We start from the raw sequence: 142400 nt of genomic DNA, 5'->3' as shown, positions 1-142400 counted from the left end.
TGCAGAGTCACTAGCCTTGGCTTGCAGGGTGAGGCTGGCATAAGCCCAGGGGCTGGCTCTCCACCACTCAGTTCAAATCACAGGGAGATTGCTGGACAGAATTATGGATAAAGCCCCGCAAGCAGTTCAGAGGCCTCCATCCCGGACAGACAGCTCAGCACCAGCACCCTGCTCTTCTTGGGGCAGGCAGCAGAGGTTCCCGTCTGGCTCCACCATTTCTATGCTGTGGCCTTCGGTTGTCCTTTCCCTCTCTAGGCCTCAGTTTCCAAGTCAGAAACATTGCTCAGGTTCTCATCCTACCCCATTTGATCTGTTCCAACCTCAGGGCCTTTGCACTTGCTGAGTTGGCCACCTCTTTCCAAAACCAGCTCCTTCTCCTCCTTCGGGACTCAGCTCAAATGTCACTTCAGAGAGGGCTTCTCTGATCACCTGATCCAACGTAACCCCACGACCACATTCATTCTTTGTCTCTATACCTGGTTTACCTACTTTCAAATAGTCCTTAAAAACTCTCTGAAATTATCTGCTTATTTCTTTGTTTAATGTTTTTATGCCTGACTCCTCCCACCATAGTGTCAGCTCCACAAGGATAAAGACTGCCCATCATCTAATCCACTGCATCTCCAGCAACTAGCACATAGCCGGTGCTCAGGAAATATTTGGTGAATGAATAACAGGGAATTAATGATATTTTTGTTTTTCTTTAAAAGTTTTCCCATTTAAAAATTAATTTTAAGGGGCACCTGGGTGGCTCAGTAGTTGAGTATCTGCCTTTGGCTCAGGTCTTGATCCCAGAGTCCCAGAATCGAGTCCCGAATCAGGCTCCCTGTAGGAAGCCTGCTTCTCCCTCTGCCTGTGTCTCTGCCTCTCTCTCTGTGTCTCTCATGAATAAATAAATAAAATATTTTTTAAATAAAAATTAATTTTAATTACACAATTAACACTTAAATTACACTCTAAATTTTTCTTTACTATTATAACTTATAGTTAAAATTCCCTATGACCTCCATCCTGGATACTCCCCAGGGCAACCATATAACAGATTTGGTTTGCATCCTTCCAGATTCATTTCTGTGCATCTACACACATAGAAATGCATAACACTGTCATTGGCCTTGGGGGTGTCTGCGTGGATGTATGAATCTGTGTGTGTGCACAACTGTGTGTGCGCACGTGTGTGTGCGTGCGTGTATATAAGTGGTGGATCAGACAGGGCTCAGAGTAGGACTCAAAGTAAACAACTCTGAGTAATTGGGGTGGTTAAATTTTATGTGTCAACTTAGCTAGGCTCTGGCTGCCTAGTCATAGTTTAGGGTAGTGTTCAGTCAAACACTAGTCTAAATGCTGTTGGGAAGGTCTTCCTTAGATGTAGTTAACATTTATACTCAGCTGACATTAAATAAAGGAAATTACCAACAGTAATGTGGGGAAGCCCCATCCAAACATTTGACAGCCTTGAGAGCAAAAACCGAGGTTTCCTGGAGAAGGAATGCTACCTCTAGAAATCCTGCCTGAGTTTGTAGCCGGCTGGCCTGCCCTACAAATTTCAGACTTGCCAGCTTCCACAATTGTATGAGCCTATTCCTTAATTCCTTCTTTGATTTTGTCTCCCTGGAGAATTCTAGCTGATATAGTAATTCAAACAAAGAAATAATCTCCTAAAAGGAGTTTGGGAGGTGGGGGGAAGGCCATCCGTACAACAGACAAAAAGGGGAAAGACTTGCACATTTCGCAAAAAGACATGGCAAATGACCAATAAACAGACAAAGGTGCTTAACATCAGTAATCATCAAAGAAACGCAAATTAAAGCCACAATGAGGGGACACCTGGGCGGCTCAGTGGTTGAGCATCTGCCTTTTGCTCAGGGTGTGATCCCAGATCCTCCCCCTCCCCTGCCACCAGATTGAGTCCGAGTCTGCATTGGGCTCCTGGTGAGAAACCTGCTTCTCCCTCTGCTTGTGTCTCTGCCTCTCTCTCTTTGTCTCTCATGAGTAAATAAATAAAATCTTAAAAAAAAATAAAGCCACAATGGGATACCACTATACGCTCACTAGGACGGGTAAGATGAAAAAGACAGAAAATACCAAGAGCTGATGATGATGTGGAGCATCAAGAAAGAATTCTCATGCATGACTGATAGGAATGCAACATGGTGCAGGCATTTCAGAAAACTGGCAGTTTCCAATAAAGTGAGACATGCATTTACCACATGACCCAGCAATAGGTCTAAACTTAACAGTAATGCAGACAGATGTTCACCAAAAGACATGCACAAGAATGTTCATAGCAGCCCTGCTCATAAATAGGCTCTAACTAGAAAATATTCTTATGCCCCTCAGTAGGAGAGTGAATGGATAAACTGAGTCACATTCAGACAATGAAATATTGCCCAGCAATGAGAATGATCTGCAACTGGATGCAACAACACGAATGGATCTCAAAGTCATTACCATTAAGTGATAGAGGCCAGACACCAACATATACTGCTTGATTCCATTTATGTTAAGTACTAGAACTAGATCCACCACCCTTGGTTACCCTCAGGGAAGTCATGACTGGAAGAAGGGGACTGGAATGTTCTGTTTCTTTGATGGGGGGGGAGGCTGGTTACACAGATGTGCTCACTTATGAAGGTCTGTCAAGTTGTCACTTATGACCTGTGTGCTTTTCTGTATGTAGGCTATACTTGAGGGAAAGCTCAAACTAAAATAGGAGATTTGAGGGGGCCAGGAGGGTTGGAAAACCAGGTATCAAAGTCAACAGGGACAGTGCCCCAAATCACAAATTCCAGGTAAGGTAAGACCTCTCTGCTCCCACTGGACTGTCCCTGCTTCCAAGTCTGGGTAGGCATGCTTGGTTGGTGGAACCTGGGTCATGTGACCACCTCCCAGCTACAAGGGAGGCTGGGAAGAGTGAGTGTCCAGCAGGCTTAGCATCAGTGGTCGAGGAGGGCAGGCTTTGCCTCAAAAGATAGGGAGTCCTCAGACCACTACAAGGTGCTTCACCCTTCCCCAGTCAATGGATATTTAGGTTGTTTCCAACAACCATCTTGGCACATACTCCTTGTGCCTGATGTTTCTCTAAGGGAGATGCCAAACAATGGAATTACTGAGTTCTAGAAAATATGATTGCACAGTTTTATTGGACGTTGTACAGTTGTCTTCTTGAGAGGCTATTCCACTTCCTATTCTTCCCACCAGCAATATATGAGTAAGACCATTTCCGCCATAGTCCCCTGAACACTTTACATTATCAGTCTCTTATTTTTGTCAGCCTGAGGAATGAAAAGTGTTATCTAATAAATTTTTACATCAACATTGGCCTGATTACTATCAAGATTGAATGTCTTGCATGTTTATTTGCCATATACGTTTTGTTTTCCATAAATTGCCTGTTCCCCTCCACTACCCCATTATTCTAGTGGATTGGGGTTTTTTTCCTTATTGTTCTGCAGAGATTCTTTATATATTATGGAAATAAACCATCTGTCCACATTTATGTTGCAAATATTTTTACCCACATTGTCATTTGTCTTTTAACTTTGGAGTGACCACATGCTGTTCCCCCAGGCTGACAACTTTTTCTGAGTCCGGGAAATAGACGTTGATGGGAAGGAGGTGGGGATAAAGACGAAAGGGGATCTTTCTAATCTTACTCCATTTTGTTCCCACTAGCCCTGAGTACATTTTGTAATATCTCCAGCAGTCATCCTTTCATTTCCTTGTTCTCATCACCAATAGGAAATAGTATTACAGCCCCAGCCATAGGACTTCCTAACTTTCACTTTATGAATTTTTTTTTCCTAGCAAAAAGTTTATAGAGACTTGGTGTAGAGAAGAGTCATTCCCAGGGCCCTTAGCATTCTCAGTGTCCTTTAGCGGTGGGGAGGGAGCCAGCCACAGGCTGAGCACCACTCACAGGTGTCATTCACTTAGTGACCTTATGAATAAGGGAATTAGATTAATCTCAGGAATTTGCAAACTGCTTCAGAAGCTGCCAAAAGTGAGCAAATGGGTAAATGGTGTCTAGGGCATATGGTGAACAAATGGCCTGGAGGTAAAACTAGGTGATGATTGAAATTATCCTTGAAAATCCTTCATGTTGCTCATAAAAGGGCAAGAGAACATGGTTGGGTGAATAGAAATACATGTATAATGCACAAAGTCAGGGGTCGGCAAACTATAGCCCCTGAGCCAAATCTTGCCCTCCACCTGTTTTTGTATATAAAGTTTTATTGGCACACTGCCACACCATTAGTTTCATATTATCTGTGGCTGCTTTCCAGCTACCACAGCCGAGCTGAGCCGTTGCAACAGAGACCACATGCCCACAAAGCCTAAAACATGTATTATCTGGTCCTTTACAGAAAAAGTTTACCAACCCCTCAACTAAGTAACAAAAAAGCCATAATCAAGGTAAAATTTTATAGTATTTTTAGATACATAGAGAGATTAGAAAAATGATTAAAATAATATTTGGCCTACCCTGTGTGGCTGAGTCTTCCTAAGTTAAATGCTACTCCCTAGCTCAGTAATCTTAGCAAGTAACTTTATGCCTATCAACCTCAATTTTCTCATCTGTAAAATGGGGGTGATGACAGTACTGCCCTCACAGGGTTGTATGAGTATGAAGTGAGTAAAGAAGATTCTTACAACAGTGCCTGGAACATAGTGAGTGATATATAATTATTTGCGATTATTATTCTCATTGCTGCACACAGACAAGTCTAGATCGGTATTGTGACACTGGTACCTCCCAGCTGTTTAACCAAGAGCACATGGCTTCCTTTCCCTGAGCCTCAGTCTCTCGATCCATAAATGGGATCATAATGGTTCCCACCACCTGGAACTGCTGCAAGGGCTGTGCTTAGCATAGCATCTGGCACACAGTAGGCATTCAACACAGGTTGGCTGTTATTGCCACGCATCTCATTATTCTGACTTCTCTTCTGACCCCAAAGCTTATACACTTTCTGGAACTCAGCCCTCCTCCCGCTGTCAAAGGCGGGTCATGACTCTGGACCCGCTGTGTACCAACACTGACTGTTCCACCCAGCGGTTGTTTATTTAACTGTCCTCTTAAGTAACTCCCCAGCCATCAAAGGGCTGTTTACAAACCCCACAATTAGCCTTCCTGGAACAACAAATAAACAGAAACCTAATTAGGAGTGTTTCTCCTGGCTCAAGAGACAATGATCTGAAGGCTTGGTCATAGCGGCCGTCAGTTAAATAAACGTTTGTTGGATGTATGGATGAACGATGTGTGGAGGAAGAGATGGATCTGGGGATGAATGTATGGGTGGATGGGTGAGTAGGTAGGTGGATGGGTGGATGGATGGATGGATGAGTAGAATAGATAGAAGGATAGAAAGTGGGAGGGATAGAAAAATGGGTAGGCAGATGAATAAAAGGATGGGTGGACAGAAGTGTGGATGGGCAGGTGGAAGGGTGGAGGGAAGAGCTAGATGGAATAATGGAAGGATGGGTGGATTGATGCCTGGATGGTGGATGAGTGGTGGTTGAGCAGATGGGTAGATAGGTGGATGGGCAGACGGATGGATGGGTGGGTGGCAGTTATCGGGATGCTGGAGAGAGGAGGTGATGGCGACCGAAGTTCTAGGCTCTTTCTGACCTGCGGGTCCTGCCCTGTTCTTCACTGAGATGCTATGTCACCACCCAGTAGAAGGGACCCTGGCCTTGTGATGTCAGAACAATCCTGGGTTTGAACCCAGCCTCTGCTACATCCTGGCTCCATGAACTTGAGCAAACCCTGCCACTCTCTGGGCCACAGCCTCCTCATCTGCGAAATGGTTGCCAGTAACTGTTGCTCCCCAGGCTAACGGCCTAAGCGCCCAGGCCACAGTCCCAGCTTCGTATGTGCAGATCCCCTTTCAGAGGCTGTTTGGGGATTGCCCAGACCCTGTGTTCTGAGGATTCACCTTGCTGGAGGAACTGAGGACTGGCCTGCACTGGGGTAGGATGGGGCACTGACACAGCCCCAGACCTACATCTCCTCCCTCCCCTGCTCCCCGGATTCTGGCCTCAGGGCCCCCAGATCTGTTCTCCGGACTGCCTGCATTCAAATCCTTCTTCTGCTTACCAGCTCAAACGTTGGGCTAGTTACTAACCACTCCATGCCTTGGGGAAATGAAAGCCTCTACCTCATAAGATTCTTGTGATGGTTGAATGAGTTAATACAATAAAGTGTATAGTACAGAGCCTGGCCCACGTAACGTGGCTACTCTACTATTATTGGTGCGTAATAGCAATCAGTAGTAGGGTAATCGTATTATTAGTGTATTAGTATTAGCTCTCCCACAACCCCCTTTACCCTTCTGGCTAGAGGAATCTCTAATGTTTCCAACAGGAATCAGCCCTCTGGTTGGGCTGGAAAGGCACAGAAGGGCTCCAGGCACAAGGGCACTGCTGGCCAAAGAGCACAGTTTGGGAAAAGGTACAGAGTGGGAAAGGTCCCCTGGGAGCAAAGGGCCGGAGTGTCTCTGGCCAGAGGAAGGTGTGACTTCCAATGGCAGAGGCTGGGCGGGGTGAGGTGAGTCAATGTTTGGCCCAGCCAGGCCCTAGCAGCACTGTTTCCCATCAAGGGGCCGGGTGGGGCGGCTGCGGCTCCCTCTGGCCAGGGGTGAGGGTCTGAGTCACCCCAAGTCAGGTAAGTGGAGGAGGACGTGGGGCTTTCCCATATGTACCCTGGAAGCCCGTGGGAGCAGCTCAGAGCCACCTCCCGTGGCAAGTAAGCAGAGGCCTCTGTGGGAGACAGAGCCTGAACCCAAGCCCCGAGTCCAGGCTGAGGCCTGGGAGCCTGTCCTGGGCCCAGAAACCCAGGCATGGGTCTTTGCTAAGGGAGGAAGAGAGCTCTGAGTCCAACAGAGAGATCTGGACAGCCAGGGAAGGCCTCCCTGGCCAGGGGGCATTTGAACGAAGGCCCGAAGGTGGGGAGGAAGTGAGCAGTGGGTGACATCTGAGGAAGAGTGTCCTCAGCATAGGGAACAACAGGTACAAAGGCCTGGAAGGGGGAGGCCTGGAGTTTTAGAGCAACATCGTGGCTGGAGCCGGGATGAGGGAGACTAGGGGACGTGAGGGGTGGGGGCATTCCAGGGGGAGGGCAGACAAGCAGGGCCTTCTGGGCCACGGGGGAGAACTCTGGTTTTTACTCGGGATGGGGTTGGGACCCTGGCAATGTTCTGAGCAGGGAAGGACAGAACTGACTTAGGTTCTAATGCGACCCCTCTGGCTGTGTATGGAGAATGGACTGGGGTGGGGGTTATAGGACAGAAGTCAGGAGACCAGGGAGGAGGGGACTGTGACCATCCAGCGATGAAGGGGGCTGGACCAGGACAAGGGCAGTGGAGGTAGAAAGAACAGGCGGGATTTTAGGAATTCCTTTGGGCATCAGTCAACATGCCTTTCTGGGGAACCTACTGCGTGTAAGCCCCATGTGTGAACTATGGATGCAGAGATCTTGAAGCCTGAGCCCTTCCTTACGGTTCAGGAAACAGGAGACAAATAAATGCAATTATGGTGTGATCAGTGCGTGGCCAGCTCGGCCCCAGGCCCTGTCCACAGACTTTCTATGTAGCTACTCAATCTCATGAAATAAGAACAATCATGAACACTCATTTTAAAGATGAGGAAGCTGAGACCCTCTTGGAGAGGTTATGCAACGTGCCCAAAGTCTGCCCAAAGTCATGATTAACTCCTCCCTGCTAGGAAGCAGCCGGTTTGGGTTCCGCACCTGGGTCCGAGGGTTGCAGGGCTGGGCCCACCTGACTGCTTGGTCACCTGCTGGGCCCATGAAATCAGGAGGGCTTCCTGCCCAGGTGAGCCTTGGCCTGCGTTCCCGAGGACGGCAGGATTCTTTCCGTGAGCAGAGAAGGCATTCCAGGCCTTCGCTCGAGCCGTGCCCAGGCCAGGAGGTGAGATCGATCTTCTTAGCCAGTGACTCCCACACCTCACTTGAAAGGTATCTTTAAAGACATTAGTACTTTTTATGAAGTAAACTTGATTTTTTTTTTTTTTTTGGCTTGGTTGGTTTTTTAAAAACAATTTACTGAGGTAAAATTCACGTAACATCAAATCAACCATTTCAAAGTGAACAATTCAGAGGCATTTGGTACGTTTGCAACGTTGTGTAACCACCACCTCTAACTAGTTGCAAAACATTTTCGTCACCCCAAAAGGAGACCCAGCACCCGTCATGCAGCTGTTCCCAGTTCTCCGACCCCCTGCCCCGACCCCAATCTTCTCTCTGCCTCTGTGGACTTATATACTCTGGATATTTCATAGAAATGGAATCATACAATAGGAGACCTTCTATGTCTGAGTTCTTTCACTTCGCAGCATGTTTTGGAGGCTCATTCTTCTTGTACCACGTGTCAGGTACAAGATTTCTTTTTAAAGGTTTTATTTATTTATTCATGAGAGACAGAGAGAGGCAGAGACACAGGCAGAGGGAGAAGCAGGCTCGCTGCGGGGACCCGATGTGGGACTCGATCCCAGGACCCCGGGATCATGACCTGAGCCAAAGGCAGATGCCCAACCATTGAGCCACCCAGGTGCTCCAGTAAAATGATTTTTTTTTAATAAAATGAATTTTAAAGGGAAATTTGTATTACAACCAGAAAGGGAAAACAAGTATTCATTTCTACAGATGGAAAGTGACCTTAGAAACAATGGCCACAAAACAGCATGATTAAGTTCTAGCTGGACCCTGGGTCCTGCCGAGGGCTCTGGGTCAAGGTCTGCTCGGCCTTGTAAAGGGAGGTGAGTGAGCTCTGCTGAGGCATTAAGGGCTGCCAGCACCCACACAAGGCTCTCTCCGTGGGTTCATCAGAAGAATCAAAGAGAAAAGCCAAGGGAAGAACACTTGGGGCCACCTGTCACCTAGCTCATCTTGAATTGGGGCTTCTGACATTTCCAGGGTAGACATGGGGTGTGTGGGGTCTTTGAGGGTGAGCGGATGAGAGGGCAGGGCCAATGATGGGGACCCTGCTGGGAAGCCCCTGCCCCAGCCCAGACGTAATCCGAAGAGCCGTGCTAATTAATGTCTTCATCTTGCCAAAGCCTTTCGCATCCATTAGGCGGCACAGGTGACACTTGGGTCATTTTTGGACTCTTGATCTATATACTCACAGCTGTGCCAATGCCAGACTAAGCCCTTGTCGTGTATTCTAACATCTGCACGAACAAGTCCTCCTCTTGGGTTTTCTTTTTCAGAATTGTCTTGCCCAGTTTTGCCAATTGACTCCCTCCTGAGACTTTAGAACATACCCTTTGAACAGACAGGCCTGGAGATGACAGACCTGAGTCACAAAAGGGCTTCACCCTTCCTGGCCCACTTCCAAGACTCCCAGAGGCGCAGGGCAATGTCGGGGTGGGCGTGAGGCAGGCTGGCTGGGAGGCGTTTCGGGGTCTCTTCACCACCTCGGAACACACCCATGTCAGTGGGTCACGAAGGAGAAGAAACACATCTGCTTTGTAGATGCTCTTAAAAAAAAAAACAAAAAACAAAAAAAACAAAAACAAAAACAGCCTTTGCCAAATGCTGCGTTTCCCCTGTGCACCACTTACAGACTCTTTTTCTTTGAGTCAATTTGCTTTTAAAAGGTATATTTAGGGGGATCCCTGGGTGGCTCAGCGGTTTAGCACCTGCCTTAGGCCCAGGGCATGATCCTAAAGTCCTGGGATCGAGTCCCACATCAGGCTCCCTGCATGGAGCCTGCTTCTCTGCCTCTCTCCCTCCCTGTGTTTCTCATGAATAAATAAATAAAATGTTTTTGTTTTTGTTTTTTTAAGAGGGGTATTTAAACCCAGTTTTAAAGCAAACATTTTATCTCTTCTTTAAATAAGCAACCGGTCTTAAGGGTGAGGTATTTGCCGCCGGAGCTCCTCCCATCTCCCCTCCCACGGACCAAATTCCAGCAGGCACCTGCCCTTTACCTGCGGGCTCTGCCCACCTGTGGCAGGCTGGAAGTGCTGGGAATGAACACTCCAGGGAGGCGCCCTCAACCAGGACTGGCAGGAGAGGACGTCTACATTCCTTAGCTCTGTCTCCACCCTTGCCCTCACCCCCAGGTGGGATAACCCGGAGGTGCGCGGTCTCCACCAGAGTTCCACAGAGGTGAGCCCCAGATGCCATGCCCACAGCCCTTGATGTCTCCGTGACCCTCTGCATTGACTGCCCTCTTCCGTCAGCTCTACTACTTCCCTACCATAGTTTCTGGGGGTGGGGGGTCACCTCCCAAATAAACTACTGGTCTTCAAAGCATTCTCTTTGGGCTCTGCTTCTAGGGGAACCCAACCTAAGGCACTTGCTGGAAATCAAAGATATTTAGCAAATTAAACAAAGAAGTGAAACACAGCCGGACGGCACTGCTGCGCATGGCTTGGTGCTGCCTCTGCTGCTTCTTAAAAAGAACAGGTGGCAAAAAGGTGGTAATGGCTGAAAGTGGAGGATTTCCTTCCCAAGGCAGAACCAGGAGGACAGAAAAGGAACTGAAATGACTCTCCTGGTGAGATGATGGGCTTTCACGCAGGGTCCCTGCACCCCACATCATTATCTCCAGGCCCTTCCATGGCTTGTGAGGTCCTGGGAACAGCAGGCTGGGCAGTTTGCAGAACACAAGCCCAGTGGAGCTATGGGCAGCACCCAGCACTGTGTTGGGCACAGGGGCCAGATGGAGACCAGGAAAAGGACCTGTGGTCCCACTCTGAAAAAGCCCAGAGGGCTATGAGCCTGACACGTGGGCTGATGGGCTCAACTCTGCTTGGAGGGCATCTCGACAAGGGAGAGCTCATGCACTCATTCATTCACCAAATGTTTATTGAGTACCTACTATGTGTGGGCACTGTGCCAGGCAGAGGCAGATGGCCAGACCAAAACCACTGATGATACTGACAAAAAAAAACCCAAGTGAACACAGAAATAAACTCTGAAATGAGAATCTTTGGTGCTACAAAGAAAAGAAAAAACAAAACAATACAATAAAAAGTAGATGGGGAGAAGGGTCTCTGAGGAGGGGTCATTTAAGCTCAGAACTGAATGTGGAGATGCAATCATGCAAAGTGATAGAGAGAGAAGGTTCAAGAGAGGGAAGAACAAGTACAAAGGCCCGGGGGTGGGAATGAGCTTGGTGTATTGGAGGAACAGAAGAAGCAGGCTAATGAAGATGAGGAAAAGGAGGAAGAGTAAGTGGGAGGCTGAGTGAAGTGGTCACTGGGGCCAGGTCAGAGCAAAGAGTTGTCTGGCAAGTATCTGTAGGATCAATGAGTCACTCCGAGATGGCATCCATGGGCACTGGATGGAGAGCAAAGATGGGAGATGAGGGTGTTGGGTTTGTGAAAAACCCATTTCTCTTGGTGTTTTTGTCGGTGGGAGTGAAGGCCAAGGGGGATGACCTTGATCTGCAAGGGCCCAGCCCAGAATACAGCAGGGAGGTGGCTTCAGGCTATGTCATCACAGGGCAGACCTGGCTGATTTCAACCAATCAAATCAGCCAACTCATTTTTGGCATCTCATAATTGTGTCTACTTTATGAGGCACTAGCTGTTGGGAATCTATGCACCGGGCTCTGTGCAATCCAATCAGTAGCGACCAGATATACTCCTTCCCGGGAAGACACTCACAAAAAATAGAAAATTTTAAAGCAGCGTGGTAAAGCAAGTGCCAGACAGAGGGAGGGTTATTTGAGTTGACGTTTGAAGGATAAAGAAGAACTTGGTGGACAGAAATTGTCACCAAAGGGCAGCAGATATTCCTCTTGCTCTTCCCTGTATCCCAGCACCTAAGACAAAGCCTGGTGGGTGCTCACTTGATATTTGCTGGTGAAATGAATTGGAGCTGCCCACACTTCAGTTATTCAAGTAACTGCCTTTATGATTTTTTTAAAAAAGATTTATTTATTTATTTTAGGGAGAGAGAGAAAGAAAGAAAGAGAATGCACAAGTGGAAGAGGCAGAGGCAGAGAATCTCAGACTCCACACTGAGCACAGAGCCCGACACGGGGCTCGATTCCATGACCTTGAGATCACCACCTGAGCCAAAACCAAGAGGTGGCTGCTTAACCAAGTGAGCCACCCAGGCACCCTGCCTTCATGATTTTTGAGCAATCTGCTTTCCAATCCTACCATTACTTAATATTTTTCTTCACATTGACTTACTTTGTAATTTAAATACATTTATTTTAAAAGGAAACACTTTCTATTATCCCTAGATTTCAAAAAAAAAACAAAAAACAAAAAACACAAAGAACACTTGCCACAAATCAAAGATAACCAGAAAAATCATCGCAATGAAAACAAGACAGTGTTATTCCCATATCTATTAGGAGAACAAAAAGACAAGCCCACAGACTGAGAGGAAGTATTTGCCAATCACCTGACGGACTGACTTGCATCCAGAACGTATGAAGAACTCTCCAAATCCATTAATAAGAAAACCGCCGACTTTTTTAAATGAACAAAAAGTTTGAACAGACAGGACACCAAAGAAAATAAACAGACGACAAATAAGCACATCAAGGATGCTCAACATCACTCATGATTAGGGAAATTCAAGTCAATACTACAACAACATACCAGTATACACCCCCTAGAATGGCTTACATTAAAAAAAAAACAAGAACAAAACCCAAAACCTGACAATCCCAAGTGCTGACGGAGATGGGAAGCAACTGGACCTTTCGCGCATCGCTGGTGGGAATGTGATGGGTCGCTCTGCCAAGGCACCCCATACAGCAATGACGTGGGAACCGCCGGTGCCAGTTAGGACAACACTCGAGAGCTGGAGACAGCATGCCAGCAGGAAGCAGGAAGGCTCAGCTCCAAAAGCACGGGAGCCCACATTCAGCTGGGGCAGTTAGGGAGCAGCTGGATTCAATTTTGCCCTTTTTTGTCTCTGTGTCCCCTGGCACACAACACAATGTGGCACACGGTTAGCCCTCACGAGCTAGCACCCCTGCGGGCTCTTGGTTGATCCCTCTGCTGGGAGACCCCCTTCTCCCACCTTGACCACCAGCTACCTCCTCAACTCACCTCAGGGCTGCCTCCTCCTTCTCCTCCCTGTCTCTTGAGTGACCCCTGCTCTGCGGTCACCGTGCATGCTATATTTTCTCTGCCTGGAATCTCTTCCCCCTCCCCCTGCCTCCATCCTCTGGGTCAGTCAGAACCTTTTGTGTGCCAGTGACAGAAAACCAGCCCGACCAGCTTCAGCCAAAAATGGGAAATGTAGTGGCTCATAAAACTAGAAAGTCCAAGGGTGTCTAATTTCAGGTATGGCTGGCTCCAGGGTCCAAACCCTATCCAGCTCTGTGTTGATCTCTCTCCGGCAGCCCCCTCCCTGTAAGTCCTCCGATGCCCCAGGCTTTCACCCCCTCACTCCCCATCCAATGGGAAAATCGCATCTCCTTCACAAATAGTTCTAGCAACCCGAGTCCCAGGATCCAGTCTCACAGGGCAACCTCAGGTACAACTCCACCTCTAGGCTAATCTCTGCAGCCAGAGTGGTCACGTGCCCACTCCTGGAAACAGGGTCTAGGGGTACCCCACCCAAACCTCCAGGACTGAGATGGGGGGAAAGGAAGTCCTCCAGCCAGAAACTGGGATGCTATTACCTGCGAATGACCTGTTCATAAACTTCCCACCTTCTGGCAAACCCTAGCTCACCTCAGCATGCTGTGTGACCTCAGGACAACCCTTTCCCCTCTCTGGGCCTCATGTTCCTCCTCCGGAAAAATGGGCAGGAGGCCGTATGGATTCCAACATTCCAGAATTCTGGGATTGTTTCCAGAACTGGCGGCTGCTCTCTAAATCCCAGGAACCTTCCGGTACTTCTGGGGACGGAAGTGGAGTGTCAGCCTGAGCCATCCCCGGCCCCCTGGCCTGGGAACATGCTTAGAATATGACAATTGGGCTCCCTTCGGCCGAAATTCCACTGCTGTGGTGGCCCTGCCAAGGAAAACAAGCCCAAGAACCAGTCATTAAAGGTGAGCATATTTGATGAGTTTTAAGATGACAAATTATTTACACAGGTGTGGGAGCCATCCCCTGCACCCTAGTTTCTTTCCTCTCTCTTCCTCCCCTTACCAAATTCTTTCCCCCAAGGGTGCTGACAGACGTGCCAAGGGAGGAGATGGCTGGCTGTGGGGATCTGCCCAGAAAGAGCCTAGCAACCCAAGGCAACAGGGGTGGGGGCAGAGCAGCAGCAGAGAGGGCCTGCTCTCAAGCCCCGAGACCTGGGCACATATGAAGCTGAGGTCCTGGGAATGTCAAAGCCAGCTGAGTCCTTCTAGAGAATGATGCCCAGTCCATCCTTAGGTAACAGGGGGTCATGGGGAGGGGACACCTGGGTGGCTCAGCCAGCTAAGTATCTGCCTTCAGCTCAGATCATGATCCCAGGGTCCTGGGATCAAGCCCCACATCAGGCTCCCTTTCCCTCTGCTGCTTCTCCTGCTTTGTGTTCTCTCTCTCTCTCTCTCTCTCTCTGTGTCAAATAAATAAAATCTTTAAATAATAATAATAAAATCTTTTTATTTTTTATTTATTTTTTAAAAAGATTTTATTTATTTATTCATGAGATACACAGAGAGAGACAGAGAGACAGAGACACAGGCAGAGGGAGAAGCAGGCTCCATGCAGGGAGCCTGATGTGAGACTCAATCCCGGGACTCCAGGATCAGGCCCTGGGCTGAAGGCAGATGCTATACCGCTGAGCCACCCAGGGATCTCCTAAAATCTTTTTAAAAATAATAAAAAAAAAAAACTAAAACAAAAAAAATGAGAGGGAATAGGGGAACCAAACTCCTAGGGTCACAAGACAGTTAGTAGCTGACCTTGGAGTTAGCAAGGAGAGAAGTGGAGAAAACATTCGTTTCTTAAGCATCCACTGCATGCCTGACAGTGAGCTGAGCCCTGGGAATAAATACACGGTGAATGAAGCAGACAAAAATCCCTGCCCCAATGGAGCTGAAAAGAGGCAAACAACGTAAATAATGAGTTGCCTTCATAGATGCTTTAAGAAAATAAAAGAGTTAAAAAAAATTTTAAGTCAAAAAATAAATAAATAAAATATCATTCAGTATTAAAAAACAAAACAAAACAGAGTGAGGGGTTGGGGTTGTGGGGAGGGCACTCTAGGTTGAGGAGGTGACATTTGGGCTGAGAAAGATGAGAAAGGCCTGCGGTGGGGAGACTGAAGGAAGGACATTCCAGGCTGACGGCATTGCATGTGCAAAGGCCCTGAGGTTGGAAGTGGCTTGAGTGGTCAAGGAACAGTGAGGCCAGTTTGGCCAGAGCAAGGGGAGGAAGAGGAGATGGATCAGAGGTAGGCCATGCTTTTTGCTTCAGACAAACCCACGGAATGGGTAGGATAGCTCCATTTTCACTGAAGAGGAAACGGGCCCAGAGAAGGGCAGCGACTTGCGCAGAGTCACACAGCAGAGCCAGATCCCAGCTCCTTCCATCTGGCCTCGTGCTCCTGTGCTTCTGAGCAGTGAGAGGGCAGGAACAAGGAGTCGTCCAGGACCTACAGGCTTCTCAGCTGCACCTCGACCTCAGGAGGAGGAGCACGGGGGCAGGCCCTCTGCTTAACTGTGGGAAGAAAGTGGAGACTGCTGTGGGCTGCTGAGTAATGAGGGTACAACAGGCTCCCAGGCCTCAATGAGCTCTGCCTCAGTTTACCCACCTGTAAAAAAACGGGTTTAATAACATGTCTGCCTCCAGTGCCAACTTCAGAGAGGTGCTCTGAGGGTTAATTACTGCCTGGCAATTCCGGAGCCTTGATGAAAGGTGAGGGGAAGTGGGCGCTATTAACCCGGGCAGGTAATTACTGCCAGCCTGGGGGAGGACGAGAGGGGTCGCACCTGGTTCTGATTCAACCCCAGGCTCCTTTCCAGATGTGTAGGGGGCCGACATGCCACAGGCATCTGCCTTTGACCGCCCTCCTGGCCCCAAGATCCCCTGCACCGGCGGGGTGGGGGTGGCTGGGGCTGTGAGCGGTCACGAGCCACACAGGCTGGGGTTCAATCACTCTCTGCCAATCCTCTGGCGGGGAGACGCGGGCAGTGCTCCTCCCCTCTCGGGGCCTCAGCTTCTTCATCTGCACAATGGGGGTAAGAACCTGGCCTACCTCACAGGGACTGTGTTCTCACTCACACGTGCACGGACGCCGTGCCATCTGCCCACTTCACCTCCTCTGGCTGCCTCAGTTGGAGAGAAAAACTCACATGTCAGGCCACAGCCACCCATGCTGCCAGCCATCCTGGCCTCCGTGACCTGATGGGAAAGGGCGAGGAACTCTTCTAGAAATAAATAAATGATTTTTAAAACAGCCTTGGAGATATTGATTAGGCTTCATGTTGCTCTCCCCACACTTGGACCCCTGGGGTCAGGCTTTAGTGCCCCCTGTCCCGGGAGCCCACCCCTTCTTCTCTTCCCCTTTTTGTGGCTCTTGGGTCTTGATCTACCCCCCCCCACCAACACCACCACACGCATGCACGCACACACATATGCATGCATGCTGCATGCGCATCCTAGCTCTTGGTCCAGCTGCAAACACAGAGCCCATTCCTCAGTGACTCGGTGATGCTTCTTCTCTTACAGGGGTCAGCCCTGGGCTGGGGAGGGGAGTGAGGCCAGGTACTGAAGCTGGAGCCCCCACTTCCCGCTTTTAATCCCTCCAAGAGGCAGCATCATACCCATGTCACAGGTGGGGAGCCTGAGGCCCTGAGATGCAAATGCCAAAGCCCCGAGCCTGCAAGAGGAAGAGAAGCTCACGTTCAGGTCTGACCTAGGTCCTCGGCTTCCCGGTAGTCCTGACCCAAAGCCCTCTGGCCTTGGCCCCCACCTACGGGAGGGAATCAGAGTTGTCCCAGCTGTGGCCTCAGCGCAGGGGCCCTGCCCCTCCCTGTGATCCTGGACCTGGGGCCCCCGGATGGGAAGAGGCTGGGTCCTCCTTAGAAACTGAGACTGCAACTGCCCCTGCAGGCCCAAGTCCGGCCCCAGGGTGTACACTTTTATGAAAAGCCTCAGGTTCAGAGAGCTAGGCCAGGGCAGAGGGCCTGCGCCCACCCCACCAAGCCTCCCGCTCCCTCCAGCCACACTGGCCAAGCGCATCCCCAAACATGCCCTAATTCCCATCACCTAGCCTTTGCACCCAGAATACTGTCCACCCAGACCCTCGCACACTGGCTGCTTCTCCTCATTCGTTCAGGTCTCTGGTCAAATGTCACCTCCTCAGGGGAGTCTTCCGGGCCTCCATCCTTTACACTCCCTGCTTTATTTCCCTCAGAGCCCTGACCGTTCTGAAAGAGTCTCAAACTCCTGATCCCCTCAACTACAATACAGACTCTGTGGGTGTTTGTTTTGTTCACTGTGGGATCTCCAGCACCCGGTAGAGCACCTGAAACACAGCAGTGTTCAATAAATGTTTGTTGAGGTAGCGAAGAAGCTTCTAAAAGGTAAAAATAACTCGTATCATGAGAGGAGGGGAGGATGCTCCGGGGGACATGTCACCTGAGGGGCTGAATAATCCCTGCAGGGTCTTAGAGTGTCATCAAGAGCATCAACACAACAAGGACCCTGATAGTTGCCAGGCGCTCACTATGCCAAGTGCGCACACAGGCCTCACCCAGCCCTTGCGGGGACCCCAGGCCCCAGGATCACAGAAGGCCGGTCCTGTGATCCTCCCCATTCTCCAGAATGTAGCTTAGAGAGGTAAGGGGACTCCCTCCAGGCCACCACGACCACCGCACTGCCCCCGGCTCTCCCCACCCCACGGTTCCTGGCAAAGCCCAGAGAGCTTGTGAGTCCTGTCCGACACCCCCCAGCGGGGCAGCGGCCTGCAGGGATGATCCCTGGCTCCCCGGCAGCCTCTGGCCCTGCCCACAGGGAGGGAGGGCAGGCTTGGCGGCTGTCCTGTCCCAGGGACACCGGGCAGCCAGGAGTTTCTCTCTGCGGACTTACTGTACATGATTCAGCGCCAGCCCCAGTTGTGAAATCTGGGAATCTTGTGGGCAAGGCCAGGCCCGGGGGATGGTTGTCTGGGAAAAAGAGGCTGGGAAGGGGTTAAGGGGGGCGGCGGGCCCTTCCCCGGGGAGGCACCCGGCCAGGCCAGCGGAGAGCATGCCATTAGCACTGGGCTGGCCACCTCCTGCGGCCAGTCTCTGACATCACAGCTGCGTCAGCACGGCCTGCCCCAGCCCCCCACTTCCTTCCCTCCCTCAGCCCGCATCCCCAGCCTCTCCCCTCTCCACACCCCGTCCACCAGCCTCGCTGTCCTCTCTGGAAAAAAACGGACAGACGGCAGGCACCTAACCTTCCTTCCTGGGAGGGAGGGCTGGACCAGGAGAGGGAGGTGTCAAACATGACTTTGCACACCAGAGGCACTTAATACATGATAGGTGGGACGGGTCTGAGCCAAACCCTGGTCCTGTGAGCTAGACAGAGCAGGCAGGAAGCTGTAGAGAGGAGGTGGGGGGCTCAGGGGGGCAGGGGGCTCGCCCGAGTCCTCCCGAGTCCTCCCCACCAGGCCAGCGGGTCGCGGTCACTCGCAGCGGTAATGAACATGACCTACCGCGACCGTGTTAACCCTCCTCCCCTCTTCACTGGAAGCACGCGGACCGCCTCTTGTCACCCCTGTCACCCCCGCTGGGTTGCCCTGAATGTCCGCAGGCTGAAATTTTCTCGCTCATCTCGCTTATTGTTAGGTTTGATGAAACCAAATGGGCGTTTGTTTGACTAGAGGGACAACAAAAACATTTCAGAGGGACTATTCATAGAGCAGTGGTGACTTATGGTATTGAGTTCAATGATTTCTACATTTGAGATCGTTTAAGGAGTCACTGCGTGCCTTGCCTGCCCCAGGCACCGTGTCCACATGCAGACTCCGTCAGTCCTCCAGGAAAGCCCAGGCGGGCGTTGTGACTGCACCTGGCAGAGGGGAGGCGGGGGGTGCGGGGTAACGGGCTGGCCGGGGCTCCTCCGCTGTAAGCGGCGGTAACAGGAACCCTAATAGTAAGCGGGGCGCCGATGAGGCCTTACTCCTTGGGCCGTCTGTGTACAGCACCTCGCGGGCTCCTCCTACCACCCCAGGAGGTCCGTACTCTTATTCTCCCCTTTCACAGAAGAGAAAAACCGAGGAGCAGACTTGCCCAGATGGCGCAGCTACTGTGAGCGCTGGTGTGGGGATTTGAACCCCAGCCTTCTGGCCTCTGGCCCCACCTGGGCCCAGAGCTGGACACACGGGGCTTGCTTAGGTAACTCACGAGCAAGCGGGGTGGAGATGCCCGGGGCTGCCAAGGCCCTCCCTCCCCCTCAGAGATCCCTGGCATCGGCTCAGGCCATCCTGTGTGGGCCTGCATGGCTGGGAAAAGACGTGAGGTCACATCTCCTCGGGATGCCATGACTCCCGTTGCAACAGCCCCCGAATTCATAGATAGCATCATTTGAACCACCTGTGAGAAGGCTCATTATCCTCCCCATTTGATGGGGCAGAAAAACCAAGGCCCAGAGACTTGCTCAAAGTCACACAGCAGCTGTGCGGACCACAGCCCGGCCTTCGCCTCCTGCACCTGCCTGCAGCTGGCAGAGGCCCTGGAGTGTGTTGGAGGTGGAGGGAGACGAGACCCGGCCCTCCCCTGCCCCTCCTGGAGAACAGGACTTCCTCTCTCCCTCCCATTTTCCTAATGAGACTGAGCAGCTCATGAGCTGGGTCACGAAAAGGAGCAAGAGGGGCATTCCTGGCGGCGCGAGTGGCACGGGAAAGGAGAGACCGCTCACGGAGCAGGGGAGAGAGAGTATCTAGTTAGGCTGGGGTGGAAGGATTGAGGGGCTGGGGACGGGGAGCGATGGGGCCAGGGTCAAGGAATAGGGGCCTTGAATGTCATGCTAAGGAGCCTGGGCTTTGTGCATGGGCAGTGGGGAGCCATGAAGGCTTTAGAGCAGGGGAGGAACAAGATCACTAAACGGGGGGCCACCTACTAGAGTCACTTTCCCTCTGGTTTTCCTGCTTCCACCCTGGCCTCTACCGTCCATTCTCCACGGGCAGCCAGAAGGATCTTGTGAAAAGCCCAGACATGTCCCTCCTCTGCTCAGAACCCTCCATGGCTCCCACTTCATGCAGAGAAAAATCCAAAGTCCTTACAAGGACCCACATGACCCTATGTGTTCTGCCCCTATCCCCCCACCCTCCCTTCCTCCCACTCTCCTTCCCTTCCTCTGTGCCAATCATACCGGCCTCCTCCCGCACGGTACCCCACCTCAGGGCCTTTGCACTGGCTGTTCCCCCTGCCTGGAAAACTCTTCCCCTGATGGCACCCTCCCTCGCCTTTTACAGATTGTTGCCCAGATGTCACCTGCTCGGTGAGGCTGTCCTGGACCCACCTATTTAAATCTCCAGCACGTCCCACCTCTTTTTCCAGCTTTATTTCTTTCTGTAACACTGATTATCCCAAATATAATATACAACTTATTTATCTTGTTTATTGTCTGCTAACCCAACAGAAGTGTGAACTCCGTGGGGACAGAGACCTTTGACTGTCTTGTGTCTTGCTGTGTCCCAGTGCCTGACATCAGGAAGTGCTCAATAAATATTCATTGAATGAATGAATTCTTTTTTCCCTCAGAATAATTTGGTGAGGGGTTAGCTGGACCAGAGCTTATGACCTTCACTTCAGGGTCTGGATAGAGATGAGACTTGCCCAAGGTCATGCACTCACAGGTGGCAGGTCGATATGGCCCTAACGTCTATGATTTTCACGCTCCCTTCATTCTAGGCTGCCTGTCTGGCATTTAGACCCCACATCAACCACATTACCACTACTCCTGGGCCTCTCCTCGGCTCCCACTTAATCTGGAGGCTCAGAGAGGTAAAGTGACTTGCCCAATGTCACACAGCAGCTAAAGATGTGTATTCAGGTCTTTCCGCCTCTGGGTTTTGGCTACTTTGTGCTAAAGCTGCTCTGTCTCTCTCCCCTCCTCCACTCTTCTTTTCAGCCAATGCATTTGCAGCTGAAATATGAGGCCTGCTGTGTGCAGCTTTGACATACACCACATCCCCAGGCTTGGCCCCGCCACCACCCTGGCTGGGTCGAGAGCACAGGCCTGGTCCCACATGCCTCAGGGATGAGCTACAGAGAGTGTGACCAGGCCCAGCTGACACATCTCAGAGCAGATGTGGGTCTGCCTCCCACGGGTCCAGCTGGCCCCAGCCAAGCCTCAGCCCATCCCCCCACCCCCAGGGTGTGGTGCCGGGCCTCGTGGGGCAAGGGGGAGATCGGTGGCCCCGAGGCATCCCGTGAGGCACAGACTGGGGGACTCAGGCCTGGAACGGGCCAAGGCCCTGGTGGTATGGAGGAACAAGACACTGGCTCTGGGGTTGAAAACGCAGTGCCAGGCAGCCCCGGTGGCTCAGTGGTTTAGCATCGTCTTCAGCCCAGGGCGTGATCCTGGAGACCCAGGATCGAGTCCCACGTCAGGCTCCCTGCATGGAGCCTGCTTCTCTCTCTGCCTGTGTCTCTGCCTCTCTCTCTCTGTGTGTATTCTCATGAATAAATAAATAAAATCTTTAAAAAAAGAAAAAAAGAAAACACAATGCCACCAGGGGCCTGGCAGGGACTTTAAATAAATAAATAAAGGCCAGGGTCTGACAATAAATAATTACTGTTCCTTGACCTCAGTGTTAGAGAGACAAGAGGGAGTGGTAGGGACTGGGGCACATGCCCTGCCTAAGCTAAGTGTGCCCCCGTCCCCCCAGGAATGAAGACCCATTGCAATCAGATCTTCAGATCCTCTGATTTCCCAAGGGGAGCTAGAAACAGGTTCTCATAAAACATCTACATATTTTTTAATGTTGGCTCCATTCATTAAGAAATTCTGTGTGGGCCAGACGAAGCCCACCCAAGGGCCAGGTTCACAGTTTGCAACCTGGGCCCAGCCTGACAGAGTGGCCAGAGAAGCACCCGATCACAGCCCAATCCTGAGTCGGGATCTGAGGATTGGACTGTGGCCAGGACCTGGCACCAGCTGCTCTGAGGGACTTCGGAGAAGGTTCCTGTCATCTGGGCCCCTCCTGCACACCATGGGGATGAGCCTCCCCCTCCCGCTGCCTGGCCCAGCTGGCCCTGGTGGGGGAAGGGGGCCTGGGCGGGACTGAGGTCTCCTGTCCCACATGGGACACAGCTGTGGACATGTTTGCCAGGCGGATCCTAATTTCTCTTTCCCGTCCCCCCCCCCCCCCCGCCGTGTCCCTGCAACACCAGGAAGGAGGTGACTCCTTCTGTGCTCTGGACTGTCCCCCAAAGCCCTGCCTTCAGCAGCCTGCTCATGTCCCTGCTCCACCCCCTTATGCTCCAAGCTACATGCTTCCACAGGCAACCCTGAATCTTTACCATGTCCCTAATGGCCAATTTCTGGATGAGGAAACTGAGGCCCCGGGAGAGGAAATGTTAGGCCCAGGATCCTCCAACAAGCATGCAGAGGAGCTGTGCTCAAACACAGGCCTCGCACACTTGAACATGGGAGCCTCACCCTATCTTCCTGCTAGAATCCAGCCCGTGTTCGTGACTCCGAAGCCCCAGAGTTTCCTCCTGGTTTATCTGACAAGCATCCAGGCCCCCAGGCCAGGTGCTGGATATTCAGAAATGAACAAATAGGGTTTGTCGCAGGATCCCCCACAGTGTTTGTTGAATGAATATTTCGTTCATTCCCTGGAAATCCCATTTTCCCGAAAGTTGTGGGCCCCTGTCCACGTCCAATCTGTTTGTCTCAGCCCTGGCATCTCATTTCTCCAACCACGAGTCTGCATGCTTCCCAGATGCCTGCCTGCTCCTGGATGGTCCCCAGGCCACCTCCCAGTCGTTGCACCCAGAGTGAACTCAGCAGCATCCCCCAACTGCTCTTCTGCCTCTGTCTCCCTTCTCATAGGAGGCCCTGCCATCTGCCCAATGGCCAAAGCCAGAAGCCCAAGCATCATCCAAAATGCCTCCCCTGCCACACCCTCAACCCAAATGGTCACCAAGACCAGGGAGTCTCAGCCTCAAGTCTGTCTGCCTCTTGCCTTCTCCCGGATGACCTGCCTCCTCTGTGGTCGCCCTGTGTCGGCACTTTGTCATTCCCAAATCCAGCTTCCCACAGCAACGCATTTACTGTTTGCTGTAGCTCTCAGGTGCAGCTCCCTTCACCTCCAAAGGGAAGCCCAAACACCGTTGTCAGCCTTCAAACTCCAGCGTGGTCCAGCAACCTGTCCTCTGTGCCTTCGCCATTCCAAGCAGCCTGAACTACTTCTCCAACACGCTGTGTACCCTCTCATCGAGTCTTTGCAGGGCTGTTCCTTCTGCCTGGAGTTTTGTTTCCTCCCCTCCCCCCATCCCTCATCTGACTCTTCCACAAATGCCCTTTGGGATTTGGCTTAGGTGTCATGGGCTTCATAAACCTCCCCTGACCCACTACGTCTGGTTTAGTTTCCACCTGGGGTCTGACAGCCTCCCCAGGTGAACCAGACTCCAGCTGCAGGAACCAGAAACCTCTCTAGGTTTTTACACAGAAAGGATGGAATCCAGGGGCACCTGGGTGGGCTTAGTCGGTTAGCGTCCGACTCTTGGTTTTCGGCCCAGGTCACGATCTTGGAGTCGTGAGATTGAGTCCTGCATCGGGTTCTGCGCTCAGCGGGGAGTCAGCTTAAGATTCTCTCTCCCTCTGCCCCTGCCCCCACTTGCATGCTGTTCTCTCTCTCAAATAGGTTATTAAATCTTAGAAAAGAAGAAGGAGGGGGAGGAGGAGGAGGAGGAGGAGGAGGAGAATTGGAAGAAGGAGAAGAAGGAGAAGAAGAAGAAGAAGAAGAAGAAGAAGAAGAAGAAGAAGAAGAAGAAGAAGAAGAAAGAGAAGGAGGAGGAGGAAGAGGAGGAGGAGGAGAAGAAAGAAAGAAAGAAAGAAAGAAAGAAAGAAAGAAAGAAAGAAAGAAAAGAAAGAAAGAAAGAAAGAAAGAAAGAAAGAAAGAAAGAAAGAAAAGCAAGCAAGCGGAATCAGGAGGCAACCATGGGAGTTGAATAAAACACCACTGAGCAGCGATCCGGGGAGGCAAAGGCCACCGACACCACTTCCAGACGCCCCCAGACTAGCAAGCAGGCATGGCATGTTGCTACGGGAGAAAATCTCAATCTCACGACTCCAACCCGTGACCATGTTCGCCAGCAGAGAGAGCACCAAGGCAGAACCAAGAAGGCTGCACTTCCTGACTCTCATGGGACAGCATCCGGCTGGTGGGAACCAAGAAGCGCCCAGAACCGAGCTGCAAAGGAGGCTGCAAAATGAGGCCTGCACCTCTGCAGCCTCTGCAGCCTCAGCCAGAAGCCCTTGCTCATGTAAACAGACCTCGGGCGCCAACGCAACGTCTCAGGATTCCCCACTGCAGCCCGGGCACTGTTGAATGTATTCCCTGGCCACTCGTCTGTCTTTCCTACCAGACTATGAGCACTCTGAGGGACAGGATGATCCGCTACCCCTGGCTCACCAGCATTTTCTTGAGCATTTACTATGCACTGAACACTGAGCTATGTGTTTTGTATACTTATTCACATCTTACAACCCAATAGGGTGGGGATTACTGTTGTCCCTCTTTTACACATGAAGAGTAGGCCCAGAGATGTGAAATGATTTTCCTGAGATTACTCAGTAACTATTCAAGATGAAATTAAACACGAAATCTGACTTCAAGCTCCAAACACTTGCCACTATGAGAGGCAGGTTTGTCTTCTCGCAGGCATCCAGAAAAGTCACAGATATGCTGTGCGATGAACAAATGAATGCACAAGTGGCCCCTCCACTGGGACACCTGCTGTCCCCATCCCAGCTGGCTTCATCCCTCTGGGCCTGGGTTCCTCTCCAAGGTCAGGGCTCAAGGATAGAAAGAAACAAATTGCCCTGCACACAGACTCCTTACTTAGGGCCTAGAGGTGGCTATGAGGCGTGATGACCACTGTCCTCTTGAAATTGCAAACAACATTTGTGTCTATGTGCAATTTTCTGGAGATAGGGTTTCTTGCTCCCATTAAACTTTCAAACTCCAAAACCTTGATAAACTGCTGCATCAGGGAGGGACATAGAGATCTTTCTGCCATTCTGACGTCAGTTTAGACCTTATGACACTGCATGCATTCACTTTCGCGTGCATCCATTCTCCCATCCACCCATTCATCCCTTCTTCCATCCACTCATCCATCCACACACCATCCATCCATCCACTCACTCATCTACCCACCCATCCGTACAATCCATCTATCTATCCACTAATCCATCCGTCCATCCATTCGTCCACTCACTCCTCCATCCATCTGTCCACCAACCCACTCATCCACCCACCTGTCATCAATCCATCCATCCATCCACCCATCCATCAATCTGCCCATTCATTCACTCACTCATGGAATCACCAGTCCATCTATTCATTTATTCCTTTATGCGTTTACTTACCTAGCCATCTATTAACTTATCCATCATTTCATTTATTAATTTAATTAATCATTTAGCTCTATGTTTATTCATTCACCATCAATAATTCACAGTATTCAACCATGAAATTATCCACACCAGCCATGTCATAACTTACCATCCATCATCCATTTATTTATTCAACCATCCATCTATCATCCATTTATCCACTGATTTCTTTATTCATCCATCCATCCATCCATCCCTCCCTCCATCCCTCCATCCATTACTTCAATTATTTATTATTTCATTCATTGATTCATCTATCTTTCATTTCTCTGTCTCTTCTTCATCTATTTCATCCACCCATAAACAATTCCCTCAACCATCCACCCATGTACCCAGCCATCAAATCATCACCCATCCTTCCACCCATTAAATTCCCCATCCATTCATTCTGTTTCCTGTACCAGAACTAAGAGATGAATCACAGCTGGTCCCTCCCAAGAGAAGCTCACAGTCCAGCAATGGGAAGAGATAGTTATAACTCAAGGTGGAAATCTTAAGAGGTCAAAGGGCACTCTAGGCAGGTGCCCCCATGGGAAGTGACGTAGGTCCATTTGGGATTCAGAAATCTCCTTGGGGGAGGTGCCATCCCAACAAAGATTCATAGAGACAGGAAAACAGTGGACAGGAAAGACAGAATCACAGCGAATAAGTTCTCTTAGATCTCTCAGAGAGTGACTCAGAACACCTATCTACCTAGATATTCACTGAGCTTAAGACATTAAAGACCCTGATAAGTCCTGCAGCAAACATTAACATTACTGAACTCGGTAATTCCCAGACTCATTGGACCGTGGAACCCTGTCCCCCCATCCCTCCTATTAATATCTCAGAGAACCTGTGTCCTTCAGAACCCCATCTGAGAAATGCTAGCCCGGTCAAAACTTGTTTTCACAAACAAGAAAATAAAATTCCACAAAACAGTCTCTGCCCTCAAAAACTGTTCCATCCAGAGGAAAGATACAACACACGATACATGTGCCCAGGCCTCTTTTTAGTCCCCAGAGCTGAGCACAGTGCCTGGCACACAGCAGGTGTTCAATAAGCATTTGTCAAAAGAATGTTGTTGAAGGAGTCATTCCAAAGTGACCCCTGTTTTTTAAGCTCTCCCGGTTCCCCAGTGACCCCTGTGTGACCTCAGCCAACTCCACAGCCCCCAGCCTCAGTTTTTCAGTCTAGGAACAGACACTGAGATCATCCTGGCAGGACCGGCACGGGAAGCTCATGCGCACGCTTGGCCTTTGCTGCAGGCTCTGTCCCACGGTGTAGCTCTGGCCAGCCTGCCACTTTGTCACCCTGGCTAGCTGGATTTCCAGCCAACGATAGAGACCTAGAGGCCTCTGGGCCTCGCTGAGCCTTCGCAGTGGAGGCTGGTACCTGGAAACCGCCTGTAATCCCATGGCCTCCCTGCCCAGCCTGATGGGGCATGAACTGGAAATTCCCTATAATATTCGCTAATTAAATGATTCTTCCCTCCTCCTCCTCCTCCTCCTCCTCCTCCTCCTCCTCCTCCTCCTCCTCCTCCTCCTCCTTTTACCACGGCCTCCTGCTCTCCCTTACTCAGCTCCCAGAGCACCTCCAGAAACCTCTGCAAAGGAGTCCAACTGGTTTGGGGAGGACCAAGCAGTCACTTCCCCTTCCCGCCACCTACCTGCCCGCCCACTGCCGCGGCTGCCGGAGCCCAGGAGCCCAGGACGTGTGGCCTGCTGGGAGGTGTGGGCTGTGCAGTTCTAGAACACCGAGCCGGATGCCCACGCCAGATAAAGGGGCCAGTAAGTGCCTCCTCAGCCCAAGCCCAGCCCTTGTGCAATCCACATCTTTGTTCCACAGAGACAGCCACAGGGATGAGCGGATGTGCTTATCTGATGGGGCCACGGAGCCTCCAGATCATTCCAGGGGCTGTTTTGACAGTCAGTCCTTGGGCTCCTCTCTGCCATGCAACTGTGCCTGCCCTTTCCCCACTTGGACACATCCCCATCCTCCTCCTAGCTAGTCAGTCGATGTGTATGAGGCCAGCCCTGTGCGGGGCGCTGGGGACATGCAGACAAGTGAGACCAGGTCCTCGCCCCATGGATCTCACGGTCTGATGGGGACCGGGGACAGATAGCTAAAAAAACTAATGGTTGCAACAACACAGGGGAACCTCGTAACCATTATGCTGAGGGAAAGAAGCCCAGCAAAGGTTACATATGCTATATGATTCCGCTCACAGAAAATTCTAGAGAACACAGAACGTTAGTCTAGAGACTAACCTGCAGCCACGGAAAGCCCACTGCGGTTGCCTGGCAATGGGAGTGGGGAGGTGGGGGGCAGGAGGGATGAATGTTGAAAAGACACAAAGAAACCTGTGGAAGTGATGGATCTGCTCACCACCTTGGTTGTGCATACGTGTGTCAACATGTGTCAAAGGACACACTAGGGTGTGTGCCAGTTACCGTATGTCTGGTACACGTCAATAAAGCTGTCAAGAAAAAAAGAAAGATAACTGCGAGGTGGTGTGATCAGTGCAGCAAAGGAAAACTCAGGAAGGACCAGGAAGGCAATCACGGAAGGCTTCCTGGAGAAGGAGACAATGGAGCAAAATCCCGAAGATGAAAACGAGTCACACAAGGAAAGAAGAAAAGACAGTGGCGTTCAGTTGCAGGCGACCTGAGTTCCAATCCTGCCTCCTCTGCTTTCAGACTGTGCAGCTCTGGGCAAGAGACCGTACTTCTCTGAGACTCAGCCTCCTCACCTGTAAAATGGACCCCACAATCGTATTTGTCTCCCAGGGCTGATGGGGGACTTAAATAATGGGAAGCACTCGGCCTGGTATCCAACAGTCACAGCATCGACACTGCACCAAGGGCCCGTGATCAGAGCAACCGTGAGGGAGTCAAAGTGGCTTCATCAGAGAGAGGGAGGGCCAGGCTTCGGGGTCAGGGCTGTAGGATGCGTGGGCCCTGGTGAGGGCTGGAGCTGTCTCCGGGGGTCTGGGATGTCAAGGAAGAACTGGAAGCAGGGGAGATTCATCATCAAGGCTGTTCTTATATCAAAGTCACTTGAATTAAATAATAAATCAATACATAAATTTACAGTGTGGGAACTCAAGGCCCCAGTGGAGAAGGATGGGGCTGAGATCCTGTGAAATCACAGAGCTGGAAGGGAAGTGGTCTCTCCTTCATCTAAAGCTCTCTGCAATCCTGTAAGCAGATGAAGGACTGCCATCCGGGTCTTCTTGCATGCCTCCAGTGACGGGAAGCTCACTACCTCAACTGTCGGGCGGTTCCATCTGTAGCGTCCAGGTAAGAGGCCTCTCAAATTGGCCCCAGCTCTTCCCTCTGGCCCTGCCCAGCCAGAGTCTCACTGAGAGGAACCCAGTGGACAGGGGAGGAAGTGGAGGGAGAGCCTGAGCTATGACAGAAGCGTCCTGGGTGCTGCCCCCAGCTCCCCACCAGGAGGCCCCAGGGCCATACCCTCTCCTTCCCTGGGCTTCGGTTTCCTTCAGCTCTCAGAAGTAGATCGGGCCCTGCCAAGGCGCCCGGTGGGGGCTGGGGCGGGCACAGGACTTCACCAGTCCTGCCCGTCCACTCCCATCTGGGGGCCGGGGTCGACCTCGGGGCAGGCGGGCCAGGCGGGCCAGGCTCCGTCTGGGGATAAAGGCAGGTGCCCCAGGGTGCAGCCAGCTTAATAACAGGCTGCAGGAGCCAGGGGGTTTGAACCCAGGAGAAGAGGTTCAAACACAAATTGAGCAGCCCACGTTCCTGTCTGTGGGTCTAAACGCTGATAGTTCCCACACCCAGCAGGCCTGGCCCCTACTCTCCTCAAACCCATTCACCTGGGGGTGCCCCGTCTGTATGTCTGCCATGTGCCAAGCCTCTCGTACTCAGAATAAGACCCACACTCCTGACCCTGGTCCGTGAGTTCTGGCTCTGCCTATACTTGACCCTGCCTCCTACCCTCTCTCTTCACTCACTCCTCCACCTGGGGTGCCCTGAATGCTCCGCAAACATGCCAAGCTGCCGCCGCCTCAGGGCCTTTGCACTTGCTGTTCCTCCTGCCCAGAACTCTCTTCCTCCAGATCTTGCCGTGGCTGCTCCTCCTTTAGGCCTCAGCTCTAAGGTGACCCTGCTGGAAGGGCCCTTCCTGCCCCCGACCTGTTGCCCTCTCTGTCCTCATCCTGCCTTACTCTCCTCGGGGAAAGAAAAAAAAAAAAACCTTCCTTGGGATATCTTGTCCCCCTGGTTTGGCATCTGTCCCTCCCTGGATTTGGAGCTTTCAATGGCAGAGCCTGGGGCTGGCCCAGCACTGGGTCTGACGTCACCCAGCACAGCTTGGCGTCTACCTATTATAGTGTCGGTTAAATGAACAAGTGAAATGGGCGTTGGAGATTTTGACCCACTCTGGGGGCCATCGGGGCTTCATCGACACCGACCCTCTCACCTCCACGTGGACGGGCTGGAGGGATGCCTAGACTGATTCACTGCGCCCCTGTACACACCCGTGCACGTGAGCATGCGCACACACACCACCACCACCAGCAGCACCCTCCATCCCGTCCTCCACATCAGCCCTTGGCACCCAAACTTCTCAACTTTCCCTCCTTTCACCAGGTGCCAGCTGGCCCTATGCCAACCCCTCTCCCCCGACCTGCCTGCCCGCCCCAGGCACCAGACTCATAAAGGATGAGGAAGGGCCTGGGGTGGGCTGGCTGGGTGCCATGTGAACGCAGCCCCTGGGGCCCTCGCCACCCCCTGTGCTGCCAGACACCTGTGTAATGAGTGTCATTACTGGGGACCCGCCAGGCAGGCCCCAGCTCGCCCCAGCCACCCAGGCTGTGAACATTGCTGGGGACGGGGTGCAGGGAGTGTTGGGGGCAGAGGGGCCCCCCACCCCCGGCCCCGAAGCTCAGCCCCGGGTTTCTGGAGCTTCCCAGCTTCCACATGGACTCCCAAGACGCAGGTCCCTATCACAGTCCAAGCTGGGCTCAGAAAGGGACCAGGAAAGAGAAGCCCCTCAGCAGCTACTATACACCTACCCGGTGCTCGGAGCTGGTGTTGCCACCTCCCACATCAGACACCATCCTGTCCACTCACCTGCCATCTGACCGTCTGTCTCCCCCGTTTGAGCCCAAGCACGGAGAACGCTCACTGAGCACCTACTACGCCCCAGACTCACACATCACAGGCACCAACTCACATGCCCCCACAGCACCCCTATGAGGCACGCACTAGAATGATTCCATTTTACAGATGAGGCTCCGAGGGGTAAAGTAACTCACCCCGAGTCACACAGTCGATACGTGGTGGGCCAGGAGCTACCCCAGACCATTGGCTCCAAGGTCGCGTTCTTAACCACTTGCTACTCCACACCACCTGTTCCCTCAGAGCAAAGGTTTTCCTCACTGCTGTGTCCCCAGCCCCGAGTCTAGTGCCTGGCACATAGCAGGCGGTCAAAAAAAAAAAAAAAATAGTGAATGAATGAATGAATGAGTGAAGGAAAGAATGATCTCACCGAGTTCTGACAATATCTTTCCAGGTGGTATTTACAGAGGAGGAAACCAAGGCTCAGTGACGTACAGTGACTTGCCCCCCGGTCACAGTGAAGATGGCACAGAACTGAGATTTGGTCCTCGGGTGTGTTTTGTAAAAGCCGGGGTGGGAGCTCACTCCCCTCTGCCCTCCTGCCCCCTCACAGCCCCCACCCCTCTCGAGGCTGCCCCCATCTCTGCACCACAGGGCCCAAGGGGGGCAAACAGGCGCCCGTCCAGCCCAGGCCAGGCACACAGGAGGCCTTCAGAATGAAATTCCAACTCCTTCCCCGTGGCTCCACGGCCTCCCGGGACGGGGATCCTCACCACATCGCCCCATCACCTGTCCCCTCTACATGCTCTTCCCTCTACCCAGACCACTGTCCCAGCACCTCTGCCCCACCCTCAGCTTGGAGGCCACTCCTGCACCAGGAAGCTTACAGCACTTGGGGTTGCAAGGCCCCACTCTGCTGACCCCCGGGCCCTCTACTCCTCAGCCCATGGTCTTACTTCCCTCTCCATAAGGGCGTCGGTCCTGCACTGGCCATCCAACCACCCTAGGTTTCATCCCCACCCTGCCGCTGACCTTCCTGGGTGAACTTGGCCTGGGCCAAGTTCAGATGAGTTAGCTCGTCTGTCAGATGGGTAGAAAATTTGAATGTCAGAATAAGTGAAGGCTTGCTGTTCATCAAACCGGGTCACATCAGCACTGTCCCTACTCTGATCCTGCCAGTGGCACTTGACTGGCCCACAAATCCCTACACGACTCAGCCCCACTGACCTCTCCAGCATCATCTCCTGTCACTCACCACCACCACTCCCACCTCAGTTCTGTCCAGATACCTGGCCTCCTACATTTCCTGGAACATTCCAAGCCCAAACCTACCCCAGGGCCTTTGCTCTTACTGTTCCTCCCCCCACCCCCCCTACTGAAAATCCATTCCCCTGGGGTCCCATACCTATTCCTCCTTCAGATGTGTCTCCACACTACCTCCTCAGAGAAGCCCTCTCTGATCCCCGCAGCTCCAAAACACCCCTACTTATCTCTGTCATGGTCTTCTCCCTGGCTGAAATGGTTTTATCTGTTCATGGGTTTGCTTGCTGATCTCCTGCCCCCTCCACCAGAATGCAGGCAGAGACCTTGTCTGCCGCTTTGTTCCCTGGAGTCTGGTATACAGTAGGTGCTCAAGCAATGGTTGTACCATGAAGGGAAGATCATCAAAGTGCTGCCCTGCCCCTGCCCCAGCCCAAAGTTTAGGGACTGGGAACCAGGTGGCTCCCTCTGAGTCCCAGAACTTGTCTGGTTCCCAGCCCCATAAAAACCACCACTCTCACTTTGCCCTTTGGCAGCAAAGAGGGAAGGAGGCAGGCCTGGGGCCCAGAGGCTGACCCCAATGTGGCTTCAGAGACCCCAGGCCCAGAGAGGATGCAGACCATGGCCGCCAGTGTTCACAGAGCACCTTCTACAAGGCCCAGGAGCCGTCTGAACACCACACACAGTGCTCACGGCCACTCTGCAAGGTCAGGATCAGCATAATGACCCTTTCCAGTGAAAAAACTGAGGTGTCACAGGGGTGCAGCAGCATGGTGCAGCAGGGGTGCAGCAGCATGCTCCCAGCCGAGCAGCCAGAGAAAGGCACAGCCAGGATTCGAACCCAGCTCTGCCTGGCACCAAAGCCCACGTGAGTGTGCACTCACCCACCCGTCAGTCGACAGACACCGTGTGAGCACTCACTGTGTGCCAAACACTGGTTCCGAGCACTGGTCCTTGAAGCTGACGAGTACTGAGACCACAGGCAGGGTAGTCAGCCCCTCTGGGCCTCAGTTTTCCCAGCTGTGGAACAGACCACAGGCACCTCCTTGTCAAATTGTTGGGGGATTGAAAGGAGATCGCCTGAGGTCACAAAGAGCTGGGATCCAGTGCTGCCCTGCACCGCTGCATGCTCTTGCTCCCCTATGAGCCTCAATTTCCCCATCTGGCACCCACTGTATCATAGGGTTGTCATGAGACTAGGACAAGATATTTGCCCAGTGCCTCGAATACCTTAAGTGCTTAATAAGTGCTTACAGTCATTTACTCCAGTCCCCTGGGCCCTGCCTTCTCCATCTGTAACCCCAGAGGGCAGCCCTGATCACCCAAGACCTCTTCTAGGTCACTGGGGCAGAAGTCCGGGGGTCCCGGGGTGGCCCTGCGCGGTGACTAGGTCCCGGGGACCGGGGAGGGTGGCAGGGTGGCTGCGATCGGGAAGCTGCAGGAGGCCCGGTTGACTCACCGGCCAGCAGCCGGGCTTGGGGGCTGGGCCACGGCCCCCCACGCGCCCCTCTGGGCCCTGCCCCGCGCCCAAAAGTGCTGTGTCATGCTCTGTCATGTGGCTCCAGGTCATTAATACCCGAGTTCTGGGAAGCTTGGGCCGAGTTCCCGGAAGGGGTCAGTCAGTTCAGTAAACAGATTGGCTGGTTGGTCGTCACAGCTGAGCCGGGCGGGCCTGCAGCTCGGGAGGCAGGACGCAGGGACTGGTGGCCACGGGGGACACAGGAACTGCCCCCATCCCTGTGCAGGACTGGCACCTCCCAGGGCAGCCTGGCCCAGGCTCTGCAGAGGAAAGGGGAGGCTAAGGCTCAGAGAGGGCAAGGCACTCGCCTGGGGCCACAGAGTGAGTCCAGGGTTCAAATTCAGATTTCTGGACTCATCCTCCAGTGCTCTCAGCATCTGTCTGACCAAAGGGCCGGAGACACTACATCCTCCTTACCCCCAAATCCTGACCTGGGCCTGACGTCAGTTTGTCAGATGAAGGCAGACACGTGGAAGGCCATTTGGGAAGGAGGGAGGTTTGGAAGGGTATCAGGCTGTGCCCTGTGGGAGGTCCTGGAACACTAGCATCTAGCATTTCTAACTATGTGTCCGCCGGTACATCGGTGCCACCAGGGTACTGCTCTAAGTGCCTCACATTAAGTCACTTGTTTCATATGCAGCCACCTTCACACAAATAATCATAGCCATCAGCTGGAAAGCACCTACTAAGTGGGGCACCTGGGTGGCTCAGTGGTTGAGCGACTGCCTTTGGCTCAGGTCGTGACCCCAGGGTCCTGGGATCAGGTCCCGCATTGGGCTCCCCAAACGGAACCTGCTTCTCCCTCTGCCTGTCTCTCTGCCTCTCTCTCAATGTCTCTCGTGAATAAATAAATAAAACCTCTGGGCAGCCCGGGTGGCTCAGCAGTTTAGCGCGCCTTCAGCCCAGGGCCTGATCCTGGAGACCTGGGATCGAGTCCCACAACAGGCTCCCTGTGTGGAGCCTGCTTCTCCCTCTGCCTGTGTCTCTGCCTCTCTCTCTCTCTCTCTCTCTGTGTATATGTGTGTGTGTGTCTCATGAATAAATAAATAAAATCTTTTTTTAAAAAAATTAAATAAATAAATAAAATCTTTAAAAATAAATAAAAATTTAAAATAAAGTACCTACTAAGTGCTGAGCACTGAGCTGAGTGATTGATACACACAACTTCTGACCACCACATGGACCCTATCAAGTGCACAATGTCCTCACCGCCATTCATCAAAGGAGGACACAGAGGCCTGGGGAGGCAAGCAGCTGTGGTCATCTGGTGGCAAGAGACTGGGCTCCAGATCTGGGGATTTAAACGCTGGCTTTCACCCATTCCATTTGTGTGATGTCACCAAAGTGACTCCACCACTCAGAGCCTCGGTTTACCCCTCTGATAAACAGGGATGACTATGGTACTCAGGTCACAGGGAGCTAGACCTGGGGGAGGCACTTGAGGGTCATTACAGAGCAAAGGTTAGAACACAGACTTTGGACTCAGGCAGGTCTGGGCTTCCGTCTCGCTGTGTGACCTCAGGTACATAGTGTAACCTCTCTGGGCCTCCACGTCGTCTGTAAGATGAGCAGCATAACACCTCCTTCATGTAGCTGATGGGAGGAAGCGCTGGGCATCCCACAGGCACTCAACACAGGTGACTTGTTCTTCTACTGCACCCAAGATGACTCCACTGGGGTGAGGGGAAGGGGCATAGGCCACGGGCAGGACAAGGCATCCACACTCTCCGCCACCCGTCTGGACCGATGAACAATTCAAACAAGGGAGGTCAGCTCCTCATCCTTCTTCACACTCTCTGCTCCTGGGCTCCGTGCTCCCGACAGGCCTCACCTTTGCTCTTTGGTTCTTGCAGAGCCTCTCGCCATTGCTAGCTCCAGCCCCAGCTCCCCTGGTCCAGGCCCTCACCTCCTTATTCCCACCTTCACACCTGCACACTCAGGGGCCTCCACCTGGCATGCCCTCACTTACCCTGACTCATCTGCCTGCTCTATATTTCACCCATCTTTTGCCACTTGGGATTCAAAACCGCCTCCTCCAGGGAGCCTGCCCAGATCTTCCCCTTGAAAGCACACTCTCTCTCGGATTCTCCCTAAACCTCGCTTACCCCTTTCTATCATTACACATCAGCTATTTTTGCACACGTCACCTCAAATTTTGGCTGCTGTGAGGTGGAAAATTTGCAAGGGAGATTTGGAAAAGAAATGTTTTTCCCTCTAAAATACTTAAAGGAACCTGCTAAATCAAAATTAATAAATCTTTCATTAATCCACCCGAACTTCACAATTCAGTATTAAATTCCTAATTTAGTGTTTACGAAAATTTTCGTGCCATTTGAAAACAATCTGCAAACGAGAATGTTCCTTGTTGGGCAAACACTCCCTGGTGTACGTGGGGATTGCCAAGAACCCAAAGTCAGTGGTAAAATAAATGAGCTGCTTGTTGCCAAACAACTTCGGAAGTGAAATTATTAATATTATTAAAATCCTTTTGTGAATTTTTTTTTTTTACAGCCCTGCTTTTGGTCTGGCCTCTTCGTTTATTTCCCGGTACCCCCCTCCCCATTATCTCCTCTTCCCTCCTGGTTCCATCTCTGCTTATCTCCCTCCTCCCCCAAAAACTAGTCTTCCCTATTCCCACCTCCACACCCTCGCACCCCCACTCACACTCCTCCACCTCCTGGAATGCCCTCTCCTCTTTTTTTTTGTCGGCATCTGACCCTTCTTCTGAGCTGAGTCCAAGCCCCACTTCCCTCCCCAGAAGGCTCCCAGCCCCGCCCCAACACAGGGGTGGCCATCCTCCTCTGCAGCAGCCACCCCCCCACTCCCCCACCCCATCTGCAAGATGACAGGGCTGGAGGGGGGCAAGGGGTGTCAAACTCATGGCCCTCAGGACAGATCCGGTCTGTAACATTTGTAGATTTGCCCCCAACACTGAAAACTCCAGAAACATCAATCCAGATTTACAGCTGCTCATGAAACACTGGAAGTCCTGGCCTTCCCCCATGGCACCGCTGGGCTGCAACTGGGCAGTGCCCACCCTTGAGACAGGCCTGCCCGTCCTGCCAGCCCCTTCACCATCTGCACTGCTTGTCTGGCCCTGGAGGCACCTGAGTTTGCAACCCTTGCACTGGAGCAGAGTCTCGAGGCTTCCTTCAGGCTCAGAATCCCTTCTTGAAACATCCTAGGTTCTCTCTCTTCTCTCTCTCTCTCTCTCTCTTTCTCTCTCTCTCCAGGTACAACCCAACCAATCCTGCTCACTTCACCTTCAAAACAGGCCCAGAATCCAAGGGCTTCTCTTCCCTCTACTTCCTCCACTCCCTGGACTGCCTACAGCCTGCTCTCCTCATTTGCAGCCAGAGGGATCCTGTTAGACCAGTAGTTCCCAACTGGGGGCGATTTTGCACCCCAGGGCACATCTGACAATGTCTGGAAGTATTTTCAATTGTCACAACTCGGTATGGGGAGAAGTGCTACTGGCATCCAGTGGGGAGAGGCCAGAGATGCTGCTCAACTTCCGGCACAGGACAGCACCCCCACCCCCCAACAGAGAACAGCTGGCCAGATGCCCAGAGTGCCCAGGCCGAGAAAGCCTGTGTCGGAACCTCAGTCAGACGCTGCCCCTCCTGTGTCACAACCCTCCAGGGGTTCCCACTTCACTTGCAATAAAATCCAAACTCCTCCTCCTGGGGCCCAACAGCCCTGAGTGATCTGGGCTCTGTGGGCCTCCCCCTGGCTCCCTCGACCAGATTGCTCTCCTTATCTTTCCCCAACAATGCAAAATTTTTCCCACCTCAGGGTGTTTGCATCTGCTATTCCCACCTTGGGGAGCACTCTACCCCAGAGGTCTGCAGGGCCGGTCCCCTCACTTTCCTCCACCTTCCAGATCCTTCTATGACCAGCCCGCATTACACTACAGCCCCTGTACTCCTCATCCACTTTTGCCACTTATTTCACTATCTGATATACTCTCTTACTCATTTGTTTCTTGATTGTCTTCACTGCTACAACGTAGGTGCCACGAAGGCAGGGAGCTTGCTTGTTCTGGTCACTGATGTGCTTGGCACATAGTAGATGCTCAATAAATATCTACCGAGTGATCTGGGTTTACTGGGCCTCTTATACATTAGAATTTTAGAATTGCAGGGGCTTAGTCATCTGAAAGTCAGGATTCCTTTGTCCTGGAGGGAAAAATGCTGTTTCCAGGACTCCGTGATCTTGAGCTCCCACCGGGCTTCCATTCTAGGCTGGGGCACTACTGAAAGGCCAGTAGGCCAGACAGACAGGGAGGCAGGGCCTAGCCCAGAAGGCTGGTAGGTGGAGGCTACAGGTGAGGGTGATGGAAGCAGACCCCAGTTTAGGAGACATCCCAGGGCTTCCCAGCATTGGAGACCCTGGTACCCCTCACAGAACAAGAGCTGTGCCTGGCAGGGGGCAGGGGCGGCAATTTCTGGAAGCTCAGAAAACAAAGGTAGACAATTTGGCCTGGGGCGGGGGAGGGAAGCCCATACAGTGAATTCATTGAGAATCAGGGCCAAAATTTCAAATTAAAGATCCACCTTAAAGAAACTTGACTAAGACCCTGTTTTGCAACGTTAAAAAAAAAAAGTGAAAATAAATTGATTTTCTCCTCTCTTCACATATAATTATGCAAATTCTTAGGATGAACAAAGTGAATCGAGTGTTGCTATATTTAAACGTACTTAAACACAATTGCACGACAGCACAGTGCAATGTCCTTCTCATTGCCAACCCTAAATAATCACGGAGAGAGGCATTTCTGCAAAACTTTTCAGTCTGCACTGCGGCTACTACCACTGGGCCCTGGTCACGGCCCCTAGAACGCCCGCCCACTGCAGCCTCTGGAAAAAGTAGAGGAAGAGGCGGCCCCACCCACCCCAGAATGGACTCCCGAGCACCACCCCCATCATTTCCAACTTCTGATTCATAAAACTGGCATGGGCGTGCCTGATTGGTGCACGCGTGTCACATGGCCTGACACAAGCCTGGAGGAGCAGCCCTCAACCCCTCCTTCCCCCTGGCCGGGGTCCTGCCACCCCCCTGCACCCCCATCCCTCAGCCCCTCACTGGCTCCTGAAGTCCTCCTCCTGAGCTCATTGTCAGTGGGAGAAATAAACGACTTCAGGGGTGACCCGACGCCCCGTGGTGACCAGGGGCACCCAGGGGCATGTGGGAGAGGAGTGACACACTCACCATCAAGAAGGTGAGGTGAGGAAGAGGGGGGAGTGTTCCAGGCAGAGGGAGCTGCTTGGCAAAGGTGTGCAGGGAGAAGGAACTCCAGCCACAGCTGGAGTGTGGGCCGGGCTGACGCTTCTAGAACCTTCTAAACCAGACGTGTCCACGGAGTTGGGTTGTTTGTTGTTTTTAATTTGGTTCGTTGGCCAACATTTAAAAATCAGGACTTTTCACATGCGACCTCAGATTTCTGGCTTCCCTCGATAAATGGAAAGATCTGGGCCGTGTGCCGGCTAAGAGGCAGCTGTCCCCTGAGAAGGGCCTATGCTCTCCAGTTCGTGGCAGTCACCACCCAGCCTACCTCACTCATCATGTCACCTCCCGACCCGCGATGTCGGAGTTTCTGACTCCCTGTCCTGAAGCTAGCCAAGGAGGAATCGGGCCCAGAGAGCTTAAACAACACCTCCAGGGTCACACAGCGCGCACGGCAGGGCTACGGCCCGGGTCGCAGGCCACCCAGCTCTGCACGGCCACTGCGCACCCACCCCCCCGGAGCCCCGGAGCCCACCTCTGGCCCCCAGGAGCTGCTGAGCCTGGCCCCGAGCCCCAGAGGCCCAGGAGGCCGGGCCGTGGGTGCTGGGCAGCAGGCAGGGGAAGGCCCTGTCCTGTTTAGGTTTTGTGGTCTCGTGAGTAACTGAGTGGAAAAAAACAAGCTTGAAAAGATAACAGTTACAACGAAATTAAATCAAATCAGGCTCGTGACTCATTTATGGAGCCGTAAAAACAGAAAACAAAAACAAGCTGGTTCTGGAGAAGGGAGGCCAGGATGAGGAGGGGAAAAACTCCAGCAGCAGCAGCAGCAGCAGCAGCAGCAGCAGCAGCAGCCTCCTGGGACTGCGGATTACCCCAACCACGAGGCTCGGTGCCAGGCCCCGGAGTGGCCAGGGCCCAGGGGGCTCGGGAGCCAGGACACCTGAGGCCCAGGGGAGGGGTCGGGGCCCTAGATGCCGGCCAGATGGCCGGTCTTGTCCTCCCAGACCCCAGCCCCCCCCGGAGAGCTGGAAAGCATTAGCTCGCCGCTGTACAGACAAGGAAACTGTCACTCAGAGGGACCGAGGGACAAGCCTCAGATCACACGGCCAGGAAGTGGGAGGATGAGATTCAAACCTGGTCCCAAAGCCTAGACCAGAGTCAGTCTTGCCATCTGGAAGACAGGCGCCTGAGTCCCAGGCCCGTGCTGGGTGCCACAAAGAAGCCGGCGTCCTGGAAGCGGCCCCGAAGGCTCCAGGGGCCCCGAAGATGAGCCGCCCGGCACGGCTGCCCCTCTCCTAGTCTCTCTGTCCCATTTGTGCAATAGCAAGGTCACATCAGGCGACGTCGAAGGAAGGCCCAGGAGCTCGGTGGGTCTGACTCAGGGGAGCTTCAAAGCATTGCTCTGCCCGCTTCCCAGAAGCCTCTTCCCCCCGGGGATGTAAGAGGAGCCAGAGGCAGAGCCCGAGGGAGCCTGCCCCACAGGCCTGTGACTCCCCAGAGGTCGCCCTGACCCAGGGATGAGGCTGTGCCGGCAGCAGGGAGGTAGGCCGGGAGGACAAGGCAGGAGTGCGGGGCTGGTGAGAGCAGGATTTGAGGGGGCGGGAGTGAAGGGCCACTGGGAAGCCGCTGCCCAAAACAGCACCATGCACCACGTCGGGCATTGAGTGCCTAGTGTGGGCCGGGCACGGTGCTGAGGGCTCTTGATGTGTTTGTTCGTTCAGTCAACCATTCTGCAAGTCTTTAGTGAGCACCTTCTGTGCCAGGTGTCATGCTGGGGGACAGGGACAAAAATGGAGCTGCTGTCCCAGGGGAGGTAGACAGACAAATAAGCAAAACCAGGATGCATCGGGTAGTGGTAAGAGCTAAAGACAAATTAAGAGAGGAAGGGAGTGTCAGGGGTCACAGAAAGTCTCACTGAGCTGTGATGCTTGAGCAGAGACCTGAAGGAGGAGTGAGAGCAAGCCATCTTTGGGAAAGGCGTAGCAGGCGCTGAGAACAGCAAGTGCAAAGGCCCTGAGGTAGGAGCATGCCTGGCACGTTTAAGGGATAGCAAATGGGTCAGTGTGGCAGGGGTGGGGTAAATGCTCCCAACAGCCAGCGGGGTGGGTACTTCCATTATCTCTCCTTACAGAAGAGGAAATTGGAGCTCAGAGAAGGGAAGTGACTTGCCCAGAGTCACACAGTCAGGAAATGGCAGCTCACAGAATAGAGTACCAGTCACACTGCGTGTGGAGGGGAAGTTTATGTGACAAGGCTGCGTGGCCCAGGGGTGACCCCCAGACAGCATGTGTCACCTGCCTGTGTCATGGCCACGGATGTTGTGTTTGTGGATCTCAGCTCCCTGACATCCTATCCTCACTGGCCTGGCGCTCCTGCTTTCTCTGTCCAGACCAGGGAGCTCCCCCACCCAGCGCCCACCCTGCCTCCTGGGCTTTCTGAGCTCTAGAAGTCACTGAGTAGCCAAGAACCCAAGGAACTCATTCAAGATAAGTTGCAAGTGACTAACAATCCCTGGTTCATCCCTATCCCTTTAACCAGGTCAGAGAAGTAGTTCTGCAGCCTCAGTTTCCCCATCTGTCAAATAATGGGTCCACTTAGTTGGTCTCCAACAGGAGTTGAAGATGCTTGGGTGCACAGCGGGCCAGGACTTTTTTTTTTTTTTTTTTTTTTTTTATTTATTCATGAGAGACACAGAGAGAGAGAGGCAGAGACACAGGCAGAGGGAGAAGCAGGCTCCACGCAGGGAGCCCAACGTGGGACTTGATCCCGGGACTCCAGGATCATGCCGTGGGCCAAAGGGCAAATGCTTAACCACTGAGCCACCCAGGCGTCCCTAGAAATCTCACAGCCAGGAAGCAACAGAACCAGGGTAACCCCAGCCTACTGACTGCTGGCCTAGCGCTCTTCTTCCTCCTGCCTGGACAAGGCTTTATCCTGGAGCTCAGCCTGCCCTACTGTCTTCACCAACCTCTCCTCGGCCACCATGCTGAACCCCCTCACTGCTCACAGTCCCAGGCCGTCGTGCACACTATCCCCCTTTTTGGGAGTCCCTTCCCCGTGTGCAATCTCCTCCACTCATAAAGGACAAATAAAGCAGGACCAGGGTACAGAGAGAGACAGTATAAAAGAGGTGGAAAATATTTATGCTGGAAAGGGACAGGGGCTCAGAGAGGGCTGCTCTGAGGGTGGCATCCAAGCTGAGACCTGAAGGGGGTGAAGGAGTGAATCGTGTGAATATATAATGGGTGAGATTTCCAAGCACAGGGAAGGGCACGTGCAAAGGCCCTGAGGTAGAAAGTTCTGAGGCTTATTAGAGGAACAGCAAAGAGGCCACTGGGTTGGGAAGGAGGAGCAAGGGGGAGGGCGGGAGGAGATGAAATCATCAGAGAGGTATAGGGTTGCTGGGGGAGGGGATTATACAGGGCCTTGAGGGGCCATGGGGATGACTGGCTTTTACTCTGAGCAAGGAGGTCTCTAAGCAGGGGAGGGAACTAATCTGTTAGATATAAGGGGATCCCTCTGGCTGTATGTGAAGAACAAACTGTAGGCATGAGGCCCCCAAGCAGAAGGTGCTGGTGGCATGGGCCGCGTGAGGCAATGGAGGTGGGGGGCAACAGGATGTGGCGAGCAATCGCATGTGGGAGCAAGTGAGAACAAAGGGTCAAGGATGACTCCCAGGTTTGGAGGATGTACCTGGAGGATGAAGGAGCCAGTAACCGAGACAGGGAACATTTGAGGACAGGATCAGGGGTTGGGTGATGGCTGTGCTGAATTTGTGACTATTAGTCACCCCAGCAGCAATGGGGAAGAGGGGGTGAGACCTGGGGTCTGAGGTCAGGGAGGCGTCCAGGTTGGAGAGATGCATCTGAAAGTCCACGGCATTTTGGTGAGGACAAGGACTGTGTCTTTGGCACCTGTGTCCTCTCGTGTCCTCCGTCTTTCCCTCACCCCAGCACCAGGCTGGCCTTGGGGAGGCTTCAGGGAGTGTCCAGGGGACCCTCAAATAAGTCCATGAGCACTTGTATGGAGTACCCACCAAGCTCGGGGCCAGGCCAAGCTCTTCCTCTCACCGATGCATTTCTTTCTCACAACATCCTAAAGCAGTAGGTACCACCGGAGCCCCGTCTACAGAGCTGAGAATGAAAGAATTTGCCCAAAGTGTCACCAGCATCGGGAAAATAAACTATTGAATTAATTCATATGGGAAGGCTGCCCTCAGAGAGGTACAGCAGGCAAGGGGCGGGGCTGTCAGGGGAGAGCCCCCTCCATTCTTAGCAGCACTTGCTCATGATGCTGGGGCTGCGGCTGGGGGGAGCCAGAGGTCCCTGAGTCACCAACATTTCCTCCTCCAGGCAGCAGGAAGGACTGCGTGTTGGTGACCGCTGGAAAAGGGCTGACTGCAAACCTAGAGCTCCCCAAGATCAGCAGGAGGGAAGCTGGAAAGAAGTTTGGGAGAGAAGCAGAGGAGGGGGTACCACAGGCAAGGACCAGACAGGGGCCTCAAGCTAGGAGAGAGAGAGACTATGACATGGGGGGTAGGCTTGGGGGACAGTGAGATCCCCCTCCCCCACTTATATGGAGCTCTAGAAAGCCCTTCAGGCACCCAAAATACTCTCTCACCAATGCCCCACATTCCCATTCATTGTAACCATAATGCCCGACCAGCCCACGGCTGTGATTGGTAATGTACCCCCCCCCCCCCACCATAACCTGGATGGAGCCTGGAAGAAAGCCAACACTCACAGCAAGGGGTGTGGCGTTGATTAAATACCTACTGTGTGTCAGACCTCTCACCCAAGGTCACCAGCAAGAGAGGGGCCAAGGTAAGATTCAAACTCAGATCTACTTAAGCCTCAAACAGGATTCCTTCCACTGTAGGCTTCCACTTGCCCATCAGCATCCATGTAGGATGGGAACGAGAGTTGGGAGGGACCCTAAGGGACAGGGGAGGAAGAATAAGACCTGATACCGTTTACCGAGGCCCAACCCTCTGAACCTCAGCAGGCAAAGGCTTTAGTTTTTCATCTGTAAAATTCATAAATCAGCCCTCCAGGGCTGTGATGGATTAATTCAGGCATTGCAGACTTTTTCTGTAAAAAGCCAAATAGTAAATAAATATCTCCATTTGGGAGGGGGGTGTCTTATGGTCTCTTTTACAACTCTTCAATGTTGCAGTTGCAGAGTAAGGCAGTTGAAGATGATAAGTAAATGAATGGTCATGCTGATTGTCAATAAAACTTTATTAACAAAAGCAGGCCGTGGGGCCAGATTTGGCCTGAGGGCCATAGTTTACCAACCCCTGGGTTAATGAATGCGAAACCGAGCACCTGGCACATGTTCAATGATGTTTGGTGAATGAGTAAAGTGATTCTGAGTCTTACTTTCTCCACCTGCTAAAAAGAAATCATCACAATTTGTATTTTATCAAATGCTTTCCTTATTACTTAGGGCTTCAGGAAGCCAAGCAGGGCCTCACATCATTCCTCCTTATAGAAGCCTACATGAGAGGACTGCTGATGGTCCCATTTTACAGAAAGTGAGGTCAAGTGTCCAAGGCCATGGAGCTGGGATATTCATAAATCAGGGATTCCAACACAGGTCTTCTGAAACCGGGCCTGGGGCTCTCAAGTGCCCCAAGAGGGGTTCCACGGTTGTCCCCGAAGCATGGAGACAGACCGGGACCCTAGGGCCTAGTCTGGCTCCAGATCCTCTGCTCAATCCCAAATGTCAGTCCGCCCCCAGGTAGGCCCCAGCTCCAACCCTGTAGCTAGGGGTCTGCTGCCCGTAGCTGCGTCTAGACAGTGGGTCAAATACACAAGACAGGGAGAGAGATACAGAGTCAAAGAGAGATAGACAAAGACAGGGACAAAGGGATCCAGGGAGACACAAAGAGAGATGGAACTCGGGAGGGGCTGACTCACTTCCCATCCCTCCTTCCCCTAGGACCTCATCACTGGCACCACCATCCTCTCCGTCACCACCAGCTCCCTCTGGGGAAAGACTGAGCCATCCCAAGAACAGTCCTGGGCCGGAATCCTGGCTCAGGTGCTGACCACGGTGTGACATTGGACAGGTGACTCCGTCTCCACCTCATCCTCCCCATCTGTGAATCAAGGATGACGCTACTCGCTCAGCGCCATTGGCTGAGATGGAGCAGCGGGGCCTGGTATCTGGTACCAACAAGCACCCAAGAACGCTAGGTGCCCCCCTCCCTAGGCTGAGGAAGGGAGTGAGGACACGTTTTCTGAGGTCGGAGCCTATGTTCCCGGAGTGGTCATTATTCATTTCTTTGTTCTTTCACCAGATATCTATTGTGGCCCTACTGTGTGCCAGGTGCTGTGATGAGCACAGAGGACACAGCGGTGGAAAGGGCATAACTCCCTGCCCCGGTTATGTTGTGAGTTATGTTCTGGAGAGGCAGACACACAAGCAAGCGACAACGAATGCAAATGCACCAGGTGGTGAGAAGGGCAGTGGGGGAATAAATCAGGGCACATGGGGAAGAAATGCCCCCCAGGTGGGGGCCCATGACCACATGCTTGCTAAGTGCAGGGCACTTCGACCAGTTTGAGCCCACCGAATGTGTGATCCAGCAATCCAGGAGACAGGAGCGCTTACTGTCCCCATTTCCCAGGTGAGGAAACAAGCTGAGAGAGGTCAAATGACTTGCCCAAGGTCACTTCTTTAAAGGGGCAGAGCCAGAATTTGAATGGGCCCCAAAGCCCTGGGGACAAACAGAAGTGTATAATCCAAGGTGGGATGAGTCAAAAGCACTCCCGGGAGATACCAGGGCAGGGGCTTGAATGCGGGGCAGTCAGGCGGGGAACAAGGCCTGTGCCAGATGCCTCAGCGGACAACAGGTTAAGGACCGGGGGATCTGGGTCCTTGGATGCCCTGGCAGGGCCCCAGCTTCAGCACCCACCCACGAGGCCCCCGGTTAGGGTGACAGCCACGCCCAGGCTCAGCCTCTGGCCCGCGCCGCCTGCTGGGAACACACAGTCCTCAGGCCGAGGAGGCTCAAAATAGAAAGCTCGGAACCTGGGTCAGAGCCTGGAATGCCTGGGCAGGCAGGCCGGGACTCCTGGATCAGCCCGAGGACTGCCTGGCCCTGGGGCTGGCAGGGCAACAGAATCGTCGAGATCCACTGCTAGGGTCTCGGTCGCATCTGCTATTCTCCCAAAACCGTTTCCGAGATGCCAGCTCCAGGATCTCACGGACCCAAGCTCCCCTCCTCTCCTGGCTGCATCTCAGACTAGCTGTGTGGCCTTGGGCTGGTCACCTACCCCGAGGGACCTCAGTGTCCTTATCTGCCAAGAACTCACGGGGTGGTTTGTTCAGTCATTCAGCAAATGTTTGTTGAGCACTGATTATGCACTGGAAACTGAAGATACAACAGAGAATAAAGCTTTTTTTAAAATTAAGATTTATTTATTTATGAGAGAGAGAGGCGTGAGCGGAGGGAGGGCCAGAGGCAGAGGGAGGAGAGAGAGAATCTGAAGCGGCCTCCTCGCGGAGCAGGGAGCCTGACGCAATCTCAAGACCCCGAGATCGTGACCTGAGCCTAAGCCAAGAGTCTGACGCCCAACCGGCTGTGCCCCCCAGGCGCCCCAAAGCAGATCAAAATCTTGTGTCCCTGTGGATAAGTAGAACCTACAGGGTGTCAGATGGTGAGGAGCACCCCAGGGGAACATCGAGCAGGAAGGAGAATGTAGATTCCCGGGCCCCACATGGACGTGGGGGGATCAGAGGAGGCTTCCTATGAAGATGACACTTGAGCAGAAACCTGAAGAAAGGGACAGAGCAGGCCCTGTGGACGCCTGGGTGAAGAATGTTCCAGACAGAGGGAAGGCCGTGAGGCGGCATGTGCTTGGACCGTTTCAGAGACACGGAGGATGTCGGTATAGCCGGAAGGGTGAGTGAGGAGGAGGCTCTGTGAGTCCAGATCTGATTCTCGAGGCTCTGAGGGTACAATTCAGCAGGGGGCACCCGGGGCTGGGCCAGAGTTTCAAAGGACCTCTCTGGCTGAATGTGAGGAGGGACTTTCTGGGGGGTCTGGATGGAAGCTTCTGTGCCACGGTGGCTGAGCGGTGATGGTGGCAGTGGAGGCAGAAGGAAGGACTCGGAGGCCCCTCTGAGCCTCAGGAGGCCCAGCAGGAAGTTGGTGGTCAAGCAGCCCAGCCTGGGAGGCTGACTGGTCTGTCCAGCCTGAAGCCTACGACCCCTACCCCCACCCCTGTGTGGGCCTGTGGCAGCCCCGGGGCTGGGAAACGTGCCTGGAATGTCAGCCGTGAGGCCCCGGGTCGGACAGTGCCCGTGGGACCCGCCAGTGGCTGGGCGAGCACCCCGGCCACAGCCCTGCCCACACATGGAATCTCTCGAGCCCACTGACCAGGGTGAGTGGTAATTACAGGCCCTGGAGCAGAGGGGGAGGGGACCACAAGCCAGAGCCTCCCCCACAGCCACTCCCGTTTACTGAGCACCTACTTCATGCTGAGCCCTCACCACATACCATCCCGTCCCCTTAGCACCCCAACCCTGTGCCGCTGGGACCTGCATGGGACCCACCTTACAGGAAGCTGACTTGCCGGGAGTCCCCAAAGCACGAGCCAAGGCAAACAGGAGTCCAGCTTAGTACCCAGGACCCCAAGCCAGGCATGTCTTCTTCTTTGTGGCCGCACTGCCAACACAGTGCTCCAGAGACCAGGGTGAGTCAGGAGAAGGTTCTGGAATGTGAGTCCCCTGGGGCTTTCTCTGGGTCTCAGCCCCCTATCATTCATTCATCCATTCATCCATCCATCCATTCATTCATTCATTCACAAGGGTTTATGGTGCAGGCGCTGTGCTGGGAGCTGGGTGTGCAGCAATGACGACACAAACTGCCCACCTGAGTGATGGTGACATTCCAGTGGAAGAGAACAGTCAAGAAGTCAGATCCAGAAGCAGAGAGATTTTCTAGAGTAAGCTCTAAGTCCTGGGAAGAAAATGAAACAGCGTGAGCTGATGGCAGGGGGGGGCTAGCCAGGGAGGGCCTCTCTGAGGAGTGACTTTGGAGCCGAGGCCGACCCGCCTCATGGGGAGAGTGTCTCCAGTGCAGAGACGAAGGCAAGTGCGAAGGCCCTAAGGCAGCAGCATAATTGGCATGTTCGGCCACAGGCAGAGGCCGGTGAGGCTGCAGCTGAGCGGAAAAGGGGAGAGAACGGGTGGGCTGGGGTAGCAAGAAGGAGTAAAATTAGAACGGGCTTCAGGGCAGGGGAGGCGATCCCCAGGGCCCTGTGGGCTGCTATCAGGACTCTGGCTTCCGCTCTGAGTGTAGTGGGAACCATGGAAGGTTCTGAGCAGGGGAGCGACAGCATCTGTCTTGGGTTCTAAGGGAATCCCTCTGGTTTAGGAGGATTGCAAAGCTGCCAGTGGGAGGAGGCAGGTGGGGCTCGGGTGGGGCAGTGGAGGTGGGCCCTTGGCCGCTGGGACGAGCTTGCCGACTGACTGGCCTCGGAGCAGCAGAGGGAAACCCAGGTCTGGAGCCTGGGCCGCCAAGTGGCTGGGGCTGCCATCACCGTGGGGGTAGTTCCCAGGTCTGTGCTGGGGGCAAGGGGGCTCTTCTGGGCATAAGGCCCCACTCGGGGTAAGGGAGGGGCACCTAGTCCCCCACACCCCTGCCTCAAGCACAGTATCAGTGAAGGGGTCCCCTGGTCAGATGTCCCCAGAAATGAGGTGCTAACTGCCTGGTGAGACCCCTTGACCAGCCCAACCTCACCCCACAGTGAGCAGACTCACTGTTCTTCGCTCTGCCCTGAGCATCCCCCACCAGGCTCCCTAGAATCCTGGGGGGCAGAGGTGGGTGGGTGGGAACGGAATAAGGTTGGGTGTCCTTCCCACCCATGCCCCTCCCCTGCCAGCCAAACAGGGCTGAGGAGGACTCCAGGCCAGTTCTTCCTCCACATCTGGAGGGGCATGTTCCCTTTTGCCCCCTTCCCCTGCCTACCTTACCGCTGGACTCTGCTGCTCACCACCCCCACCCTCCACCCCAGAGCCTTCAGAGACGGCACCCAGCATCCCTCATGGGACTCACAGCTGGGAACCCGGTTCCCGTCCCTGTGATGCCAAACTCCCCATCCATCTCATCATCACTTGGTTCTCTGATTCTAAGTTCCGGTTTCACAGGTGGAGGAACTAAGAGAGGGGGCAGGGTCCCAAGGCAAGGTCAGTGGCAGCGCCAGGATTCAAACTCAGGTCTGTCTGATTCCAAAGCTCTTAACTCCCATGCGGCACAGCTGCTGGCTCAGGTGGGCAAAGACGAGGCTTGGGGTATGAGCATTTTATTTGGGAGGAGATCCCAGAAACACCAGTAGGGAATGAGGAGGTGAGACAGGAAGGAAGGTGACGAGGTCGTCTCAGTGGGCTCAGCCCCCAAGAACCTCTGGGAGAAGGAGTAGAACATGTGTCTGCTTTGTCCCAGCCCAGGGTGAGGAAGCCGGGGTATCTACACTCCCATTCTCCCCTCCACTGGCGAGTGTGTCTCATGTCGGCCCCACACTTTGCTGCCAGAATGATTCAGGTCCTCCCTGAGAGGACCCGGGACGGCGGCCATCCCGGAGGGGGCTTCTGTCCCTCTCTCATCCCACGCTGCCAACCCAGCACTGCCCCAGATCTTCTGACCCCGATACATAAGCCTAGAAACCAGAGCTGGTACAGATGGGAAAAATGAGGACCAGAGGAGCCACCCACATGCCATGGGCTGCTCGGCGGGAGAGTAGCTGAATGTACCTCCCTGCTGGGCCACCTGACTTCCAGAACAGTACCGGCCCTGGCTCACAGGCGATGACCAAGCTGTGTGGCTACGGGCTCGCCCCTCCACTCCTCAGAGCCTCAGCCTCCTCATCAGAAGAAAGGGATCATTAAAACAAAACAACAACAACAACAAAAACTTCCTCCCAAGATCTTTGTGGGGACTCAGTGGGACACTAGATCTAAAGGGCTTAGAACAGCACACGGCATATATTCCCTAAAGATTTGTGTCTAAAGGAGGTCACGCCTGGCACACAGAAGTCACGCAGTAAGTGGGAGCCGTGACCATTGCAGCTGTCACTGTTGTTTAGGGCCTCTCCGTAATGGCCCAAGCCCAGGCCTGTCCCCCAACAGGGACAAGATGCGGGCGGAGTGGCCTCCCCAGTTTCCTGGGCCCTCCAGCTTCTTGCTTAAGGCTGCCTGAACTTTGGAGAGGCAGAGGAGGAGGAGGAAGGGGCTGGGGCTAGGCCAGGCCTGCTAGCGGTAACTGCGGGCAGTGACCCCGCCTGAGAGGCCCCTATTCACCAGTCCACCCATCCGCTGGAGCCGCCTGCCCATTCCACGCAGGGGACGCCTCGTCTTGCACAAGACAGGAAGAGGAGGCCCGGGGTGGTGGCGGGTGACGCCAGGACCCCATGTCCACCCGCTGCAGACGGGATGGGTAAGGGAGGCCCCAGCCAGGCTTCCTGTGTGCTGAGTACACTGGGCAGAAAGGAGAAGTGGAGTCTGGGGTCACAGGGAGATCCAGGCAGCACCTTCCGCTCCCCGGCCCAACCGTTCCGCCCGCCGTCCCTGATTCAGGGGCCCGGAGTTCAAATCCCACCTCTGCCATCAACCAGCTGCGTGACTTTGGACAATGTGGCTCAGGGCCTCTGTTTCCATTCGCTGCTGGAGGACAGGAGAGTCTCCAAGCCTCCCAGCCCCTCACGGGCTTGTCATCACCAGGCCCATTTCACTGATGAAGAACCCAAAGCCAAAGGCTGTTTTCAACCAGCATCTTTTGCACTTGAAGATTGAGGGGCATGATGGGGGAGGACAGCCCTGAGGCCCCACTGCCCGCTGGACACACACCAGTGGAGCCCACAGGATCCCCTACCGTCAGTCCTGACCCACAGCAGGCATTACTAATCGATCATGATTCTCCCTCCGAGGAGCCCAGATGCAGCCTCAGATCCCTGCTGCGCACAGCGCCCCAGCCACTACCAAACCTTAAACACCTGAGAGCCGAGCAAGTAAGGAAAGTGAGTCTGCCTTTTCCATCCCACCGACAGGCTGGATCCGAGAAAAGTCCCAAGAAAGAGGCTGCCTTCTGGCAAGCTACTTTTGGAGAGTTCTCTAGAACCAGGGACCCCGAAACAAATCTCCTCCGACCAGCCCAGACTCTCAGGGAGAGTGTCGCCAGCCTTGGGGACAAACCTGAGCTGAAGAAGGCATCTCCAGAAGAAGCCATCTACCCAGCAGGGCTGCCAAGTGCTTTATGAACAGCCCACAGGGCTGCAGCAGCATCCTGGGGGGACCACGGTCCCCGAGGAACTAAGTCAGGGAGACGCAGCTGGGTCTGGGGGGGTGGGGGTGGGGGGCCAGGAGGAGGAAGAGCCAGGTCACCGGCATGCCGTGAGCAACACCAGCAGTGCCAGGGAAAACCCAGTGACCCGGAGCCCCACGGGTGGATTGTGTAAAATAAAAAATGAAACCAAATGCAGAGCCCTGGGCCCTCCACCAGCCCTGGCCATCTGTCTCTGGTTCACTGCCCCGCCACTCCGGTCCGAGCCACTGTCACTGCTCACCTGGAAACCCGAAGCTGTTTCCAGCCTGCTCTCCCTGCTTCACCCTTGTCCCCTACATGACCTCCCCATGTGGCAGCTGGAGGGATCGAAAGTGTAACCCCGACCAAGTCACTCCCCTGATTCAACCCCCCAGTGACTGCCCGTCACATTTAGGATAAAATCCACATGACAGTCCCTGCCTCCAGTCCTGGACATCTGGCCCCTGTCCCTGCCAGCATCACCTCCTCCTTTTCCCATTCCTCACCTTCCCAGAGATATAAACGTCTTCCTGTTCCTAAAATAAGCCAACCCAATTCCCACCTCCAGACCTGGGCTCTTGCTGTTCCTTCTACCTGTGACACTGTTCCCCTTTGTATTCCCTTGGTGGCTGCATCTCAATTAGTCAGGTCTCAATACGTGCCACCTCCTCTCAGAGCACCATGCCCCGGTCACCCCTAACTGCACCCTTCTGCTTATGCTCTGTAGCACGAATCCGTGTCTGGAAGTTCCCACTTATTTGTACCCTGGTCTCTCTCTCTCTCTCTCTCTCTCTCTCTCTCTCTCTCTCTCTCCAGCATCCCAGCTCCACAAAGACAAGCATCATCATATCCACCCTGGTCACTGCTATGTCCCCAGCTCCTGGCACACAGTAGGTGCTCAACAGATGTCTGTTGAAAGAGACTGAGAAGAAACACCTTCAATAGCATAGGGGGTTCTTACTGGAATCTTCCAAGCCCACATTGGCAGTCCCTCCCTGGGAATGACAGGTGGGGCCCCCTTGGGGGCCAGACCCCAGCTGGCGCACGCTGCTGGCGAGAACTCTGATTGCAGTAGGAAAGATGATCAATTCCTGATGCCTGCCACAGGGCCGGCAGGGCGGCGGGGCATCTGCAGGCATTGGTGTCTGGTTTGCTCATTGCTGTCTCCACAACACCCAGGACAAGGCCTGGAAGACAGTGGGCGCTCAGTAAACATTTGTCGAATGTCAAATACGTGGGTTCTTTATCCAATTGATTACTCCTTTCAGGAGGAAACACACCTTTAGCTCATTCTACCAACAACCATCGGCCAGCCCTTCGGTGAGGCCCACCATGTGCTGATCCTGAGAACGGGCAAGGGAGAGGTTCTGACCCTCTAGTTAGAGGAGGAAGTCCTGCTAACGAGGCTGGATCACAAGGTCACCCAGCTGGGTTCTGCTGACCCAAAAGTTCTTCAAGATCCCAGTCGGTCAGGCCTCACCCTGGGCATCCCTAGCCCCCTCCCTGGGGTACAGGGGATGAGGACAGGCGGCCTCTGCTTCCCTTTTGGGGCATGTCACAGGGCTGTGGTTAAACGGAAGCAGGGCCCCTGCCCATCCCGGGTGCGGGCCTCACCCTCCCCATTCCCAGACCAGACTCTTCCCGGCTGACCGTAGGGTGTCGGTTCCCCGTTCCTCTTTTCTCTGAGCAGGAGGAAGCGGGTGGAGCCCTGGGAAGATCCAGAGACTCAGTTTCCTCATCTGACAAGTGGGCTCAACCCCTGGCACCTTCAGAAGCTGGTCTTCAGAAGTGGTGGAGATTCAAAGAGAGCATTCATGAAAGATGCTGAGCCAGGACATGCCAGGTAGTCAGGTGGGAAGGCAGAGGCTGGCAGAGGTGCCTCATGACCCCGTCTCCCTGCTCAGACTTTCCCAAGGCTCTCCATTGCTCTCAGCATGAGACCAGGCTGCTCTCCCTATGGAGCCTGTCCAGCCCAGCCCTGAGCCTTCCCTGCTTCCCACTCACTCCTCTCCTCACAGCTCCAGCCACAGGGTCCTTTGGATTCACCTACTCTGTTGTGTCCTACCGCAGGGCCTTGATACTTGCTGGAACATTTGTTCCTCCCTTTCTCGTCTCCTTGGCCTCTATCACCCTTCAGTGCTCAGCTCGGCAGCTTCTAGGAAGTCTTTCTGACCTCTCCCATCACATCAACCCTCCTGCCCATTGTAGGCCCTTATCACTTTGTACTTCTCAGTCACAAACTGGCATTTCTGAGAGTGATTTGGCTAATGCCCATCTCCCACAGTGGGCTATGAGCTTCCTGTGGGGAGGGGTCATCACCTCCCCAGCACCTGGCACAGAGTAAGTGCTTCATTAATATTTGCTCGATAAATGAATGATAAACACAAAATGAGTAGAGCAACAGGCCAGTTATGTCCCCTGACGCCCTCTCTCACATCCTGCTCTGGCCTTGGGCTCCATCCCACCCCTGCCTGCCCAGACCCCATCCCCAGGATGGCCCCTTCAGCCACCCTGCTCCTTGTCCCCAAAGCACTACCTCCCTCACCTCTCACAGCCTGATTTTCCTAGATGGAAACCAGAGATATAGACCTTGATCGAGGCCTGGGTTCTCCTGAGTCTGGTATTCTAAGGATGGGCCTTGGGGTCAAGGCCACGAGGCCCCCATCTCCAATATCAACCAGAATAGCATCACCCCCCCTGCCCTCCGATACTCAGAGCAGTCACAACTTAAGTGCTTTGACAGGAATTCGACTCCACATGCTCAGCAAAAAAATAAAAAGACCATCTCAGAGAGCAGAGAGCCGATTGACGGTGGCTATGCCAGGAGGGGGAGATATGGGTTAGCGGTTCCCCCACAGTCTGAGCCTGCTCAGACGTGGCCCTGTCTTCACACCATGGCCCCCGGAACACCAGCCAGGCCTTCCCTGGGCGGGACCGACGCAGGGGAGATTGGCGGGATGAATTTATGGAAACCGTACATCCGCCTCTGTTGGGGAGGGCTGTGTCCTTCCTGTGGAATCCCCAAGGGGAACTTGGCTGTGGCTGATTTGCACCTTACAGCCAGCCTCAGAGCCTCCCTGCACTTGGGAGACGTGGCCACTGCACCGGGGTCCTCTGCTGAACAACGGGTTCCCTGGCCCAGAAGGAAAGAAAAAAATTAAACCATCGGACAAGATGTTCCCAAAGGGAGCGCCGAAAGTGGGCTGGAAATTCCTACAGTCTGTTCCCACCCAATATCACCTCGGGGCTCCCAAAGGCTCTGGGACACCGTGACGGCCCTGACTCCGTGTCCTCTGCTCTGGACGAGCTGGAGGCTCAGAGATCCTCTCCCCCCGCCGCCTGGGATCCTCCCCCACCCCGAGGTCCAGGCAGCACCCCTGCAGTGGGCAGTGGGTGGGGGGCACTGTCAACCCCCGGCCCAGCCGGGAGCCGCCTCCGGACCCAGACAGTCTGCATGGCCATCCCTGGGGGGTTATCTTGCAGGCACAGTGTTTTATGCATGCCCATGTGCCAGGCCCCATGCTCAGTAAGATGTAGCTCCCGCTTGCTAGAGCTCACCTTCGGGGAGGGCACGAGACACTGAACAAGCAAACACACAACTAGAGAGAGGATGACAAGTGCACAGCAGCAAAAGGAATCAGGGCCGGGATCGAGACCAATGGAAGGGCTGCAGTAGGGGCTGGTCTGGGAGGCCTCTCTGAGGTGCATGGGCCCAGATCATGGAAAGATCCAGAAGAACAGTGTTCCAAGCAGAGGGACGACAAGGACAAAGGTGGGAAGAGGGCAAAAGGGTGGGGAAAGTTCGGGGGGCTGTTTAAGGAGTGAAAGTCAGCAGGGCCAGAAAGGAGGGGTGCGGAGGGGAGAGGCCCATCCTGCAGGGTCTCCCAAGAGGGGAGGACTGGGCTCTCCTAGCGGCAGGTGGAGGGCACGGGAGGGCTCTGAGCAGGGCGGTGGCGGGAACAACTTCCACGAGGGTGGAAGGAGGGAGGTGAGGGTGGACCAGGTGGTGGCTGGGGTTGAGGAGGACAGGCAGGTGGAATTCTGGATGGGGCTGGAAGGTGAGGCCCGTGGGATTTGCCGACGGGTGTGGGGCTGGAGAGGGTGCAGGGGGAAACATCTCCAGGGTCTGAGACCTGAGCGCTGGGTGGGTGGCAGCGCCCTTCCCCGAGCCGGAGTGCAGAGGGGGACACGGCAGGTTGAGTGACACCCACGTCTCTGATCGGGGAAACTGAGCAAGACAGAGACGGAGACGTGGGAGGAGGAGGAGGCCGGGCTGGGACAGTCCCCGCGCCTGGTGGGGCACGGGTGGTCACCCTGACAGGGACTGGGGAGCCCTCATAAAGGAACAGGGGCCCCACGCTGCTCAGCTCGCCGGGCATGGGCAGAAGAAGGCACGAGAGGGCTCCACCTCACCTCAAGGGGCGTTCGTGAGGCCTGAGGAGGACCAGGCCGGGAGGAAGAGGAGAAACGGCGGGCTGGCCTCCGGAGGCCTGGGAAGACGGAGCTCCCCCCGGAGAACGGCCAGAGGAGGCCCAGCACATCCGAGCCCGGCGCAGTCTAGAGGGAACTGAATGTCAGCGAGGCTGGAACCCGTGCCCAGCCCGGCTGTGGCCCCATCACCCTCAGAGCCATATTTCTTTCTTCTTTTTTTTTTTTTAAGATTTTTTTTATTTATTCACGAGAGACAGAGAGAGAGAGGCAGAGACACCAGCAGAGGGAGAAGCAGGCTCCATGCAGGGAGCTCCATGAGGGACTCGATCCCTGGACCCGGGATCAGGACCTGAGCCAAAGGCAGACCCTCAATCCCTGAGCCACCCAGGTGTCCCCAGAGCCATATTTCTTTGGGGCAACCAAAGAGGCTGAGTCCTGATTGATCGAAGTCAGCCATAGGAACTCCTCTCTGGTTTAAAGGTGGCCGTGTGGCCTCATTGTCACACTGTCACAGGGGAAGTCTACTAGGACATGTAGGATATATTTTCCTGCTTGATAAAAGAGTGAGATTCTAGATGAGAAAAATCCCTTTTCTGCTCACCCCCTTCCCTTCCTAATTAACATGTGGTTATGTGGGATGTGATGTCTGGTGCCACAGCAGCCACTGGGGCCCACGAAGGAAAGAGAAGTAAAGAGATACCAACCTAGAACCCTAATAACAGATCCCAGAACAGCCCCATATGCAGATTTCTTGTTCTAAGATTTAATTCAATGTCTTCACTGTTCCAGGCATAGGAGATGGCATAACGGGACAAGAGGAAACTAGGAATGAACCCCGAGACAGGGGAGAGAGTAGGGAGGGGGTGGGAATGAGGATGCTGAAAGGAAGTCTTCTAGAGAGGATTTCATTTGGGGCAGCAAACTCCTGGGGAAAAAATAGTGTAGCCTTACAGACTCTCAAATGTTCACCTAGAAGGATAGTACCTAGCTGTGCCGAGGATAGTCACACCTAACATACAGGGGAAACTGAGGCCCAGGGAAGTCAGTAGCAGCCCAAGGCCACACAGCAGAGGCTGACTGGCTCACGCATCCAGCCGTGCTGCTCACCTCCCATCGTGTCCTTGGGCCCCTCTGAGCCTCGGCTCGCTCATCAGCCAATGATGAATGGCAGCTGACCCGAGGTGTCGTGGGTCCCAAGGATCCCTGGAGCACTCAGCAAACTGGCTGAGAAGTAGTGAGCACTCAAAGCCATCGAGGCACAGGGCCTGGGCGCATGGCAGGCCCGCCGAGCGTGAGTTACCGTGTCCGCAGACAGCGGATGCCCCAGGAAGGGCGCACCTACTCCACGGCAGGTGCATCACCAGTCCTGGGCATAACATACACGCCTTTGGTCCCTAAGAGGCCTCATCCACTCCCCGGCTCCGGGCTCCCCCCACCCCGTGTTCAGCGAGCCACTCTTAGCTCTGCGCGGCGACTCCACCGAGTTCCCTCCTCCACTGCTTGCATGCCTCTTGGGACAGGCAGCTCACTCTTCCTCAGAGAGTCCAGGACCCTCCCCTGACAAAATTCTGTGTCCCTGTGTGTGTGTGACTGAGGGCCCCTCCCGGACCTCCCTTCCCAGATGAGCAAAAGGGCTTTCACGACAGTCGCGCCTCCTGGGCTGGTTGAGAGGATCCAGGAAGGCCGTGGACGCGGTGCAAGGCCTATAGTTCTTGAGCAGCATGAAGGAGGGTGATTAGCCATGAACATTGCACGCGCCTGCCCCTGCCCCCTGCTCCCTGCCCCCTGCGGGAGCCCCGGGTCTGTCAGGTTTGGGAGCTGAGGTGTCAGGAGTGTCCCTCTGTCCCGACCCAGGAGCCAGAGGAAAGGAAAGGAGCGCTGAGTCTCCCAGCCCGCAGCCTAGCCCTGCGGCCCCTGGCTCCGACTCACACCCCACCCGGGGCCACTGTGGCCTCTGAGGACCCATTGTTCCTGCCTGGCTCCCCTCCAGGGTCCTGGCCCTGCCCAGGCTCCCACTTCCCTCTCGTACCCCCCACCATCCACAGGGCGCCGGCCTCCCTCCCAGAGGGCGCCGGGTGTGGCGGCAACCGAGCCCCGGGAATGCCAGTTCGAATCTCTGCTCTGCTCGTCCGTGTGACCTCAAGCACTTCGCCTCCTGTGCCTCAGTTTCCTCACCTGTGAACTGGGGTGACCGGACCCTGCAGAGCTGTATTGAGGATTCTCTGAGCTTGGGGATGGCAGAGTGCCTGGCATGTAGTAAGCCTCAGGGAACGTTAGGCCCACTTCCTCTGCTCCCCCAGGCCCAGAGGGCAGAGCCAGGAAGAGCACATGCAGGGGTGCGGGGGGTGCGACTGGCCTAGGAGCGGGGGTCCCGTGAGCAGAGGCCTGGATGAGGAGTCCAAGGCCAGGGTCTTGGCTCCAATCCTGCTGTGTGACCTCTGGCAGGCTGCGGATGTCTCTGGGCCCCAGAATGAGGGAAAGAAGAGGCTGGGCTCTTCCTCTCTCCGTAGGAAGTGGGGGAAGGGGTGGGGGGTGGCTGGGAGCCAAGTTTTCTTTTCATTTTTTTCTTTTCAGCACAAAGGGCTTGAATGAAAACCAGCTGCAGGGACAGAGAATCCTATTGTGAAGGCACCTGAGATTCCCGGGCAAGCGGAAGGGGCAGCATTCTGGGTGTTGGGCTGGGTGAACGGAAGCCAGGGTATGGGCCAGAGACGAGCAGGGGCAGCTTGGTTGGGGGGCTCCTACCCGTCCCTCGGGGTGCTAGCCAGGGCGTCCAGGGCCCCCACCCTGCGGGCATCTCCCGCTGAGCCACAGTTTCTGTGTGCAGACATGGGTAGGCCATCTTGCCTCTGTTTCCCCACCTGCAAAACGGGTACAGTAACAGTCCTTTCCCTCTAGGTAGGAGCAGGAATGTGGTTATAGTCTCGGGGCAGGCTCCTCCGTCTGACAGGCTTGGGTCTGATACTGGCTCTGCCACTCCCTAGCTGTGTGACTCGGGGTAAGCCACCCTAACCTCTCCGTGCCTCGGTTTCCCCAGCTGGGAGATGGAAACACTAACAGTACTAGCATGCTGTGCAGATGAACCACAATGACTCAGCATGGAGCCCGGGGCATGGCAAATAGTTACTACTGTTGTTTTTCTTCTTATTGTCACATGAGCTCAACCTGCTGAGTACTTGTTCTTCTGAGTACTTGTTCCTCTCAACAATTCCATCATGTGTTTCTTGGGCACCTACTATGGGCCAGTCTTGGTGAAGCCAACATTCTGGGAGAAGAAAGATGTTAAACTCGGAACTTGTGTGTGAAGGGCTTGACACATGATATAGGTGCTCAGGGATACCGTTCACCCAGCACCTGGCCTCCGGTGGCTGCTCCGCCTGGGCTCTTCCTGGGCTCTGGGGGGCAGGCCTCAGGGAATCCTGATCAGAGCATCTGGGTGAGGGTGGGACACCCTCATGTGGAAGAAGCAACAGCCCGGGGTGGAGGGTGCCCAGGGGGCCTCAGGAGCCAGAGGAGGTCAGGGTGGGCTTCCTGTAGGAAGCGGTTATGAATAACAGCGTGCATCGAGTATTATCATGTGCCAGGCACTGCTCTCTTCACAACAGCCCTTTGCAGAAGGTTTTCTTCTCACACACTCATTCTGTGGGTAAGAGCCTGAGACCAGAGCCCTCACGTAGGCTGCACTCACTTGATTCTCATGGTAACTCCCAGTGAGGCCAGTACAGGGGTCATCCTCACTTCCCAGGGGAGAAGCTCAAGGCAAGGAGGCTCGGAGGCCCCGTGTGGTTCCAGCCCCAGCTGAAGAAATGAAGGGAGGAGCCGCTAAAGTGACTGGGAGCCTCAGTTTGTCCCTTTGTGAAATGGGGATGAGCCGGGACCGCCTCTCAGGACTTCAGGGAGGAGCGACTGCCACCAACTGGGTCCCCTGGGGCCTGGCTGGCACGATCCCTCCCGCTGCTATTCCTATGGTGGTGCCCCGCCCCCACAACCTGTGAACCCCTGTACCTGCACTTCTTCCTGTAACAAAACCCGCCTGCCCGCGAGACCTCAGCGAGGGGCCCTGATCGCTCACTTAATTATAATCTTTAGGGAAAGGAGGACACCCCCTCGAGCTGCTGGGGGAGCCGCCGGTGTGGCTGCAGCCTGTGGGGGGTAACCTGACGCCCCTCGGCCAACCCAGCCCCCAAGTCTTTGTCTGGGTCCTGCCCAGATTACTCTTATTTTTCCAACCCCAAACCGGGGTTGGCATGAACTCAATGCTCGGTATTGTCCTGGGACCGGGCCCTCCCAGGGCCCCCAGGGCCAGGCCTCATCCTTCCTCCAGCTGGGGATCCGGCCCCCAGGAGGCGTCTCGGGAAATCAGAAACCCAGCAGGGCCAGCTGGGGTGGCCTCCCGTGCGTGCACCGGGTCCTCGGCTTCTTGCCTGTCACCTCGTCGAACCTTGACAACTTCACTGCAGGGAGGGGCTCGCCGTGTGCCCATTTTCCAGATGGAGAGACTGAGGCCTGGGGAGTCAGATGCCCACCCCGGTTGATGTAGGTAGAATCAATAGAGCCCAGGTCAGGCCAATCAAGACGCTTTCCCACAACGGGGCCTGGGGACCCTGGATCTGCAGCTGGAAGCACACATCAGGAGATTTCTGGGGCAGTTATGTCCTTTCAGTAGAAAGTCCTCCTGGGGACTTCAGAGGGGAGAGATGGGAGAAAGCTGGACTGTGCGGCCGGAGGCATCACCGCTAAGGGCTCAGATTTCCATAGCAGCTGCTCCGGGTTCAAGTCCAGCTCCAGGTCCTGCCTTGCACAAAGCCCTGCTCTCTCCCAACCCTGCTCTCCTAAGCTAGAAAACCAGCTGGGAAGGGGATTGGGCCATCGGCTGTGAAAAACACTTAGCAGGTATCAGCGCTCCATTAACAGGAGTTTAAAACCAGAGCTTGAAAATGGCAAAGGTTACTGGCAGACACACGGCCACTGGGAACAGGGAACCTAATCTGCGCCTGCCTCGGAAGCTGACCTGGAGGGATGCCACCAACCCTGCTCCGGGCTTCCTGTGGGGTTCCCTGAATGCAGGAGTTGGGGGGGGGGCGCTGGGAGGAAACTGACAGCCCCCTCCCTGCTGTGTCCCCACACCCTGGGCTGGGACTGTCCTTCCCTCAGTTCTCAGCTCTGGCCAGGGGGCTGCTCCCTGCACCCCATCCCTGCAAACATCTGCTCCCCACCGAGGCAAGTCCCGCTCTGCACCTTGCCTTCCCTGCCCACACCTTGAAAAGAGTCACTTTATTCAATCTTCCCTGAGGTGTTTGGTTCGAGAGGTCTGTTTCCTGCCACACCTTGATTTTACTACCGGTCCGAAATCAATACAGTAAAGTGTTAGGATTTGATGGGACCAGAGGCTCAGGCTCCATATAAGCATCTCCTCTGACGTTCCGGGTGACTGCAGGACATCTTTTTTTTTTTTTAATTTTTATCTATTTATGATAGTCACACACAGAGAGAGAGGCAGAGACACAGGCAGAGGGAGAAGCAGGCTCCAAGCACTGGGAGCCCGACGTGGGATTCCATCCTGGGTCTCCAGGATCACGCCCTGGGCCAAAGGCAGGCGCTAAATCGCTGTGCCACCCAGGGATCCCTGACTGCAGGACATCTTAAAGGAAGAATGAGCAGAGGAGACACAGGCAGGTTCAGCAGCCAGGAGGATCAGTGAGGATCCCTGGGGAGGGCCCTGAGGTCACTGGAGGTCAAGGGGTCCATCCCCCAGTGTGGCCACACTGGCCCACTTCCTCCCCTCCCCAGTCCCTTCCTACCTCTTCCCTTGGCTCAGCACATCCCTACAGGAAATGGGAACCACATGCAAGGGATCATTTCCGAGGGGCCCCCAGGCAGGACCACTGCACCCCCACAAGGAAAGTTCTGGCTCCTACTCACAGGTCCCAGCCAGAAAACGGGCAATACTGAGGAAATGTGGCTCCAAGGGGACCTCACTCACAGTCAGCAGGGGGTGGGGACAGGACACCCTGGAGAAAACCCACTCCCCTCCCCGAGTTCCCTTCTGTTCCAACCTCATTTTCCCCACCTCATCAGGCTTCTGCCCAGCCCTTCTTGCAGAGGAGGGTTTTGGGGGTTTTTTTATTGTTGTTTTTTGGGTTTCGTGTTTTTTTTTTTAACATCTACACACACAATTACTCAATCTGTAACTTGTCACACATACCTAAATGGAATCATTTTGTGTGCACTGCTTTCATTTGGCATCTGGCCTTCTTTTTTGTCTTTTCCTTTCTGCAAAAGCCTTCTCTCTCCCCGTGTTGACAGTTGAGAATGGGTTTTTACATATTTTTCTGTAAGCATGAAAATCCCATACAGACTATGCCTGGACAAGGGATCTCTTTATCTGTCATTTCTTTTACGAATCAGGATCACATTGTACACCCTTTCCAGGGTCTTGCTCTTCTCATTTAAGAATCTCCACATACAAACAAGAATTCTCCTCAATTGTTCAGAGCAGCAGCATTCACAATCGCCAAAAGGTGAAAGCAGCCTAAATGCCCATCAACAGATGAATGGATAAACATAATGTGGTCTATCCACACAATAGAACATTATTTGGCCATAAAAAGGAATGAAGTACTGGCTGGTATGTGCTACTTGAACCTTAAAAACATGATGCTAATTGAAGGAAGCCAGATCCGAAAGGTCATATACTGTATGATTCTATTCATATAAAATATCCAAAATAGATAAACCCAGTAACACAGGAAGCAGATTAGTGGTTGCGGGTCGGGGTGGTTGCTGGGGGCACCTGGGTGAGTAAGGAGTGGCATGTTTAGTGGGCACAGGGTCTGTTTAGGGGTCGATGAAAAGGTCTCGGAACTAAACAGTGATTGCACAACATTGCAAATGTCCTCATGTTGCCAAATTGCACACTTTAAACTGGTTAATTAATGACTTAATGATGAATTTAAAAGGTTGCTTTTTCACGATGTGAATTTCACTTCAATTTTTAAAACTATTAAAAATATAAATGTCTACATTCTCTTCCTTTTTAAAACAAAGGTTAAAAAGACTACGCACACTGTATCCTACTTTGAACCTTTTCAACTAAAAATAAACCCTAGAGGAAAAAAGATGCCCATGTAATAAAGAATGTTTGAAAACAAACAAGATGAGCCACACAAGTCACCTGGGAAAACCGTGAACCATTCTTTTTAATAGCTGCACAGTAGCCCATGGTGTGGACAGACCAGAATGGTATCCCTCATTTCCCCATAATGATGAATGATGAGTTTTCATTTTGGCCTTTTTTGGGGGGGAGGTGGTGCGGGTGGGGGGAATCTCTTGACACATGTAGGCACCAGGTACCTTACAAACGGGGTTTTATTTCGCCCTTACTTGAGTGTCACATTTTCTCCCATTTTTCAGGTGGGAAAACCAAGGCCCAGAAAGGAAGAGGCCAGGAAGTGACTGAACCAGAACTCCAAGCCAGGCCTGTGTGACCCCAAAGCCACGTAGCCCTGGGCCCACTCCTTGCTGGGGATACAGCAGGGAGCAACAGTGACCCCTGCACCTGCCCTGGGGGAGCTGACATTTTAGTGGGAGACGCAGACAGGAAACCAGATGAATCAGGAACCTTCGTGGCCTAGCCCGGGGTGTCAGGATGATAGGGAGAAATAAAGGAGGGAAGAGGCTGGTTGTATGGAGAAGGAGCAGCAGAGGGAGATTAAATTTTTAAATAGGGCAGTCAGAGGGGGCCTTGCTGGGAAAGGGACATTTGGGCAAAGACCCAAAGGAGGTGAGGGAGGGAGTCCTGTGGCTTTCCTCCATTTGGGGAACAGTGCTCAGAGCAGAGGGAACAGCAAGTGCAAAGACTCAGAGGCAAGGAGCTAGCTACAAGGAGCTGGTGTTGCTGGGGCAGGAAGGGAAAGAGGCAAGGTCAGACCACAGAAGGCTTATAGCCCGGCCACCTCTGAATAACAGGAGGCCAAGGAAGGGTTTGGAGCAAAGCAGATGGGGATTAAATTTAGGGTTTGGGTTTTTTTAAGATTTTATTTATTTATTTATTCATGAGAGACACAGAGAGAGAGAGGCAGAGACACAGGAGGAGGGAGAAGCAGGTTCCCTGCAGGAAGCCCGATGCGGGACTCGATCTCAGGACCCCAGGATCACAACCTGAAGCCAAAGGCAGACGCTCAACCACTGAGCCACTGGGCCACCCAGGTGCCCCTAGATTTGGATTTTGGAAAGCTCCCTCTGGCTCTCCAGGAAGGATGGGGGAAGGGAGAGCAGTCAAGGGGGGTGGGGTTCAGGCAGGGAGCTGTTGTCATGGAGGTAGAGAGCCGATGATGGGCCAAGGCTGTCTGGGGGATGGGGAGAGACCCTGCCCACCACCTCCCCGGCATCTATGCACCCCTGGACTTAGTCCCCTTGGAGGAAACCATCTCTCACCCTCTGCAGACAAAGTGCCAAGAGGGGAAGGAGAACTTTGCTGATTCACGGGCCTGGGCCTCCCAACTTCCCTCCAGGGGAAATCTAACCTCAGATGATGGGGTAGGGAGCCTTCTGGGAGCTGAGAACAAATAAATAAAGTAATGCAATGGCGATTAAAAAAAAAAAGTTGTTTAAAAAAGTTTAACCGAGTGACCTGAATCATGGGGTGTCATCAGGGAAGGCTTCCTGAAAGAGGTGGTGTTTGAGCCAAAATCAGAATCAGAGGTAGGAATTTAACCAGGCTGAGGATAGAAGGAAGAACATCTCAAGCAGAGGGAACAGCACCTGCCAAAGCCCTGAGACTAGAGGCAGCCTAGTGAGTTCGAGTCTCTGAAAGGAGGCCCGGCCAGGCAGAAAGAGCCCTGTGTGCCAAGCCCAGGGCAGACAGTGGCCTCAGCCAGGAACACGCCCATTCCAGGCCCACACATGGTCAGCTCCTGGCAAGAATTGTTTCTGCTGCCAGGGAGGTTGCAGTGGTGAAGTTCCCCCACCCATAAACTTCTCTGAGCTTCACCACAAGCCAATAAAATAATAAGCATATTTGGAAGAGAAATAAAGGAAGTCCCAGAAATTATTCACTCTCTTTTGCAGAGACAAGGAAATCGGGGCACAGAGAGCAGAGAGGTTATCAACTTTGAGGTGTCACGCCGTGAGAAGGTTGCTGAGGGCTTCCAGCCTCCCCGGCCTGTTTCCTGCGCCTCACGGGACCAGCTCTGTCACACGTGGAAGGGCTCTCCTGGGGCAGATGGCAGCTACGGAGGCAGAAGGTGTCCCGCAGCAGGAGCTGGCCTGGGGCCCGTGAGCCTTGAGGGATTCCATTGCTGGAATTTTCAGAACCATGCAGAGACTCCAATGCCTGACATTAAAGCGCTAGTGCTCATTCATTCACCAAGCATGCATCGAGCATCTACTGCATACCACACACCAACACTGTTCCAGGCCCTGGGGCACAGCCCCCAGACCCCAGCTGGCCCCCCTGGGACTGACACCCTAAGCAGACAGGGGCGGTTGCCCAGTGAGCAGACCCATGAATGTGTTTCTTCAAACAGTAGTAAAGAGCTTGGTGGTGGGGAGACAGGGAGCTGCAAGCAGGTGTGGCAGGAGGGCCTACTCCTGCAGGGTGGGCAGGCAGGATGCTGGGGGCCAGGCTGCCCTCCCCCCAAAGGAGGAGAGAATCTGCCTGCATGGGGGGTGGTACAGCAGTCGAGGAGCCCGTCATGGGGCAGCAAGGAGGCCAGAGCCCTGGAGCCGAGGAAGGGACGAGGCTAGGGGCAGGTGAGCTCCAAGAGGCAATGGGGTGTGTCATGCCAGGCCTGTAGGGCCCTAGGCAGAAGCAGGGAGCCTGGGGAGGAGGCGCCCCAGTGGTCAGGGCGGGGAAACAATGGGGCTGGGCCAGGGGAAGTGGGAGACAGGCTGGAAGCTCTGTCCTGGAGACAGTGAGGGGCCTTCAGGTGGGACCAGCGCCCACTTTTAAGACCTTCATTCTCAAGCACTCTGTGAGCCAAGCCCCTTCTTCCTGACCCAATGAGCTGTGCCCCGGGCCCCCCTATGGCACGGACTCCAGAGACCTCACAGGTTCTCCATGGCCCTGAGACGAGACTTCCCAAGTTTGGATGCTTCCTTCTGCTGAAAAGTCTGCAGGGGGGAAAAGAAAAGAGGAGGAGTGAGGAGGAGGGGGGATGAAGAAGGGCCTTCCTATAGCCATAGACGCAGGCACCCACCCCACACCCACCTTCCCCAAAACCACAGCATGAGCTGCTCGCTAACACCAGGGTGATGATCGCTTTGCCAGAGGTAAGTGTATCAACCCAACCTTAAATATGACAATGATATGTGCCGATTATATCTCAAGAAAGCTGGAAAAGACAAAGAAAGCCACTCCACGGTAGACAAGGCCCCCAGGGTCCATTGCCTCTTTAGGAAACGTTGGGAGTAAGTGATTCATTCTGACCAGAAATGATAATAATATCAGTCACTGCTCCTGCATACCAGCAACATGCCAAAGGCTTCCCAGATATGATTTCTATTTTTATAAATTGTCGTTGTGTATTTGGATTACAAAATTAAAACTCATTGTAGAAAAAAGAGAGGGAGAGAGAGAGGGATGAGAGAGGAAAGGGAAGGAGAGAAATTCTAACATTACAGGAACACGTAACTCAGCCTTCTTCAGCCACGCTGGCCTTCTCTTTGCCCCAGAACACTCCAGGCCCACGCCTGCCTCAGGGCCTTTGCACTTGCTGTTTCTTCTGCCCGGAATGCACTGACCTCAGAGAGCCAGCCACATGACTCCCTCTCTCCCTCCCTCCCTCCCTGCTCAGAGAGACACCTTCCCTGGCCAAGCAGCAGCCCGGCTGTCATGCTCACGATTCTTCTTCGCAGAACTTCATGCTACTGCAATGCTATATTGGTGTCCTGTCAGGCACCACTAGACTGTCAGCTCCGTGATGCAGGGATTTTGGTCTGTTTTGTTCACCACTATATTCTTAGTGTTCCCAACAATTCCTGGTACACAGTAGGTATTCAACAGTGAATGAATAAGGGAATAAGTGCCAGCATGAACAAGATGCCACCTCAGCTAGACCAGGGGGCCTGCAGCTCAGGACTTAGTCCGGCACACAGCAGGTTTGTGCAGAATGAACAGATGGACAGTGGGAGCATCGGGAACCGAGAGGCGCCACAGCAAAGGATGCAAGCTCAGGTGTCCGGAGCACCTGTCCTGTCCTCGGCCCACCCCATACATGAGCTCACTTCATCCCTTAGAGCAACACCTTGAGGTAGGATGTAAGCCCATTTTCCAAAGGAGGAAATGGAGGCTGAGTAGAGAAAAATGTTTTTTTGTTTTTTTTGTTTTGTTTTGTTTTGTTTTGTTTTTTCCAGCTCCTGCAGCCAGGAAGGGGCAGGGCTGCCAGTGAAAATCAGTCCTGTCTGCCTCTGAGGGCAGGTCTCCAAGCTGAGTGCACCTGGCCCGTTCACGATGTCCATAGCAGCAAGGGACCTACTGTGCCCCAGGAATGTGAGCTCAGGGCTGCCGGGCTTTCGACCCTTGTAAGATAGGCCGAGTGTCCACATGTCTATAGGAAACCTCTTGCTCATCAATGCTAGAACCAAATCGAAATTCTAGAAGACACTGTGCAAGATAAAGAATGCACATCTGAGGGCTCCTAGTTTGAGACCCTTGGTCTAACCTTGGGATCTCAGGGAACATGGACATCACTGAGGGTGGGGCAGCAAAGAAAGCTTCCTGGAGGAGGTGGAATCAGGCTGCTTTGGGCTTGAGAGGAGGTGCCGGCCTTAGGCCACACTGAGGGTCAGGGCAGGCTCCTGTCCAAGAATCCCTGAAGAGACCCCACAGGTGAGACCAGACTGACCCCAGAAACACCTGGAAGTCAGAGAGCAAGGCTGCCCGCCCCTCTCTGCACCCATGCTTCCTTCCTGTCCTCCTTTGGCTCTCGGGGATCCGAGCTGTCTAGGAATTGTTTCCCAGAAAACGCTGTCCCTGTGCATTTTCCCAGGGGGCCGGCTGGAAGGAGGTACTAAGAATGGCCCCGCACAGTGGCTGGGAAAACTGGTAAAGGGTGAATGCCCGAACTCTTTCATCTGTCAGTCATTCAAGACAACAGAACCTCAAGCAGAAAATGTCTGAGACCCAAAACACGAAATGTCCTGGCTTCAAAGGAAATCATGACATTTAAGTTAGATATCTTTGAAATGTCATACTGTGTCAACCAGTCAGCTGCAAGGTAACATCTGGGGCTTTTTTTCTTTCTTTCTTTCTTCTTTGTTCAGTTGTATCTAAGTTCTGTTAATGCAGGATGTAGGTGCATTTTAATGTTTGACATGATGGAGGCTGGGTTTGAAACCTACTTCATCACCTACCGGCTGGGAGACTTCAGGCAAGATACTTACCTTCTCTGTGCCTCTACATTCTCATCGGTAAAATGGGGTTGAGGGGAGTAGCCAGGCCCTGGGGCTTTCATGCAGCATAAAGATAATGCACTTAGAAAGAACTTAACCATTGTGAGCACTCAGTAAGTGATAGCTATAATTTTGGTTATCAATATGGACACACCACTATTTCAAATCACATTATAAAACATAATGGAGGGGCAACAGGGGTCGCTCAGTCGGTTAGGTGTCTGCCTTCAGCTCAGCTCATGATCTCAGGGTCCTGAGTTAGAGGCCTGCATCGGGCTCCCTGCTCAGTGGGGAATCTGATTCTCTCCCTCTCCCTCTCCCTCTGTGCTCTCTCTCTCTCTCTAAAATAAATAAATAAATAAATAAATAAATAAATAAATAAATAAATAAAATCTTAAAAAAAAAATAAAACATAATGGATTCTGGAGACATCAGTATGAACCTACTTTTGGCCAAATATAGGTATAGATGGATGCATATAAAAATATTTATAGACGTGTGGATATATACTAGTCAATATACACACATATGTCTCTTGGCTCTGTCAGCTGAGAAGGCCTAAAAGAAATGCCACCCCACTAGCCATGGACACCCCTGCCACCCAGAGCTTGTTTTTTTGTTGTTGTTTTTTGTTTGTTTGTTTTGTTTTTTATTTATCATAGACATAGAGGCAGAGAGAGAGAGAGAGAGGCAGAGACACAGGCAGAGGGAGAAGCAGGCTCCATGCCAGGAGCCCGACGTGGGACTCGATCTTGGAGTCCCGGGACTCCAGGATCGCGCCCTGGGCCAAAGGCAGGCGCTAAACCGCTGAGCCACCCAGGGATCCCCCAGAGCTTGGTTTCTAATACCATTCTCCAATAAAAGGAGGCACAGCTCCACACGGAGAAATGGCTGATTCTAAAACCAGTGCAGGGAACATACAACATGAGCCTGGAGCATCTGGTGGTGCCAGAGGTAAGAAAGTGCCCAAAACAAAAGCCAAACAAACAAACAAACAAACAAAAAAACCCACCAGTGTTGATTAAGGCACTCCAAGGGGCAAGGGAGCCAACTGAAACAGCTCCCAGTGGTCAAATTTGGAACAACCTGAGCAATAAAACACAGTAGTGTTGAATTGTAACCCAAAGTATAAATAAAATAAATGTCCTTGAGTCCATACTGATACAAGCAAAATTGAATCACAGAGGGACTTCTCCCAAAGAAGATAGATGAAAAGGGAAAAACGGGAACTTGACATTAGAGAACACCGACAAACAATACCTGAGCCAGGTGGTCAAGGTCAACACCCACAGCGATAAATCATGTTGATAGGATGTGCCCTTGATGTGATATGACAAAAATAGCACTTTCCTCCCGGGAATGTCCTCCCTTGACCATAAGAAAAACATCAGTCAGATTATTCCAGTAGAGCAGCAGCCCACCAAAAACCTGACCAGCACTCTTCAAAACTGTCAAGGTCACGGAATACAAGGAAAGTCTGAGAAACCATCGCGGCCAAGAGGAGCCTAAAGGACCATGATAACTAAATGTGATGTGGAATCTTGACTGGGATCCTGTACCAGAAAAAGGATGTCAGTAAAAACTGAGGGAATCTGGATAAACTACGGATGTTGTTCACAATAAGGCATCAACACCCGTGCGTTAATTGTAACGAATATACCGCACTAATGTTAAGGCATTAACCGTGGGAAAAACTGGGAGTAGGGTGCTATTTTTTGTTTGTTTGTTTGTTTTTCTGTAAATCTACAACTGTCCTAAAAAAAAAATAGAGTCTACTCTTAAAAACTCATTTCTTTTCCCAGGATGCTTTGTTTCCCCATATTCTTATAGTCCCTGGAGTGACTTTCCCTGCACCAGGATGACTCCCCTTGGGCATCAGCACCTTCATTGTGCTGCCATGCATTCCATGAGTTCCCGACCTCGGGGGACCCAGATCACAGCATGCCCATCTCCAGGCTGGTGGGAAGGGGTGCTTTGTGAAAATCTTTCCATGTGGAAATTGTGTCTTGAGTCAAAGGATCTATTCTCCAGACACGGGAGTAGCCCTTTGGTTATACAACCTCTAGATGCCTGTATATGTCAACATCCAGCAACGCCATTGGGGGGTTAATTCTCAAAGATTATTACTAATTCAATGTGAAATTCTTCCCTCCCGGGGCACCTGGGTGGCTCAGTCGTTTGATCGGCTGCCTTTGACTCAGGTCATGATCTCCGGGTCCCGGGATCCAGCCCGGCGACTTAGTGGGGAACCTGCTTTTCCCTTTGTCTCTCCTGCTCCTTGTGCTCTCTCTCTCTCTCTCAAATAATTAAAATCTTAAATATATATATAAATATATTTATATATATAAATGCTTCCTTCCCTTCAGCTTTATGATCTTAAGAGGCTTTCCTTTGCCCCTGCTTCTAGGCAGGGGTTCATCTGAGAGACGGTCTCAAGGCTCCACCGGGACAGCCTCCACAGCAGACAGTAGATTATCTGGGTCAAAAGGCCAGTCATGTCACCAAGAAATTCTTCAGTAGAGTAAGGGGTAGGCCACAAATCTCTGGATGCCCCCTGCCCCAGGCCTCCTCTCTGGCCCTGAAGGCAGCTGACTCTGTCTGGGAGGAAAGAACAAAGGGGAAGCACATGGCAAGACACCCATTTCTCAGAAAGTCTGGGTTGGAAGTTAGGGGCCTGGGTTCAAGTCCTGCATCTGCCTCTGACTCATAGTGTCACCTTTGGCCACTCACTTCCCCTCGTCTGGACCTCAGGTTCCTCATCGGGGAGTCAGGGGGTTGGACCAGCTGATCTCTGGAGCCTTCCCCAGTTGACACGGTGCTGTTGAAATCAGGGCTGGTGATGTTATGCATGCCCCCCCCCCACCCTGCCGGCCCCTCTCACTCTCCCCACAAGGACCAAAGGCCAGACACCATGGCCACATTCGCAACCAACAAACTCACATTCACACCTAACACACTGTGCTTGCACCTCACAGGTGGCAATGACCCGTTCCCTTTGCATTTCTTTATATAAGAAAGGCGGCAGGCGAGGGGCGTGCAGGTGCGTTGCTTTCAGGATCCTGATCCAGAGAGCCTAAGCTCCGGGCTCCACGTGAATCACCATGAGTTTGCACTTTGTCTGTGGCAGTCATTCACCATCACTCTTTGTTTACCATCATCACTGTTGGAATACAATTCCAATTCTTCACCCCTGCCTCTCTCTCTTTGCCACCTTCTCCCTCTCCCTCGCTCTGTGCCCCACACATGGGCTCTTCTGTGAGCCCATCTCACTTGTTTCTACTGCAAGGCCTTTGCCTCTGCTATTCCCCCGAACCTCCAACACCATTCTTTGAGGTCCCAGCTGCTTCTCGGGGAGGCCCTCTCCAGATCCCCTCCTTAAAGATAGTCCCCAGTCACTCTCTATCACACCTCCCTGGTTTGTTTTTTTTTTTTTCCTTCTAAGCCTTTAGTAGGACTTGTTCATTCCTTCACTGTCCTTCTGTCCAAAGGCAGAGATTTTGTCTGTTTTGTTCTGTGTGGGCCTCTAACACTCTACCCAGAGCCTGACACATAGGAAGTATCAGGAAATCCTGGTGAAATGAATGCATGAATAGACTTAGAAATCCTCAGCAGTGGCCCTAATCGGTAGTGACAGAAGCTGGTGTTTATTGAGCACCTACTATGTGTGGGTTGCTGTGCTACTGTTTTTCATCCCAGGGGCAGGTAATTTTATGGTCTCCACTTTGCAGATAAGACCAAGTTTTCAGGCTTCAGAGCCTCAAAGGATAGAGCAGCTCTGAACCCAGTCTGAGAACTCCAGTGTCTGGGCTCCTTCCACCCTGCCAGGTTCCTACCAGGAGGGGGTCCTGCCCCCATGCACATGCACCCCTCATCTAGGGCAGAACCTTCTGAACACTTCCCTGTCCCCACTGCCTGGTGGAGCCCCCTGGGGCCAGGATGGGAACTGGGTGTGCGGGTCTGACCATATGCCACTCAGTGCCAGGAACAGGCTTGGAGAGCAAAGGGTCTGAACCAGCCCAGTGTAGGGGTGACTTGGGCCACTTGTCCCAAGTGGGTTCTTGATGTTCACTGGGACATGGAGGGTGCCAGCGGGCACAGGATCCCTCCAGATGCCCAAGGGCTCGGGTCCCCACCTGCCTTCTCTGGGGCTAAGGCCAACCCCCAGGGCTCTGGCCTAGCTAGCCCTAGCTCAGTTTCATGCTCTTAGCCTGGCAAAGGTCAAATCATTCCACACACCTTCTCCAAGCAGCCCAGGCCCAGAGCTAGGGGATGCTGGGCACCAAGCTCACCCAGACTCCCGGCACCTGCCCTCAAGAGGCCCCCAGCTGGCGTGGGCAGGGAGATGGCAGGTAAACAATAAGCAAAAGGCAGCCTGTAAGTCTTGAGTGCAGACTCCTCCCCTCCTTAAATACTTGCTAGGTGTGTGTCCTTGGGCAAGTCTGTTCACCTCTCTGGACCTTCATTTCCTTCCCAGGAGATAGTCCTGCCTCCCACTCCAGGAGAGACCCCAGCATAGTGGCTGGCAGGTGGGTGTTCCCACTGATTCGATGGAGGCCCCCCACATTCAGATCCTGGGAACAGAGAGGAGAGAGAAGACAGGGGAGGACAGGTTCCCCCTGCGGCTGGGGAAGCCCCCCGGTCCACCTCCCACCAGCAGAGGAAGTACCTGCCCAGCAGGGCCTGGAACAGTGAGTGGGAGTTTGGCAGAGATGCAGAGGGAAGGGCAGAAGGCACAGCGGGGTGAAGGGAGGGCGTGCTGCCCAACGAGTCTCAGTCTCTCCCTTAGGCCACCACCCAAAGCCCCCTCCTCAGCTGGTCCCTCCTGCTCACTTGATCCCAGGGAGCCCCTACACCTTGCCCCTCAAAGCAGCAGGCTCGTTTTCCTCCTTAAACTTACAATACTCTTACTCATTTGTTTGTTATTTGTCTCCCCTGCCACGTTCCCCCCAAGGACAAGGACAGAGCCTGTCCTGGCCGCTGCTCTATCCCAGAGTCTAGCACAGTACCCGGCAGGCAGCAGGCACCGAACAACGCACTGAGCACGATTTAAATAACTCACTTTCCTGCTCCATGCCTGTTTCCCCATCTGTGAAATGAACGCCACAATATCCCCTACCTCAAAGGGTTGTTAAGAATGAAATCCATTAAGATTTGCAGAGCCTTTTTTTTTTTTTTTTAAGATTTTAGTTATTTATTCATGGGAGACACACAGAGAGAGGCTGAGACACAGGCAGAGGGAAAAGCAGGCTCCCTGCAGGGAGCCCAGTGGAGGACTCGATCCCAGGACCCCGGGATCATGACCTGAGCCAAAGGCAGATGTTCAACCAGCGAGCCACCCAGGTGTCCTGTTTCTTTCTTTCTTTCTTTCTTTCTTTCTTTCTTTCTTTCTTTCTTTCTTTCTTTCTTTCTTTCTTTCTTTCTTTCTTCTTTCTTTCTTCTTTCTTTCTTTCTTTCTTTCTTCTTTCTTTCTTTTTTCTTTCTTTCTTTCTTTCTTCTTTCTTTCTTTCTTTCTTTTTTCTTTCTTTCTTTCTTTCTTTCTTTCTTTCTTTCTTTCTTTTCTTCTTTCTTCTTTCTTTCTTTTCTTTCTTTCTTTCTTCTTTCTTTCTTTTCTTTCTTTCTTTCTTTTTTCTTTCTTTCTTTCTTCTTTTTTCTTTTTTGCAGAGCCTTTAGAATAGCTCCAGGCCTACAGCAGGTAACCTGAACATCATATAGATTAAAACTGTGAAGAGCAAATCAAGAGAATTCCAGATGCATAGATCACAAAGATCTCCCAGTTGTATCATCTGGTACACTACACCTCATGTTTACATTTTTGTTTCCTCTTTTACTTTTCCCCAGTTTTTCATGTTGACAAATTTCAAAACCAGAGAAAGTTCGAGAGAGAAAAACCAAGTACAACGAATGCCTCAAGTCACCAGTTGTTGACGTTTAGCTTCATGTACTCTCCTTCTTGCTAGAGAGAACAAGATGAATATTCATCCTTTTATTTCCTTTTCTTATTTCTTCTTTCTGACCAATGTGGGAGCAAGCTGAAGGCACCAAGATAATTTATTCCTAAACTCTTCAGCTGCTGTGATTTTTTAAAGAAATCTCTCCCTCGATGGATGTATGAATTCTCTGGCACCACTTGTAACTGATGCCCTGATTTTATAAATCTGTAATTCTACAAATCTGCTAATCCATGAATTCTTGGACCTGGAAACACTGGTTCTAGAAACCGTCACCTGCTGGTTCTCGGAGTCCACACGTGTCTGAGGTCCTACCTCTCGCTAATTCCTGGCACCCTGCCCCTGGGGTTCGGTAAATCTCCAAGGCCCGGGAGCCTGCTGCTCTCGGTTGGTTCCCACTCTCTGGCATCTCTGAGCCCTGATTCCCACTTCCCAGAAGTGATGCCCGAGAGGGAGCAAGGGGAAAACCCAGCCGCCCAGATCCCAACACAAAGCCAAGCCCCAAGGATGCCAAGAGGCACAGGGGCCTAGTCACAAGCCCAGGGGTGAGCCCCTGCCCTGGCCGCACCCAGTGGCCCTGCAGGGCCTCCTGGGTGCCCAGGCCTTCCTGAGGCCAGCTGGGTGAGGGGCAGACGGGCGGGCGGCCCCACCCCCGCTCTACTCGTGGAGCAATCCTCTGAGTCACTCCCACCCCATGACTCGCCTCCCGCCACCACTGAGGCCTGTAATTATGGCCGCCGCCTCCTCCTCCAAGCTGGGCCTTATCGGTCCATCGGGGCAGGCGAAGGAGGGGGATGCCCGGAGGTCCCCCACAGACGCGGCGGCCCTGCAGCTCAGTGGCACGCGATCCGGGCATGCCTCTGCCATCCGTGGCAGCTAGCCACAAGCCCAGAGGTTGGCTCTCGGCTCCCAGAATTCCCACCATCCCGTCCCTGAGTGGCCTCCACTTGCACCACTCAAGCCGTTTGCTGCTAGAGCGCACGCTGACCAGTCCCAAGACGTTTCAGAGTGAGCCTTCCCCGAGCCCGGCCAGGAACCCGCCCTGTAGGTACCCGAGAGACCAGGAGAGACCCAGCGGAGAGCTGCCCGTGCTCATGGCTGACCTAGCAGAGCTTGCAGTGGGTGCTGGGGAACAGAGGACAGAAAAGGGTGTTGGCGGAGGGACAGGCCCCAGGGACTAGCGCTGGCAGGGAGGAGATGGTAGGCTGGTGGTAACCCTGCCTTTTACCTCCGTACCTCCTGCCCTTGTCAGCCACCCCTGACCCAGGAGGAAGGAACTCGGGTTCCCCTTTCCACAGATGAGGAGACCGAGGTTCAGAGAAGCCCAGGACCAGCTTCCATCCTCCGGGGTATGACGCTGGGGACTGTGCTGATGCTGGAGGGAGACGGGCCTTTCCCTCCACCCCAAGCAGAGTGTGGAGACGCCAGCAAGGGCAGTCTAGCCACAATCAAACATCCCGAGTTCAAATCCCCACTGAACCCCTCTGTGCCTCAGTTTCCCCGACTGTCAACTGAAGACAATAACAATGGCAGCCTCATCTGGGTGAAGTGAGACTCCTTCTGAAGGCACACAGTACGCTCTTTCCTGCCTCCTCTTGACGTTGGCAGAGCCCTCCTGATATGGGTTGATGGGAGCCAGGAAGGCCAACATGTGTCTCAAATCAGAGAGGCTGACTCTGTGCCCCCCATCACCTCCTCCACATACACAGGCCCCGGGAAGCTGCAGGCTGCCCCTCAGTCTGGGTCCCTAGGATTAGCGCCCCCAATCCCACACCTCATCTCAAGGCCTGCAGTAAGGCCGGCTGCTTTGCAATTATTAATAATTTCCTCCCTCCGTCCCTCCCCCAGACCTGTTCAACCAGTCTCCCCATAGGCAGCAGAGCAGGCCTGACATTTGAACCGACTATTATTCTCTCACTGCTGGGAGAAGCAAGGAGGGAACGTGGGCCTGCGCCTTAATGCTGGCGGAGGGGTGGGGGGAGCAGCCCAGGTTGTCTCCAGGTCCCCCCTTGATCCTGAGTCCCTAGGCACAGCAGTCAAGCTCCCCAGGGCAATGGGCTCATTGCTCCTTTCCAGAACACTAGGTGAGAGAGAGAGACAAAGAGAGAGAGATATGAAGCTCCTGCCAAGCGGCAGTCTAGAAAATCCCCCTAAATGGAGGCAAGAGTGTAGGGTAGTTAAGAGTCAAACTCGGAGCCTGGCTCTGCCCTTTACTCACTGTGTGGCCTTAGACAAGTCACTTCACCTCTCTGAGCCTCCATTTTCCCACCTGCACGAGGGGATGATGAATTCCCACACTGCAGGGGCATGGATTTCAAAAGCCTCAGGCCTAGGACCCCCCAAAGCACAAAAACAGATGGATGGGGCCCGGGTCTGTTCAGGCTCTGCTCCTTGGAGCCCAGAGGGGCTGGGCCAAAGTGCCAACCAGAGCTGTACCTGAGACAGCCTGGAGGCCTAGAAGCACCAGGACCTTGAAATCCAGTCCAATCTCCAGCCACATCTGAAACCCACCGGTGGGGACAGCCCGGGTCTGTAAGCTCCAAGTACTCCCTTGCTCCGCGATTGCCGTTGCAACTCCTCCCTGGCAGTTAGGGAGTGCCTGCAGCACCCAGACACCAGAAAGGTCTCATGCTGCCCGAGGCGACCATGCCGGCTGTGGGAACACAGGGTAGCTTAGACCAGGGAGTCCTGGGGCCACGGGGAGCCAGTGAAGGCCTCTGAGCAGGGGCAGGACCTGAGTTTGCGCGCTGGGGATGTTAGAGCTTGAGGTCCAACAATAAGGGCCTTGCCAGTTATCCCTTTGCCTTTGTGAAATATTAGAACAGCCGAGAGCTCAAGTTGCCTGCTCCAAATCCAGGCTCCAGTACTTACAGCTGTGTGGCCATGAGCATGTGACTATGCTTTTCTGCACCTCGGTTTTCATCTGTAAAATGGGGGTGATAATAGCCTAGAATTCTGGGGAGTTTAAGTGGAGCAATGACTTTAAAGCACTGAGCACAGTATCTGACACATAGTCGGTACTCCGTAAACTGAAGCTGGTAGTCAGTTCTGCATCCACCAACTAGTTTCGCTCTTCGTGTTGTTCCCCCTGCCTGGTAGGCCCACCTCTAGGTCTCTTATGAACTCCTATGCATACCTTAAAGCCCCACCTAAGAAGTCTCTCCTCTGAGGAGCCACCCCTGACCCCTCACACATGTACACACACACGCACACACACATGCACAGGAAGTCCTCTCCTCTGGGCTCCCTGGCTCCGCACATGGGCACCTCCTCCCACAGCCTGGCCACACTACAGGTGGATGAGCTGATGCCTGTGGGGTTCACCATTAGATCATCAGTGCCTGGCATGGAGGTGTGTGGGTGAAAGGCTCTCGCTTGCTCACTCTCTTTTACTTCTTGTATAATCTCAACCAAAAACAGACTCCCCCCCCTCACCACCACAAAAAAAATCACTGCAGATGTAGGAAGAGCTTACAGTTTCCAGTCAAACTTTGAAAATGTCATCAGGCCATCACCAAAGTGAAGCACAGTACCAATCCCAAAATGCAAAATTCAGGATTGAAATGTAATTAAATTTGTTATAATTTTTAATTAAATGTGTTATACGGGTTATTGAGAAGAGGGGAAGGAATACCATGCGGCACGGTAAGAGGTGTGAGGCAGCACACTCTGTGTGTGCTATCTGGAACAGCCTTCAAGATAAGTTGTCAAGTAAAACAGAAATAAAATGAGGAGCAGAAGGGAATATAAACCAGCAGGCTATCATTTGTGTGTGAAGGCGGGAGGGAGGAAAGGACAATGTATATTTGTTCGTATGTACGTAAATTAGCTCTGGGGGAAAAATCAGTTAATGGGGTTTTGTGCCATTTGCTCATAGTATCTACTCAAAAATAAGTACACGAACAAAGCATAGGGCTTTGGAAGTCACATACTCCAACGCCAGGCCCAATCTGCTACAGCAACCCTCCTCGGCACCCTGACAGGCTATCCTGCCTTGAATGCTCCCAGTGACGTGGAGCTCAGTAACTCACCAACCAGCTAATCCATCCTGGGATAACTTAGAAGGGTGAGCTTGGGCTCAGTGAGACAAGGCAGAAATGTGCTACTGGGGCTCCAAGCAGGTGCCTCTCTCTTGCCCCGGACAGTGGGCACAAATGTGACTTCCTGCCTCGGGATCTGCTTCTAGGGCCTACCTGTCCCCAGCCCCAGGCGGGAGGTAGGCAGGGTGGCAGGGTGTGCTCTGCTGTGACTCAGGCCCCACGGGTGCCCGAGGCACAGCCAGCTTCCCAGGACACAGGGCTGTGACTCAGGGCCACAGTAGGGCCAACCCAGGTGGCAGCTGGCAGGCCACCAGCACACCCGCGCCCTTCCCAGCCTTGAACCCCAGCAGGGCCTCTGTCCCAGGGACACACCACCTGGCTCACCGCTGCCCCCCTTGGCAGACAGTAGGACCAGGAGATGAAGGCTCTGGCCCCAGATGGCTTGAGTTTAAACCCTGCCTCTGCCATTTATTGACTTGAGCCTCAGTTTCCCCATCTGTTATAAAGGGTGGCCATACTGCCCTGCCTCCGCATGGGGCTGCTACAAAGATGATCCGCATTAACTGGGAAGAGCATCTCAATCAGCCCCAGCATGGACTCTGCACTCAGTAAATGTCAGCCATCCCTCCCGTGGGTGCCCAGCCTGATGTGCGGTCACTGACACCAAAGCCTCGATGGGAAGCTTGGGTGCCCCAGCTCACTCTGCATGGCCTGGCCAGCAGGCCCACGAGGAGCAGGCCTCCAGGGGCACCTGGCTTTAGAAAGATCTACCAGGCAGCCCCCAAGGAAGCCCTGGGTCCCCCTGAGACAGCTTGTCAGCTCCATGAGGACACACACTTTCCTCTGTTTATCAGCTGTGTCCCCAAGCCTGGAACAGTGCCCGGCGCCGTTGGGGTGGGCCTCATCACACAGAGTCCCACGCTTGGAAGTTCCCATGTTTGGTTTCATGCCGGTGCCATCTTATGCCAGAAACTCTTATTTTGAACAAGGGGCACTGTATTTCGTTTTGCTCCCAAATCCTATCATCAGTCATCTACATGGTTGACACTCAGGATGTATTTTTGAATGAATGAGCAAATAAATGCCATTTGTGGCACCTTTTCTCATTTTACACTGAAGGTCGTGGATTCCAAGTCTCCTTTCACAGATGAAGAGACTAAGGTCCATGGAAGTGAACAGACTCACCCCCAAATCACCCAGAATTCGAACCAAGGCCTGTTAGGCCCCGAAGCCCTGGTGCCCGTGGCCTCCTCAGGTGCAGCCAAGGGACCTCTCGGGGCCAGGTGGAGCCACGGCCCCACAGAAGTGGATCTCAGGGCAGCAAGGTCAGAGAGCTATCTCTGCCCGCCCCACCGGAGCCACTCTGCTGCCCTTTCTTCAGCTGGGGAAACTGAGGCCCGGCTCGGAGGAGGAGCCGCCAGCTTGGCAAGGGTGCCTGCCCGGGAGGCGGCCTGGCCGGGTGCCCGGTCAGGGGGCGGGGGCCTCTGTGAATGGCTCCTCAGTCCCCGCCGACCACAAGCGGGTTGGGTGAAAGGCGGCTGCTCCCCGCCCGCTTCCCCGCCAACGTGGGCCCAAACAATGGGCCTTTGTGCCTGACGTGGGCGGGTTGTCAAGGTGCGCGGCCCTGGCCCCGAGCCCTGGCCTCAGCCTCCACGCGGGCAAGGGGGCCGGGCCGGGGGGTCTGCGGGGGCCGGGAAACCCAGCCGACCAGGGAGCGAGGCCTACCTGAGACACTCACAGCAAAGGAAACCGAGGCACGGAGCAGGTACCCCAGGCACCCAGGGCCACCCAGCACAGGTCAGGAACTGAGACTGCCAGCCTCCCTCTCACGGTGGCCTGAGTGTCCCCACCCTGCAGCAAGAGGCTTGGACATCGCTGCTGCTAAGACCTTCCCTCGGGGGGGGGTGGTCAGCAGAGCCCCAATGACCTTTCTCGCTCTCTCTCTTCTTACCGCCCTCATGTCCCCTCTCCAAAGGGGCTCAGCCAGAAGGACCCCCACCCACCCTGTCTCCAGGAGGTCCCCCAAGATTGCATCCATAGCAATGCTAGGAAAATGCCCCCTCACAAGGCCCCACTTACCCACTCTAGAGCTCTCTCCCCTTTCTAGATCATAGGCCCAGCAGGACCCTCCTGGTCAGGCAGGTCTTGCCACGAGCCCCAGATCAGGAGACCATCGAGCTCTGGGAGGGGCTAGGCTCACCCATGTCACCCACCTGGGACACAGCCGTGGTATGTAGTGAGACCTCACAGATTTCCAATGACCTCCCCCCCCCAACTGGAAGAGAGAGGCTCTTGGCCAGGCCGTGCCCTGCTGGCACCCACCTTCTGAGAGAAAGAAAGATAAGGCAGTGAAAACAGTAATGATAACGCATAGCTGTCCGCTATTGAGCGTGTAATAACTGCTTTACGTACAGGATCTCATTTCATTGTCAGAAATCCACCAGGAGGCAGGTAGTATTGTTATCACCATTTTACGGATAGGGCTCAGAGGAGGCAAGGAGCCTAAAGTCAGCCAGCTAATAAACGGATTCAAACCCTGCCACGTCCACGACCAACCGTCTCTATTCCCTTAACCCCCACACCCATCCTGCCAGACCAGGTGAATGATCCCAAAGTACAGACCAGAAAACCAAGATTGTGATGAGGTCACCCATCCAGAAAGTGGGAAGAGGGATTCAACCCTGGGCTTCTAGCCCCCAGAGTCCCAGTCTCATTTCCTTCCTTCCCTCACCCCCACCACAATCAAGTTCCCTAAATGTCCTTCAACTCCATCTGTACCAGCAGCCCCTCGACCTCACCTCCCATCAGGACAGATGCAATAGCTCCCCCACACCCATTCTCACTGGCTGGACCCAACACATATCAGATGATCATGAAAATCCAGAAAGAGAATCCCTGGGGGAATAAGCTAACTATCCATGCACAGGAGCTAGGAGGAGAGCACTGCAGTTTGTTTACACGACAGACCCTCCGCTGAGAACAAATCGATGCATTCGAGCTGCTATACCACCGGGCGCAGATCTCCAGAACAGAACTTTGAGTGGAAAAAAAGGCGAATTGCAGAAGTGAATGTACAAGTGACGCCATCTGTACAATCACACCCACCACCGAAGCAGGGCCCCCGAACCTCAGGGAAGTGTGTGTGTGTGTGTGTGTGTGTGTGTAAAAGTATAAAGATGTGGCACAACCACTTTGGGAAACTGGCCACAGCTATCAAAACTAAATATGCACATATCCCATCATCTTGCAATTCCCTTCTTGAACACAAACTAACAGAAATGTGTTCTTATGCCCATGAGAGACGCGCACGAGAAGGTTCACAGCAACACTATTCAAAATGCTGGTAACTGGAAGGCATGTCCCTCTCCATAGACAGTAGGGTGACTAAACGAACTGTGGTCTGTGTAAAGAGCGGACTACGACATAGTCGGGGAAAGGAAACGAACCCCTGACGCAAAACACGGAGCCCTCTCATTGGCACAATATTGAGTGAAAGTGCCAGATACCGAACAGGACATATGGATGATTCCACGTATCTGAAGTTCAAGAACAGCAAGACCCAGTGCTAGAATCGGTCAATGACGGGATGCAGGTGGTGATCCCATGAGCTATCAAACTGTGTAAGTAAGATCCGTGCACTTGGTGGACGCGCACTTTATACCTCCCGCGAACAAACAACAGAAGGACAAAGACGTGCCTGGGATCCTGAACACCAAATCCGGGGGGGGCAGCAACTTTTAGGAGAGAGACAGCAGGGGAGGGGTTTCTGGGGTTGTTGCCTATTCTGGGGTGTTTTCTTCTTAAGCTGAATGATGGCTGCGCAGAAGCTTATCTTATTCTCCTTTAAACTTTTTTGAATGTCTAAAATATTTCATTGAAAACCAAACCAAAAACAAAAACCATTTCCGTGGCTTCTCCTGCTCTAGAACGTACGATGGCTCCCCGCTGCCTGCGAGCTAAGGCCCACCCTCCTTTTGCATGCCATTCAAGGTCTCATCCTGGGCCTCAACCTGTCTTTCCAGCCTCGTCTCTCACCCCTCCCCACCAGCCAAGCTGGTCTCCTCACTCTTCCCCTAACACGCCTTAAACATTCCCATCTCCACGCCTTTCCTCCCACCTGGAATGCCCTCCCCATTCCTGTCTACTTGCTCTGTGCCAGGCATTATGCCGAGTGCTTTAGGCTATTAACTCCTGAAATCAGGGTCTGAGCCATGGGGAGACTGGAGCATTGCTTTTGGCCCTAAACAATCTCCATTGTCACCCCCCAAAAGCTGCTCCAAGTAATACAAGTGCAAAGAGTGGTCCTGCTGTGCCCAGTTTCAAGACAAATCCTCACAAACCCCAATCATTCCCTAATACAGAGAGACTCTGGCCCACTACTGGATTTAACCATTTTACATTTTTACATAAGGGGAAGAGAGGCTAAGAGAGGGCAAGTGACTTGTTTAAAACACTTGGCAAAGACGGTCTTGCTTCTGAGATCTTTTCCTCCTCTGAAAGCTTCCAATCATGACTGGACCCCAAGCCTTTGCCTTGCTGTTCCCTCTTCTGGAATGCCCTTCTCCCAGAACTTTCTATGCCCAAATCCTTTTCATCATTCTGTTCCCTGAATTCAGGTCAGAGCAGCCTTCCCAGACCCCTACCCCAGGGCAAAGTAACTCCACCCCTATCTTTCTCTATTATATAACCATATTTTATGTTAGCCAGATAACTTAGCACTATCTAAAATTGTTCTGCATATTGGTTCACTCACTTCTATATCTTCCATATGCATACCTTTATGACCTAAGTGCCACGAAGCAGGGCTTTTGTCTGTCTTGTACACGGTTGCATCCCAGGGCCTGACGCAGCAGGTGCTCAATAAATCGCTAATTGACTCTGCCGTTACCCAGGGTCCCGCAGCGAGGACGTGACAGAGATGAAGGGACTCTGTGGCCAGCTGGGGCCAGCATCTCTGCTCTCCAGGCCCAAGGCTCCACTGGGTCCAAAGAAATTGGAAAGAGAGGCAACCACAGGGCAAGCTGTCCATCCTGGCAGGCCCTCACCACAGCCACCGTGCACAGGATGAAAGGGTCCCACACCTCGCTGAAAAAGTACATTTTTCGCTGTTAATATTTCTGAGCTGGTGTAATGGTATGGCTTTGCCCCCATGGTACTGTTAATTTTTAGCTTGCATTTTCCTCTTTGTATTCTAGTTTCATTTTTCCAGGCTTGTGGCATTTCACAGACACTTTAAAGCTCATATGGCCGCATAAGAGAGAGAAAAACAGAGAGTCAGAGACCACAAGAGACAGGGAGACAGAGTCCAAAACAGAAGGAGAGACAGATGGGGACAGGGGGACAGAGAGACGGGGGAGTGGTGATGGCGGAGACGGAGGGATCTGACTCCTACATCTTACCTAACGTGCACCCCTCTGGAAGAATGACTTTAGCATTTAGTGAGCACTTACTATACTGAACACCCCGTGTGAGGGAGCACCTATGATTCTCACAAGCTCCCCATAAGGTGAGTGCTATTCTCGTTCTTATTTAAAGACAAGGACACTGAGGCAGAGAGGTCACCCGGCTCGGCCCCAGTCATATAGTCAGTGGGTGGGGAAGCCAGGTTTGGCCCCAGATCTGCCCCAGAGCCAAGGCTAACCCATTTCCTTCCAGAACAGGTCTTGGGGTCTCTGGGTTTGTTTTTGGGCAAGTCTCAAAATTACCTGTGCCAGCCAAACAGAGGTCCTGACCCAACAGGGCTGGGATGAGGCCCGAGACACTGCACTTCTAACAGCCCCTCAGGTTGGCCCCAAGTTGAAGATCCTAGATCACACTCCACTAACAGAGTTTAGCGGAGTCTGTTCCTATGAGGATCCCACCGGCAGCCACTCCAACCATCACCATACCCACAGGCCGGCCCCTTTTGGTTTAAATTTCTCAACACTTCTGTGGGTCTGTCCCCAGATTCCCAGGAATCCCTCCCCACCAAGCAGCCTTCTCCTGCACACAAAGACAGCTGCACAAAGATGTTCACTGTGGCATTGTTTACAGGAAAGACAAATCGGAACCACCTAAATGTCCACCAAGAGAGGACAGTGACATACCCTGCGATCCATGTAGCCATGACTAATGATGGCAGAGCAAAGCTCAAAATACACATGACATCTGATCCAGCAGTTCCACTTCTAGGAATATATGCTACGGACTTGCACATGGACACAAAGACATTTGCACAAGGCTAACTGTTGCAATTTCTAGTGGCGAAAGCCGGCAAGCACCTTGATGGCCAACAATGAGAACTGGGTCATTAAATCCTGATCCACTTCCCCAAGGGACGACTTCTAAAGAAAAGAAGGGCATTCCTTATGCCCTGACGTGGACCATCGCCAAGATCTACTGTGAAGTGAAAAAACAAGGCACATAAACAGAGTGTACCGTCTTCTACTATCTGTAGGAATGGAAAAAAAGAAAGAAAATCTATGCTTCTGTTTGTCTATGCATAGAACCCTTCTGGAAAGCCAAACAAAACGTCCTACGAGGAACTGAGCAAAGGGAGGCAGGAGGAAGACAGACTTTTAACTGTATGCTTCTTGTACCTGTGTATTTGGTGCCAGGTGAAGGTGTTATCTGCGGACAAATAGTAATAGAAGTTAAAAATTTGTTAAATGACGGAAGAGCCCTACATTTTTGAATGTGGGAAAATGCTTAGGATAAACTATTGAGGGGAAAAGGAGGTGTCCCAATTTATGTACTATAATATCCACATATTTCCATGCATTAAGGCAGGTATAGAGAAAAATGTCCAGGGAGACTGTCACCAAATCGTTAACATCCAAAGTCGCTGTTATTTATAGGCTACATGAGTTCATTCATGGAGTTCTCAAGACAGTGGGGGGAGGTGGATAGACTGGTGCTATCCTCATATCACAGATGGGGAAACTGAGTCCCAAGAAGTGAAGTCTTCTGCCCAAGGTCTCACAGCCCAGGAAGGGGGGTGAGCAGAGCTAGGTTGTGAGCCACAACCATAGGACTACAGACCCCTCTCAATTCAAACTGGGTCATTTATACTTTTTCTTTGAATTTTCCAGCATCATTGGAAGTTGAAATGATGAGCCCACATCTATCCTTCTCTCTCTCCTTCTCTGTCTCTCTCTCCCTTCCTCTTCCCCACTCCTTCTAAACAAAGGTTTTAAGAAAAGACCCTCAGGATACCCCACACCCCCAAGTCCTCTTCCCTAGCACCTGGTACTTGCTCTTGAGCTCTAGATATGGAGAATCATGAGGGAGCTTTAAGAAAGGGCACATTACCTATCACGCAAAGGCGGGGAGAATGTTCCAGACACCAAAGAGACTTGCCATCAAATGTAGAGCCCAATTCTTGATTGGAATCTGAACCAGGAAAAAACAAAAAATAAAAGACCCCAGCAACCTCAATAATTTGGCCTTAGGCTGGACACCGGGTGACAAAAAAAGACAAAAAACAAAACAAAAAAAAAATGGGTCAATACTAAATCTCTCAGATATAATAACGGCATTGGTTCTGTGCATTGTGCCAAAGAATGCCCTATTCTTCAGGGATGTGCCCTAAAGTGTATAAGGTAAAGTGGCCCGACGTCTGCAACTAACAGTTCAGTGGAAATCATGCAGAGAGACCGAGAATGCACATGAGGCCTAGCGCTGACAGCTGGTGAATCTGGGAAGGAACTATCCGAGCTTCATGGTAAGGTTTTTGCACTTTTCTGTAAGTTTGAAAACTTCTAAAATAAGAAGTTGAGGAAGATCAGTGGTTGTCAGCAGCTGGTGGTGGGGAAAAGGAATCACTACAAATGGGCACAGGGAACTTTCTGGAGTGAGGGAAATATCTATCTTGTTCATGGTAGTGGATATGGAACTAAGTTTGTAAAACTTCACAGAACTGTACACCAAAAAAGGGTGAATTTTACTGTATGTAAATTATACTTCCAAAAAGGTGATTTAAAAAAAAAAAGTTGTGGGACAGCCATTAGAGCCCCAAACCTACATGTGCTCTGGAAGCACAGAGGGTCCTGCCTTGAGCCAGCCTCACCTGAGCCTGTCCCACTGTGGACCCGGGATGGGGGGATGGGGCAGTGGGGTTCAGCAATGCAGAGGGGATGGCCCTCCAGGTCTCGGGACCCACAGCCCAGCCTTAGGGAGTGTTCAAGCACCATCGGGAGCTTCCTCCCAAACCTCCTTGGCCTGAGTCGGGCGTCTCAGTTTCCCCAGGGCCAGCAGAGACGTCCTGAAGAACCTCTTTGTGTGGCCTGGAGAAATCGGGTCTGGGTGCCCCTCAGGAGGTGTCTCAGCCTTACCAGAGACAGAGGGTCAGCAGGAATGACCATTTGTCATCACTCTGTCCGTCCCACCACCACTGATACAGCCAGAGCTACAGGGACGCAAAGGAGGAGAGCAACTTGCCCAAAGTCACACAGCAAGTTAGGCAGCTCTGTCTGGGATAGATCATTCCTAAACTGAAGCTTTGCGCCTGAGCCTGCCACATCCAACCACCCCCATTGCTCAGATGGAAGCCCCAGGCCCAAGTCTGTATCAGGGTGCAGATTCGCAACATCTCCGGACCCCGGGCCCTGTTGCCGTGGTCCTATTTGGCCTGGTTCCCACCCGCTTGCAGTGGGGAGCAGGGAAGTCCTGACCACCATCCTCGGCTCCCACCCCATAGGGGCCAAGGGAGGGCAGGGAGGAGGAAGGGGTCCTATGCCTGCCCCCCACGGCCCCAGGGAGCACCCACATGGCAAAGAGCCACAGATTTTGCCCAGCCCACGAAACTCACCTCACCCAGAACCTGTTTCAACTCCTCCAGCGCTCCTTGGCAGCCGTGGAGGCCTCATTAAGTGATGCCAGCACCTCCCACACACCACCCAAAGAAGGGGAGGGGGCACATGCCAACAATGGAGTCCTATGGAACCCTCCCCAGAGACCCCCAGGCCCCTCGGAGGGCAGAGGCGGCGCGGTGCCCCGCCAGGCCTGGGGAACAGGGGCCTCGCGGCGAGACAGCCCTGCCACCTTCTCCCGGGCAGGCCCGCATGGGCCCCACAGCGTTGGTTAACCTCCTTAATTAACCGGCAGTGATTAAGAGGCCACCTTGGAAGGCCCCCAGGGCTTCAAGGAAGGCTGGGGGCCGGGAACTGGGGGCAGGGCCCCCCCAGCCATGGCAGGCTCAGAGGCTCCCCCCAGGTGGAATATGGGGAAGGAGCCCCCATCCCAGAGCAGAGGGTTGGGGCAAAACAGCCCATCCTCCTCACACTGGCTGTGTGATGCTGGGAAAGCGGCCTCACCTCTCTGTGCCTCGGTTTCCACCAGGAGGGAGGGCAGGGTGGCAGCGAGACTTGATTAATGACTGTTTGTGAAAAGGTCCGGGAGATGCTGCTGATAACAGGCCCGGCTATTATTCTGAGAAGGCATCGAGGAGTGTCTGAGCCCATAATTACCGAGAGGATGAAAACAGTAAGGAGTGAGGAGGCCTCGCCCGGCCCTGCCCGCTGCCCCCACACCCACCCCTCCACCCTCCCACCCTGGCAGAGGCCCCTCTCCAGGCCAGGGAGACCCAGGGAAAGGAGGTCTCAGACCCCAGCCTGGGCCCTGGGCCTTCTTCTCCTCCTCTTAGCACCTGGATTCTTCAACTATTTCCATCCGTCCTGCACTCATTCATTCATTCCACACATGTTTATGGAGCACCTACTATATGCCAGGCAGTAGAGCAGTGAACTAAACAAGCACGGTCCCTGCCCACAAGAGCTCACCCCACTAGAGGAGGTAGATGACAAATAAAATTCCAGCGAGGGAGCAAGAAGCAAAAAGAAAAAGAAAAGAAAACGTGATGTGGTGGGTAGCCCTGGGGGTGGGGAGGAGGTGGGGAAGGGACTTGAGCTCAAATGATCAAGAAAGGCTTCTCGAAGAAGGTGACATTAGAGTTGAGAAATGAAGGATAAGATAGAGTCGCCATGGAAGAGAGTTCCAGGCAGGGGAGCTGCATCTGCAAAGGCCCTGGGGTGGGAAACGTGTTGGAGGAGACAGGAGCAGAGAGCTCCGAGAAGGGGAGAATGTGGGAGGGGAGGTCAGAGAGGAGGCCAGGGTGGGGAGCAGATCGGCAGGGCTCTGGGGGAGCCAGGAGCCTGGATTGCATCCTCGGGCTGTGAGTAGCCTTGGGGGAATTCTGAGCAGGAAAGGGGCGAGCGCAGGATCCTCTCCCCGGTGCAGTCTGCAGGCCCCGCTCAGTGCGCACATGAAGCCTGAACTAAAATTCAAATGGCTGAAGATCCTAATGATGACCATCCTTCCTGTTCATAGAAACACTTTCCTACTTGTGGTTCCAATCCCGGCCTCACTACTTCCTGCTTCTATGACCTTGGGCCTCAATTTCCTCTCCTGTGAAATGACAATGAAAACAGAGTCTTCCTTTGAAAGGGGGTGGGACCTTCCCAAATCAAATGACAGTGATGAGATGGATGTGTCAGAGTCCCCAGCTAGACTGGGAGCACGTTGGGGGCAGGAACAAGGTCTGAGGCATCCCTCTCCTGTCAAGACCTGGGCGATGTCTGGGGAGGGGAGGTGACAAGCGGAGTGAATGTATAAGGTGGGTAGAGATGGCAAAGCGGGGTCGAGTCGAGCTGAGTGGAGTTACATCAAGGTTAGATGGGGTGAGTCGAGGACAGAAGGTGAACGGCGGGGGGGGGGGGTTTGAGCACAAAGCTGAGTGGGACTGACTCTAGCTGAACTGATGTGGGTGGGATTGAGGTGAGTCGAGGTGAACTAAGCTGAGCTGAATTAAGGTGAACAACTAGTTGAGATAAGGTGAGTGAAGTTGAGTTCGGTTGACTTGAGCTGGATCCATCTGCGTTCTTTACTGAATTGCACTATACAGAATTGAGGGGTACAGAGCTGCTGTATACTAAGTGAGCCACATCGAGCTGAGGTCCCTGGAAGTGAGTGAGCTGAGTTTGGTTGAGTTTTGAGTTGACATGAGGCCTTGAGTCATATCAAGTTCAGGTGAGTTTCAGCTGAGTTGAGGTAAACTAATGTTTCTCAGCTTGTCATGGCTGCTGTTGCCCCCCCAAGGAGAATTTTCAGACACATTTGTTTCCTATCTATGCCCCCTAAGAAATTTTTAAGGCCACAGATATACCATGTGGTGTGTGTGTGTGTGTGTGTGTGTGCTTTATTTGTCAACAAGTGTTCTTCCCCTCATGAGAGTCAATTTCTACCCTCCTGGGGACAATATGGCCCCCCATGCCCACTCCACTGCCCCTGAGGATGGGTCAGTTAGCTGTCCTATCTTCCTGGGGGGAGGGGCCTCTGACTCCGCAGAGGGAGCTATGAGGCTGAGGCCGAGGCCGGGCCAACCCAAGTTCCAATTCCTTTGCACGCTGCATGGTTCCCTTCAGCCCCATTTCCTCACCTGTGCCATGGAGCTAGAACAACAGAAGCAACAACAAACACAGGCCCTGCAGCACAGATGAGCTCAGCACGTTGACTTTAGCTGAAGGAGGCCCATGTGGTTGGAGGAGTGAGGAGGAGACAGAAGGAGGTGAGGTGCTTATGGGACATGACGGGGGAGTTTGGGTTTTATCCTAAGGGCAATGAGGAGATATGGGGGATTCTGAGCAGGAAGTGACAGGACGGCATGGAACTGAAGCTGGCACCACAGGACAAGGCATCTGATCGGCTGCACCGGGTCCCGTGTCCATGCTCTAGATACAAGGGAGGCTGGAAAATGAGTGTCAGAGTCTCGGCATCCTCTGTGGGAGGTGGAACCTGCTCCAAACAACAGAAGGAGTTTCAGATCGGGACAGAAAAAAATGCTCCAAAGTACCCAACAGTAACCAAAAAAAGAAATAGGCAGAGTGCTACAGAGCTGGTTAGGTGGAAGGAGAAAGGCCCAGGCTGGGCCTGGTAGAGGCTGCCCCCTGCCCCAAGAGCCCAGGCCAGCCCCTATGTGTGCAAAGCCACCCCCCAGTCTCCAGCCTAGGAACGGGGGTGGCCCTGGGAACAGACTGCTGGATCCCAGAAGCTTGTGCCAAGAGTCACTGCCCTCACTGCTTGCTTTAATCATTAAAAAGCTGTTACTTCAGTGTCCATGGTGGACCTAAGGGGCCACAGGTGGGACATCTCTCCAGCAATGCACACACCAAAAGACCTTCCCCACCCCTAAAAAAAGACAGGTTTCAACTGTGGAAGCAGCCGAGATGTCCTTCGACAGATGAATGGGTAAAGGAGATGTGGTCTATGTACACAATGGAATATTACTCAGCCATCGGAAAGGATGAGTACCTACCACTTACACCGAAGTGGATGCAACTGGAGGGTATTACACTGGGTGAAATAAGTCAATCAGAGAAAGACAATTATCATATGGTTTCACTTATACATGGAATGTAAGAAATAGTGAAAGTGACCATACAGGAAGAGGAGAAACTGAGTGGGGAAAAATTAGAGAGGAAAACAAACCATGAGAGACTCCTAACTCTGGGTTACAGAAGGGGAGACAGGGTGGGGGTGGGGGGGAACTGGGTGATGAGCATTAAGGAGGGCACGTGATGTGATGAGCACTGGTGTTATACTATATGTTGGCAAACTGAATTTATTAACTTTTTTGGCAAATTGAATTTAAATAAGATAATTTTTTTAAAAAGATGGGCTCTAGAGCCAAGCGGACATGGGGTCCCCCCATAGGCCAGTGACTTCACCTCTCTGAGACTCAGTTTCCTCACTGTGAAAGTGGCAAAAGCACACCTACTGTGTGCAGGGCCCAGAATGGGTATGTTATTCCTAAGCTCCTGAGCCCCACAACAAGCCAGGGCAGCAGAGCCAGGACTCGGACCCAGCCAACACGACAACCCTGCTTTTAACCACGAGTCCATAAGGCCAGGGAATGCCAATCACTACTTTTTGAGCACCTGCTCTTTGCCAGCCACTTTGCTAAGCACTTCCATGGATTCATGTGCTTTATCCTCACGATGAGCCCCATAAGGTTAAAACATCTCCACATCTATGTGAGGAAACCAAGGCTGTGGTGAGGAGGCTTCCTCCCAAATATGGAGATGTGAAAAACTGAGATTTACATCCAGGCCTATCTGAGGCTAAAATTCTAGTACTTTCCACTATGCTGATAGGAAGAATAAAAATAATGGCTGTCACGTATTGAGCATTAGCTGTATTCCTGGTCCTGCTCCGGGCATTTATTCGGCATCTCACTTAGTCCTAAGCACACTCTGTGAGGGGGCGCTATGATTAGCTCATTTTCCAAACAAAGAAACGAGAGACAGACAAAGAGGTGAAATCAAACAATTCACACAACAGGAAAGGGGCAAAGCTGAGATTCAAGCCCAGGTGAGCTGGTCCCAGAGCCATGCTCTCCATCTCCCCTCTGCATACCTGGCTCCAGACACACCTCCTCCATGAAGCCTTCTCCAAGCCCCCCCCTACCTCTGCCCCCCCCCCGCCAGCCCCCATAAGTGCATGCCCCCTTAGCACTCAGGTGGGCTCTTCCCATATTTGTTGACCATGAGCGCCATCTTTCCTAGACGTTCTCCTTTGACACCCCCTCCTGTGTCTCTCCACCAGCTTGGCCCTTCCATGGGGGCCCCTTGACCAGCCAGAGCCCCATCTGCCTCATGATAATTAAGCCCCCAACTGTGACCTGTGTCCCTGTCCAGGCCCCATGCCTGGTGACCTCGGCTGGGTGTGGTGAGGGTGGGAGGGATGCGGAAGCAGCAGAGACATTGTGTGGGATGATGGGGTCCCCCCGCTGTCTGTCTGCTCCCTGAGAGAAGCTTTGGCAATCACAGAAGGCAGTGGGTTTACCAAGAAAAGGAGGAAGAAAACACAGGCAGAGGGCAAGAAGCTCATGGGTGAATCAACACCCAGTGGGCGGGTAGAACCTGGAGAGTGGGCTCCATGCAGTCGCTGGCCTAAAGGGGATCAATGGCCCAGGAGGGGGACCAAAAGCAGAAGGACCTCAGCAGAGAGAGGAGAGGTATATGTGTTTTGAGCACCCATGTGCCAACCGTTATCCACCCAGACCCATTTAGGGTAGGTATCCACAACCCCGTTTAGTTGTAGCAAAACACTGAAGATCAGTGACTGAAGTAAAGTGACTTGCCCAAGGTCACACAGCATCTAAGTGGTAGAGCAGGCATTTAAGTCTATGGCTCAGAAAAAGAGTTAAAAGTACAGCCTTAGGGACGCCTCACTGGATCTGTGGTTGAGCATCTGCCTTGGGCTCAGGGCATGATCCCGGGGTCCTGGGATCAAGTTCCGCATCGAGTTCCCCGCAGGGAGCCTGCTTCTCCCTCTGCCTGTGTCTCTGCCTCTCTCTGTGTGTCTCTCATGAATATAAATAAAATCTTTTCTTAAAAGCACAGTCTTTATAGTCAGACTTGGATTCCAATCTGGGCTTCCCCACTTGTAACCATGTGCCCTTGGGTATGTTACAACTCCTCTCTGGGCCCAGTTTCTCTATATGTACAATGGGCCAACCTCATGGACTGTCAGGTGGCATCTTTGAGCCAGCACAGGGTTTGTCACAAATCAGAGAGGGATACTGTAAGGCTACCAGTGTGATCTCAAGTTGAATGCCCCCATTACTAGGGAGCTCAGTTCCTCACAAAATAGATATTTTTCCCCCCGTAAAACTTCTCCTTATTTTGAACTAAATAAAACTTGCCTTTTCCTGGGACTATCCCAAGGTGGTCATGGAGACCTCCCTGCCCTCTGCTCCTCCTCTGGAAAATGGGATGAGGCCATTCTCTGCACGTGACCTTGCAGAGAGGGTTCAGTCACTTGACATTTACTGTGCTCTCCCTGTGTGCCAAGCAGGGGTCTCAGCACTGGCGAAACACAAATAAGACCGACAAAGTTTCTGATAGCATGGAGCTGATGCTCTACAGAGAGGAGACAGACATTAAACACATAAACCCCTAAGAAACATAACCACTAAATGATCATTTATTTGGACAATCTAAGTACCAGAAGCATCCAAACAACAGAGAACATTTAGAGTTTATTTTTGTTCATCCATTTTGAAAATGACATCATTGTATAAATCAGATAATGTTCCTTCTTAGCTCAAAACCTTTCCATGGCTCCCACTGTCTTCGGGATCAAGTCTAGATGCCCTGATGCAGCCTACCGGGCTCTGTGTGGATCTGGCCCTGCAGACCTCTCTGGCCTCAGCCTTCTGGCCACTCCACTTGAGCCACATGGGTCTCCCCACTGTTCCTCCAACACAACAAGCTCTTTTGGTTCTCAGGGCCACCAGGCATGCCATTCCCTTCACGTGAGGCTCTTCGTCTCACTCGCCACTTGGCCAACCCCTCAACATCCTCCATCCCAGGTAGACACATCTGGGCCCTGTCTTGCCTATCAGCTTGGCTCACTTGGCCTCCTTCCCCTGGCCTCTGCGAAAATCCACGCAAAACGGAAAGAAAAATAGCCAAGAAGGAGCGTGAGTCATTTGTTTACAGGCTAATTAATTACTAAGCTCGAAAACCTGATTTCCATTCTTCCTTTTTTCCCCTCTCTGCCCTTTGAGAATGTTTGGAATCTACATTGTTTCCCAACGCAAAAGTATGTCAAGTTTATTTTTAGCAAATGCACATGATGGCTGGGACTGTTATTCATCCCCCCCACCCCCCACGTCAGTGGGGAGCCAGCCACAGAGCCCGCAGGCTGCTTAATGCTCTTCAGATGTGGATCCTGGGAGGCCAGCAGGTCTGTAAGAGCCATTGTGGCGCCTGATCCCAGAGACCCTACCTGGATCCAATGCCCAGGGACTGGGGATGGAGGTTCCGGGCTGCAGTTTCTCCTCCTGAGCAGAGGTGGTGCTGTAAGGGCGGGGAGGCATTTGTCCCAGGCTGGCTGAGCAAATGCCTTTTCTCTGGACTAGCAAGTGGGTAGCCACTTGGGTATCCCAGCAACTTGTCCCTCCACTTCTTGCCTTTACAAGGGCAGTGGGAGAAGCCCAGTAGATTCACCTTTGGTTCAACCAGGGCAGAAAAGTGGTGCTCGTGCTCTGTCCTGCTGACACTGTGTGTTCTCTGTTCACTTCCCACCCCAACCCCACTCCCACCCTCCTCACTCCCTCACCCGACCCCTGTCCCTACCTCCAGTTCCCTGAGAGCCCTGGATGGGGGATAGTGGCAGCCTGTCGTGGGAGCCCTTGCCACAGGCTTCCTTCCAAGATGCCTGCCTCCAGCCCCTGTCCTGGGATGGGGGCCAGCCACTACCCCAAAGGGATAAGGACCTGTCTCCAACAGACACTGTTTCCCAGCAATAAAGGTGACAATATGACTGCAGTGTGGAAGACTCTCACCCCCAGAAGGCAGCACTGTGTCTATGGTGGTCTTTCTGTGTCCCCACTGCCTGGTATACAGTGGGTGCTCAGTAAAGACTTGTTAAATGATGGTGACCTGAGTTCTAGCCTCACTGTGCAATATCAGTGAAGTCACTTGCCTTTCCAGAACCTCAGTTTCCATCTTGCAAATAGGTAACTGACCCCTAACCCTAGAGCAGGGGTTGCAAACTGAGCTGCTACAAGAGCCAGTCAGAGACATAAAAGCACAGCAGGTATGTGTTGCGGGGTGGGGGCAACTGTGCCCGTTTCCTGCCTGTGGAACAGCCTCTGGGCTCCAGGGCACAGTGCATGTGAGCCCAGAGTTCCCAGACCTTCCCACGCCTCAAGAGAAGTGAGAAATCTGGATGTTTGTAGACAACATCCTAATTTTTCAGTGTTGGCAACTCATATAGGACTTTCAGCAAAAGCACTGCACAGGCCAAACCCAACACACCTCAAGGCTGACCTGGCCCACAGACCACCAGTTTGAGTCCTTGGTGCTTAGCATTTGTAGCTCACTGAGGCCTTGAACAGGCCTGTCACGCCTCAGCTTGGGACAGGGGGTTGGGATGGAGAAGGCAGCACCAGCCTCACCCCATGTGGGAGTAGCTATTATCCTGGCTTATGGGAGGGCCGGGCCGGACTCGTTGGTGCTGGGGCTGTGGGCATCGCCTGCAGAGCTTTGCCTTCCACTTAATTAAGGAAGCCGATAATAATCTAGGTGGAGTGTGGAGATAGGTCGAGAATGAGTTAGCAAACTGCGGCCGGTTGATTGTATCTATTGTAAAAAGCCCAGATATAATATCAGATTAGTACACTTTGTGTGCCTATTATAACACCATGTCATTATAGGATGTGTTATAATTAAGGCCTGAGTGGGCCCCCTTCTCTCCCTGACTTTGCAGGTCCAGGCACTGAGGCTCCTCTTAACTCCCTCCTGGCCATGACTGGTCCTGTAAACGGGGCACGTGAGGAGAACCCTGATCAGAGCCACTGACGCATCCCACAGGGTGCCAGGCCTGATGCTGGACCCTGGGGACAGTAGTGCGACCAAGGCAGACAAAGTCCTGTCCTCATCTCAGAGTCTGGGGCAGAGGAAGGCTGATAATTATGGAAGCAAAAGAAAACAGCACTCCTGACAAGGGCTCTCATGGAGCCGGGGAGAGGGTCTGGGTGGGAGTTGGGCCAGTGGGGAGCCACTTGGCAGGGTGGCAAGGGAATCTCCTTCCAGCTGCGACCCGCAGAAGGTGGAACATGCTCTGGGCACCATCCTCAAGCCACTGGCCGGAGGAAGGGGACTAGTGGGGTTTGCTGAGACATGATCTAGGCTGATGTGGCCCCTCCTGCCCACCCATTCACCGATGCAGCAAATCTCTGTGGAGCACCTACTGGGTGCCAGGCCCAGGCTGAGTGCCAAGGGAGCATGGGTGAACAAAACAGACAACAGTCCCTGCCCTGAGGAAGAGGACAATCTAAGGAAGAAGACAGACATTAAACAAACAAACAAATGTATAACAAGGACAAGTCAGGAAGAAGAATGAAGGGGCTGAAGGTGACAGTGGAGGTAACCTTTCACAGGTAGCCATGGGGTGGCTTTCGCAGCCTTTCACAGACCACAGGGTGGCTTCCCCTAGGTGGTGACATTGAGATATGATCTGAATAAAATGAAAAAGCCAGCTGCATGAAAGAAATGGGGAAGAGCATTCCAGGCAGAGGGAGCAGCAAGTGCAAAGGCCCTGGGGTTAAATCATACCTGGCATGTTAGGGGAACAGCAAGGAGGCCATTGTGGCTGGAGCCAAGTGAGCAAGGGAGAGAGAAAGGTGGAGATGAGGTCAGAAAGGCAATGGGGCCAGATGAGGCAGGGTCCTGTGGCCCTTGAAAGGACTTCAGCATGTGTTCTGAGACGGGAGCCTTGGAGGGATCTAAGCGGAGACAAAATCTGACTCAGGATCCACTTGGATCACACAAGATCCCTTTGGCTACATATGGAAAATGGACTGAGTTAAGGTAGGAGCATCGAGACCAGAGGGGAAAGGCTTTGAATCCCTTGTGGAAGTGGAAGGGGGAAACCTGGTTGGATTCTGGATGTAGTTTAAAGGTAGAGCTGACAAGATTTCCTGATCAATTATTGGATGTGGGGCAAGACATAAACAAGTCACCCCAAGGCCTAGACCTGAGCACCTTGAAAGGATGGAACTGCCATTTCCTGAGACTGGGGGCGCTATGGGTGGACTCAGTGGCTGGGTCTGCTGCCCACTCCCCGAAATCCCCATGTTGACCGCCACCCCAGCCTCTCCCAGGTCAGGGCTGCAAAGGGAGAGAGTGAGGAGTCAGCCCCACCCAGGCCTCTAGGCAGGAAAGGGGCACCCAGGGCCTGGCCGCAGGATGACACAACACTTAATAATTTCTCCGCCGTGTTTTGCAATGGGCACCCTTTATCGGCTAGTAAAGGGAGTGGGGTTTTGCAATCCCCCCAGTGGGTGATCATGGCTGGTGCCAGGCTGGAGGGATATCAGGCCAGGCCACAGGCATCTCCTTCTTGACCCAAAAGGATTGAGTCCCAAACAGGCCATCCAAGGCTCAACCATCATGGTGGCAGGAGGGCTGGGAGTGAGCACTGCCCTGAGACCCACTGAATTAAAATCCAGCCCTCCACTTGGCTGGTGATGTTGGGCAAGTCACTTCCCCCTCTGAACCTCAGCTCTTCCTCTGAAATAAGGGGAGTAATTAAAGGAATTATTTTTATTTAAGATTTTATTTATTTATTCATGAGAGACACAGAGAGAGTGAGGCAGAGACACAGGCAGAGGGAGAAGCTCCCCTGCATGGAGCTCCATGTGGGACTTGATCCCAGGACTCCAGGGTCACGTCCTGAGCCAAAGGCAGACGTTCAGCTGCTAAGCCACCCAGGTGTCCCTAAAAGAATTATTTTTAAATTACTCTAATACTGTTATCTAACATACTGTTTAACAAGTACTGAGCCCTGACTCTGTACCTGGCCCTGTGCTGAGCACTTTCTGTACAACATCTCATTTAATCCTTACATCAGCCAGGGCACATGGGTGGCACAGTCAGTGGAGCATCTGACTCTTGCTTTCAGCTCAGGTCACGATCTCGGGGTCATGATCTTAGGGAGTCTGTGCTCAGCAGGGAGTCTGCCGGAAGGATTCTCTCTTCCTTTCCCTCCGCCCCTCCTCCTGCTTGTGCACATTCTCTCTCTCTCTCAAATAAATGAATAAATCCTTTATAAAAATCCTCATATCAACCTTTAAACTGTTATTTTCCCATTTTACAATGTGAAAAGGAAGGCTCCGAGAGAGGGAGTCACTCCCCAGGGCACCCAGCCTATCTGGTGTGGAGCAGGGACTCAGACCCCAGCCTGTCTGACTTCAGGGCCCGGTTCTGTTGTTAGGAAGTCACTGCAGCTCTCTGGGGCTGTTTCCTCATCTGTAAAGTGGGAATTACAAGATCGATGGGATTAAGCCGTGCTTCCCCTCATGGGGTTGGTGGCACTTGGGGAGCACTTAGAACACTGGTGGTCCTTATGGTTATGATTATTCCCCTGGGGGTGCAGGGCAGCCAGGATGCCCTCCTCCCTCCCCTCGCTGCCCGGCCGGGCTATGTGGAGCCCAGACAGGACAGGGCTTTGGGTCCCCACCATGGCCCGGATCACTCCTGCCTTCCTGCTGTGCCCCTGGGGTGACAACTCCCAGCACTCCAGGCTGGTTACAGGCCAGAGGGGGCCGCTGGCCAGTGCGTGGGGCACCTCAGGGCGGTCCTGTGAATGAGGGTCATTTATCCCACCCGACAGAGGAGGACCCCAAGGCTCAGGCTGGACACATGACGTCCAAGCCAAAGAGAAGGGGCCGGGGACGTGGCTCTCCCACCACTCCAGCTGCTGATGGCAAGAGCCTTCCAGGCAGTCTCTCTCTCTCTCTCTCTCTCTCTGCTTCCCCCTCTTTACCTCCCCTGTTCTCCCCTGTGTCTCTCAGGCCAACCCTCCAAGTGCGGCTCCCTCTGTCTCTGCATCTCCCCCATGTCTCTCCGCCCCCCCCCCCCACCCTCGGGGCCCTCCCTCCTCCTCTCCAGACACGTCCACTGAGGGAAGGTGTCGGGCCACCTCGGCCACCTCGTTTGCTCGACACAGCGCACCCGCCTCCCCTCGCACACCACCAGCCGGGGGTCCACACGGAGACGCCCGGGTCCAGGGCCCGCAGCTCGCCGCCTGCCCCGGGGCCCCAGGTGCATCCCCGGCCCGGGCAAGGGCAAGCTCCGCCCACCGCCCGGGGGCGAGCGCTGATTGGCTCTCGGCACACGTGGCCCCGGCGCCCCTTGCAGGGATTGGCTGCGGCGCGGTCTGGAATGCGTCTGCGGCCAGTGAGATGGGGAAGTCTGCCAAGGGCCTTCTGGGAATAGTTTCTTCATTCTTAAGAGGACACGTGAGGGCCTTTTCCTGCCTTGGCGGTGGCTGTGCGACAGCCAGATGGCGGGAGCCTTGGCCCCGTCGTGGGGCTGTGAGGAGCTGGGCTGGGAGGCGACGGGCAGGACCTGGGGCGAGCGTGCCCAGCCCCCCGAACCTCCAGCTGCCCGCCGCCGCTCGCTCAGCCGGACAGTATTTATTGAGCACCTACTCGGTGGCAGGCTCTGTTGCAGGCACCGGGGATGCAGCAGGGAACTGAGTCCACATGATCTCTGTCTTGCATTCTAGCGGACAGACCTCGACTGAATAAACATGTGAGAAACTGTAAAAAGCAAAATAAAACAACAAAAACATGGGCCTTAATGAGGGCTGCAAAGAGAGATCCACGGAGATGAGACCAGAAAGGGGGATCAAGGAAGGCTTCCCTGAAGAGGTGTCCCTGAGACCTGGTTGCCCAGAAGCAGAGCCCGAAACAGAGACTGGAATGCAAGTGATTCACTAAGAAATGCTTTGGGGAGAAAAAGAGAAAGTGAAACAGGACATGCGGGGAGAGCAAAGCTACGATGTGGTCTCAAATGAAGTCAAGCTTCAGCCTAATCCCATGGGGGGTTCTGGAGCATGAACAGTGCTGCAGAGAGGATCCCACCTTGAACTTAGGGGGGCTGAGCTTTGTTCCTCTGACTTAATCCGTCGTGACTGTGTCCACCTCTTTGGGGGTAAGAGGACCACATAGGTGGGGCAGCTCCTCTTCTGCGACAGCTCCAGAAAGAAGTTCTGGCTAGGAGCCCATAGCTGCCAACACTGCGTGACAGCTGACAGAGGAGTGCAGGGTCCAGCAGAAGAATATCCAGGTCGGTCATCACAGTACCCACCCCAGGAGGTCCCCCTGATCTAAGGTCTGGGCACTACCTAGGTAAGGAGCAGCAAGAAAAGCATTTTGGTAGTGGAAGCAGCATGTGCAAAGGCCCTGAGGCAGGCAGGAGCCAGATTTACTGAAAGGAAACCAAGGTAGCTCTAGCAGAGTAAATGAGAGTGAGAGTAACCAGGAGATTAAGAGACATGGGTCGTCCATCATGATTAGGAGGCTAATGCTTACTCTGAGGGCAGCAGGAGTCATGGGAGACTGTTAAGCAAGAGAGGATGGTGATCCAGCTTACGTTTTTTAAGGCTTCATCTGGCAGCACGCAAAGAATAGACTTAGGGCTGAGACCAGGAGCAGAGATCACTTGGAGGCTATTGTAATCACTCAGGTGAATCACCCCAGCTTGAATGGTGGTGGAGGAAGAAAGCACAGCAAGGTGGGGACAGGGTGAGGCAAGACTCTAGGAGGTGATAGTAATGGCACCTATTGATCACTTCCCACGAGTCAGGTGCTATTCCAAGCACTTCACAGAGAGGCTCTCACTTAAGCACATCCCCATGAAGCAGAAACTCTTCTTCCCCCTGCTTCACAATGAGGAAGCTGAAGCATGGTGGGATCAGTGCCCTAGAAATGGTTCACACTCTCACGTGCCAGTACCTTCTGTCCCACCTCGAAGGGCCCAGGACACTTGTAAATCTCCAGCATCCAGTGGGACCTTGGGGCGGGACCCACACACACACACTCTGAACAACCCCTAGCTGGGAACAGGTGGGAATCCAGCCATGTGTCCCCACTTTCTCATTTCAGCCTCCTTGAGAAGTCAGTGTAATTACTACATGCATGGACTCCCAGCCACAGACTCCATTTCTACCGAGTTGCTCACTCTCTCCTAGGGGGCAAGACACCACCCTGTGTGACCCCATAACCCAGAGAGAGGCAGGGACTTGCCTGAGGTCATTCAGTGTGTCCCTGGTTGCAGGTGCCTGCAGCTGAGGTGAGGCCACCAGGCCCGGTGCTGTTATCTGTGGCCAGAGGCAAGAGGCCCAATGGGATACCTGGGCCCCTGATACAGGGGCCTGTGGTCCCAGCCCCTGTGAGGACAGACAGGCCATGCCCAGCCTAGAGATAATCAAGACCAGATTCTGGCCAGTGGTTCATTACAACACCATGGCTAGGGCCACCCGTGGAGTCTGAAGACTCAGAGGCAGGACTGGCTGGTGCTGGGGCTGGAGCAGGGACAGGGATGGAGAAGGGAGACCCAGGGGTCAGGAGGGTCCCTTTCTAGGAGGAATCCACACAGCAAAAAATAAATGTCCAGACTGCTTCTTGGTGGTCAGTGTGGCTTGCTCGTGGAATACCTGTGGTGTGTCAGGTCCTATGGGACACAGTGGTGACCAAGCAGACCTGGCACCTGTCCTCAGGGAGCCACACTTGCATGGAGGAAGCAGCCATCAAATAAGGAAAACCATTAAGAGAATGTGTAGTGCTGAGTGTTGGAAGGAGAGATGCAGGGGACTGCTCAGGAAAGTACGAAGGAGGCCTCCGCAGTGAGGAAACCTGGAGCAAAGGCCTGAAGGATGCGTAGGGAGAGCTCTGGGAGGAGGTGGAGGAAGAGGAGGCTAGAAGGGGATACAGCGAAGGCAAAGGTCCTGAGGTGGGCCAAGTGTGGAGTGTTGAGGGTAAGAGGGCGGAAGGGGGGGGGGCGGCCACAGTGATGCGGGAGGAGCATGAACAGATGGGCAGGTGGATGGTGAGGAAGTGAGGCCAGGGTAAGGAGCTCGGATTATAGTTTAAGGGCCACGGGAGCCACAGAAGGCTTCAGGCAGGAGCTGTGGCGGACGTGATTAGACCGGAGTGCAGCGGATCTGTTGTATAGGACGGTGTGGAGGGACCCCTGATCAACTACAGGTCCTAAAGCCTGAGGATCCGGGCCTCCTGGGTCTCCTCCCTCCCAGTATAGAGGGCTCTATAGCCAGCAGGCAGAGGCCAGCTGGGCCAATCCCAGGCACCCTGTGGCCCCTGGCTGTCTGCCCCCACCTGGACCTCCTAGGGAACATTCCAGACAGCGATTATCTCAGTTCTGAGCACTAATTAGCCCGATTTCACCTCAGGCCTTCCCAGGGCTGCTCTGAGAGGGCCCCCTGGGGAGGCAGCTTCCAGGTACAAGGTCCCAAGGGAGGGCTGGAAGGCCGAGAAGGGGCCCAGAGCTGCTTCCTAGGACTAGGCAGGCCTGCAGAAGGGTGGAACCCAGGGTGCTGGGGATGTGGCTTCAGCACCCAGAGCCCCTGGCCCACACCCTGCCGCCCTGGCACTCCGGCACCTTGGCCAGCCCCATGCACTGGCCAGGGAGCTCAGCCCCCACCCGCACCCCCACCCGCACCCCCACCCCTACCCAGACCCGGACCTGGACCCGGACCCAGACCCAGAGAGCTCCACGGTCGCCTTCCTCCTCACTGATTTATTTGCCTCTCTCAGCCTGAATCTGGCTCCTGCGTGTGCGTGTGTGCATGTATGTGTGTGTGTACGTGTGCACGTCTTTCTCTTCCTCTGTCTCTGTCTGCCTGGCTCTTTCACTGTCTCTCTCTCCCTGTCTCTCTTTCTTTTCTCTCTTTCTCTCCTCCCTGTCTCTCTCTCTTTCCACTTCTAGCTCTGTCTCTGTGTCTGTGTATGTGTCTCTCTGGTTCTCTGTCCCCTTGTCCCCCCAGACCCTGGCTCACTGCCAGTCATTGTCCCCTTTCCCCTGGTCTCCAGCCTGAAGCTTGGGGGTGGCAGGGGTGCTCTTCGGGTCTCAGCCCCTCAGGGGCAGCAGGTGGGGGTGAGTGTCCCCAAGCAGCCTCCAGGCAGAGGAGTGAAGATGGTGCCTGCACAAACTGCTCCAACCCTGCCGGTTTTTCCAGCTCAGCCCCACCCTGGACCTGGGCCGCCCCCTCCCCGGGGACCCACCCTCCCTGGGCCCAGTGGGGCTGCTAGAAGGTGAGGCCCAACCAGGAGTGTCCTGGGAAATGGAAGCTGGAGCAGGATCATGCTGGCAAGGCCCAGGCTAGCAGCTTTACAGCACATTTACATGAGGGGAAACTGAGCCTCAGAGAGGGGCATAGGGGCATAGGGCATAGGCACACAGCTAGTTAGGGTCAGAATTCCAACCCCAGACTCAGGAAAAGATTCAGACACAACCAAGGGTGTTTTTCCTGCTCCTGGTCCCCCAAGTCCTTCCCCAGAGGCCACCCTGACCCATTTCTTGTATGTCATTCCAGAACTGACCATGCATATCCAGATTTCTCTTCTTTTATGAATGTTTTAACACAAGTGGTAAAACAACAAGCACTATTCTGCACCTGCTTTTTCACTTACCCATACCTTGGAGATCTTGCCTTATCAAGACCTTCTTCCTTATTTCTTATGCCTGCTGGGCCCTCCAGGGAGTGGACCAGCAGCAAGGTACTTCATCAGCTCCACCAAGGGACATCCAGTTGTTTCTAGTCTATTTTGTTTTGTTTTGTTTTTTTAAAGAAAATGTCTCAACAGCCCCCACCCCCCACAGCACACACATGCACACGCGCACACACACTAGACCTGTAGGATCTAGTCATCCTGGAAGGTGCCAGTGAGTCTTGCCCAGAAATGAGCTCAAAATCCTGGAGAGGAGCTTGTTAAAACTGCAGATTTCGGGGCCTTCTCCAACGCACTTAAAACAGAAGCTTAGGTGTGGGGACCCCGGAATCGGCATTTTTAGCAAACACCCGCACTCCCCCACCCCTGGAGTAGAGGGACTCTGAGAGCCAGGGGCTGTGGACTGTCTGACCAGGTTTTCATGCTCTGTTCCTGGCTCATCAGGCTCCGGAGGGGATGCCTTGCCCTCCCTCTCAGCTGCTTCCCTTTGTTTTGTTCATGTGGTGCAGCTCCAGAAAAATTTGGGGGTGGGGGACAGAAAGAGTTTTATGCAGTGAAATAAAAGCAACAACGAAACAGAAAAACCGAAAGATAGGGAAACTGAGGCAAAGAGCAGCAACAGCACATGCCCACGACTCCACGGGCCTTGGTGTTAATAGGCAGCAAGGCTGAACTTGAACCCAGGTTTCTTAATGCTTAGGCCGGGAGTTTTCTGTTGCATTCCACCCACCTTGGTCCAGTCTCCTGTCAGCTGGCCATTGCCTACCCTTCCACCTGTTTCCTGCTCACACCATCACCCAGCCCACCCCTACCTGTCCAAGTCCATCATTTCTCTGTCCTACCACCAACCACCCATCCTTCATCCTCCATCCGACTATGTGCCAGGTGCCGTTCCAAGCACAGGGAGCAGAGCAGCAACACGACAGACCTGTTCCTGCCCCAGGAGCTTGTTGCCTCTGGGAGAAACTGGCCACAGACAGATAATCACACACATGTCAACCCCCAAACAGGGGTCCTGGCTGTGCACAGGAATGGAGGGGAGAGGTGGGGGATCCAGGGAAGCCTCCCTGAGGACCCTCTCCTCTGAGGATAAAGTAATGGGCTGGATTGAACCTGGTAAGAAGGGAAAGGAAAGAGTAGGAGCACTGGCAAGCTGCAGGGATGGGGGAGATGGAGAGAAGGTCCAGGTGGGAGGTAAGAAGCGGCCGGGGTGTAGGTGTGAGCAGGGACACACTGGACATGGTGAGGATATCCAACTGGAGTCCTACCTCTGGGGGTGGGGAGAGGGTGAGAGGCTCAGAGGGACCAGAATAGAAACCCCAGAACAGAAACCACCAAGACAGGGATTGGGCTTCTGGGAAGTCCGTACTGGAGAGGTGCTAGGGAGCAGGGAAGCTCCACGCAGGGCCAGGTCCTGCCTCCTGCCTCTCTCCCCAGGACGACCAGCCCCAGCCTGTCCTCCCAGTCTGAACACTGTCTCCCTGGCCCCCCGCCAGTTCCCAGCTCCCTGCCAGCCCTGGCCTGGCCTCCTCCTCCCACTCACCTGCTGATCCTGTCCCACTGTAGGGGGGGGTGTCCTCCTTCCCCGCCCCCAGCTCATCAAGGGGCACCAAGCTCTTCGTGGTGGGAGGGGTGGCAGACGGGACCCCTCAGCCATCAACCAGCCTGCCAGGATCCCATTAAAGCTTAGTGGGTCACCCCATTCACAGTCTCCATGTATTCTCTACAGTAACGCGACGTTTACTGAGTGTCTACTCTGCACCAGGCCCTGGGCTCAGCACTTGCCACCAGGTCCGTCCCTGTGTTCCCTCCTCTCCCTGGCTGCCACCACCCCCTAACCCTGAGAGGAGGTCAAATCATAGGCCTCCTCTGCTCAGAAGCCCACCTACGCTCTACCCACATACACACACACCACCCTCCAGCCCCCGCCCCCCACTCTCTCCTCACTTACACTGGCCTCCCTGCTGCTCCCTGCACAGAGAAGCATGGTCCCAGCGCAGGACCTTTACACTTGCCAGTCCCTCTTTCAGGGACCAGATATCCCTATGGCACTCTGCCTTACCTCTTTCAGGTCTTTGTTTCAACATTCCCTTCTCTCAGCGAGGCCTTCCCTGAACCTCTAAGTGCAACATCACACACACACACACACACACACACCACTTCTCTCCTTCCTCTTCACTTTTCTCTACAGCACTGCCCATCTGATCAATACTATCCCCCACGGTGAACACGAGACAGGGATTGGGGCTGCTTATTTTGTGCAGTACTCCCGGGCTTAGCACAGTGCCTGCACGCAGTAGGTGCTCAGTGAAGTCACTCTTGGATCACATCTTTGAGAGTCCTCTGTGTGTTAGGCTCGGTGAGCCTCCCAGATACAGCAGAGAACGAACTGAAAACATTGTAGAACGAAGCTGCACTTTCCAGTTGTGGGACTGCAGAAAAAGACCAGAGGCAGAAGGGTAGCTGATGCCACAGAGGAGCGCTCCCCCCAGAGCCATCCCACAGGCCCCTCCTAAGGACCCTGTGACATCCACACAGAAAATGCTGGGCTCCTTCCTGCTGGTACCAAATAGTCTGTGCTTTTACAAGAAACTCCAACTGACCCAAACCCACCTTGACAGACCCCTCAATTATGCAGAACTGGATGTTGCTGTTTGCCATTTTCCCTCGTTTCCATTAGCTCATTTACCAACCATTTACTTCCTGGGCACCAAGTGTGTGGGCATCGTGGGGTATGGTGACGCCCGCTTGCAGACGAGACTGATGCACAGAGACTCAGAAACAAGGAGTGAGATTTGCACTGGAAAACAGGGAGCAAAAAAAAAAAAAAAGAAAGAAAGAAAGAAAAGAAAAGAAAGGAAAAAGAAAACAGGGAGCAGTGTGAGGCCACAAAAAGACGTGCTTCCTGAGTGGGCACGGGCTGGGCTGAGTTGCTGACAATGGAGCAGCTCCTCTGGACCCAGTTTACGCTTCCATAAAAAGTTTATATTTTAAAAAATATCACAGAGGGGTGCCAAATCTCAGGGTTGTGAGTTCCAGCCCCACGCTGGGGCTGGAGATTACTTCAAAAATAAAATAAAATCTTAAAAAAATAATAATAAAATGATAAGTAAAATATAAAAAGTATAAGAAAAAAAAGGACAGCATTAACACTTAGGCAAGTCCTGCAAGTTTGTCCTGTCACATCACAAAATCCCGAGGAAGGGGCAGGTCCCAGGGTGTGTGATCCACGACCCACTGTAGCCTCATTGGAGATGTTTTCATGTTTTAAGAAAATGGATGTGTGTATATCAGGCTCCCTGCTCAGCAGAGAGTCTGTTTCTCCCTCTCCTTCTGTCCCCTGCCCTGCTTGTGCTTACTCTCTCTCTCTTAAATAAATACTCTTAAAAAAAAAGAAAGAAAGAAAGAAAGAAAGAAAGAAAGAAAGAAAGAAAGAAAGAAAGAAAGAAAGAAAGAAAATGGATGTGTGTGTTACTAGCATCGTTTTAAATCAAAATTTAATTGTGCAAGAGGCAAAAAGACAGGCCAGCCTGGGATCAAAGAGCAGTTGGTACCTACTGAGCACCTACTATGTGCTCCAGGGGCACACATTTAAGCCCGCCAAGTCCCTGTTTCCCCAAGTTTCATCATTTCTCAGCCACCAATGGAAGCTGGGAACAAGGAGGTCTGGGTTCCTTTCATTGCCCTCTGGCCTGGCACAAAGCACTTCTTCGCACTTCCCAGATAAGAGAACTAAGGTCAGTGAGGTTAGTGATGGGGACACCTACTTTAAAGAATGTTCCTGAACATTCAAGGACACAACGAAGGTGAAAGTGCTGAGCGACCTCGCCAGATGCCACAGTCGTTCCTGCCCAGGACTGGCTACATGAAATGCCAAGGCCCTGGTCCTGAAATCATGAAGAATTTCAAGACACCACAGCACAGCATTAAACCACATGCAGCGCCCTTCTGAGCACTGAGCACTGAGCACTGTGAGACCCCCCGGGATGCCCATCCCAGCCCTGCCTCAGCTCACCAAGAACTTTTTCAAAACCCAGAATGGAAAGTAAGAGAGTTTTGTAAGTAACCTCCAAGCAGTCTGAAAGCTCCTTTCTCCAGAACTTTCCATCCCATGCCAGCTGTCTTAACATGCAGGTGTTTGCGAAGCCTGAGGCCAACAGGGGCTCCCCCACTTCCCTATTGCTATTATGTAGCAATAATTAACAACAACAGCAGGTACCCTTTCTGGGTACTTAGTATGTGAAGGCATCATGTCAAGTTTTGTGCACATTGCCACCAATGCTATTAGGTACGTGCTGTCATGGACAGGCCGTGGAAGGAAACTGAGGCACACAGTGGGGGAGAGCCGCTCACCCCAGCTCACACAGCCAGATAGGGGAAGAGCTGAGATTCACACCCAAGTCTGTGGAGCTCGAGCCCACACACTGGCCCAGGAAGGAAGGCAAAGGCCAACAGGAGGCGGGCAAGGTTGGCAGGGCTGCCCTGGACTGGGGCATGAGGCTCTGGGGATGGAGCCGGCCTCTGTCCCACTGCCTCCTCACCCCACTTGGAGTCTCAAGCTCTGGGCTAGAACGGCCTCCACCAGGCATTGGTTTCGCCATCCCATCTCCACCAGGCCCCAGGAAGCCTCTGGGAACCAAACAGGGCTGTCCAGCCCAGGGAGTCCAGGCCAGAGCACTGGGTAAGGAGCATACCCCAGAGTCACCCAAACCCGAGTTCAAATCCTGCCTTCGCTACCTACCAGCTGTGTGACCTTAGGCAAGGTAATCCCCCCTCTCTGAGCCCTTTTTTGTCCTTTTCAGTTTTTCTTTTGAACCTCAGGTATGAAAGGCTGAGTTACCCAGCTCCTCAATTCCTGACATGCTGTCATTGCCATGCGAGCCCCATCCCTGGTTTTATTTATCCCCTCAACTCTACTCCCCCTCCCCATCCACCTCATTCCCTGGCATTTGAGGTGTATCTGTTTTTTTTTTTTCACTTTGATTTTGACTTTCACTTGTGTAAAGGACAGAAGGAATCTACCTCAGTGAGTTTTTATCTCAGTGAATATTTACTTACATGTGGATAAATCCATATCACCACCATCCAAGTCAAGACAACACTTGCAGCAGCCCAGAAAGCTCCTGCATGCCCCTTCCCAAGCAATAACTCCTCCACCCACAGAAGGAGCCACTGCTGTGACTTTTAATTCATCTGACCTGTCCTGGAAATTCCTATCAGAGTAATGACACAGTCCATGGTCTTTTGTGTGTGGCTTCTTTACCTCAGCGTAATATTCTCGATTTACCCGTCATGTGCATGAATCCATAGCTCCGTGGCACTGCTGAGTAGTATTCCATTTATAGACGTACTACAATTTGTTCATCTTCTCACGTGCTGAAAGACATTTAGGTCATTTCCAGCTTGGAGCTATTATAAATAAAACTGCCGTGAACATGCATACAGGTCTTCTTTGTGGACATATAGCTTCGTTCCTCTTGGGTTTATTGGAGGTTGGCTCTTCTGATTTTCAACTGACTGTAGCACAACTTCTGAGCTTACAGAAAAATTTTGGGAGTTATAAGGAACTCCGGGATGTCCTTTGCCCAGATTATTTACATTCTGTCCCACTTCATCATTTCCCTTCTATTTATATTTCTCTCTTGTCCTGAATTATTGAGAGTCAGTTGTAGATGTGATGTCCTTTGATGCCCAAACCCTCCAGCATGTGTCTCCTGACAACTCTCCCCCACGACATGCACGCAGCACGCAAACCCAGGACGCTTATCATCGATACAACACCACCATCAAACCCACATGCCACTTTCAATATTCCCTAATTGTCCCCAAAAAGGTCTTTATGATTTCTTTCTGGTCCAGGACCACACTGCACTTCCTCTCGTATTAGGCTCTTTCAACAGCTCCTCAGTCTTTCGTTGACTTTTCTTTCCTTGATACTTTTGAGAATCACAGGCCAGCCTCTTTGCAGTATGCCCTTCACTTTGGATTTGCCTGAGGTTTCCTCCTCGCTAGATTCAGGTCATGCATCTTTACATGGACATCGTGGAAGTGATGCTGTATTCTTGTGTGCCCAGTCAAGTGGCAAGCAACTGTGATTTGTCCCACTGCTGGAAAATGGGGAATATAAAAGCTCCCACCTCACAGAGTTGTTACAAGAATTAAATGAGACATAGTCAAAGGCCCAAATTTATACTTATTATCTCTCCTGCATTTGGAGGGAGGGCCAGGCATGGGGTAAAGAACAAACCTAGGGCTGGCCCCACCCAGACCTGTCTCCTGGGCCCCAATCCTCACCCAGCCTCCTAGAACTTGCAGCCAGGATGCAAAGAGAGACAGGAATGCATGGGAGCCAGAATTCTAGTCAGACCAGGCTGGAGGCCCCCTGATGCTGGCTTAGTCTGACCCACTAATTGAGGGGGACCTGAGGCCCTGAGAGTGCACAGGGCTTCCCCAATGTCACAGGGCCAGTCACTCAGCTCTGCCCAGCTGTTGGATCCTCCCCATCAGGGATTTTCAACTCAGGGTGACTTTGCACCACAGGGGACACTTGACAATGTCTGGAGACATTTTTGGTTGTCAAAACTAGGGGTGTGGGGTGTGTGTGACTGTTATCTGGTGCATAAAGGCAGGGAAACTATAATGCACAAGTGTCCCACAACAAAGAATGATCCTATCCTGGGTGCCTGGGTGGTGCAGTCAGTCAGGCATCTGACTCTTGGTTTCAGCTTAAGTAATGATCTCGGGGTCATGAAATTGAGCCCCACTGAGTGCAGAGTCTGCATGAGACTCTCTCTCCTTCTTCCTCTGCCCTCCCCCATCCTCCCAATATACTGTGAAAAAAAAAAAAAGAATGATCCTATCCTAAATGCCAATGCTGCAGAGGTTGAGAAGCCCTGGTTCATACCAAACTAATGACAGCAGACAGCAGTGCACCTCTGGTCAACTTATGCTGCCAACTTTTTCCCAGGGCCCAACTGGCTGCGAAAAAAAAAAAAGAAAAGAAAAAGCAGTTTGAACCTTCAGCATCATCTGAACCTTAAGAAGGAGAGTCCTTCATGTACAACAAGGGTTTTGCTACCCAAGTCTGTTTTTGTTCTGAGTCCGCAAGGGTTCTGATCAGCACTGCTGGAGAAGGTTTGAGGCTGTCCCAACCTCTGGGGAGCTGAGCGGAGGGGCTTAGAGGGACGTTAGGATCCCTGGCCTAAAAATGCAGGGAGTGGGGGAATCTTAAACCACCCCCTGCAGCCTGATTGCTGGGTGGGGGGGTGGTTACACCCTGGAATCCTATCATCTTTTCTGGGCTCTGACTTTACAGACTCTGAGGTTCCACATGGTTCTAGCTCCAGGTAGAGAGAGACAACAAAGCCTGGGATGTAGCAGATTCTCCGTAAATGATAGGTTGGGAGTAAAGAATGAATTATGATGCTAATTGATATTATTGAGCATTTACTATGTGCCAGGCAGTATTCAAACACTGTGTATGTATCATCTCATTTAATCTCCCCACATCCTGTGAGAGAGGTTCTATTGTCACCATCCCCATGTTGCAGAAGAGGGAACACAGGCCCAGAAAAGTGAAGTTACTTGCCTAAAGTCACAAGCTGTTAAGAGGAACACGAATGAATAATAAAGAAATAAATACCAGTTCCCATATACATTAGCTTTCTCCTTCATATATTACTGAGTCAAAAGCCTGGTTCTAACTCTTCTTGGGGCCTAAGAACCCCAATCCAAGCCCTGGGGACCCCTGGTCCTCTCCAGGTCAGCTCCCCTCCCCCGCTTCACTTAACAAGACTCTATCCCTGAACCTAACCCCGAGGTAGAAACTTATGCCACATGAGATAAATAAATAAATAAATAAATAAATAAATAAATAAATAAATAATAAAAAATAAACTTATGCCACAAAAGCCTGGGGACCCTAATGTAACGGGACCCTTTTGTTTATCAAGGGCTTCCTTTCCACCAAACCCCACACTATACAACTGGCAGGGATGTGACAAGACCCACTGCACAGATGAGGAAACAGGCCCAGAAGGGAGAGGTCTCTTATTCTAGATCAAACATCTAAGTGACAAAGCTGAGATGTGAACACCTGCCCATCTGACTCATGAGCCTGACAGGGAGATGGTGACAGAGCAGAGGGCAACAAGGGAAACTGTGACACTGGCAGAGGAACCATGGAAAGTCAGCATCAGTTCATCCCTCCATCACATTCTCCCCAAACTCCATCTCAGTATCTCAGGGGTTGTGATGTGGCAACATCAGTGTCTGTCACAAGGGGAACAGTTCATGACAATGTGGCAGCTACACACAGAGGCACATTATGAATCAGAACAAAAAGCAGTGAATTAGAGGACACAGGGCAACATGAAGTCATCTCTAAAACAGTCTTCTGGGAATCTACATTGCCTTCCTGCAAAATGTAACCTATTTGATACAGTTGTCCAATGTACCATTGTGTGAGCTGGAAAAAGGTTGCAAGCAGTCTCAATATCCATCAAAAGAAGACTAGTTAGGTAATTATGGTACCTCCATGCAATGGAATATTGTGTGATCATTAAAAAGAATAAAGTAGGGGCACCAGGGTGACTCAGCCGGTTAAACATCTCACTCTTGTTTCAGCTCAGGTCATGATCTCAGCACTGTGACATCAAGCCCCATGTTGGGCTCTGCACTCTGGGGAGTATAGCTGAGTTTCTCTCTCCCTCTCCCTCTGCCCCTCCCCCCAGCTCTCGTGCTTGCTGTCTTTCAAATAAATAAATAAATCTTTAAATGAAATTAAAATGAAGTAAAAAATTTAAAAATAAAATAAAAACAAAAAGAATGAGGCAGCTCTATAGTACCAATATGAACAACCTCCAAGATATATTCAACAATGTAGTAGAGACCAGTATGGACAGTGCTACAATGTGTGATGTGTGTGAATATCATGTGTGTGCCTGTGCCTACATGCTGTCATAGACCACCTGAAACAAGAAAAACTCTTGGGAAGAGAAGGGGAATGTGAGTGAGGGCCACTGGGGAGGAAGACCAACTTTGCACTATAAACCCTCTCATACCTTTTGAATTTCAGACAAGGAGTAGGTATTATATATTCAAATTAAATAAAAAATTAAAATAAAAATGTATAAATTCCATGCAGTCGTTGAACTGAGATCATCCACAAGAAACATGGCACAGTCTGGGGGCCAGAGCAGGATGAGTAGGGCATTGAACTGGGTTGGGAAGGGGTGGGCAGAGCAGGAAGTATGGTGTAGAAAAAGGAAATTGGTTAGGAGGATTGATGAGATAAGTATATACATTAAGAATAAGGAAAGTGAATATTCTTGTCACTTTGGGGGAAGATAGTTCCAAACACAGAAAGAGAAAATCAGAATAAACTCTGTGGTGCTGGATTGGAAGCAGAATTATCCATGAAAACTCATAGTTTTCTAAATAGATGATGCATAGAAGACAAAAGACAGATAATCAGATACAGAAATGACACAGATATAAGTATATGTCCGTGTACATACATACATACAGCCTTAGGGAGGGTCCGGGAGCAGTGGCATTCCAGAAGCAATGAGCAGATTTTGTGCTGAGACCATTCCTCACGGAGAGGAGCCAGGGCTCCTTGGAGAAATGGCTGATTCCAGGGCTGAGGCAGGGAAAGCACCACATAAGCTGGAGCATCACATGTCAGAAAGTAAGGAAGTACTCAGAGAATGAGGGCGACATGTCGGAAGGGCACAAAAGCCAGCTAGAAGGGGTTCCCAGCCTCCCCTTATATATTATTGCAAAGGAGGATAAAGTAACTTTACAGATGTGAAGCCTGGGAGATCTCTTCAATCATGTAATCAAAGTGAACACCAAAAAAATATATATATATTAAAAAAAATTTTTTATGAACACCATCATTCTCATTGCAAGAGGAAAAACTATAACCATGTGAGGTGGTGGATGTAAACAAAACTTATTGTGGTGATCATTTCACTGTATATATATCTATTGAATCATTATTTTGTATACCTTAAACTTATATGATGTTATATGTCAATTATATTTCCATAACACTGGGAGGGGAAGAGTGAACACCACTGAAAAGGGGACAAACAGAACATAGCATCAGGTCTGTGATTTACCTGCCAAGGATGCATAACCTGAGTCTGATCACCAGGAAACAGCAGACAAACCTAAAGTGAGGGACACACCACAAAATAGATGGCCTGTCATCCTCAAAAATGTCAAGGTCATGAATAGCCAGGAAAGACCAAAGAGCTATTCTAGACCAAAGGAGACTAAAGAGACACAGCAACTTGGGACACCTGGGTGGCTCAGGGGTTGAGCATCTGCCCTTGGCTCCAGTCATATTCCTGGGGTTCTGGGATCAAGTCCTGCATCGGGTTCCCCTCAAGGAACCTGCTTCTTCCTCTGCCTATGTCTCTGCCTCTCTCCGTCTCTCATGAATAAATAAATAAAATCAGAAAGAAAGAGAGAGAGAGAGAGAGAGAGAGAGAGAGATGGCAACTAAATGCATCATGTGAACTGGATCCTTCAGGTTGGCAAGAGCTGAATGGGTCTAAGGAGACGGCAGTAATGCGCCGTGTTAATTTCCTGATTTTGATGGTTATATTGTGGTTATATAGAAAATGGCCTTGTTTGTAGGAAATGGATATCAACGTATTAGGGGGTGATAAGGCAGCAGGTCAGCAATTTTTTTTTTTTAAAGAGAGGAAGAGGTGGTGGGGAAGGGCAGAGGGAGAGAGAGAATCCCAAGCAGACTCCTCGCTGAGCATGAAGCCCAAAGCAGGCCATGATCTCACAACCCTGAGATCATGACCTGAGCCGAAATCAAGAGTCAGATATGTAACTGACTAAGCCACCCTGGCGCCCCTATTCTTAAATAATTCAGGGGAGGAAAGTGTTCTTTGGACTGCTGTAACATTTCTATACATGTGACATCTTTTTCAAAACAGAAAGTGCTAGAGACTGAATGTTTGTGTCCTCCAAACTCATATGCTGAAATAACCCCACACAAGGGTTATTTCATGAACGGATTAGTGCCCTTATAAAAGGGACCCCAGAGAACTCCCTCACCCCTTCCACCATGTGAGGACATAGTATCTAGGAATCCAAACGCAGCTCCTCACCAGACACCAAATCTGCCACTAATTGATCCTGGACTTCTCAGTATTCAGAACTGTGAGAGAGAAAATTCTGTTGTTTTTTAGCCACCCAGCTTATGGCAGTCTGTTATAGCAGCCTAAACTGGCTAAGAAAAAAATTTTAAATAGAAAAAAAGTAAGAAATGGAATAAGATCTAGGGTTGAATACCATTAACAGGAATTAAAACATGTCCTCTCAGCATTTCCTGTGACTCAGCAAGCACTCCTAGGTATATGCCCAACTAAAATGTGTACCTAGGCTCTCCGAAAGACATGGAGTCTAGAATGTTCATCACAGGCCAATTCTAAAGAGCTAAAAACTAGAAACAACCTAAATGTCTCTCAGTCATAAAACGGGTAGATATATTGTGGTATATCCATACAGTGGGATTCTATTCAGTTAAAAAAAAAAAAAAAAGGAATAAATCTTGATACATGCAAGTTGGAGGAATGTTACAGTTACCAAACTGAGTAAAAGAAATCAGACACAAATGAATGTCCTGTGATTCCATTTATATGAAGTATGGAATAGACAAGACTAGGGGCGCCTGGGTGGCTCAGTCAGTTAAGCGTCCAACTTTTGATTTCAGCTCAGGTCAGAATCTCAGGGTTGTGAGATCAAGCCTCGAGTCCGGCTCTGTGCTGGGTGTGGAGCGTGCTGAAGATTCTCTCTCTGTCCCTCCCTCTGTCCCTCTATAAAAAAAGGAAACAAGCAAAAAACTAGTATTTGGTCTTAGAAATTGGGATAATGATTTCTCCTTTCTCCACTTAGGTGGTGATGGGAGTGGCTGTACCTAGAAGAGGGAAAGGGGTTTCTGGGGTGCCGGAATGGTCTGTTTCTTGATCTGGGTGCTGGTTCCATTCACGGGTCTATGCAGGGAAAACCCACCAAGCTGTATGCTTACGTCGTGTGCACTTTCCTGTCTGTGCATATTTCACTGAAAAGACATAAAACGGTCAGATGCACATATATAAGGACAGATACCAACCACAGTGAGGTGGGGCTTATGAGAAGTGGGTGGAATGGATGTGGGGAGCTTATGAGAAGTGGGTGGAATGGATGTGGGGAGCTGAGATGAAGGAGGGAAATAAAACTGCATTGCAGGCTTTGCAAGGACTGGTGGCAATCATATCTTCAGACTTGAAAGGGGTGACTGGCTAATGTTTCACACCTGAATTTCAAGACTAAAGGAAGGAAAGGGTCCCCATGATCCGTATGTCCCTCACCAGCCCCCAGGAGCATCAGCAAAGCAAGCTCGATGCCCACCCCCATTTAGCATGAGGACCAAGGCGTGGCTGGAATGAGACAGTCCTGGCAGCCCCGACTCCTGCCCTAGTGTTCTCTCCTCCGGCGCCTTCTGATCCCCACCCACCAGTTTCCCTGAAGATCCTTCCTCCTCCCTGACCTCCTCCGTCCTCTCCAGGGCTCCAGGGCTAGGGCCTGTGAGGCAGGGATCTGGTGACAGCTATAAAAATAAAAGCTCACCCAGCCTGGCTCCCTGGCCTACAGACTCACCCCACAGAGATCCCAGCTGTGCTGGCCCCAGGCAGGCTAGCAAAGGTGCCTCCCAGGCCTGGCAGGCCAAGGGCTCCGTGGAGCAGGTGGTGGCAGTGGCAGCATGAGGCAGAGGGGTTATTCAGGGTGGTGTGGGGTGTCGGGTCCCAGCACAGCTGCCACATGCTCTGTGAGCTCCGCAGCAGAGACTGACCCTCTCCATTCCCAGACTGTGGACTTCCCTGGTGGTTTGCATATGGAGGGTGCAGGGCCAGGATTTGACCCTGTTGGGGTTAGCAGAAGAGAGTCTGTCCGTCCCACACAGATTGATTCCACTTGGGCAAATGTATCAGAAGTAGCTTCAGCAGCTAGCAACAGGAGGCCAGAATGACAGAGACCTTTATAAGATTTTTTTTTTATTTTTATTTTTTATAACACATAAACAAGTCCAAAGCAAGGCAGGCAAAGAGCGGTGTGGCTGTTGCACTACCATCGGGAACCCAAGTGCCTTTTATCTTCCGGTTTCATCACCCTCAGGAGGTGGCTTCCATGCTTTAATGCTTGCCATGTGCTTCAAGATGGCCCCTGAAGCTCCAGCCATCATATCTGGGTTCCAGGCATTCAGTAGGAAGAAGTTGCAGAGGTGGGGGGAGAGGGTACAGAGGAAGGAGTCAAAAGGAAATGTACCTCATTAGCTGAATCAGCCCCCTCTAAAGAGCTTTCTTGGAAACCGCACCTACAGCTTCTATTTATATTCATTAGTCACCCCTAGCTGCAAGAGAATCTGGGAAATGTAGTCTCTTAGGAGGGCACTTGCTCCCAACAACTTGTCCCATTGCTAAGGAAGAAGGAGGGGAGCCAAAGTAATGTTAGAGCTACATGAAGGGAAAATTCTGGAAGGGAAGAACTGCATACAGACCTCGCTCTACAATCACCCTGCGCGAATTTACCTGTCAAATCCTTACAAAACACCATGAGGAACATCATTATCTTCTTAGTACAGATGGTGGGAGGGAACGGAGGGACACCAAGATGTAGTCACTGGCCCCCAAATCACGCAGCCCAGGAAATGGGGGTTTCAGAACGAGAATGCAGGCAGCCCAATCCCAGCGCCGGAGCTCTTCACCCACCAAAATGGTAATGATGTTGTTAATAATAATGATGATCGCGGATACTTACGGTGTGCTGCACTGCTCTAAACACGTTGCATGGATTGACGCATGCGATCCTCACCACCTTATGAGACAGGTACTCTTATTATTCCATTTTGTGAGCACAGAAATTGAGGCACAGACAGGTGAAGTGGCTTTGTCCCAGGCCACAGAGCAAGCATTAATGGGGTTTATTTCCGGGCAGTGGGATTATGGGTGCTTTCTATTTCCTTCTTTTATTTATGCTCTGCATTTTCCAACCTTCTCACCAGGATCATGCATTGCTTGGGAAGTCAAATAAAAAGAAAACGCCTCTCCTGGGGTCCGGCCTCCTGCCTACCCCACAACCCTCTTCACCCCAGAGGCCTCAGGGAGGCTGGGCCCCAATTCCCTCTCCAGCCTGGCCTTCTTCTCCCTATTCTCCAGCACCGGTGCCCTCTCCTCTGCAGTCACAGCTTCCCAAGGAACTCTCCTCCTCTTGGCTCCCAGCCTTTGCTCCTCCAGTACCCCCTCCTGGCATGCTCTTCCCCTCATTCCTGCCTGGTGAACAGTTAGTTCTCTGTGGCTCCAGGCCCTAGGTCAGAGGCTCCTCACCCACGAGATCTCCTGGGCCCGGGCAGGCGGCCTCCCTGTGCCCTTCACCCACTGCTCTTTGCCTCCTCCTGAGGCCGAGGGGCCTGTTCCATCCCATCAACAAACTTGTCAAGGGCTTTCCAGGTGCCAGGGACACCCACTCATTCCTCCTCAAAACCACCTCCCTCGACCTCACCGTGGCCTCCACACTCTTCAGGGAGGATCCTGCCATCCCTGTTGTCCTCTGTCCATGTCACACCTGGCTGCCTCCCCTCTAGCCATGCCAGCTCCCCGCTCTTCCCCTGACACACTGAGATCCGTCCTGCCTCAGGGTCTTTGCACTTGCTGCTCCTTCTGCCTGGAACACTCTCGGAACACCCTCCCCTTGTCACCCTCGACCACTGTCCCCCTTCATTTTCTTCTTTCTCCCATGCTAGAGTATCAACTCCAGGAGCCCAGGGACCGGCCCAGGCCCACAATAAGTGCTTGCTTGATACCGACTGAATACCTGAATGCGTGAATATACATCCGGGCCCAAAGAGGTTAGGTATCTTGCCCAAAGTCATTTGGCAAGTAAGGGACAAAGTTCGGAGCTTTTTAAAAAAAAAAATTTTTTTCTTGGCCCGAGCATCTTACCCACTCGTCAAAGCCTGTAAAATTGAGGTTTTCCCATCTGCCCCCCATAGAATGCAGTTGACAAGCAGACAAGATAGCTAAACAGGGCTCACACAGGCATGGATTCTAATATCTATTCTGTTTTCTGGGGAAATAATGTTCCCTCCCAGAGCCTCAGGTCCCCACTCTGGAAAATGGGACTCCTACCTCTTGGCCTCAAGGACACCCAGGAGTGGCTCAAACTGACAGGCAGGGGCCCCAGAAGCTCCAGTCTCTCCAGCATCCCCCAGTCTCCCCTGCATATGGTCACAGCCAATACAAGGTTGAAAACCTCCAAGGAGGAGCAGCCAAAGGGATAACTGGAGCTGCTGGGACTCCCTCAGGGGTCACCCAGAAGGTCAGCCAGGCCAGCAAAGGATGGGGAAGAGGGACATGACAGGAAAACAGAGCAAATGAGAAAAGTGGGGCCATAGGCAGAGACAGGAAGAGAAGGCTTCTCAGATGTGAATTCAAGTTATGAATTTGAATCTCACACAAGTCACTCATCAGGTGTTGGGGCAGTGACTTCGCCTGTGCCTCAGTTTCCCCAACTGGGGAAGTGGGATGATAAACAGCACTCAAGTCATTGGGTTACTATAAGAAGAGAGGCCATACAAAACATGGTAACAGCCAGCATAGTGTGCACATGCCCAATAAACCAGGGCCCGTCCCCCTCACTCCACACCTGGCTCCGGTGTCTGCTCAGATGCCACCTCCTAGGAGGGGCCTTCCTGGACCTCTCAGTCCCTCCCTGCCCCACTTTCCCTCCTTCAGAGCCCTTGACGCCACCTGTCATTACCCTCTTCTAGTTACTGGACACTTAGTGTCTACCTCTCCCCATAAATTGTCACCTCTGTCTTCATCACCATGTCCCCAGCACCCAGCATAGGGCCTGGCACCCTGCAGGTGCTCACTAAATGCTTGTCAAATAAATGGAAAAAAAGTAACTGGACAAATCAACGTCTCAGACACAAGGACAAAACAGTCCCAGGGACTGTGGGGGAGGAGGACACCTTCTTTAGGTGTTTCCATGGCGAAGTCTCCCTTCTCTTCCTTACCCCAATTCCCACCACGGACAGGTTAGTGGTGCCACCTTGGACAGGTCCCTCGCCCCACTCTGAGCCTGTCCGCTTGGCAGGAAGATGCCCATAACTGAAGCCGCAGCCTCCAAGAAGTGGATGGGCTGCTTCAACAGGCAGTGTCTCCAGCTTTCACTTTGGAGCCTGCTTTTCTCCTTGGTGAAATCATCAGGCCGTGGGACAACCGCCTAAGATTATGAGGTATGAATGTGTTTTGTCAACTCTCCTGTCCTAAGCAAACACTGGTTGGGGTTCACAGCTAGCCTCAGTGGTCAACCCCACTAAATGGGTCTGTGGTTAACATGACCAGCCTTCTTGGGCAGAAGGATCCAGCAAGTCCATCTGAGCCAAGGCCTTGGAGTGGCGCTTTGCCCATCATGAGCACTGAACTCACACGCACTGTTGTTACTACTTCTCTAGGCTCTCTCTGGCCCCAGTGCCCCCTCCCCAGCCTACTTTCCTGATTCCCGATTACGAATGGCCTCCTCTCACCTCCTGCAAGCCTTTAGCACTCCTAGACTAGTGATCCATGGGGTGGCTGTTCTCCCACCTATGACATCTCCCAGTCCTCTGGACACAGCTCTGTCCACAGTGCTCCCGCACCGGGCCACCCAGACCACCAGCAGAGCCCTCAACCTGTTAACTTTTTCCCAACCTTCTTCAGATTGGTCTCAGGGCCAAATCCCCTTTCTTTTGCTTCCAAATTGGGAAACTGTGCAAGTCACTTAACTCTGGCATTTGGAGTACCTGAACTTGGGGCCAGGCAAGGAGTCATCCAGGCAGAGCCCAGGATTGGGGGCCAGGGGCCAGGGTCACAAAACAGGCTTTCAACCACAAGCTCTCCTCAGAGACTTGGCAGGGCGGGGGGGGGGGGGGGGGGGGGGGCGGGGAGGGATGTCAGACCTAACTTTGTCCCTGGCTTCACTCCATGCCTTGAAAACTAACCCCATTTTTGTGGGCTGCGGTTTACTTTTATAAAATGGGTATGAGGGGCGCCTGGGTGGCTCAGTTGTTGAAGCATCTGCCTTCGGCTCAGGTCATGATCTCTCAGTCCTGGGATTGAGCCCCGCATTGGGCTCCCTGCTCAGTGTGGAGTCTGCTTCTCCTTCCCTCTCCCCCTGCTCCTGCCCTCACTTTCTCACTGTCAAATAAAAAAATAAAATCTTTTAAAATAAAATAGGTATAACACCTTCCCTGGTGTGCTTTCTGTAGATTAAATCTAGATGTGAGTGTGTAAATGGCTGTACTCAACGCTGGACAGTGCTCAGGAAAAGGGAGCTTGGGGTTCTCTGTGTGGCTAGGCTGCTCCCCTCTCACCTCCTCTGGGTATAGCAGCAGCTACCAGCCAATCCTCAGTGACAAAGAGGGGAGCAGTTGTTGAGAAGATTCATTCCCAGACCATGACCTCTCCAGCCCCAGAAAGACTGAGCCACCTCCTTCCCTGGAGTCGGACTCCCAGCCTGGGCCCTTCAGCAGGTGGATCCTAAAGGCTGTTGAGCCAATGTGCTATCACTGGTACTGGACTGACTTCACAGCTCCAGGGACCCAACCAGTCATCCGACCACCCAGGACAGAGAGGAGACCCGCTGGGGGGTGGGAGGGAACAACAGAGGCCCAGGACCAAAGTGAGATTATCTGGGCCCAGTGCCCGGTACAGCCCATCGGGGGCTGGGAGGGGGTAGGTGGAGTTTGCCTTGACCCTCAGCTCCATGATGGCGGGGGGGGGGGGGGGGGGGGGGGGGGGGGGGGGGGGGGGGCTTAGTCTCTCTCCCCCATACCTGGGGCTCCCACATAGAAAGTATATCCAGGCCCCCAGAGGGACATGGAAGGGAAGAAGCATTTCCTCTTCTAAAACCACCACACCAGCAGCTGCTCCCAAGATCCCAGGCTGCCCTGGGCCCTTGGCAAACCAATCTTGTGAAGCTCCCATTTGACCCCACCCCTGAATTCCTAGGCCAGGGGGACCCCAAACCAACTTCGTACCTTTAGGGAAGTGACAAAAGGCTGCTCCATGGCTCTGAAAACAGCCCTCATAATAGTACCCACCTGTGCAAAGGTTGTTGGGAGGCTTACATGAGATGGGTTAGGTCCAAGATTTACTGGACACCCGACCTCTGGCAGGCGCTCGCCACATTCTCGCTGCACTGAAGACCGGTTGCCAAATGCCAGGAACCTCCCAGCAAAAAATAATAACAAGAGCAAACGCTTATATAATACCTCCTGTGTGCCAGGCACCGCGGGACACCGAACGTGTATCCACACTAACCCCTCCGTGTCCATCCTCAGCTCTCAGGAATGCTGTCCAGGGCCGGAATGGCCGTGGGGGTGCAGTGCAGAGGGGCAGGGGGGAATCAGGGGACAGGGAAGCAGAAGCCTTGCCAAGGGGGTCCCTTCTGTCCCAGGGAATCAGAGACAGCGGGGTCCCAGGTTCCAACCAGGCTCGGCCACTATGAGCAAGCAGGTGAGGCCTGGACCCTGCGTCCACACCTGGGCAAAGAAGGCAAGGGGTGAACCTCCCAACCCGAGGAAAGGGAAAATAGAAATGTAGGAACCCTTCTCCCCCCACACCTCCCTCCACCTGGCCCAGCTTCTCCCCTCAGGCAGGCCAGGGACACACAAACACAAGCTCGCCCACACACCCAGGCTCCTCTTAAAATAAATATATACACACACAGTCTTTTTTAAACAGCCCGCCCAACTACACTTACCAAAAAGAATCTGCTCCAACTTGGGCTCAGCAAGACCAAGACCCATACGCCCTCTTCCTACATAATGTGGCCTGCTAGCCGGATCCCCCAAACACCGGACCCTACAGAGGTCACAGACGTACAGGTCCCTCCCTCTAAACTCAAGCCTGGCACTCGGGACAAGCCGACCTCTTCCCAAGCAGGGTTCCGGGTCACTCCTCCCCAGCACTCAGGGGCGCTGAGTCACCCTGAGAGCCCCAGAAACCTGGCATCCCCCACCTCCAAGCACAGACCCTGGAGGGAGCAGCAGTGGAGGGAGGACCAAAAAAAAAAAAAAAAAAAGCACACACACACACACACAGCTGTTAACACCGCCACCCAACCACCAAAAAACCCCCAAAATAATAGAAACCCCCCAACACACAACAACCCCACCCCCCCACCCCCCCACACACCCCCATCCAGGAAAGCACATCTAAAATCATCTAAACCAAAAAATAAATTAAAAAAAAAAAAATCGAAAGCCAACTACTGCCCCCAAAAGGCTTTTAACCATTCTCCAAAAAAAAAAAAAAAAAAAAAAGTTTATTAAAAGTGTTCTTAATGCTTGAAACGGAAAAGATCCCCAAATATACAGACGCCTCTTTTCTCATAGAAATAGATTATTTTTTTTTTATAATACAAAAAAAAAAAAAAAGGACCAAAAAACAACAACATCAACGACATCAACAACAACAACAACAACAACGCATCAACAGCAACAAGCCCGTAGGAACATCTTTAAGCGATTACTCAGGGCCCGGCTGACAGTTACACGTGGGTTGCGTCAGTCCCGTGTACACTCGCGTTCAGCCATGTTCGAGCCGATTGCATCAACTTCGGAACCGGCCCGCCCGCCGGCGCCCGGAGAGGAGGCAGGGGAGGCAGCGAGCCTGTCACTCATCTGTGCACATAGACACGTCTTCTTTAAATAACACCACGGGCGGGCGCCCCGTCTGCATGTGCGGTTGGTTTGGACAAAAATATAGATATATATATATATATAATAAAATATTAAAATTACCGACGAGCTCCCCGCGCCGCCAAGCGCCCCGGTGCCAAAGTTTCGCCGGCGCCCCGGGGGCGGGGGCGGGGGCGGGGGCGGGGGCGCGGGTCCCCGCGGCGCGGCCGGCAGCGCGCGGGCAGGCGGGCGGGCGCGCGGGCGGGCGGGCGCGCGGGCGGAGCGAGCGGGCGGGCGGCCGGCCGGCCGGCGGGGGGCCGCGCGCGGGGGCCGCGCTAGCAGTGGCCGGAGGAGGCGAGCAGGGGCTCGGGCAGCTGCTTGAACAAGTTCCGCAGGGTGCTGAGCTCGCGCGACAGCTGCTCCACCTTCTTCTGCAGCCGCTCGTTCTCGGCCGTGAGCTCCAGGACCTTGTGCTGCGTCTCCAGGTTGCGCATCTTGGCCTTGTCGCGGCTCTTGCGCACCGCGATGTTGTTGCGCTCGCGCCGGATCTTGTACTCGTCGCTGTGCTTGTCCACCGTCTTCTTGGCCTTGCTCTTGACCTGCGAGGGCGCCGGCGCCGCCCCCGCGTAGCAGGCGGCCGGGGGCGCCTTGGCGTCGGCGGGGCTCGGCGTGCCGGGCGGGCTGGACGACGAGGACGTGGACAGGCTCCCGCTGCTGCCGCTCGGCACCGCCTGGTAGCCGAGGTAGGCGCGCAGCGCGTACGGGAAGCCAGCCGCCATGCCTGCGGCGCCGCCGCCCGGCGCCCCGGCCTCCTCCTTCCGCTTGCAGTCCGCGGGCTCGAAGCCCGGCTCCGCCTTGAGCTCGGCGGGCTGCGGCGGCGGCGGCGGGGGCGGCGGGTGCAGGGGCGCGAAGCAGCCGGGGTGCAGCGCGCCCTTGGCGGCCCCCAGGCGCCCCAGGCTCACGTAGCCGTACTCGGACGCCTTCTTGCAGTTCTTGCCTCCGTAGTCGTCGGAGAAGAGGTCGGAGAGGAAGTCGTGGTGCTGCCCGGAGGAGGCGGGCGCGGGGGCGGGCGCGGGCGGGGCCGCCTCGAAGGTGTCCGTGGCTGTGGCCGGCGCCGGGGCCTGCGGCGCGCCCAGCGGCTCCAGGTACGGGCTGAAGTCGATGGCGCGCTCGTGGTCGCCGATGCTGCCCAGCTCGCCGGCGGGGGGGCGCGGCCCGGGTCTGGCCGCGGGGGGCGCCGCGGGGGCCGCCTTGCCGCCGTACGCAGCAGCCAAGCAGTCCGCCTCGTAGTAGAAGTTGGCCACTTCCATGGATTTAAAGGCGGGCGGCGGCGGCAGGGGCAGACATGCTGGGTCCCAGGCCACCAGGCGTTGCATGAACGCGGGTGCCCGGGGAGGGGGCCTGGGGCTGCCCGCTCCGGCCGGCCCGCAGGTGGCGCGGCCTCCCGGCTCCGACCGTGGCCGCTGGGTCGCCGCCGCCGCCGCCGCTGCTGCCGCCGGGGGGCCGCTGCCGCCGGGGGGCCGCTGCCGGTGCGGGGGCTGACGGCTGGACCCTCGCGTGGGTCCTCTTCCCGGTCCCGTGCGCGGCTCTGACTCGCCAAAGTTTCTCCCGAGCCCGGTTATTTATAAGGCGACCCATGGCAACGGCTGCGTCACGCTGGCAGCCGCCCCGGCCCCTCCCGCCGCCGCCGGGACGCGGGGTGGCGGCCCGAGACCCCCGCGAGGGCGCCGGCGGGGCCCGGCGGCCCGACCCGAGAGCCGGGGCGCGCCCTCGGGGGGTCCGCGGGCCCGCGGGGGGGCGGCCTGACGCCCCCTGCCCACCCCCACCCGGCGGCGCGGGGATTGGGAGCGAGGAGGGGCGGCGCGACCCCGCCCCCGGACCGCCCCCTCCGGGCTGGAGGCCGCCCCGGGGGGGCCGCGGGGAGGGGGCAGCGCGACCGCCTTCCCCCTCCCGAAGCACGGCCGCCGCCCGCCCCCTGCTGGAGGCGGCGGAGGCTTCGGGACCCGCCGAGCCCGCCCGGACGCCCCACGGAGGAGGCCGGCGCTCCCCAGGCCGGATCCCGGAGACCCCGGCCCCGCCCCGGCCCCCCGAGAGGTGACCCACCTGCACCGTCCTTCCCCCGCGCGGCCGGCCCCTCCCCGCCCCAAAACTTGCTCCCAACCCCAGCCCTCGGAAGGAGGGGATTCCACGCTGGGGGAGGCCCCCCGCCCCTCCTAAAGGCACGTCTAACGCAAGGACCCCGGTGGGGGGCACTTCGGGGGAGAGCCCCACCGGGACCTCGGCCGCGGCGACTGCGCCGCCCCCAGCCCCGCCCACCGGCCCTGCCCGCCCCCTTAGACCACACCTGGGTCTTCTCTGGCCCCACCCGACCCTGACCTGGGCCCAGGGAGGTGGAAGGGGGTGGGTGGGGGGTGCTCGGCGGCCACGCTGCGTGACCTTGGGCGAGTCACTTCACTCCAAGCTCCATCCATGAAAGTGCTGTTACGGTTATTATTATTAGTTGTATCATTGTCTCCACCACGGACTCCCAAACATAAGGCTTAATTTAAGTTTGAGGTCCACTCTGGGAGGCACATCAGAAAGAAGCCACCTCCCTCCCACAGGGTACAAAGAAGCCCGGGGGGGGGGGGGCATAGGACACCCAAGGTCACAGGGCCTCATGTCCCCCACTAGTCTTAAAAGCTCTTATCAGAGCACCCTAAGACCTTTTTGCCAACCTGAGGTCAAAAAAAAAAAAATATTTCTGAGGCTGGGGGTGGGGGTATCAAGCCACACCCCACTGGGAGCCATGCGGGAGAGAGAAGGGACATCCCCCCCGTTGTTACCAAGTCCCTACTTTGTGTTGAGGGTAGGCCTGGACCCAGACTTTTTCCACCCTGGCAGGAGGATGCTTTTGCTACTCCTGGTACGCAGATGGGAAAAGGGGCCGTGGCCCGTCCTGGATTTGAACGCTGGGCCGAGTGGGCTCACGGCGCCCCTTGCCCTCTGCAGCCCCATCCCTAGGCCGTTGGGGCAGCTCCTAGGGCCCACCCCTCACCCCTCACCCCTCTGCCATTCCCGGCCCGGGCCGCTGAGGCAGGAGCTCCCAGCCTGCCTGGGGATAACCCCCGGCCCACTGACCCCAGCCCTGGCCCTGGCGGGCAGGCAGGCATTGCTCAACCTTCAGCGTTATCTGCTGAGCTGGGGTGACCTCCGCCCCAGAGAGCTGGAGAAATGACATCTCCAAGCGCCCTTGGGGGGTGGGGGGAGCAGGGAAGAACAGGATGAAACACTGACCCGGCCTGCTGGCTTCCCGGGCCTTCCCAGCAGCCTCTGGGCCAGGGAGGGATCTGAAGCCCCAGGGCCATTCAGCCAGGCCTTCCGAGCTACAAAGTGGGACGCTCACACCACCTCCAAGAGGCCCTCCTGGCCCCACCTGCTAGTGAATTTCCTTCCCAGCCTATCACCAACTACCATTCCCCGGCTTGTCTAGCCTCCCTCGGTCTCCCCCCACACACACCCCACCCCTGCAAAAAGACTGCCCGCTCCATGAGGGCTGGCCCTCGGATACTGGAACTCTCAGCTGGGCATGATCAAAATTTACCAGTGGTGAAAGCATTTGCTGTTCCCTCTGGACCAAGAACACTGTTCCCCTAGCTCTGCCCAAGATGGCTCTTCGGGGCTCAGCCCAGAGGTTACCTCCAGGAAGCCCTCCCTAACCTCCCCATCCAAAGTCCCAGACCCTCAGTCACTTCTCTCACATCCCCATATTCTCTTTACCATCAAAATTATCTCACCTATGCCTGTGGCCTCCTGTCCCCACCACCCCCTCCCCACGTCACCCCGCCCAGGACGGGGATTTGGGTTTCATTCATTGCTATACCCCAGTGCCTAGAGCAGTGCCTGACACAGGGAAGTTGCTCAGTGAACGGAGGAGGTGGAGAAAGTGAGGTCACCCATGTGCTGGGCTGTGTAGTAACCTCGGGCCAGACGGCTTCCCTCTGTGAGCCTCAGCGGTCCCCTCACCCCCCCACACACACACATCTATCGGGGTTCTGGGGGGAGTGCAGTGAGACCTGGGGGGTCTGAAGCTAATTAGGGGATTTGCTGTGTGTCCTCAGGCACATCTTCTACCCTCTCTGAACCACATCTCGAGCTCTCTGCGTGTAGTAACTCATTTAACCCTCTTGATAACTTGTAGGAAGCCCATCCTATCATCTCTACTTTACAAATAAGGAAACTGAGGCCAAGGTCCCATTTAAGGGGTGGGAAGGACTAAAGTCTTTCCAGGCTCACCTTCCCCTTTGGGTTTGTAATAAATCATAATGGGTGTGAAGATGTAAACCCCATTTTCTGAATGGAAGAACTGAGACCCAGAGGAGGGTGCCCCGCGGTCACACTGTGAGTCAAGGGGCAGCCTGGATCCTGGTGACCAGATTCACCCATCAGGGTCTTGCTCTGGCCTCCCGGAGGGACCTCACCCACCAGACACTGAGCCTTTTGCCTCCTGCCCTTCCCTGCTCAAGATTCTCCACTCTGGCCTGACGGTGAAATCAGTGGCAGTAGCCACCCCAGGTGCCACCCCAGGTGCCTGCCACCCCAGAGGCTGCATGCTCGGGTGACGTAAGCTCTTGTTTTTACAAGCCCCATTGCTCAACGGGCCTGCCTGCTGCCACACCATTAACGCTCAGCCTCCCCTCCAAGAAGGGGCTGATGGGCATGGAACCACTGGGGCCCAGAGGCCACTAGCACACCCCGCGGCCCTGCACCTGGGGGGCCCGGTAGCCAGGTTCCACCTGACACCACCCGATTACCGACGCCCTGGTGTCTGTTGGAGCCCGGGGTGGGGAAGGGTCTCAAACGGGCAGCCAGGAGTCAAGTCCAACCCACAGACATGTTCAGTGTGACCCCTTGGTGTTTTGCTTTGTTGTCTGGGTTTTTTTTTTTTTTTTCTAATGGATTTATTGCCAACATTTAAAAATCAGATTTCACATCAAAATTCCAATTTTCAGCTTCTCTTTTAAAACCAGAATCCGTGGGCTGGGCCTCTGTGGCTGCAAGTGTGGGCAGGAGCCAGGCGGGGGCTGTGGGGGAACAGGCTCTTTCCTACCCGGATACACACCCTCCTCTACCCCCAAACTGCTTTCAAAATCCCTTCCCCCAGCCTCTGCAGCTTTTCCTCGGCCCCATTTTCAGGAGGAGAAAAGCAAGGCAACTTGCCCAAAAGAGAGCCCTAATGTCACTCCTTTGACGCTTAAAGGTGTTTGCAGGGGGGAGAATTCAGCCAGCAGGTGGAAACATAAGGCTGAAAGAGGAACCATCGGAGATGGTCCGTGGCACTGTTCTCTAGTGGATCTGGAGGGGGGTGGCAGCAGAGGGTGGGCTTGGGTTCCTGTTCTGCACCCTCCTGGCTGTGAAACCCCGGTCGCTGGTCTATAGAATGGGATAATCATATCCCCTCCAGGACGCCTGGGTGGCTTAGTTGGTTAAGCATCTGCCTTGGCTCTGGTCGTGATCCGGGGTCCTAGGATGGAGTCCCACAGGGGACTCCCTGCTCAGCAGGGAGCCCCCTTTTCCCTCTGCCTGCCGCTCCCCCCCCCCCCCGCTTGTGCTCTCACTCTCTCTCTCTGTCAAATAAATACATAAAATTTTTAATAAATAAATAATAAAATCCTCTGTTTGGGGCATTCTGGGCCAGGGTGTCCCTCCCACTGGCCCACTGTGACGCATGGGAGTGCATCAGACCTCCCCTTCGCCCCCAGAGGACCCGATCCTGGTAAGTCATAGAAACCTCATGAAAGCAAAGTAGGCAGATGGGAAACAGGTCCAAAGAGGGTTAGGACCTAGATCACAGGGTATCACCGGTAAAAGAGCCAGATTGAAAAGCCAGATCCCTGGTTCTACATTTTCTCCACTACACCTCTTCTTTGAAGCTTCACTTTCCCCATCTACCCAATGGGGCTGAAATTAGATCCCTGCGGGCTGCCAAGCCGATATCCTGGGATCCAGAGTTTGGGGGAGTCCTGGGAGATGCGCAGAGCTGGCTGGTGAAACTTGTCTGTGTGTATGCTGCCACCGTGTGGCGGGCTCTGGGGATGCAGGAGTGGTTAAAGGGCATCCTCTGGCTTTGGGATGCAGAGGTCGGCTTCGTGGCCGGGGCGGGTAGGTAGTCCGAGCGCAGGAGCAGGCTACGGAAAGAAGAACAATGCCCAACGAACTAATGTCTACAGACAAAAGGTGCTCGTTTTCACTTAGTCACTCATCAAATATTTTTTGGCACCTACAGCGGCTCATGCCCTAGAAACATTCATGAACAAGACAGAGCAATTCGTTTTCATGGTGTTGACATTCCCCTTGGAGAAGACAAACAAGAAACAAGATAAATGAGCAGTGTACACATTGTGTTAGACCCTGGTAAGCAACCTGGAGAAAAATACAGCCGAGGAGGGGAATGAAGAGTGCTGGCAGGGTGGGGGGCATGCATTTTAACTTTAGGGTGGTCAGGGGAGGCCTCAGTGAGGTGACATCTGAGCAAAAACATGAATGCAGAGAGCTGTGAGGAAAGAGGGCCGGACAGGGGGCACAGCAAGTGCAAAGGCCCTAAGTAGCGCATGCCTGGCCCATGCAGTCCCCCCCCACCCCACGCTAAGCTCAGCAGGGGAGTCTGCTTGTCCCTCTCTCTGCCCTTCTCTGTGCTTGTGGTCTCTCTCTGACTTTCTCTCTCTCTGTCTCTCTCAAATAAATTTCATTTTTTTAAATTTTTATTTATTTATGATAGTCACAGAGAGAGAGAGAGAGAGAGGCAGAGACACAGGCAGAGGGAGAAGCAGGCTCCATGCACCGGGAGCCTGACATGGGACTCGATCCCGGGTCCCCAGGATCGCGCCCTGGGCCAAAGGCAGGCGCCAAACCGCTGCACCACCCAGGGATCCCCTCAAATAAATTTTAAAAAGGAAAATGAAAGAAAGAAATAGTGGGGGGCCATATCACACAGGGCTCTGTGGGGCACTGAATAAACTTTGGCTTTTACTCTAGGTTAGCAGGAGCCATGGAGAGTTCTGAGCAGAACAGGAACAGGATCTGACTTGGGTTCTAATGGAATCCCTCTGGCTGCAAGGGGCGGGGATGGACGCTACTAGCAGCAAAGGCAGAAGCAGGGAGCCCAGTGAGGAGGTACTTGTAGTCCAGTAGGCTCCACAAGGGTGGTGGCCACAGAGATGGTGAGAGAAGTGGTCAGATTCTGAATCTCTTTTGAAAGTAGAAGCTTCAGGATTGGGTGATAGATCAGTTATAAAACAGCCACACTCCATATGGACCTCTCCATAGCCATTTAAAGGGATGGGGTATATGATACCAGAAGCACCGGCCACCAAAAGAAAGAAGTAGATAAATCAGACGATGTCAAAATTAAAAACTGTGCAGCAAAGGGAAAAATAGAGCGGAAAGTCAGCTCTAAGGAATAGGAGAAAATATTTGTAAATCATGTATCTGATGGGTCAATATCCAGAATATATAAGGAACTCCTACAACTCAACAACAGAGAAACACTCAATTAAAAATGGGGGAAAATCAGAGCCCCTGGGTGGCTCAGATGGTTAAGTGTTGGCCTTCTGCTCGGGTCGTGATCCCAGGGTCCTGGGATGGGGCTCCTGCTCAGGGGGGAGGCTGCTTCTCCCTCTCCCTCTGTCCCTTCCCCTGCTCATGTTCTCTCTCTCTCTGTATCTCTCTGTCTCAAATGAATAAATAAAATATTTTTTAAAAAATATAAATAAATAAATAAATAATAAATAAATAAATAAAAATAAAAATGGGGAAAGGACTTGCAAAAGACATTTCTCCAAAGAATATATGTGAATGGCTAATAAGCACATGAAAGGATGCTCAAAGGCGCTGATCATTAGGGAGATACAAATCAAAACCACAAGAAACCACCCCACATCCACTAGGATGGCTACCCTCAAGAAAAATAAGAGCTAACAAGTGTTGGTGATGATAATGGAGAAATTGTGCATCATACCATTGATGGGAATGTAAATTGGTGCAGCCACTGTTGGAAACAGCATGGCAGTTCCTCAAAAAATTAAAAATAGAACTCCCATATGATCCAGTATTCCACTCCTAGGTATATACCCACAAGAATTGAAAGCAGGATTTTTTTGTGGGTTTTTTTTTTTTAAGATTTTAATTTATTTCACAAAGAGAAAGCAAGTGAATAAGAGCAGGGGTGGAGGAGTGGGGAGGGAGCAGAGGGAGAGGAAGAAGCAGGTTTCCTACTCAGCAGGGAGGCCAGATGCAGGGCTGGGTCTCAGGACCCCGGGATCACAACCCATGCAGAAAGCAGACGCTTAACCGACTGAGCCACCCAGGCACCCCAAAAGCAGGGTTTCGACAATATACATGCACACCCGTGTTCACAGCAGCATTATTCACAATAGTCAAAAGGTGGAAGCAACCCAAGCGTCCATCAAAGTAAATGGATAAACAAAATGTGGGATACACGTACAATTATTCAGCCTCTAAAAGAAAGGAAATTCTGATATACTACAACACGGATGAACCTCGAGGACATTATGCTAAGGGAAATACACCAGGCACAAAAGGACAAATACCGTATGATTCCTCTTTTTTTTTTCCTTATTTATTCATGAAAGACACACACACAGAGAGAGAGAGAGGCAGAGACACAGGCAGAGGGAGAAGCAGGCTCCATGCAGGGAGCCCGATGTGGGACTCGATCCCAGGACCCCGGGATCATGTCCTGGGCCGAAGGCAGACGCTCCACTACTGAGCCACCCAGGTGTCCCCCATATGATTCCTCTTATATGAGGTACCGAGAGCCGTCGCCTTGATAAAGACCAGAAGGTAGAGTGACGGATGCCAGGGGCCAGGGGAGAAGGTGGGGAGCTGTTTAACAGAGACAGAGCTTCCATTCAGGATGATGAAATGCTTCTGGAGACAGACGGTGGTGATGGTTGCACTACAGTATGAATATCCTTAACGGCACTGAACTGTACATTTAAAAATAATGAAGATGGTGAATTTCATGTTATCTGAATTTTATCACAATTTAAAAAAAATACAAAGGACATGACAAGTTTTCATATGTCAACATGGAAAGGTACCCAGGGGCCCTATGAGGTGAAAGAAGGATGTAGTGGAGCAGGATCCTGGTGGAGTTGTGTTTGTCTTGAAAACATTTGCCATTAGCTAAAAAAGAATTTTTAATTACACGCAGTGTTGGTGGTGTGGGAAAACAAACAGTCTTACAAACTTCTAGTGGCTGTCTAGAGTGGTAGAGCCTCTCGTGGTAAGTTGGCCCAGAAACATCATTGAGCCCAGAAAGGCTGGACGTTTATCCTACAAGGGTGTCATAGCTGCATGAAGAAACATGGACGTGACGATGGCAGGAGCTTGGGGACAGCACGAGGGAACACTATGCAGCTGCTGAGGACAAGGGAGAGGATCTAGACCAGGATGGGGTCTAGAGGATGAGGGGGGTCCTGCGTGAGCAAGAGGGTCTAGACCAGCACTGTGCCACAGAACTTTCTGGGTTGACGGCCATGTGCTACATCCGTGCTGTGCCACATGGCAGCTATGAGCCACCTGTGGCCAGTGAGCACTTGAGGCTAGTGTGATTGAGGAAATGAATTTTTAATTTTATTCCATTTTAATTGACTTTAAGTAGCCTCCTGTGATTAGTGGCTCTTGTATTGAACAGCACACATCTAGAACCAAGATCTGTCATTTAAAGGGGAAAAAAAAAAAAAACTAAGGGATGCCTGGGTGGCTCAGTTGGTTAAGCATCTTGCATTTGGCTCAGGTCATGATCCTGGAGTCCTGGGATCTAGTCCCACGTCTGGCTCCCTGCTCAGTGGGAAACCTGCTTCTCCCTCTCCCTACCCCCTCATGCTTTTCCTCGCTATCTCTCTCCCTTGCTCTCTCAAATAAATAAATTCTTGGGATGCCTGGGTGGCTCAGTGGTTGAGCTCTGCCTTCAGCTCAGGCATGATCCAGGGTCCTGGGATCAAGTCCTGCATTGGGCTCCCCGCACAGGGAGCCTGCTTCTCCCTCCGCTTGTGTCTCTCCCTCTCTCTGTGTGTCTCTATGAAGAAATAAATAAAATCTTTAAAAATAAACAAAAATAAATGCTTTTTAAAAGAGAGAGAGAGAGAGAGAGAGAAACCAAGTGCAAGCCAGGATGTGTGGTATGCAAACCCCCACATAATTGGGAGGAGTTGCAGGAATTCACTCATGTGTTTGTTTGAGGAGGTTTCTCCCAACAGAAGGGTCATGAGAAACTGACAATGGGGGCAGCCTAGGGCCCGGGGTGCTCTGAATACTGTCGTATAATTACACACCCCAAAACTTAGTGGCTTAAAGCAACCACCATTTGGTTTGCTCACAATCCTGTGAGTCAGAAATCTGGGTGACTTGTCTCTGCTCCAGTGCTGGCTGCTAGTTGGAGGGTCCAGGGCGTTGACTCTCATGTGTCACACCTCAGCCAGAATGGCCCAGCTGGCTGCTGGCTGGCTGGAGCCTAAGTCATCCAGTGCAGTCCTCGGTCCCTCGGTTCATCATTCCATAGTGTCTTCCTCCCCATGCGGTCTTCCCAGCACTGTCACCACACCACTTACACAGCAGCTGGCTGCTCCAGAGCACAAAAATGAAAAATGCTAGGCCTCCTTTTGGAGGTTAAATCCAAACCTGGCACCACCATTCCTGTCCCATCCTATTGGTGGGACTACACAGAGGCCGGCTTGCACCAGGAGGCAGGTTCACTGGGAGCCGCTTGCATTAAATCTTCCAGAGGAAGAGGGCTGGGGGCTGAGGTGGGAGGAAGACCTACATTTCCTTTTTCTAACTTTAAAACATTCACAATGGCTATGTGTTACCTTATCATTTGTTTGAGTTTTAGAAAGTCATACATTGCATGGACCTGCCTCCACACCTTTACCCGTGCTGTTCCCTTGGCCTCAACGCCCTTCCCTTCCACCTGCAGCTGAGACATGCCCAGAGAAACTTTCCCTGTGTGCTCAAGTCAAACGACTCCCTGTTTCCTCTACAACTCCCCACCCTTTGTGCCTCTAGGATCTTATTCTTCCCCTACTGGAGTTAGTTTGGGGTAATCCACCTCTCCCGGCAGCCACTGAAGGACAGCTCAATTGAAGTCAGGTCTGTACACATGCACACACACACACACACACACACACACACACAGTGAAGTCATGTAGGTGCTGAGTAGGTGCTCAGTGATTTGGGGGCTCCACCCAGCAAAATACACACTTGCCTGACCCACGATCTCCCCAGCGCCCTGGGCCTCTGCGGGCACCTGAGGCCGCACTGTCTGGAATCACCACCAGGTGGCAGTAGAGGCCAGCTTCTAACCTCCCAGTGCCTCGGCTGGTAAAGCACACGCGGGTTGCAAAGCCTGAGAGGTCAGCGAGGCCAGGGCAGGGGGCCCGAAGCCCAGCCTTGAAGATAGCCCATCCTTGGGGATCCCTGGGTGGCTCAGCGGTTTAGCGCCTGCCTTTGGCCCAGGGCACGATCCTGGAGTCCCAGGATCGAGTCCCGCGTCGGGCTCTCGGCATGGAGCCTGCTTCTCCCTCCTCCTGTGTCTCTGCCTCTCTCTCTCTCTCTGTCTATCATAAATAATAAATAAATAAATATTAAAAAAAAGATAGCCCATCCTTATTGCCCACTCCCCTCCTCAACTTCAAATTGTGCCTCCCCCCCCCCCAAGCAAACTGACTTTCAGTAGAGGCGTGCCAACCACCGGTAGATGCAACAAGCTGGAGGAGTCTATAAAATGTTGGCACCGAGTGAAAGAGACCAGATGCAAAAGAATACACCCTACACGGTTCCTTTTATATGAAGCTCTAGAATAAGCAAAAATGCATCTACGGTAGAAAGCATCAGAGCAGTGGCTGCCTGGAACCGGGGGTCGGGGGGCTGGGGGGGTGGGCAGGCTGGAATGGGGAAGGATGAGGGTACTTTCTGGACTGATGGGAAATGTTCTGTATTAGTTTCCTCGGGTTGTCATAACAAAATACCACCACGGATTAGGCAGGTTAAAACAACATACATTTATTCTCCAACAGTTCTGGAGGTGGGAAATCAGAAATCGGCTATGCTCCTTCCGAAGGCTCTGGGAAGAATCCTTCTTTGCCTCTTCCAACTTATTACGGTGGCTACCAGCAATCTTCGGCATTCCTGGACTTGTATCTGCACCCCTCTAATCTCTGCCTCTGACTCTGCGCAGCCTGCTTCCTCCTCTGTGTGTCTGTGTCCTAATCTCCTCCTTTCTCTCATAAAGACGCCAGTCATTAGATTTAGGACCCACCCTAATCCTGGATGATCTCATCTTAACTTGGTTACATCTGCAGGACCCTATTTCCAAATAAGGTCACAGTCACAATTACCAAGAGTTGGGACTCTGAACACATCTCTATGAGGGACTCGATCCAACTCCACCTCATGTGCTCTACCTTGGAAAGAGTTTGGACAACACAGGGAGATGCACTTACCAAAAATAATCAAAAGTACACCTAAGATTCGTGCATTTCACTGAATATAAGTTTTTTTTGAATATAAGTTTTATAGACAGAAATAAATACTGAACTCTAGCTAATGATATGCATGCCAAAGTGTTTAGGGGTGAGGTGTGCCTGCAACTCACCGCATTTAGTTGTCCTGACTCTTTTAATTGGGAACAATTCCTCAGTCTTTCTCATTCATGACGTTGACACATTTGAAGAGGACAAACCCATCATTTTGTAGAATGTCCCTCCTGTGTCTCTGTCTGCAGTTCCTTATAGTTAGACTCAGGCTCTGGACCTTTGTCAGGAAACACCCAAGTGGTGGTGTGTCTGTCCTCCTCCATGCCTGCCATCAGGAGACACCCAAGAGCCATTTGTCCCCTTAGTGGCGACGCCAATATTGATCACTTGGTCAAGATGATGTCAGCCAAGTCTCACTGCTGTCAAGTTGCTGTATTTTCTCCTTATAATGAGAAGTATCTTATAGGGAGATATTTTTAAGCCATCTAAATATCCTGTTAACCCTCCAATGTCCACTAATTTTTCACAGTTTCACTGATTTTCACTACTTTTAACATCACTTATGACATTTGCCTCAGTCTATTGCCATGTAATAAATGATCCCAAAACACAGCAGCTTAAGGCAATAATCATTCATTTTCTCACTGTTTTTGTGAGCCGGAAATACAGGAGGAATTTGACTGGAAAGTCCTGGCTTGGGGTCTCTCAGGAGGCTGCAGTTAAGGTGTTAGCTGGGGCTGTCATCACCTGAAAGCTCAACGAGGCTAGAGCATCAGTGGCCAGTAGGAAGGTAAGTGAGCCGTACATGAGAACCACATGCTTAACTTTTAGTTTCCCAGTACACACAGTTTTTTTTTTTTAAGATTTTATTTATTCATTCATGAGAGACACAGAAAGAGAGAGAGGCAGAGACACAGGCAGAGGGAGAAGCAGGCTCCATGCAGGGAGCCCGACGTGGGACTCGATCCCGGGTCTCCAGGATCGCGCCCTGGGCCAAAGGCAGGCGCAAAACTGCTGAGCCACCCAGGAATCCCCCACACCGTTTAAAAAGTAGAAAATCATAGAGGTGAAATTCATTTTGTAATATACTGCATTTAATTCACTTTAACTCAAATCGCATTTCAACATGCTCTCAATGTAAAAAATTATTGACATATTTGTAGGGGTTTTCTTGTTTGTTTTAGATTTTACTTATTTACTCATGAGAGACACACAGAGAGAGGCAGAGACACAGGCAGAGGGAGAAGCAGGCCCCACACAGGGAGCCCGATGCGGGATTCGATCCCGGGATCACGACTGGAGCCGAAGGCAGATGCTCAACCACTGAGCCACCCAGGCGTCCCTGTTGACGTATTTGGCATCTCCTTTTCCAGGCTGTCTTTGAAATTCAGTGTATATTTCTCACAGCACATCTCAGTTTGGACTGGCCAGAGGAAGTGCTTAACAGGAGGCATCGGTGGCTAGTGACTCGTGTGGGACAGCTCAGCGCGGAGGCACCTGCTTCCAAGATGACTCACTGACAGGGCCGTGATGGGAAGCCTGGGTCCCCCACCACGTGGGCCTGTTCGTCGGGCTGCCTGAGCGTCCCCACCACATGGAAGCACCTAGAGACGGTGATTGCAGAGAACGGCGAGGAGGAAGCACCTGCTTTTACTGACCCCAGGCTCTCACGCAGCATCACCTCTGCCGTATTGTACCATCAGAATCCAAGCACGGAGTCCTGCCGCCACGCAAGGGGAAGTGAGTTAGAGTCCCCCTGGAGAAGAAGAACGTCAAAGAGTCGGTGGACATGTCTTACAATCACCATACTCCCATTTATTTTTTTATTCATTTATATCAGGAGGGACCCGTGGATTTTTTTTTAAGATTGTATTTATTTATTCATGAGCCAGAGGGAGAGGGGAGAGGAAGAGAGGCAGAGACCCAGGCAGAGGGAGAAGCAGGCTCCATGCAGGGAGCCCCACCTGGGACTCGATCCTGGGTCTTCTGAATCAGGCCCTGGGCTGAAGGTGGCGCTAAACCGCTGAGCCACCCGGGCTGTCCATGGGACCCGTGGATTTTATTTTATTCCAGGGGTTATAAATCCATCACTACCATTACTTATTTCGATGCTCAAAGTGACCCAGATTCAGCCAGTCTAAGTCACTTTTCACTTTTCACCATGTCCCCATCATTCTCTGGGCATTCCTTTATTTCTGGGACAAGATGTTCCATGCTCAATTTTTACTTTTCTTACCCTAGCCCCAGTTCTTTTTACTGGAGAATGGTATTTTGAAACCAAAATCTGGGTGCTGTCCAACTTTTTTGATTTTCACCAATCTCACAGGCATAAAGTGACATTTCCTGGTTGTTTTCATTCACATATCCTATTACTCATGAGCTTGAGCCTGCTTCATTCGCTGAGCATTTTCCTCTTCTGCAAATTGCTGTTCACATCCTTTGTCCCTTTTCCTTTGGGGGGCGGCTGTCTTTCTGCTGTTGTTTATCTGCACGTTTCCTGTATGTTCTAAGCTCTGCAATTTCAGACCCTGCCATGTCTTCACACTCTGACACCTGCCTATTTCCTCTGTCCGTGATATCCTTTGGCCAGAATTCCTTAATTTTGATGTCATCAGGATAATGCAAAACAAACAAAAAAAAAATTTTTTTTTGCCTTTTATATATTTGTGGGGTTTTCTGTTGTGGTAAAATACTGATAACATAAAATTTACCATTTCAGGGGTTGTTAATGGTACAATTCATTGGCATTAACTAATATCACATTGTTGTGCAACCATCACCACCATCCATCTCCAGAACTTTCTTATCTCCCTAAATGGAAACTCTGTCCTCCTCCTCCCCCAGCCTCTGGAAACCTCCATTCCACTTTCTTCTCTATGGATGTGACTGCTCTGGGGACCTTGAATAAGTGGAACCATACAATACTTGTCCTTTTGTGTCTGTCTTATTTCCCCTGGATAATGTCTTCAGGGTTCATACATGTTGTAGCCTGTGTCAGAATCTCACTTCTTTTTAAGGCTAAATAATATCCCATCATTCGGCGATACCACATTTTGTGCATCCATCCACCCGTCAATGGATATCTGTATTGTCTTCACCTGCTGGCTGTTGTGAATGATGCTGCTGTGAACAGATGTACGAGAATCTGAGTTCATTTTCAATTCTTTTAGGTATAAACCTAGAAGTGGAATTGGGGATCATATGGTAATTCTATGTTTTAACTTTTTGAGGAACTGCCAAACTGCCCTCTATACCAGCTGCCCTGTGTTTTGCGCTCCCACCAGCACTGAGCAGGGGTTCCCAGTGTCTCTACATCCTCACCGATACGTGTTCTTTTCCAATCTGGTGGGGGGGGGGTGTTTTTGTTTTGGGTTTTTTTGTGTGTGTGTGTGAGAGCCATCCTAATGGGTGTGAAGTGATATCCCGTCAAGGTTTCAATTTGTGTCTCCCTAATGATATTATGATATTGAGCATCATTTCGTGTGTACACTGGCCATCTGAATGGTTTTTGTTGTTATTGTTTTGTTTGGGAGAGCGGTCGATTCAAGTGTTTTGGCCATTCTGAATCAGGTTCTTTATGCTTGTGCTTTTGAAATTTGCTTCATTTAAAGAAGTCCTTTCTCACCTCTAGGCATAAAATGACTTTCTAACTATTCTTCTACTAATGGCAGAGTACTTTTTTGGGGTAAAATATATATGATATTTATCATTTTAACCGTAAGTGTACAATGCCATGGCAGTAATTACATTCGCAACATTCTGTACCCATCATCACTCAATACCCCCAAAATTTCCCGTTGTCCCCAACATAAACTCTGTCCCCATTAAACAATAACTCCCCATCTTCTCTCTCTCCAGCTTCTGGATGAATGAATCTGCCCATTATTGTTCTTCTGTATCAACCTTATTTCCTTTAGAATAGCATTTTCAAGATCTCTCCACATTGTGGCATGTGTCAAAATCTCATTCCTTGGGCAGCTCCATGGCTCAGCGGTTTAGCGCCGCCTTCAGTCCAGGGCATGATCCTGGAGTCCTGGGATCGAGTCCCAGGTCGGGCTCCCTGCATGGGGCCTGCTCCTCCCTCTGCGTGTGTGTGTGTGTGTGTGTGTGTGTGTGTGTCTTTGTGTGTCTCTCATGAATAAAAAAAAATAAAATCTTTTTTAAAAATCTCATTCCTTTTTTACGATTTTATTTAGAGAGACAGCAGTGCATGTGGGAGGAAAGGCAGAGAGAGAGAGAGAGAGAGAATTTCAAGCAGACTCCATGCTGAGCATGGAGCCCAATGTGGGGCTTAATCTCATGACCCTGAGATCATGACCTGAGCCAAAAATCAAGAGTCAGACTCTTAACCAACTGAGCTGCCCAGGTGCCCCCAAATCATTCCTTTTTATGGCTGAGTAATATTGCACATGTGTCTCTAACTTTACCAACTTTATGATTTTCCCTTCCAAGTTAAGACTTTAATCCTTAGTAAGAGTCTGCCTTTGTTTGCAGTTTTATTTGGGGCCAGTTTCCCAACCCCGTCTTCGGAACCATCATCTCTGGTTTCCTGGGCCAGCTGTAGGGCTGCCCTCACCATGCAGTTAGTTCTCATACAACCGTGATGGACCCCAGCACCACTGCGTTCCCTCACTGGCCTGCCTCTCTGTGCGGCAGCACCTCGCTGGTGATCATACTGGCATGGGCCTTTTTTGGCTGGTCGGGGAAATCTCCTCTTTGCTATTCTTTCTTAAAGTTGTTTAAGGACTATCCAAGCCACATCCCACCAAATCCTCAGAATGCCCTGTGTCAAGGAGTGCAACCTTTTTTTTCCCACAAGCCAGGTGAGAAAACAGGCTTCAGGGAGGGGAAGTGACTTGATGGAGTTTACAGAGCTGACAAGCGGCAGAGCTCAGACAAAACAATGCCTGTCTGACTCTCGGGGCACCCTCTGGGTGCCGGGCCCCACGTGCCTCTCTCCTATCTGTAGCCCCCTGGGCTTTTAGCTTCAAGAAGGGGGAAAGGGTTCCAAAAGCCTGCTGTACTGGTCACCTTCCAGGTTGCTCTCCGATCCTTTCCTTGTATCAGGAAAGGAAACCACTGTGCATGTCAACAGAGAAACTTTCCAACAGGGAACTGGTTACAGGGGGGATAGAGGAGCTCAAAAGTCAAAAAAGAGGCTGTGAAAAAGCTCAGAAATACTCAACAGGAGTCACCACCACTTCTAAACTGGATGGAGCAAGGGAGGAGGAAATTATACAGCAGCCCCAGGACTGGGCTACTCTGCAAAACTGGAAACACAGCTCTATGATAGCACTAGGAGCCACCGCTAGTTGAACATCTACTATATGTCAGGATCTTCCACTGGTATTTTTTGCGCACTCCATATACACAGGGAGCAGCTCCCTCTGACCCCTGCTCAAACCTCCTCAGAGGTGCCCAATAATAATGCTGCCACCCACACAGATCCATCTCCTGCTTTATTTTCCTTTACAGCATTATCAATGGTTGAAATTGTATCATACACATCATTATTTGTCTATTGTCTCCCCCACCTGCCCCGCCACTAGACTGTAAGCCCCATGAAGGCAGGACTTGGGGCTTGATATATCTGACTGCCTGGATGAGAGTCTCAATCACCCGCATCATAGGTACTCAATGTTCCTTCAATAACTAATCAAGGGACACCTGGGTGGCTCAGTCAGTTAGATATTCAACTCTTGATTTCAGCTCAGGTTGTGATCTCAGGGTTGTGGGATCGAGACCTATGGGGGGCTCCATGCTCAGCAGGAACTTGAGATTTTCCCCCTCTGCCCCTTCTCTGTCTCTGTCTCTGTCTCTCTCTCTCTCTCTCTCTCTCTCAAATAAAGGAAACTAATCTAATGAATGAATTCTCTCCTCAGATCCTCACCAGACATCCATAAGGTGGGCCCATGGATCCTCATGTTATATAGAGGAAGAAACCAAAGCTTGGAAAATCCCGAATCTGCTCGCACTCACCTAGTTAGTAAGCAGTGAAGCTGGAATCCAGGTTGCCTCCTTGCCTCGGTGCCGTCCTTCCAAAATCCTTGCTCTGTGGCCTCCCAAACTACCCTCACAGCCACCCTGCCACCCTGCACCTCCCTGGTTCTGGAAATTCCCAGTGCCTTGGTGGGGTGGGCTGCAGTATCATTCTGTGCCAGGAGGTGTCACCAGAGAATTCCTGGTGGCCACAGTCCGCAGTCAGCACCCCAAAGCACGCCTGTGCAGCAGTCTATCTCATTACCTTTAAGGATGTTTCCAAGTGTCTCCCCCACGAACAAAGATGTAGCTATATCCTAGCACCTATGTTCATGAGCTACGAGGTGAGAATTTCCCTGGGAATGGAGTTCTAGAAATGGAGTTGCAAAGATCAGTGAACGCCATTAAACCGCGTAGATTCCATGAACTTGCTAAGCCTGCTTTACAGTGGAGAGGGTGGGGCCCCCAGGTTGTCCAGGGGCATAGGGCAAGTCCGTACAAGGGCCAAGTCTGAAACTGGCTCCTCTGGCCACAGATTCTTCCAACGTACTTGGTCAGATGCTTCCACGTAGACACAAGGGCAGTCTTTGTGCACTTTTTTTAAGATTTCATTTATTTATTCATGAGAGACACACAGAGACAGAGAGCGAGAGAGAGAGAGACACAGAGACACAGACACAGGCAGAGGGAGGAGCAGACCCCATGCAGGGAGCCTGATGTGGGACTCGATCCTGGGTCTCCAGGGTCATGCCCTGGGCTGAAGATGGTGCTAAACTGCTGAGCCACGTGGGCTGCCCTCTTTGTGCACTTTCTTTTTTTTAACCATTTCTTTTTTTTTTCTTAAAATTTATCCATTTATTCATGATAGACATAGAGAGAGAGAGAGGCAGAGACACAGGAGGAGGGAGAAGCAGGATCCATGCCGGGAGCCCGACGTGGGACTCGATCCCAGGACTCCAGGATCGCACCCTGGGACAAAGGCAGGCACTAAACCGCTGAGCCACCCAGGGATCCCCCTCTTTGTGCACTTTCATATGCATTTAGACCTGTGTCTAACTGTGCCTTCTGTCATTCAGTTATCCATTCAGTCACTTCACAAATGCACAGGTAAGATACTGGATCCACGCTCTTTAAGAATGGTATCAGGGACCCAGGTTCTTTCTTTCCCTTTTTTCTTTAAAAGATTTTTTGGGTTTGTGTGTGTATGTGTGTGTGTGTGTGTGTGTGTGTGTGTTTTGTTTTGTTTTGTTTAATTTAGAGAGCACAAGCAGGGGGAGGGGCAGAGGGAGAGGGAGAAAGAGAATCTCAAGCCGACTCCACGCTGAACACAGAGCCCAAAGCGGGGCTCCATCTCACGACCCTGAGGTCATGACCGGAGACAAAATCAAGAGTCAGTGAGCCACCCAGGCACCCCTGAGACCCAGACTCTATTATAGTTTGTCCAT

The 142400-nt window shown here is 52.7% G+C and overlaps 1 protein-coding gene and 3 long non-coding RNA genes across 5 annotated transcripts; 3 read left to right on the top strand and 1 right to left on the bottom strand.

Moving 5' to 3' along the window:
• Nucleotides 1–6566: 6566 nt before the first annotated feature.
• Nucleotides 6567–14014, top strand: LOC140617908 (uncharacterized). The gene is made up of 2 exons (XR_012018054.1): nucleotides 6567–6667; nucleotides 11927–14014. It is a non-coding gene; the product is annotated as an uncharacterized lncRNA (long non-coding RNA).
• A 65312-nt stretch (nucleotides 14015–79326) lies between these two features.
• LOC140617906 (uncharacterized) lies at nucleotides 79327–84341 on the top strand. Of its 2 annotated transcripts, XR_012018053.1 has the most exons (3): nucleotides 79327–81310; nucleotides 82583–82783; nucleotides 83724–84341. It is a non-coding gene; the product is annotated as an uncharacterized lncRNA (long non-coding RNA). The 2 variants fall into 2 exon arrangements; XR_012018052.1 differs by having other exon boundaries at nucleotides 82583–84341.
• Nucleotides 84342–122717: 38376 nt separating this feature from the next.
• On the bottom strand, nucleotides 122718–124131 carry CEBPB (CCAAT enhancer binding protein beta). The gene has a single exon (XM_072801405.1). It carries the CDS (start codon nucleotides 123814–123816, stop codon nucleotides 122776–122778), a length of 1041 nt encoding a protein of 346 aa, XP_072657506.1. The 5' UTR covers nucleotides 123817–124131; the 3' UTR covers nucleotides 122718–122775.
• A 648-nt stretch (nucleotides 124132–124779) lies between these two features.
• LOC140618620 (uncharacterized) lies at nucleotides 124780–139099 on the top strand. Its single transcript, XR_012018684.1, has 3 exons — nucleotides 124780–128833; nucleotides 134518–135766; nucleotides 136384–139099. It is a non-coding gene; the product is annotated as an uncharacterized lncRNA (long non-coding RNA).
• The last annotated feature ends 3301 nt before the right edge of the window (nucleotides 139100–142400 follow it).

The sequence above is a fragment of the Canis lupus genome, chromosome 26, assembly GCF_048164855.1.
Source record: "Canis lupus baileyi chromosome 26, mCanLup2.hap1, whole genome shotgun sequence".
NCBI lineage: Eukaryota > Metazoa > Chordata > Mammalia > Carnivora > Canidae > Canis > Canis lupus.
This window is presented reverse-complemented; position numbering and strand designations above follow the sequence as displayed.

What these genes read in the sequence shown, in the direction of transcription:
- CEBPB (XM_072801405.1), bottom strand. Translation starts at nt 123,816, where the DNA reads ATGCAACGCCTGGTGGCCTGGGACCCAGCATGTCTGCCCCTGCCGCCG.